This window comes from Rhinolophus ferrumequinum, chromosome X (genome assembly GCF_004115265.2).
Source record: "Rhinolophus ferrumequinum isolate MPI-CBG mRhiFer1 chromosome X, mRhiFer1_v1.p, whole genome shotgun sequence".
Classification (NCBI taxonomy): Eukaryota; Metazoa; Chordata; class Mammalia; order Chiroptera; family Rhinolophidae; genus Rhinolophus; species Rhinolophus ferrumequinum.
In genome coordinates, this window is record NC_046284.1 from 8,480,929 (window position 1) to 8,602,824 (window position 121,896).

The 121,896-nt window shown below is 44.6% G+C and overlaps 2 protein-coding genes across 2 annotated transcripts; one reads left to right on the plus strand and one right to left on the minus strand.

Moving 5' to 3' along the window:
- The first annotated feature begins 38,719 nt into the window (after positions 1–38,719).
- On the plus strand, positions 38,720–120,934 carry CD99L2 (CD99 molecule like 2). Its single transcript, XM_033111227.1, has 9 exons — positions 38,720–38,994; positions 84,789–84,851; positions 97,744–97,812; positions 99,337–99,420; positions 102,311–102,376; positions 113,206–113,244; positions 113,748–113,867; positions 119,481–119,546; positions 120,739–120,934. Exons 1-9 carry the CDS (start codon positions 38,928–38,930, stop codon positions 120,801–120,803), a joined length of 639 nt encoding a protein of 212 aa, XP_032967118.1. The 5' UTR covers positions 38,720–38,927; the 3' UTR covers positions 120,804–120,934.
- LOC117025322 (eukaryotic translation elongation factor 1 epsilon-1-like) lies at positions 55,444–56,055 on the minus strand. Its single transcript, XM_033111217.1, has one exon. The coding sequence runs from the start codon at positions 56,053–56,055 to the stop codon at positions 55,531–55,533; it is 525 nt and encodes a 174-aa protein (XP_032967108.1). The 3' UTR covers positions 55,444–55,530.
- Positions 120,935–121,896: the final 962 nt, after the last annotated feature.

Sequence of the window (121,896 nt, forward strand, 5' to 3'; positions counted from 1 at the left end):
GATGCCTCTTTCCTTCCTGGAGCACATCCCCAAATTTCTGCACCTGTCTCCCATGCAGATAGTGTCTGTGGGTTGTTCAAAGTCTCTATTAAGTTAGCCCAAGGAAAGGCCACCTGCCCCATGGAAGTGACTTTGAGACATTCAGAAAATGAGATGCATCTACTCCATCATTTTCCCTTCTTGGGTATTGCCTTCCAGGAAGCTCAAAGCTGAACTTGGTGCTCAATGACAGTAACTGTCTTGCTATGGTTTACATGTTGCGCTTTTCTTTTTCCATCATCAGTGGTTTTGATGTGCATGTGTCTTTATTACTAGCAGCTGCTTCAAGTCCTTCAGGGAAGTAGTAGGATATATATCAGAGATTGTAATCACAGGCTGGACGGCCACATGGAGATTGGAACCCAGGGTTTCTGCTTTCTAGGCCCAGAGCCCCTTCGAGGATCTAAGCCCACAGAATTACCCACTTGAGGGCCAGGGGTTGAGTCGGGCTCCAACTGGGCCAGTACCTCCCAATCACTGGGACCTGGGCACTCCCTCCGCTCCCTCACACTCTCTGCTTATGTGCCCAAGGGGTACATCCCTTTAGGTCCACTTCTGCCTGCCTACTTCTGGCTGGGGTAAGGGGAGGAGGGGAATCTAGGTGATGGGCCAGGCAGCTTATGGATGATGTGGGGAGAAGTTGGGCCTTGGGTTCTCTGCTCATCTCCCCACCTGGGAAAAGGAGCATGCTGAGGCAGGGCCCAAAGCTACCCCAGCCAGGAGCTGCTGTGAACAGTCTCAGAGTCCCCTGTGTAGCCCAGTGGCCATGGCAGAGGCTGCTGGTAGAATAGTTATCAGGATGATGGTTCACAGTTTCTCATTTCTTACTATGTATTTGGTAATGTACTAAACAGTTTGCAGGTATGTGTTGTATCTTTGGTGGTGTCTATTATTATACCCATTTTATAGATGAGGAACCCAAGGCACAGAGAAGTTAGATAACTTCTCCAAGGTCGCACAACAGGGGTAGGAGGCTACAGGCTCAAAACCAACAGGCAGATGGGTTCACTAACTACCCTCCCTCCCACCAGGACATGACCAGCCTGGGCTGACTAGACAGGTGGGGGTGAATCATCTCCGGTCACCTGAGGCCACCAGCACAGGGGTCCCCCCACCAGAAGTCCCAGTCTTCTAGGCTCTGTTATTTTCCCCGAGATCAAAGAACAGGCACCAGCTCCCCAAGAGCCCTCGCTGGTCTTGGAAGGCCTTTTATCCCTCCTGCTGAGAGATGCCTGGAAGCTGGACAGATAGGAAAGGCTCCAGGGCACGGTGATAGAAAGGCCAGTAGCTGACCACCTGGCAGAAAGGAGTCAGAGGAGCGTGGAGTCAGCATTGCTTATGGGGAGTGGGGTCTGGGTAAAGGTGAGGTGGGGAAGCAGGGAAAAGAGAGGAGCGGGGTGTTTCTTCTGTTTTGGAGATTTGAGTTTCTCACCAACCTGGATAGCATGATCCAGGAAGCAGAGTGCAGCCTAGTCATCAAGAACGTGGCTCTGGGCCCAGAGAGACCTGGGTTTAAATCCTAGCTCCGTTGCTTTTTAGCAGTAAGATCCTTGGGCAAGACACTTCATCTCTGTTCATTTGTTTCCTCAGCCACAAACCTGGGGTCCCACAGGAAAACTAGTAGAGTTGCCTTTGAGCCTTTCCTGGCTGAACCCATTGTTCCTCCAAGCCAGATGTGCCCCTTACCCCTCAGACTTCCATCCCAGGGCCTGATAGGGAACATGCAAGAAATGCAAATGCTCAGGCCCCTCCCCAGACCTACTCACTCAGAAACTGTACAATGGGGCCCAGAGTAGGCAGGGACTCTTGCTACCTGGTTACGCTGGACAGGGGAGACACCTCTTCTCAATGTACCCACAGAGCATCTCCGTCCCAGCAGCCCTTGGGCCACACTCTCCTCCTCTGCTTGTATATCTTTCCACCAGACTGTGGGTAGAGGCTGTGTCTTGTTGTTCAAGGCTGTTCAGTGCTTCTTGAAATCTGAATTCTTAGTAGGTGCTCAATCAATGCTTAAGAGAATCGGATGGACTGACTGACTGAATGAATGAATGAATGAATGTGCTGCCCCGCTGCCTGAGAGACACGTGTGCCTATCTAGCCACTGCACTTCTTGTCACCTGACAGTGAGGTCTAGAGGCTTTGTCAAAGGAATGTGTGTTTTTTTAAAAGCTCTCCGGGTGTTTTAAAAAAGTGGAAAGGATTCTCTCCTGTTCCCCTTTCAACCTAGGGACCGACTTGCCCTTCTCATGCCTGTGGGAAAACCACATTCTTCACCCAGACCTCTGTATCCTCTGGCTTCCTCAGCTCACAAGGACACACAGGTGGCCTAGCAAGGACTGCCACAAGTGACTGGAAGAAGTGAGTGGGAAGGTGTGTGGCATTGTGCGTGCGAGAGCTCACATGGGGATGTGCGCATGTGTTTGTAAGGGCATATGTATGAGAATGAGAGAGTATGTGTGAGCATGTGTGTGAGCATGGGCAAGTGTGGGAGTGTGTCAGTGTGGGAGTGTGTGTACGTGAGGAAGGGGATATACTGAGGGTGTGTGTGTGAGTGTGACAGAGGGGATGAGAGAGGTAGGTAAGGGCTCAGGGAGAACAACGCACAGTGACAGCGGATGGCTGGCCTCTGCTACACAGGAGGGAGTGTGAGTGTCAGCTACATGCAAAGTGTGCCCGTACCACACAGTGGACCCATGGGCTTTAAGGCCCAGGCTTCGTGCCCTCTCTGGCCCCTCGCAGACCTGAGCAAACCAAGGTCAGCAGCCAGAGGTGCTGCTTCATCTGTATTTCCCGCAGCGCTTGCCCGGGGCCTCTCACAGGGGGCCAGCCAGGACATGTGAGCTGAATAGAATTGATGGTAATTACAACTGGCTTCAGGACAGGCGCAGTGAGTCTGCCTTTCTGCTGCTCTCCCAAGCCTGGGATCCCTCTGAGCTCCGTGCCTACGGATCAATGAATGGACTGCCCAGAATCCGCTAAGTGGGATATGATATGGCTTTTGAAGTCAGCAACAAATGAAAACTGACTGTTGACAGTCCATAAAGCACACACTTGTGTAGAAGCCGGATTAATCCGACAGGACCTAAGGCGGCTTGTTCACAGGGAGCCACCCTGCAAGGCTGGCCTGTGAGCTCTGTTGGGTTGGTCCCTTGCTGGGCAGAGAAGGTGTGTCACCTGCTTGCTGCAGGACATGCTTGGATGCTTCTGATGAGCAATCAGTTCCACACAGATGGCAGCAAGAGAACGGGGCTCTGTGGTCCCCGCCCTCCATTCAGGATCCAGCCACTGCTGTCATAAGCATCCCTGGGAAGTGACCTCTAAGAGAATTTTGGACCTCTCTTCGAGGGAGGAGATAGAGCAGGAGTTAGGGGTGGGTTCCAGGACAAAGAATGAGTGGGAAGAGTATCCTGAGGTGCCAAGGAGTACCAGGCTGGGTCAGGGCCTGTCACAGGTTGTCACCTGTGCTGCTGGGTGACATGACCACCCTCGTTGTTGTCTATCTACACTATTACATCACTTCTGGGCTTGGCCTCATCTGTCGCTGCCTAGGCAGGAGTTAGGGCAAAGCAGTGTCATCAATAATCGATTCCAGGCCCCTCTAGGGCGTGCCTAAAGGGAAATCAAGGCATTTTTCTCGGGATTCTCCATTCACCAGAAGGATGTCAGCCCCTCTGGCTAGGCCAGCAACTTTCCAGGGAGCAGTTCTGGGGTATATGTTAAGAGACCATTTTCTTCCCAAGAAAGAGGCAGGAGATCAGAGAGGCTTAAAGCTAAGGTTCTGAGCGCCACTGGGACCAAGTGATGCCAAAAGAGGATAACCTCTGAAACTGTCAGTGAGGGAAAATAAAGTTTAAGACTGGCTTTACATGTGACTTTGCAGGAATATCCAAATCCTCAGATCCTCCTGCAAATCACAGTGGCCTGCCTGGAGGAGAGGGTGTTTAAAGACCACAGAATCCACAGGGTTGAATGCGGCCCATATGGAGGAGCCTTGTTCCTTCAGGTAGAAGAGGTTGGGGATTTTTGTGTTGGATGGTCTCACAGGTGATTAGAACGTTCCCTGAAGTTTAAGAACAAGGGCCACTCCAGAGGTCAAGGAAGGACTCAGACAACCTCCTTCCTCCTTGGGGGGGTGGGGGTGTCCAACAGGGAATCTGGCTCAGCCCCTGAATGCTGCACTCTCTTCTGTCTCCCCTCCTTCCCTACCCTGGCTCTTCTCTGTCCCATGCTCCCACCATTCCAACCACCCCAATACTCAGGCGTTGGCCTTGGGCCCCACACTCTCTGCCCTTGGAAGAGCTCACCTCTTCTGTGACCTTGATGAGTTATTCCTGTAGAATGCCTCCTCTGCCATTTCTACCTGCATCTGCCTGGTGCAGAGATGGTCACCTCCGAATCAGAAGAATCCCTCCCTCCTCCTCCCATACCCTCTGACCTTCCCCTCCCCCTCCCTCTGTCCTCCCCACTCCTCCCCTTCAGCATTCCCTCCCAATCTCCCAGTCTCTGCCTGAGGCCTCACCATTCAGGTCTACCTCTAAGTGCTGCAGAAAGGAGAGGGTATCCTTGAACTTGGCCATCCCTGCTGTTTGTCTCCTCTTCTGCCACTGGCATTGCTTTAGTTCCTCCTCTCATTCCCCCTACCTGGCCTCCTTCATCAGCCTCCTAACTGGTCTCTGCCTCCCGTTTTATTCCTCCCCCATCTGCTCACCCTTTCCCTTCACCTACTCACAGGATGGCCAGAGCCTCTAAAGAAAATGCAAATTGGATCTGCTCACTCGAGCTCACACTTTTCAATGCTCCCTGTAGGCCATGGGACCCAGTCCTGATCCAAGCTCCTTACACCTCTGGAGCTGTCTACCCGCCCCTTGTTCCTCTCCGCAGTCAGCAGCCACCCCTAGGACTCTCTGAGCCCCAGTTTGAGAAGCACTGCCTCACTTCTCATGCCCCAGCCTTTCCTTAAGCTCTAGCCCCACGCAACGTTCTGCCCGTTGCTCGGAAGAGGCACGAATTTATACCTGCCACTCTCATTGCCCGGGTGAAAGGAAGGGAGAGAAGGGAGGAGACCAAGGTCACACAGCAGGTTGAGTGGTGGCATTGGGCAATGCCAGGGCAGGGTGCCTCAATACGCACAGCAGGCAGGCCCAGTGGAGCCACAGCTGAGACAACCTTTGTGACCAAGAGATTAGTACCACATGGGGTAACTGAGCAAATAAGTAAATATGTTGAGGATAATAAGGGCCAGGTTTCTTACTATTGGAAAAGGGAAGTGCAAATATGGAATAGTGGAGTACAAGATTCGAACGGCAGGAACTGGTATACGTCATGTTTTAGATATAGAGATACATAGATGTACATGTTTGTACATATGGTTATATGCACATATATCCCCTAGCTCTGTCTGCTGAGAGAGCCTAGAAGCAGTGATATCCAAGTAGCAACAAGTTCACTCAGTCCCCAGACCGTGGTTTCTAAATAATTTTGTCCACTTAATGAACCAGAGTTCCTTGGAGAAATGGTTAATTACCTGAGGCAGTGAAGGTACCAGATGACTCTAGAAAATCTTGTACTTCCAAGAGGGTATGGATCTGTCCAAAGAATGATGGGGACACGCTAAAAGGACCCAAAAGCCAGTTTCAAGGAGCTCCCACTGACCAAGTCTGGGACTATATGAGTCTCAAAATAAAGAGTGATGGAAATGGATGACATGGAATTCAACGGAGGCCTTGTGGGTTGAACAGAATAATGGTTCCCAAAGATTTTTGTGTACGAATTCCAGTAACCTTTGGATATCTTACCTTACATGGAAACAGAAACTTAGCATATGTGATTAAGATAAGCATCTTGAGATGGGAAAATTATCCTAGATTATCTGGGTGAGCCTGATGTAATCACAAGGGTCCTTATAAGAGGGAGGCAGGAAAGTCAGAATCAGAGGAGATGTGAGGATGGAAGCAGAGGTTGGAGTGATGTAGCCACAAGACAGGGATGTGTGTGGGCATCTCTGGAAGCTGGAAAAGGCAGAGAAAGCCATATGGACACCTTGACTTTAGTCCAGTGAGACCCATTTTGGACTTTTGACCTCCAGAATTGTAAGATACTAAACTTGTGTTGTTTCAAGGCACTAAACTGTGGCCATTGGTTATAGCAGCCGTAGGAAACTTGCATACGTCATCTACTCCATTGTGGAGAAGGTGGGGCTCTCCAAGGCCTGAACTGTCTTGCTCACATCCACGTCCCCTGTGGGGCCTCCTCACCTGAACCCTGAACCCTAGTAGGCACTCAGGAAACATTTGTTAGAATTCACTCAGCCAGAGGAATCAGTGAAGGGCTGCAGGAGCATGGCAAATGTGTGAGGTGTCCTGAGGGCCCCTCTGAAGGAATCAGGGTTCCTATGGATGCTTACATTCCACTGTGTTTGCCCAAGATTGGTCATACCTCCAGCTGCAGGGATGGTACCTATGCTTGATAGGGTAGGATGGGGTCATTGTTATGCCTGGGAAAGGAGTCCCAGACCAAAGCACTCTGCCCAGGAAGCATCTGGAGTCTTCCATACGCCTGCTGCCACCTGTGCAGTTGCCAGCTGGGCTGCAGACAGGCTGTAGGACCTACAGGGTTCCAGAGCTCCTCATCCCATGGACCTTTGCCATGCCCTTCTGCTAGGGCAGAGATACTCAGTGCCAGAGCTGGAAGGCCTCCAAAGACCAATCCAGTCCCCTCCCCAAACCCTTCCCCAGTCCCAACTCCATCACTTTCCATGAGGGAAAACCAGGCCCAGAGAGGGGAAAGGCTTCCCCAAGGTCTCAACCGCTCAGTGGCAGAGCTGAGCTGAGTACCGTGGTGGCTGCTCCTCAGATCACTGAGCTTTTACTCCCCAGGGCCAGGAAGGGGAAGAAGAGGGACATTTTGCACTTCTGGGTATATCATAATATGGGGGCAATGCAGGGTTTAAAAGGCATATTTCGTGATGGAAATGTTCTAAAAAGTGATTGTGGTGATGGTTGCACAACTGTACAAATTTCCTAAAACTCACTGAATTGTACACTTATATAGTATCTACAAGGTCTGCCAATTAAGTTTGCGAACATGTTGCAATGAGGTTGCTAACCTTTTTTGATATCAGAGGGATTATTCACTATGAATTTGTACCAACTGGACAAACAGTGAACCAAGTTTACTATTTGGAAGTGCTGAAAAGGATGCGGGGAAAAGTGAGACGACCTGAACTGTTCACCAACGATTCATGGCTCTTGCATCACGACAATGCACCAGCTCACACGGCACTGTCTGTGAGGGAGTTTTTAGCCAGTAAACAAACAACTGTATTGGAACACCCTCCCTACTCACCTGATCTGGCCCCCAATGACTTCTTTCTTTACCTGAAGATAAAGGAAATATGGAAAGGAAGACATTTTGATGACATTCAGGACATCAAGGGGAATATGATGACAGCTCTGACAGTCATTCCAGAAGAAGAGTTCCAAAATTGCTTTGAAGGGTGGACTAGGCACTGGCGTCAGTGCATAGCTTCCCAAGGGGAGTACTTCGAAGGTGACCATAGTGATATTCAGCAGTAAGGTATGTAGCACTTTTTCTAGGATGAGTTCATGAACTTAATTGTCTGACTTTGTACATTAAACCTCAATCAATCTGTAAAAAACCAAACAAGGACATTATAACATCTTTTTGGAAAACCCGCTAGAAACCTATATTTTCCCAGTACAAACTACTGGAAGTGAAGACTTGCATTCATATTTTTGTCTAGTGAGATGTGGGTTTAAAAAGGCGGGGCTCCAGGCAGTCTACCAGGGCCTCCCTGGGGCAGACTCTATGGTGGGCCAAGCAAGCTATCGTTTGTCTACAGCTGCCCCGTCTCTGCCCTTAAGGAGCTTGCAGTAGGGAAGGAGATAAGGTGCAAACAGTCGTATCAGGACTGCCAGGGATATCTGGGGTGACAGGGATCAGTGTTGCCAGAAGGAATGGACCAGGTACCAGGGACTCCAGAATGGGGAGAGGGATCGGCAGGAGATAGAGATCTAGGACTTGGAGTACAGTCCCCCCCACCCCCAAGCAAGCACGGAGAGCGCCAGCCACCACGTCAGCCCCTTCTAGCTAGCTGCCTTGGGGGCTGGGGGGCTGGGCTGCCCCCCTGCCGCCTTCCCTCTATCCCTCCTTCAACTCGATTCATTACCTTCTGTTTACAGCCTCTTCAGACAGTTTTTCTTGGCTTGATGCCAAGCCAATTTGAATTAATTTTCCAAGCATGACCCTGTGAGTCACTGTATTAAATGCCTTCCAGATAGTTCTCATTGCTGCATACACGCGGTGCATTTGGCCAGCCATCTGCAATCACAATGAGGTACCCAGCCCAACAGTGCGACACCCAGCGCCAGCGACAACAGGCCCAATAGTGATACTGACGCAGGCCAGGTGCAGACAGACCCATGGCAGGCATTCTTCTGGGGTTTCTTGGAAATTTAAAGAGACAGGTCAGCTAATGAAAGGCTGCTCGATGATTGGGTTTCTTAAAAAAAAAAAACAGCTTTATTGACATATGTCACATGCCATAAAATTCACCCATTTAAGGTATACAATTCAATGATTTTTTGATTTTTTTTTTTGTATATTCACAAGGTTGTGCAACAACCACCACCACAGTCAATTTTTGGACATGTCTGTCACCCCCAAAAGAAACCCTGTAATGTACCCTTTAGCTTTTGTCCCTCTACCTCTCCATCCCGCCAACCCCTGGCAACCACTAATCTACTTTTCATTTCTACAGATTTCCCTAGTCTAGACTTTCATATGAATGGAATATGTGGACTTTAATGGTCAGTTTTTCAGTAGGAAAATTGCCCAGGGCCTGAAGAGTAGGATTTGAGAGGATGGTGTTCCTTAGTATGGAGAGGAGGGCAGCCAGAAAAGGAAGAGACCATAACTCCATTGTTGGAGGAGTGTTCAAAGGTGGGGTGTGAAAGGCCCCCTTCACTCACTGTGGACCAGCCCCAGCCTCTGCCCCTGGTGGAGGGTCCTCTTCCCACAGAGACTTTCCCTTCCTGGTACTTTCATATCCCCCTCCTCTCCACCCCGCTGGCCTTCTCTGGGGTTGCTGTCCCAAAAGAAGAAGAGAAGGAGAGTTACTTGTTTAATTCTCAGGGGGGAGGCTCCAGGGAGCCCTGTTTTGTTTCTACCCCAGGAGGAAAGGCACATACGTACACGTGCTCACACCCAGCCTCTACCTACTGACAGAGTCCCTTTCCTGAAGGGACCTGCCACCATGTTAATTTACTGCTGGCCTCCTCCCTTTTCCTCCTTGCCAGAGCCAATTGGCCTTTCTCCAGCTCACGAGAGCACCGCGGAGGACATTGGCAGCCACCCAGCGGTCATCACCTGACTGACTGGGTAATCCATAAAACCCGAGCTTCTCAAGGTTGGTGGGTTAGACCCCTGTTTGCAGCACGGACCCCTTCAGGGGCTCATCGAGGATCTGCTTGCACACCTTTGGTGACCCAGTCTGCACTACCTACCAAGGCAGCCCTTGCCTCTGGATAAAGCCCTGTAAAAACTTCTCCCCAACCTCCTCCTATGGCTCCTATTTTTACTGCTCAGGCCTCAGGGAGAAAGTCTAACTCCTTTTTTCCTTTGTAGCCTTAAAGATATTTGAAGACAGGTACCAGCCCCCTTGAGTCTTTTCTTGTCCAGGATGAGAAAAACCACCACCACAACCGTAATTAGAACAGCACTGCCTACATTTAAGTTATCTCTGCAATTCTCACAATGGCCCTTCAAGGTGGCTATCATCAGATGCATTTTACCAATAAGGACACTGAGGCATGGAGAGGTTCAGCAATCAGCCAAAGAACGTTCTGCTAGGAAGGGAGGGATTTGAGACTTGAATCCAGGTCCCTCTGACTCTGAATCCTGTGCCCCTGACCTCTGCACCCACCACACACCCTCAGTGCTGTCTGTGAAATTTACTTGTATTGAGCTAGAATTCACATACCATGACATTCACATGTCTCTTTGAGAGTGGACAATTCACAATAATATTGTAATAACTATGGCTAGTGTCAGGTGGATACTAGACTAACCGGGGGGGATTACTTCATAAATTATATAAATGTTTACTATGCTGTACACCTGAAACTAATATAAAATAATACTGAATGTCAACTATAATTGGACAAAAAAGAAACAAAAGAAAACAATAAAGAAGCTATAAAAAATAAAGTGGACAATTCAGTGGTTTTTACTGTATTCATAGAGTTGTGCAACCATCACTGTTATGCAATTCCAGAACATTTTCATCACACCCAAATGAACTCTCATAACCATTAGGCAGTCGCTCCCCATTTTCCCCTCCCCCAGGTGCTAACAACCACTAATCTAATTTCTGTCTCTTACAAATTTGTCTATTCTGGACATTGCATATAAAGGGAATCATACAATATGTGGCCTTTTGTGACTGGCTTCTTTCACTTAGCATGATGTTTTCGAGTTTCATCTACGTGGTAGCATGAATCAGTACTTCATTCCTTTTGATGGCTGAATAATCTTTTGCTGAATGCCCACACCACAGTTTGCTTATCCATTAATCTGTTGATGGATCTTTAAGTTGTTTCAACTTTTTGGCTATTGTGAATAGTGCTGCAGTGAATATTTGTGTACAAAGTATTTGTTTGAACACATGTTTTCAATTCTCTTAGATATATACCAAGAAGTAAAATTACTGGGTCATATGTTAGCTCTATGTTTAATTTTCTGCGAAAGTGCCAACCTGTTTTCCACTATGGCTGCACCATTTTACATTCACACCAGCATATACGAGTGGTCAAATCTTTCGCTTTCTTGATAGTGTCCTCTGAAGAACAAAAGTTTTAAATTTTGATTAAGTCCAATTTATCTACCTTTTCTTTGGTTATTTGTGCTTTGCGTATCATAATCTAAGAAACCATTGCCTAATCCGAGGTCAAACAGATGGACACCTATGTTTTCTTCTAAGAGTTTTATAGTTTAAGCTCTTATATTTAGGTCTCTGGTTCATTTTTAATTGATTTTTGTATATGGTGAGAAGTAGGGGTTCAAATTTACTACTTTGTATGTGAATATTCAGTACCACTTATTGAAAACACTATTCCTTCCCCTACTGAATTGTAGACACAGTTGTAGAAAATAAATTGGCCATAAATGTGAGAGTTATTTCTGAACTGTTACTTCTATTCCATTGATCTATTGCCCATTCTTTTGCCAGTACATGCCCATGCAAATTTTTATTCAGCGCTATCTAAACAATGTACTAAGTATCCTCACCAGGATGTGTCTTTGACAGGATATATTTGTTGAAACAGAAGGGTTTTTAATTTTGATGAAGTCCAATTTACCTTTATTTTTTCTTTGTTAGTTTGTGCTTTTGGCGTCATGTCTAGAAAACCATTGCCAAGGTCATGACAATTTACCTCTATGTTTTCTTCTAAGAATTTTATACTTTTATAGTTGTAGCTCTCATATTTAAATCTTTCATCCATTTTGAGTTAATGGCAAAAATGACTGGTTTGATTTATATTCTGTCTGGCTCAAAAGTCTCATTCACTAAGGCTGCTGTTTCATTTTTAGTTTCTGAAGGTGAAGTTCGGTCAGTGCTTGTTCTGCTACAATTTGATCAAGGAGCTTTGGTGGAAAAAAGCAAGACTCCATCAGCAGGGCCTGAGGCGCCTCTTACCCCACCCTCACCCTTTGGAGGGAGGGGCTGAGCACAAGGATTTTTAACCACGTCCCACTCCCAGCCCCAGCCCCTTACAAATGAAGACTTAGGCTCTGCAGGGGAGGTGGCTGGCTAAAGGTCACACAGCCAACAGGTTCACAACTGAACCCCAATTCATGTTGTCTGACTTCAATCCCACGTTATTTCTGTTATGCCATGATGCCTGCCTTCAATGAAACAAATAAGAAGCAGCAGGGGACAGAAGCCTAGTGGGGAGAGACAAAAAGAAGGTGAGTTCACAGCAGATCACTCAGTGGGTATCTGTTAGCAGTGGCAATGACAGATTGGACACAGGAGAATTTCTGGGTCTTTTAGGAAAACTGGAGTAAAGTTTGTTGCAGTGTGGGTAATTCCTAAGAAAGAAGGCCCTGCAGAGAAAGCATAAAGGAACTTAAATGATTTCACCTGCTCAAAAGGCCTCAGTCATTCAATGTTTTTCTAGTCTATGGATATTCTATTTAGAAGCTATTTTACACTTGCTCTGAGAACCAAACAAGAGCAAACAAAATGGGCTTCCATCATGGTAGGAGAGATTTAAAATAGCTCCAATGAAGAGTTTCTAGGAGTGGAGTCGTTAAATGAGAAGATTCCTCAGTGATGACCTTGAAACGGACCATCAACTGGGATCTCTAGATTGACCTTCATCCTCTGCTGGGCCAAGGACCCAGTCAGCCTTGAGCTAGTGGTTACCGAGCACCTAGCATGTGTAAAGCGGTGTTTCTGGGACTAAAGACACCAATCCCTCCAGGCACCGCTGCTGGAGAACCTGTATGCAGGGAAGTAGGAGATTTTACCTCCTGGCATCTCCAAATGTGTGAGTCATCTACAGAAGACACAGAATGACTAGGCGGTAAAGTCTCCTCCTTTTCCCTTTCACGGTAGTCCTCTAAGAGACTGCATCAAATGCTCTATCTAAAAGGGAACTTCACTGCTGTCAGCTGAATAATGGCCCCCCAAGTTATCCATTCCTAAGCCCAGAACAGTGACTATCTTACCTTACGTGGCCAAAGGGATTTTGGAGTTAAGGATCTTGGGATGCAGAAGTTATTTTGGATTACCCAGGTGAGCCCAGTGTAATCACAGGCGTTCTTATAACAGGGAGGCAGGAGGTTTAGAGTCAGAGAGAGAGAGAGAGAGAGAGAGAGAGAGAGAGAGAGAGAGAGAGATTGGAAGATGCTTTGAAGATGGAGCCAAGGGGCCATGAGCCAAGGGATGCAGGCGGCTTCTAAAAGCGAGAATAGGTGAGGGAACTGATTCTCCTCTGCAGCCTTCAGAAGGAATGCAGCCCTGCCCACACCTTGATGTTAAGACTTCTGATATTCAGAATTATAAGATAATAAATTTGTGTCATTTGAAGTCACTAAGTTTGTGGTAATTTGCTACAGCAGCAATAGGAAACTAAAGCAATCACTAAGGTGAAGGCCAGCTTTAATACTATAGAACAGAACAGGGTGAGGGTAAACACAAATTATCTTAAAAAACTAAGTGTGGGTTATTTAGGAAACGTAGATTTCCTTGTTGCATGTCAACTGAATCTAAGTGGTAATTTAAAAACATGGGTGGGAAAAACCCAAGTTAATTAAACAAAACAACCATGTAAAGACACGATAGTTTAGTGTAAGACCTTCACATAAGGATAGCTGAATGGGAACTATATACTATATACATATACTATATACTATGTACAGATAGCAAGAATTTGTAGCATATGTTTTTAAACAGCTCTATTGAGATATAATTCCATACCCTATACGGTACAATTCACCCATGTAAACTGTATAATTCAATGGTTTTTAGTATATTCATAGAGTTGGGAAACCACCACCTGTCAATTTTAGAACATTTTCATCACATCAGAAAAGAAACCCTGTACCTTTTAGCTATCACTGCCCTTTACCTCCACCCCATCCCCCCATCCCTAAGTGACCACTAGTCTGTTTTCTGTCTCTGTAGATTTTCCTCTATGGACTTTCTTAGGAACAGAATCATTACCATATGTATGTGGTCTTTTATGTCTGGCTTCCTTCACTTAGCATGAAGTTTTCAAGGTTCATTCATATTATAGCATGTATCAGTACCACATTCCTTTTTATGGCTGAATAATATCCCATTGTATGGATACAACACAGTTTGCTTAGCCATTCATCTATTGATGACATTTAGGTTGTTTCTGCGTTTTGGTTGTTATGAATAATAATGCTATAAACATCAGTGTACAGGTTTCACTTGATCCAAGTTTGAGGCAAAGAAATATCTACCATTGTTGACAGCCTCGCCCAGCTAGGCCTGATTGCCTGAAGCCAGCCAGAAGATTGATTATTCCATGGTGTCTGGAACCGTATACACTTCTTCATCTAACGTCAGCCAGGGTGGAAGGTCGATTGAGCCTGCTGGCCAATCTTGAATACCCAGGCCCTGCAGGTGGCTAATTCTTATCCCAATGTTCTAGCTAGCAGAAAGAAGAGAAACACAGTGGAAACTGAATGGGAGGAACCGTCAGCTTTGCCTCAAAGCAGTGAGAAATTGCCAAGACTGGAAAGTATGATAGGTTGAATCGTGTCCCCCAAAATATATTTTGGAGTCCTAATCCCTGGTACCTGTGAATGTGACTTTATTTGGAAACAGGATATTTGCAGATGCAATCAAGTTAAGATGAGTCCATACTAGATTAGGGTGGGCCCTACATCCAACAACTGGTGTCCTTGTAAGAAGGCAATATGAAGACAGAGGCAGAGATTAGAGTGATGCATCTATAAGCCAAAGAACACCCAGGATTGATGGCAGCTAGCAGGAACTAGGAGAGAGGCCTGCAACAGATCCTTCCTTAGAGCTTTCAGAGGGATCATGGCCCTTGGTGAATGTTTGCTGAATAAATAAGCAAATATGGCTCAGAATTTAAGCCAAGCATAGTTGGGGGCACAAAGTAGAAACTCATAAAAGCCTAATGGTTGCTAGACAAGCCAAGAGATACTTGGGGAAAAGCCACTGGATCAGGAGTTCATTTCTTGGAGTAGATCCTACAGAGTAGGTTTGTTAAGACAATGAAAGAATAATATTCTTTTTGACCAAGTCTTTCCCTGACAGATAGGGGAGATGGAACTGTCAGATGCCTGGGCAGAGTTGGCAGGACTGGCTCACCCCAAAACCCCAGGCTAAGGAAGCAGAATCCACTGGGAAGCTGGTCTGGTAAGACTGAAGAGCGTGGCCTTCAACCATGCCTCGTGTTATTTCATGGGATATTCCAGCAAGTTCCAGAACATCCAAAACATTATACATAAAGGAACTCAGTCAGGCCAGTGTAGACTATCCTTAGCAAGGAGCAAATGGACACTGAATACCCTGCTCTTGAGCCCAAACTTCAGTGACGACACTAACTTCTCAAAGCATATCACATCAGGGGAGCTGTATTCATTTTCTTTGGCTGCTGTAACAAGTTACCACCTTGGTGGCTTCAAAAACACACAAATTTATTCACTTACATTTCTGTAAGTCAGCGGTCCTAAATCAGTTTCACTGGACCGAAGTGAACATGTCGGCTTGGACCACCCTCCCTCAGGAGGCTTTAGGGGAAAATCTGTTTTCTTGCCTTTTCCGGCATCTAGAGATGCATTTCTTGTGTTTTCTTGATTTATGGGCCCTGCTTCCATCTTCAAAGCCAGCAACAGAGCATCTTGCTTCAGTGGTCATATTGTCTCTGTGGGCGATATCCCTCTGCCTCCCTCTTATGAGGCCACTTGTGATTATATTTAGAGCCCAGCTGGATAATCCAGGATAACCTTCCCATCTCAGGACCCTTAGCTAAATCACATCTGCAAAGTCTCTTTTGCCATATAAGGTAACAGTCATGGGTTCTCAGAATTAGGATTCGGGTATCTTTGTGGGTCATTATTCAGCCTCTCAGAGGAGTGGAGGTAAAAACGTCTGCCTGTGGGTTTGGAACTTATATTGACCAACCCAAACCTTCTCCTCTAAATGGCAATGAAAGAGACTTCAGGATCCCTTAACAGGTTCCCTTTCTGCTGGTCTGTGTTACAGTGACACCAACTCCCATGCTCCCAGGCGGAAGTGGAGCAGCCACCTGGGGAATCTAGAATTGACTATTGATCCACATTCCGTGGCTCTTGTTTGTGGGCCACGTGCTGATATATCATGGCACTTTCCAGCCTTCACATACGCAATTGAGCCTATTACAGATGCAACAGAACGGGGTACATCCATTCCCTCAAGGAACTCCTCCTCTCAACACTTAAACTTCTTCCAAGGGCATAAAGCGTGCCAGCCTGCCACCTGGTCTCCTTGATGAACATCCTACCCGCTCACTGACCCTCAGTGAACTTCCTAATTCCCCTCGCCCCCCACATCACACCTGATTAAGTCCTTCAGTGGTTCCCCATCACTGATAGCAAGATCAAGTTTGATGGTCCCCACTTGGCTTCAAGGCATTCCATGATCAAGACCCATAGACGGGTCAGCCCCATATCCATCAACACTTCCCTTCACTACCCAGAGCCCTTACACCTGCCTCCCTGGATTACTTTGTCTCCCATCAGGCTACAATGATTTTTATTGAGATAAAATTCATATTAAGATAAAATTTACCATTTTTAAAAGTCTGACACATGATACAACATGATAAACCTTGAAAACATTATGCTCAGTGAAAGAAACCAGACACAAAAGGACAAATATTATATGAGTCCATTTACACGAGGAACCTAAAATAGTGAAGTCCATAGATATAGAAAGTAAAGACTAGGGCTTTGGTGAGGGTGGTAAAAAGGCGTTATTATTTAATGGGTATGGAGTTTCAGTTTGGGAAGATGAAAACATTCTGGAGATGAGTAGTGGTGATGGTTGAATAACAATATGAATATAATTAATGCCATTGAATTGTACATTTAAAATGGCTAAAAGGTAAATTTTATGTTATGCATATTTTGCCACAATTAAAAAATTTTAGGGGCCGGCACTGTGGCTCAGGCGGGTAGAGCTCCATGCTCCTAACTCCGAAGGCTGCCAGTTCGATTCCCACATGGGCCAGTAGGTTCTTAACCACAAGGTTGCCGGTTCAACTCCTCGAGTCCCGCAAGGGATGGTGGGCAGCGCCTCCTGCAACTAAGATTGAACACGACACCTTGAGCTGAGCTGCCGCTGAGCTCCCGGATGGCTCAGTTGGTTGGAGTGTGTCCTCTCAACCACAAGGTCGCCGGTTGGACTCCCGCAAGGGATGGTGGGCTGCGCCCCCTGCAACTAGCAACGGCAACTGGACCTGGAGCTGAGCTGCGTCCTCCACAACTAAGACTGAAAGGACAACAACTTGAAGCTGAACGGCACCCTCCACAACTAAGATTGAAAGGACAACAACTTGACTTGGAAAAAAGGCCTGGAAGTACACATTGTTCCCCAATAAAATCCTGTTCCCGTTCCCCAAAAAAATCTTTACAAAAACAATTTAAAAGAATGTAACCACTTTAACCCTTTTAGAGTGCACTACTTGTCGTTTTCAGTAAGTTACAAAGTTGTGAAATCATCATTATTGTCAATTTTAGAATAGCTTCCTCACTCCAAAAAGAAACCCCTCATTCATTAAGCAGTCATTCCTCATCCTCCCTCTCCCTCTAGCGCCTGGCAACGACGAATGTGCTTTCTGTCTCTATGGGTTTGCCTATGGGTTTTGGACATTTAATATAAACAGAATCATATAATGTATAACCTTTTATGTATAGCTTTTTTTTTTTAAATTTGCTTATCTTTTTCTTATTTTTTAAAAAATTTTTATTGGGGAATATTGGAGAACAGTGTGTTTTTCCAGGACCCATCAACTCCATGTCAAGTGGTTGTTTTCAATCTAGTTGTGGGGGGCGCAGCTCAGCTCCAAGTCAAGTGATTGTTTTCGATCTAGTTGTGGAGTCATTTTCAATCTAGTTGTGGAGGGCGCAGCTCACTGGCCCATGTGGGAATTGAACTGGCGACCTTGGTGTTACGAGCACTGCGCTCTAACCACTGACCAATTGGCCACCCAAGCTTCTTTTGTTTAGTATAATTTTTTTCAAGATTCATCCATGTTGTAGCAGGTGTCAGTATTTCATTCCTTTTTATGGCTCAGTAATATTCCACTGTATGGAGAGACCACATTTTATTTGTTCTTCAATTGATGGACATTTGGATTATTTCCATTCAGCTATTAGGAATAATGCTGCTATGAACATCCCTATATCATGTGTCAACATATGTTTTCATTTCTCTTGGGTAGATACCTAGGAATGGAATTGCTGGGTTATATGGTAACTCTACGTTTATCAAGACACAACTTGCAGTAGTATCCAGTGCATCAACTCTGGAGCTCTACAGTGATGGAGGATAAAGGCAGCCTAGAAAACAGAAAACCAAAGGCAATTGAAATAATCTCGTTTTTAGCTCATATTTCCTTTTTCTCCCCTCCCCAAACTGCTACTGGGGCTGTCACTCTGTCACAAAGTTCAAGGTTTACTTTCAGCTCCCCTCCTGAGCCATGAAGTGACCCCCAAAATAGATTTCATATATGTGTAGGGGGTGGTCAACTGGTTGATCTGAAGTTGTCTTTGGCTATTGTCTTTCTAATCATCACTTTAGACTAGAAAACATTTGCCTTCAGACTCCTTAGACCAAAATCTAAAATCAACCTGTGACAGTGCTGCCCCAGAGACACCCTATAAAGCAAGAATGTGTCCACATTTAATGCACAAATAACTATTTTGTTACTGACTGTTCCTCACCTAAATCCATCTAAGTGAATCTCTTTGAAGACATACCACCTACAGATCAGAGTTGTTCAACATCAGTGAACGTTTTTCCAAGTACAGTCTGTGACAATTTCTTCATTTTTTACAATATTTGCCCTTTGAAACAGGCCTGGAGCTTGTGTGTTTAAAGAGGGGAGTGGGATTTACAGAATGTCAAGAAAACTAAAGGATTTGGGTTGGTTCGTTCTGTTCTGTGCCCATGAATAACACTTGATTCATGAACTGCAAATGGAACATTGCACCGGATGGGCTCATCATGGGACACAGCAGACTTAGGAGCTTTGACTAGCTTTAGACTAGGAACACTCTCCAAACTTCACTGTCTCTCCAAACCAGATGGGCAAGCCAAACTGAAAATAAGCACAAATCCTCTAATAAGGGTAATATCACTTGCACTTGCAAACAGCCCACAAGAAATGCACCGAGAAACAGCACCACTTGTAAATTATAAGCATTAACTTACTATTATTTAAATCAATGATTATCACCCCTTCAAATGCTGAGCTTCATTGAAGAGAGTCAAGTTGTCCCTCTGTTGGGTCAATAGCTGGTCCCTCTTGTGGTTTATTTACAAGCAAAAACCCTGCTGCTGGTTAGAAACCATTCTGTTTGATTTGAACTTGGCAGAAGAACCTGGCACAAATGAAAGTCCTCCTTAGAGCCAGGAGGACAGGGCGGCAGGAGTGGCCCCCAGGGAGCCACTGAACAGCCACAGTCCAGGAAGCCACTCTATCCACACTGAATAGGAGGGCAGGAGGCCTGGTAAACATTGCTGATGCCTTGCTGTGTGACCTTGGACAAGTTGCTTCCCCTCTCTGGGCCTCAGTCTCTTCATCTGTAAATGAGGGTCTGCTGAACCAGATGACACTGAAGGAAGGAGCCTTCTGCATTATTGGGCTGAGCTTGGAAAGCCTCCTATGTACCTTTAATTACCCAGCTGAATGAAGAACTCTGTGAAGGCATGGATCACAGTTAAATGTCAGAATTTCATTTTTAACAGATAAAGGAGCACACTGAGAAAAGCACTTTAGAATTGTATTTGCTGGAAAGGATGGGCTGGGCCCCAATTCAGCAGCTAGACCCTGGCCTTGATCTAGATAGAATCCTAGGAATGTTTTCAGTATGTTTGCTTTCCCCATTCACCCATTTATCCTTTTTCTAAAGACAAGATGACGACTAAAAGCTCCTGGCAGAAGCTCTCTCTCTCAGCCTCACTCTCTCAGCTTGGCATCACAGGGCAAGTGTGGAAAGGTGGACAGAAAAATCTGCATACATTCAGCTTAGCCACAGGTGGGATGTGGCAGAGCCTCAAAGGTGTATCTCAAATTTGGGCTTAGATGAAACAGAGGACCTGCCGAACCCTCTGTGTGTTTTGCTCCGGCAGTTCTGGAAACCAGCCTTTCAATGTACTGGCCCAAACCTGGTGGGGGAGGTGAGTGTGTCGTAAGTTCTCCAGAGTGGAAGGGTCATGAAAAAGGGACTAGAGAACCAGGCCTGAGTATCCCCAAGAGGCCAGCCAGCTCTTTCATCTTGAGGTTGTTCTGCTTCTTAGAAAGTTCCAGAATCCATCACCCCATAGCTTGTCCCCTTTATCTTTATTTCCACAGGTTGAGATCAGACACAACAGATCAAATCCCTCATTACCCATCTCCCTTTAACCCCTTAAAGTCACCTTTCTCTTGCCTAAACTCTCCCCGAGATTATTCCTTGCATGAAAATCTTGAGTTCCCTTCGACATCCTGATCACTGGTCCCTGGAGCAAGTCCAGCTTGTTAATGTCTCTCGGAGAGGTTACTGGTAGCCAGAACGGGGCATATGTCCAGGCACTGCGGGCTGACCAGGCGACAGTAGGACTGTCATCTCCCTCCTTCTAGATCAGAAGAAGGTCTATACCTCTTGAGAGGGTATAGGGGGAAAAGATGTCAAAATCTTCCTGTAGTGATTCAGGAAGCGTCTATTACCCAGATGTTTTTCTTATTGTGCCTCCTTCCCTTCTCACTTTCTTAGCCAAAATAGTAATAGTGAAAACAACAGTTACCACACTTGACAGCTTACTGGATTCCAGGCCCTGTTTCATACATTTTTCCATGTGTGTTAATGTGTTTTTATAAGCCGCCTAGTTGTGACACTGTTATAGCAGTCTGAACTAAGACAACGTTTCCAGCTGCAAAGTGTGAGGGTTCTAATTTCTCCATATCCTCACCAACACTTATCTTTATCTGCCGTATTGATTATAGCCCCCCTTATTGGTATGAAGTGAGATCTCATGGTGGCCCATTGCTTTCTTTAGAGTATTTATTGGCATCATACTGGGGCAAAGCTCCCAGGCTGAAGGAGAGATGAGGAGACAGGGTTTGGAGAGGAGGTGAATCTTTCAGGATTTACTGCGAGGGGGTCAGACATTCCAGGAGGGGGTTTGCCTGAACTGAGCGTCAGAGGCATCTATATACCCATTTCATTTTGGAAATGAACAAATTATTCCATACGTGCAACATCAGCATTAGGTTGGGCGGTCAGGGTGTCTGGAACCCCACTCTCAGGAGCTTTGTTTTATCCTGTATACAAGTTGCCATTTGTGAGCTGGGGAGGAAAAGGAAGTAATCTGTTTTAGGACAGCTACCCTGACTACTGCGCAGAGCATGGGTTCATGCAGGCAGCACTGGAGGCAGTGGGACTAGGGAGCAGCTGGTACAATAATCCTGACGCGAGACGGGGACAGCTGAAACCAGGGCAGAGACAGTGGTGGCAGCAAGGAGGAAGCAGTCCCAAAAGACACAGTGAGCAGAGCTTTGAGTGGGGTACTTTCAGTCAGTTCTTTCACAATTCGTTGCCACAGAAAACATAGTCTTGGAAAAATTCAAAGGTCAGAGTTTCTAAAGGAAAATTCCCATAAATGACAGAGGGATGGCTACTGACCTCCCTGTGCTCTCCACCCAGGGCCACCTCCCCGCCCCCTGCCCACCCCCACTGTAATCTGATGGAAAAGGTGAAGGTGGCAGAGGAAGGAGAGACCCAAGTTCCAGGAGCACCAGATATTGAGATATGTCCCTCCTCTTCACTAAGCCACTTGACCAAAATTCATTTCATACCAATTATATGTACTGCAGAGAGAAACGCGAAGTAAGACGTGTCCCTGGCTTCTAGAAGCTTTCCCTTTAGATAAAATCAACATCAGGGTAAATTTGAAAAATAATAAAAGATGGAAATACCCACCCAAGGCTGTAACAGATGATTCCTTGTTAAACAGACGGATAAGATTTGACCTCCAAAGGCTTTGAGAAAGAGGTGTATGTTGACCTTGCGCTTAGGGGACATTAGCATTTGGACACCAGGATAGACAGGCTAAGGGCAGCACAATGGGTAACAGAAACTCATAAGAAAAGTCAAGAGGTAGCGAGGCTTCCTGTTGGGCCAGATGCACTGAGGCAGAGCAGGCGGGGCATTGAATGCTAAGCGAGGGTAGGTGGCCTGATCACAAAGGCACAGGAGGGCCAGGGAACATTATATCCAAAGGAGGACATGACTTTTGAGGAAAATCCTGGGGCTTCATCAGAGTGCAGCTACAGTGCACAGAGGAGCAAGATGGCAAATGTCACCCCCAGAGCTCTGTTAGAACAGCACAGGGGCCAAAAAGTAGTGACAGGAAGCAGGGGTCTGTGATCACAAATGGTCTAGATGTAGAGGATGATAAAGAGTGACAAGAATAGGGTCAAACATATGGTGATGGAAGGAGAACTGAGTCTGGGCGGTGAACACACAGTGCGATATACAGATGATATATGACAGAATTGTACACTTGAAACCTATGTAACTTTACTAAGCAATGTCACCCCAATAAACTTTAATTTAAAAAAAGAGAGTGACAAGAATAAGAAAAGTAGATACAGGTACATGAAAACCTCTCTCTTAGGACTCTGCCTGAGCAGAAAAGAAAGGGCCAAAACCCTAGAGAGAGAACCAGCTTCAAGGAGTACTGCACAGAGAGGCTTCAGCAAGTCAGCCTGCTAATGAGGCTGGCCCCAAAGTCATTCTAGTACATTCCAGAAGCATTCACTTGAAAGCAAGGCAAAGCAGCAGGAGCTGTGCCCAGCTGGCTGCCCTATATTCAGGGGGTCTTCTGTTTTCTCTTCTAAAAATTGTGATAAAATATACATAATATTTATCATTTTAACCATCTGTAAGTACACAATTCAGTGGCATTCGTTATATTCACAATGTTGTGTAAATATCGCCACTATCTATATCCAAAACTTTTTCATCATCTACAACATACACTCTACCCATTAAATAACTTCCCCTCCCCACCACTCCCAATTCATGGTAACCTCTATTCCACTTTCTGTCTTTATGAATTGGCCTATTCTAGCTAAGTACTTCCTATAAGTGGAATCATACAATATCTGTCCTTCTGTGCCTGACTTATTTCACTAAGCATGTTTCCAAGGTCCATCCATGTTGTAGCATCTATCAGAATTTTCTTCCTTTTTATAGCTGAATAGTATTCCATTGTATGCATATACCACATTTTGTGTATCCATTCATTAGTAAATGGACACTTGGGTTGTTTCCACCTTTTGACTATTGTTAATAATGCACCTTTTGACTATTGTTAAGAATGAACATGGGTGCATAAATATCTGCTCGAGTGTCTGCTTGCAGTTCTTTAGGGTATATGCACAGAAATAGAATTGCTGGGTCATATGGTAATTCTATGTTTAATTTTATGGGGAACTGCCATACTGACTTCCATAGTGGCTGCACCATTTTACATTCCCACCAGCAACGTACAAGGGTTCCAGTTTCTCCACATCCTTGCCAACATTTGTTATTTTGAGTCATTTTTATTATAGTTATCCTCGTGGGTGTGAAGTAATATCTCACTGTGGCTTTGATTTGCATTTCCCTAGTGGCCAGTCTTGCTGAGCATCTTTTTATGTGCTTATTGTCTTTGAACATCTTTGGAGAAATGTCTCTTCAAGCCCTTTGCCCATTTTTAAATTGGGTTGTTTGTTTTTTTTGTTGTTGAGTTATAGAATTTCTTTATATTCATCTCTTGTCAGATATATGATTTGCAAATAGTTTCTCCCATTCCGTAGGTTGTTGTCTTTTCACTATTTTGACGATGTCCTTTGATGCACAAAAATTTTTAATTTTGATGAAGTTCAACCTATTTATTTTTTCTTTTGTTGCCTGTATTTGTGGTGTCAGAGCCATGAAGTCATTGCTAAATTCAACGTCATGAAGACTTTGCCCAAAGTTTTCTTCTAAGAGTTTTAGTTTTAGCTCTTAAGTTTAGGTCTTTGATCCATCTTGAGGTAATTTCTGTACATGGTATAAGGTAAAGGTCGTGTGGGGTTTTTTAATGTCTTTTTCTGTCCATGAGAAGTGAGGACTTGACATGATCCAGTACTAGGCATTGATTCCTAAGTCACTAAGGAAGTAGGTACGGGGAAAACTGTTCTCATGGTACAAGAGTGAACTTTAGCTTTCTCATCTGTAGACTGAGAATAATATTGCCCCCTGTAGTGGACTGAATAGTGTACCCTCAAAATTCAGGTCCACCAGGAACCTCAGAATGTGACTTTATTTGGAAATATAGTCTTTGCCAATGTAATTAAGTTAAGGATCTCCAGATGAGATCATCCTAGATTTAGCATGGGCCCTAAATCCAGTGACTGGTGTCCTTATAAGAAGATAGAGAAAAGAGATTGGAGTGATGCACCTACAAGCAAAGTAACACTAAGGATTTCCTCACAGCAGCCAGAAGCCGGACAGAGGCAAGGAAAGACCCTCCCCCTAGAGGCTTCAGAGGGAGCACAGTCCTGCTGATCCCTTGATTTTGAATTTCTTACCTACAGAACTGTGAGAGAATAAATCCGTGTTGTTTAAGCCACCAAAGTTTCTGGTAATTTGTTATAGCAGCCACAAGAAACTAATACCCTCCCTCATGGAGTGTTGAAATTATTGAATATTATCTTAGTCAAGGGCATATCACAATATTGGGCACATTGCCCAAGACCTCTCAAGAAATTATTCTTGTCATCGTGGGTCCTACTCACAGCTGCCCATATTCAAACATAAAGCAGAACCAGCCAACACCTGCCAGTGTGTGCTCCTCAGCCCCCCACACCCCACCCAAATTCTCTGAGTTCATGAGCTTAAACTGCAGGCACTTGGCACATCCATCTTACTAGAGGGAGTGGGGTTGGCTGATGGACTTGATTTTGAATTCTGGATAGGCCACTGACTTGCTGGGCAACCTGGCTAAAGTCACTTTTCCTTTCTGAGGATTTGTCGAGTCTTCTGTAAAATTGGATAATAATAGAAATGAGTCCCTTCTCACTGGGTTGCTGGGAGGACTTGACAAGGTGATACTTGGCAATATGATCATCAGAGAATTCAAAACTGCATAGGACCTCGGAGACAGTCTTGTCCCATAGAAGAGAAAGACAAGGCCCAGAGAAGGAGAGTGACCTGCCCAAAGCCTCAAAGTGACTTCCTAACACCTTCCCCCTCTCCCACTGACATCTGTATGAGGGGGTGGAAGTACCCCAGCTTCTGAACATGGAGCACCACAGATCCACCCCAGTGGGGCTTCCCCAAGCTCCAGAGATTCAGCCCCAGGAGAGAATGAGTTTCCAGCAGTCAAGGGAAGAAAGTATTTCAGGCAGAAGAGAGTTATCAATTGTGCCAACTGCTGCTTAAAGATCAAGTAATGAAAGACTGAGAATGATCAAAGTAGGGCCAGCAATTTTTTTCTGTAAAGGACCAAATCGTAAATGTGTTCAGCTTTGGGAGCCATACGGTCTCTGTTACAACTATTCAGCCCTGCCCTGGTAGCCCAAAAGCAGTTATAGAACACAGGTAAGTGAATGGGCATGGCTGTGTGCCAACAACACTTTTTTTTTTATGGACACCAAAATTTGAATGTCACATTATTTCATGTGTCACAAAGTATTATTCTTTTTAATTTTTCTCAGCCATTCTTAGCTGGCAAGCCATATGACAACAGGTGATGGGCAGAAATTGGCCCACTGGCTGTAGTTTGCCCAGCCATGGTCTCAATCAGTGGTTCTCAGCCTTAGCTGTGCATTAGAACCACCAGGCGAGCCTTTAGAAAAACACTAGTGCCTTATCCCACCCCAGGCCAAATGCGTCAAATCTCAGGGAGTGGGGACTGACAGGGGTTATTTTCAAAGTTTCCCTGATACCCTGCAATTCAGGTATACACCCAAGAGAAATGAAAACATACATCCGCACAAAAACATTTACACGCATGTTCATAGCAGCATTAATCACGATAACCCCAAACTAGAAACAACCCAACTGTCCATCTATTGATGAATGGATACACAAAATGTGGTCTATCCGTACAATGGAATTCTATTTAGCTGTCAAAAGCAATGAGGATCATGCTACAACATGAATGAGCCTTGAGCACATTTTGCTGGGTGGAAGAAGCCAGACACAAAATGCCACATAGCATATGATTTATTTATATGAAATGTCCAGAATAGGCAAATCCATAGAGACAAAAAGTAGATCAGTGGCTGCCAGGGATTGAGGGAGGGGAACTAGGAAGTGATAGCTAATGGGTACAGGCTTTCCTTTTGCTCTGACGGAAATGTTCTGGAAGTAAATAGACGTGATAGTTATGCAATACTGTCAATGTACTGAATGCCACTGAAGTGTTCACTTCAAAGGGGTGAATTTTATGTTATGTGAATTGTACCCCAATTTATAAAGAAAAAGAAAGCTTCCCCAGTGAGTCTATCATGTTGCCAGGGTTGAGAGCAAGGAGACCAGTGGGAGGAGACAGCACATTTCAAAGGAGCAGGCCCAGTTCTAAGGCAGAGTCCAGCATAGAGGCCACAGGAGTAGAAAGGATGGGCCCCTCACCCTTCCTGGGCTGGGAGGAATGAGGGACAAATTAGAGCCAGCCAGGTAGACAAGGGAAAGAAGGTCATTGCAGACAATGGGGATATGTAGGGAAACCTAGTAGCACAAAGCAGTATGGCGGGCTCAGGCTAGGTCATACAGAGCTTTGTAGGCAGGAATTTTTAAAAAAATATATTTTTTAATTTTTCAATTAGACTTCACATTCAATATTATATTAGTTTCATGTATACAGTATACTCAGGAATTTGGATTTGCTCTGAGTAAGATGCAGAACCTTTAACATGAAATTGATGGATTTAAAATTTTTTTGGTAATTTTTTACTTTTCAATTATAGTTGACATACAATATTATACTAGTTTCTGGTATATACATAGTGATTAGACACCTATATATCTCACAAAGTGATCACCCTGATAAGTCTAGTACCCATCTGACACCATACATAGTTATTGCCATATTATTGACTATATTCCTATGCTGTACCCTACATCCCCATGACTATTTTGTAACTACCAATTTGGGTTTTTAATCCCTTCACCTTTTCACCCAGTTCCCCAACCCCCCTCCCATCTAGTAACCATCAGTTTGTTCTCTGTATCTATAAGTCTGTTTCTGTTTTGTTTGTTCGTGTATCTTGTTCTTTAGATTCCATGTATAAGTGAAATCATATTTGTCTTTCTCGGACTTATTTCACTCAGCATAATACCCTCTAGGTCCATCCATGTTGTTGCAGATGGCAAGATTTCATTCTTTTTTATGGCTGGGTATCAGTCCATTGCATGTCTTTATCCATTCGTCTACTGATGGACACTTCTGTTGCTTCCATGTCTTGGTTATTGTAAATAATGCTGCAATGAACATATGCATGCATATACAGTTTTGAATTGGTGTTTTGGGTTTCTTCAGATAAATAATCAGAAGTGGAATTACTGGCTCCTTTTTTGTCTTTGCTATAGCCTTTGTTTTAAAGTCTATTTTGTCTGGTATAAGTTGCTACCCCAGCTTTTTTGTTTTGCTTTGCTTTGTTTCCATTTTCATGAAATATCTTTTTCCATCCCTTTACTTTCAGTCTGTGTGTGTCTTTCGATCTGAAGTGGGTCTCTTGTAGGCAGCATATGTAAGGGTCTTGTTTTCTTATCCATTCAGCTCTCCTGTCTTTTGATTGGAGCACTTAATCCATTTACATTGAAAGTGATTATTGATAGATACATAGTTATTGCCACTTTATTATTCATATTTTTTATCTTTTCTTTTCTTCTTCTTTTTCTTTTTCTCCACCTCCTCCTCCTCCTCCTCTTCTTCCTCCTTCTTCAAGAAGTCTGTTTAACATTTCTTGTAATACTGGTTTGGTGGTGATGAACTCCTTTAGCTTTTTCTTGTCTGAGAACCCCTTTATCTGTCCTTCAATTCTAAATGATAGCTTTGCTGTGTAGAGTAATATTGGCCGTAGGTCCTTGCTTTTCATCACTTTCAATATTTCATGCCAATTCCTTCTGGCCTGCAAAGTTTCTGTTGAGAAATCAGCTGACAGTTTATGGATGCTCCCTTGTAAGTAACTAACTGCCTTTCTCTTGCTGCTTTTAAGATTCTCTCTTTGTCTTTAACCTTTACCATTTTAATTATGATGTGTCTTGGTGTGGGCCTCTTTGGGTTCATCTTATTTGGGATTCTCTGCACTTCCTAGGCTTGCATATCTATTTCATTCACCAGGTTAGGGAAGTTTTCCATCATTATTTCTTCAAATAATTTTTCAATACCTTGCTCTCTTTCTTCTCTTTCTGGTACCCCTATCACACAAATGTTTGTATGCTTGATGTGTTTCTAGAGGCCCCTTAAACCATCCTTATTATTTTTTGGGGGGGGCCTTCTTTCTTCTTCGTCCTGCTATTATGATTGGCTGTTTCCTGCTATCTTGTCTTCCAAATCCCTGATACAGTCCTCTGCTTCATCTAATCTACTGTTGATTCCCTTTAATGTATTCTTCTTCTAAGTTACTGTATTATTCATTTCTGACTGGTTTCTTTTTATGTTTTCTATCTCCATTTTTATGTTTCCTATCTCTTTGTTGAAGTTCTCCCTGAGATCATTGAGCATCCTTTTAACCAGTGTTTTGATCTGATAGATTGCTTATCTCCATTTTGTTTTGTTCTTTTTCTAGAGCTTTGTTCTCTTTTTTCTTTTCTTTCTTCATTTGGGACATGTTTCTTTGTCTCCTCATTTTGGCTGCCTCCTTGTGTTTGTTTCTATGTATTAGGTAGAGTGGCTATGTCTCCTGGTCTTAGTAGAGTGGCCTTATGTAGTAGGTGTCCTGTGGAACCCAGTGGCATAGTCTCCCTGATCCCCTGAGCCAGGCGCTCAAGGTTTGTCCTTTGTATGTGTTGTAGTTGAGCCTTGATTGCTGTTGGCACGTCAATGGGAGGGATTGACCCTCAGGTTGATTGGTTGTTAAGACTGGCCGTGACTACAGTGGAGGAGCTGTTGTGCAGGGGCTGACCTTATGGAGTAGGATTTGTTTTAGGATGGTTCTTGTGCCTGCCCAGTCTGCCCTTTGGGTGTGTCATTTGTGGAGATGATTAGGTGGTACTCTGGGGTAGTCTGAAGCTGGCCACTGGCTGTATGGGTTCTGGGGCCTCTTGGGAGGGGCTCTGGTGCAGACCCTGGTCAGTCACTGACAGTTTCCTGTCCAGGGCCACTTGGTATGAGCTACAAAGTGATCTGCAGATGGCTGCCACTTTTGCTGGGCTTGGAGGTGCCTGGGAGATGCCAAGCTGTGAACTGAGGCTGGCTGCCACTAGTGCTGAGCTTCGGGCTGTGTAGCAAGAGGTATGGGACACACTGAGGCCAGATGCTGCTTGTTTGGTGTTTGTGAACCTTCAAGAGATTTTAAAGTCCGCATCAAGATCTGAGATAGCCTGTTTGTATGGAAAAGCCACTGGAAGTGTTTTGGGTGGGCCCAGAAATTGGGTGGGGCGGGGTCTCAGAGAATCACCAGTGTGGCAGGAATGGTGTTAGCTAGGTTGATGGAGACTCAGATATGGCCCCTATTCATGCGAGCAGGCTGGGTGGTGAGAGGGTTCAACGAAGAAACAACGGCTCCTGCTAGCAATTCTGTCTGGGAGGAAGCTGCCCTTCCAACCCTCGCCCTCAAGTCAGACAATTCAGTTCCTCCCCATATGTCCCTGGTGCCTTTCCAGTTGCTGTCCCAGTGCTGGAGCTCAGGGTGAGTGAGTCCATCAGCAACTAAGTCTGTGCATGGGCCCTTTAAAAGGAATTCCTGGAATTCCAACAGCACTCTGTTTCACTCAGGCACAATCTCTGCTGGTGTTCACAGCCAAAAGTTGTGGGAACGTCTCTCCCCAGCACTGGAACTCTAGGATGGTGGGGAATCTGGTGTGGGGCTGGGACCCGTTGCTCCTCAGGGGGGACCTCCACAGCTCAGGTATCCCTCCTGATTCTCAACTACCATATGTAGGTGTGGGCCCAGCCTGGACCGCATCTCTACTCCTCCTACCAGTCTCGACATGGCTTCTTCTGTGTATCCTTAATTATAGGACTTATGTTCAACTAAGCTTCAAGTGATTATCAGTGATGGTTGTTCTGTAGTTTAGTTGTAATTTTGGGGTGGTTGTCAGAGGAAGCGAGCACAGTGTTTACCTACTCCACCATCTTGACTGGTAGCGTGAGATTTATGGATTTTTCAGCAAGGGAGCAACATGTTCTGATTTACTTTTCAAGAGGCTCGCTCTGGGTGCTGGCTGGAGGCAGCAGTGCAGTTATTCAGGGCAGAGATAAATGCACACATCCAAGGCTGATTAGAAGGCAGAGTTCGCAGTACTTGGTAATGAAATGGGTGAGACCAGGAGAGGAGTCAAGGCTGCCTCCTAGGTTCGAGGCCCCAGCAACGGGGAGATCATTGGTGCCACTTACTGAGATGGGGACCATGTAGGGGAGTGGCAGGGTGCTTTTGCAGACAAGGATTGACATTTCTGTTTTGGACATCACAATGCCTCTGAAAAAGCCATTAGACAATGCACAACAGGGATTTGAATGTAGGTGTCTGGGTTCACAGGAGAAGTAGGGCTGGAGAGGTTTAGGTGATTGCGAATGAGATGGCCCAGGGAGAAAGGTTAGAGTGAGAAGAGAGGACCTGGCAGAAGGTTCAGTGTGAGCAAACGCACAGAGATGAGAAGGAGCACCGAGGTTTGGGGAGCAGTGAGTGCCTTGGTGAGGCTAGAAGCTGGGGCCAGGAGTGGTGGGAGAGAGATGGTCGGAGAAATTATCTGAAGCCAAATCCTGCAGGGCCTTGAACACTGAGCTTAGGAGCTTAGACTGGATCCCAGGAACAATGGAAAGAAGCCACTGGGGACTTGAGCAGGGTAGGGCTATCATCCAACGTAACACTTTTAGAAGTTCCCACTTCCTGTAGTGTGATCAGTAGACAAAAGGGCAGGGAAAGGAGAAGTAAGACCCCAGTGAAGATGCTCCATTTTCTCTCAGTAGTCTTCACATGGTCATTTGTGTCAGGGTGTCCTTAGTGGGGATATAGACAAAAGGGTGCTTTGAGGGGCCAGCCCTGTGGCTTAGGTGGTTGGAGCTCCGTGCTCCTAACTCCGAAGGCTACCGGTTCGATTCCCACATGGGCCAGTGGGCTCTCAACCACAAGGTTGCCGGTTCAACTCCTCGAGTCCCGCAAGGGATGGTGGGCTCTGCCCCCTGCAACTAAGATTGAACAAGGCACCTTCAGCTGAGCTGCCTCCCAGATGGCTCAGTTGGTTGGAGCACGGGCTCTCAACCACAAGGTTGCTAGTTTGATTCCTCGAGTCCCGCAAGGGATGGTGGGCAGTGCCCCCTGAAACTAAGATTGAACATGGCACCTTGAGCTGAGCTGCCGCTGAGCTCCCGGATGGCTCAGTCTGTTGGAGCGCATCCTCTCAACCACAAGGTTGCCAGTTCGACTCCCACAAGGGATGGTGGGCTGTGCCCCCTTCAATTAGCAATGGCAATTGGACCTGGAGCTGAGCTGCGCCCTCCACAACTAAGACCGAAAGGACAACAACTTGAAGCTGAACAGCACCCTCCACAACTAAGATTGAAAGGACAACAACTTGACTTGGAAAAAAAGTCCTGGAAGTACACACTACTGTTCCCCTTCCCCAATAAAATCTTTAAAAAAAAGGGGGGGTGCTTTGAGAAGTCTTGAAGGGGTAGAATTTCCAGGTACTCAATACATGTTAATCAATTTTTGTTCAAATTCACATAACCAGTTACCCTGTTTCCCAGAAAATAAGACCTAGCTGCACAATCAGTTCTAATAAGCCTTTTGAAGCAAAAATTAACATAAGACCCAGTATTATATTATGTTATGTTATATTGTATTGTATTACATTATATTATATTATGTTATTATATTATGTAAGACCCGGTCTTATATTATAGTAAAATAAGACCAGATCTTATATTAATTTTTGCTCCAAAAGATACATTAGAGCTGATTGTCCGGCTAGGTCTTATTTTCGGGGAAACATGGTAGAGGCAGATCCATGGTGCTCCAATTTTTCTCTGACTTGGTTTACCCAGGCCCAAACTGAAGTTTGACATTTGTATGCATTAATGGAATTAAATGGTCTTGTTGGACAGGCTGGGGTTGGGCTACCGTAACATCCAAATTCATGTCCACTAGCATCCTATGGGTGTGTGTGTGTGTGTGTGTGTGTGTGTGTGTGTGTGTGTGTGTGTATGTGTGTGTGTTTGATGTATTGGTGCCTCGAAGGGGTGGCAATGCCTGTTGAAAACCAAGAGATATTTTTAACACAATGTTGTTACTATTAATTGGATGCTGTTTTCCACATTTGTGTCCTGTAACTTTTTCTGGGAGGTTTCTTGGACTGCTTCCATTACTGGAAAAGACAGAAAGAGGCCAATTGTTGGTTTCTATCGTTTGAGTCTTCCAAGTGCTTCAGGGAGACTCCACTGGGTAAGTTAAATAAGGTCCTACTCCTCTGCATTTGGAAGGCAAATGTTAAGTCCTATTCCTGTAGAGGTCAGAACTCAGAGTGGAAAATGCTACCTCAAAAATATTAGAGACATAAGTTATTTCTTGCCAAGTGCTTATGCAAATTTCATATTAATTCAACTGAGCACTAGAAATTTACAGAACAGTTTCGCACATTAGGAAAACATGCAGGTATAAGGTTTTGCCCTGCTTGACTTGGCACGCAGGCTTCCAGAAGATGGGTGGGCGTTCTGCATTTAGATTTCCAGAGAAGAGGGCTCTTTCTCATGATAATGAGCCTTGTAACCAAGTCCTGACCCACTGGCATTTTGCACTCGTCTTCTTTTCCTTTTTTTATCATCACCGTGGCCATCATTGCCATTATTGTCACCATTGTATGGCCCTTGGTTTGTTAAGAAAAAGACCTCAAACCTCAAATAGGAATTCTAACAGAAATCAAAAAGAATGAGATGACTTGTATCTCATGGGAATTTGTGGCACTGGGTTACAAAATGCTCTGGTCAAAGTCCCCCTTGAGAGGGTGAGCAACTCAATGGCATACAGTTCCAACAGGTGTGATTGTGGGGGGGAGGGTCTTCTGAAGACACAGACATGGAAGTCATCACTGCAGCTCCTGACCTGCCACACTGGGTGTCTCTGAGCAGCTAGTAGAGCCTGAGAGCCCCGGTCCCAGCTCACCTCCTGAGCCCAGATAAGCACTCCTGGAACCCCTGCGTTGGCCTCCTCCCTCTTCTCCCTGCCTCCACACCCCACCCCAATTCCCTCCCACTATCTCCAGCTGTTTACTCTTCAACGGCTCTGTCACCTAGAGCAGCATTTTCTAAGGTGGATGCTGGGTTCTGTACAATAGAGTCCTGAGTCTTGTTCAAGAAATGAATCATGAAATGTCAACCTGATCTTGTCACCCTGCAGCCTCTCCACCTCCCCACTGAAAACTCTTTGGGATTCCCAGCTGTCTTTGGATAGAATCTAAACTTAACCTGCTCTGTGAGCCCTGCACAACCTGGTTCCAGCCAACTTGTATTCCATATATTGTGTTCTTTCTCATTTCTGGGTCTTTGCTTCAGTAGTTCTCTTGGAACACTCCCCCCACACACACACACACCCATCTGCATGGTGAACTATTACTTTTCCTTAAGTCAGCTCAATCCTGACCATCCAACTGGGAGGGACCCTGCTCTTTGATGCTCCCACAGTGCCCTGCGCTCCCTTTTCTAACTGCCTGTATCACATGCAGTTATACTTGTTTGCCATCTCTCTCCTCCCTACAAGGCACCTGGGATTTGCTGTCTTCCCTGCCCTGAGAACTGGGCCAGGCCCATACACCCATTCCCTCCTTTCTATGCCCACTGCTACGTCCACCACATATTTACTCTGAACCCAAAATTTCTCTTCAGCCCCATGGCTTCCAGCCTCTTTCCATAGATTGTGCCAGTAGCCCCTCCTGTGGCCCACTTTGCCTGTCTCTTCCACTTAATGCTTAAAACCCTCTAGTGGCTTCCCTTTGTTCTCAGGATCAAGTCTTTGCTCATTAGCATGGCATTCAAGGCTCTGCCTGACCTTGCCGTATTCTAAAATCCAGGAGAAGAGAGAATATAGAACGCTGTGGAGAGGAAGAGGAGAATGAGGGATAATTTGCTTACAACTCAAAAAATATGAAAGAGAACGTTGTTTTAGAATCCATCGTCAGGGCTTCTGTTTACATATGGGGTGTGTTTCAAAAAATTCCTGTGTATCAGGGCCCTGGGTGGGCTCAATATTGCAGGTATAGCCAGTGATTCCCAGACTTGTGAATTTCTCCAGCGAGTAGATTTCTTTTTTCTTTTTTTTTTTATTTGGGGACGGGTAGGGTTGCCAACTTTCTACTTTGCAAAGTAAGCACATTAAATAAAACACTACCATCTTTTCATGAAATAAAGGACTTTTGTATACCAAAAAAGTCCATGATTTCAGAATAAAGGTCAGTACTCTAGCTTTATGGGGGAAAACTTGCCACAACAACCTCATTTTTCTTATTTCGCCTGGGACTGGTAAAGACTTGCTGATGTCTGATGTCAGGCATTTAGGGAACTGTTGTAGCCCGCGGTGCTCCCTCTCCCCAGGGCTAGCTGCAAGCATTCCTATTGATATGCACGGAGTCTTTGTCTCTTAATTGGCCCGCACAGTGGGGAGCTAGGTGGGAGGGGGAGTGTCGCTCCCTTTCCCACTCCTACCTTGCCGGGGGCCCACAAACTAGTTTGGTTAGAGGGGTTAGGTCCCCACGCTGTAGGAGGAGAAAGAATACACATGGAAGGGTTGTTGAAGCTATGAGCACAAGCTGAGCTGCCTTGGGTTCCAGGGGACTGTGTCGCTGCCCCTGCTTTAATGTGGACTCCCTCTCCACTCTGGCGCCCCAAGGATCAGTGGGGTGGGGGTGGGGGATTGCAGGAAATGGCAGTCCTGACGTGGACAGTGGTGCTCTCAGGATGGGCTCCTTCAACAGTGGTGGGGGTGGTGACAAGGCCTTTCTAGGGCCCTGGTAGGCAGATGCCACCAGGTGGGGCTGATTTTGGCTATGGGTGAGGGAGCCCCCCCTTGGGGGACTTTGCAAGGAGGGTTTCGTGGTACTTGGGAGCAAGACAGGAAATTGGCACTAGTGATAGTGAGATAATAGCTGTTTCGGAATTTAGAACACATCTTCCCAAATATATAGCGTGTAATGAGGGTGGAGGCAGAAGGTTGGGCAGTGGTAGAATACCAGGGTAGCCCTCAGAGGTCTACTTAACTCTCATTAGTGGAAGCCCTCCCAGTTCAATCTGTACCTTTCCTGTACTTCCACTGGTCTGGTGGTCATTTGTCCATCACACACTTGTCTGCCAGGGTCAGAGTTGAGGAAAGCTGAGTGTTTTAGGAGAGGAGCTTCTCAGGCCAAATGGTTTTCCAATGGGTGACAATTTGCTTGATATGAGAAGTTCAGGAAGGGGTAAAGAGTAGCAAGAGGGGACAAGGCAGGCTCAGCAAGGAGTCCGTCCCAGCTCCCATGTGCAGTGGCGGTGAGGAATGTATGTGTGTGAAGATGGGAAGCACAGAATCATGGTTTCTAAGTGTAGAGTTTCCTGTATGTAAATCAACTCCATGTTCAATTTCAATTCAGCAGGATAGCCACTACCTGCCTGAGAGGCTCAACAAGTTCTAGGCTGGTCTTCAGCCTGGCAGGCTCGGGGCTTCGATGTCATCAGCCCCCTCAAACTCACACTAACCTAATTTATATGAGACCGAGAGACAAGTTAGGCCCCAGGTGAGTTATTTTACACAGGGAGAGTTATCCGGTAGGATAACTAACCTCAGACATTTGAAATATTTTGATTAATTACCTTTTTTTTAAAGTGGGTTTCTTTTGGCACATGGTAAACGTTACCCTTTTTTGTGGGTTCTTCTTTCTGTGGCTTCCCCTATTCTGTGGAGCATGCGCTTTAGATCTCACACGTCACCTGTTAAATTTCATCCTTGCCAGAGTTCAAGCTGCTAGAACAGAGGCCAGCTAACTTTCTTAGTAAAGGACTAAGTGTAACTATTTTAGGCTTTGTGGGCTCCATGGTCTCTGTCACAACTACTCAGCTGTGCTTCAGCAGCAAAAACAGCCATAACAATACAGAAACAATACACAAACTTCATGGACACTGACATTTGGCTTTTCTACAACTTTTCCATGTCACAAAATAACCTTCTTGTGATTTTTCAATCATTTAACATTGAAAAAACACTTTTAGTTTACAGGCGATACAAATAAACAGGTGGGTGGGATTTGGTTGCTGGGTGGGACTTGGCCAGTGAATGGGATTTGGCTGCTGGGCGGGATTTGGCCGCGGGGTGGGACTTGGCCAGTGGACCGGATTTGGCCCAAGGCCCATAGTGTGCCAACTACCCCTGAGCTAGAACATGGTCTTACTGCACATTACACCACAGCCAGTGTTTTGCTGGTGGGATTTAGGTGTCTGCACTGTACATGTACCAGTTAGAGCTCCAGGTGTATGTGACTGTCCACTGCATGTTGACTGAGATGGCCTCAACTCAGAGGCTACATTTTCTTCACCTCCTCAGTGTAGCCAAGTATATAGGTGCTGGGGTTCACTCATCAGAGTCTGAAGGGCTCCTAAAGACTGTGATATCCAGTGCTCTCCTGGTACACATGGGACTTCCGAGGCCAGGGGACAAGGGAATGGCCCAAGGCACCCAGAGTTACTAGGAGACTTGAGAGCGTATCTGTGGCCTGGAATACACAGTAACTGCTCAACCTCCCAGTAGCCAGTATTTCCTTAGTTGTAACAAGACAAAACAAGTAACTCCTTTCTGCTTACTGTGTCCCAGGCTGCCCACTTTCCACCATCTCAATTAATCCTTACCACAACCTTATTGGGTCCAGCCAGGATTTCAACCCTGCTTGGCTCTGAAGCACATGTTCTTAGCCATTCACCCACTGGGGTTCCTATGGTCGCTTTTGCCCTTTGATACCTCAAGGAACCTCCCTCATAAATCATTGAGGTGATACATGAAGTTGTGGGGAATAAAAAATAAGGCTAAAATGCCTGGAATATGCCATATACCGTTTCCCCGAAAATAAGACTTAGCCAGACCATCAGCTCTAATGCGGTCTTTTGGAGCAAAAATTAATATAAGACCGGGTCTTATATTATAGTAAAATAAGACCAGGTCTTATATTATAGTAAAATAAGACCAGGTCTTATATTATAGTAAAATAAGACTGGGTCTTATATTGATTTTTGCTCCAAAAGACCGCATTAGAGCTGATGGTCCGGCAAGGTCTTATTTTCGGGGAAACATGGTATGTAGTGTATTTCAGTGACTACTAGCTAGTTCTGTTAATTCTCTGGCTAGTGTCAGAATAAGCACAGCCCTGAAAATCCTAACAGTCACTCATATGTTTTGTTTTTCCTGCCCCGAGGATTCAGAGCAATGGATGGAAGTCACGGGCTCCATCACATGGAGACCCCTGCCCCCTCACTATGACTCAGGGGGTGGAGAGAGCCACTGTGGGGGGTCTCTGGAGGGCCGGGCTGGTGGGGGCACAGGAAGCCTACTGAAGGTACACTGGGGGGAGGAGGTGGTAGCCCCCCCTCTAAAGAGGATGTAGCCCAGGGCAGCTTGTGTCCAACAATGGCAGGGCCAGGATCCACGACGCCTCTCCGCAGAGCAGTGGCGCTTTCTTTGTCCTCGAAAGCTGGCTGCAACCTTCTTGAGGGCGTTCACGTCAAAGGCTACAGAGGGCATTTTGCTGTTCAGGTCAGAGTCGGAATCTGATTTTGTCTGGTCCCAGAGATGGACTCCGTTTGCGGAGGTTCATAGGAAAGGACTGCAGCGCGTTTGTCGTTCAGTGAGCACGTTTTACAAATCGAATCTGCAGATGTGAACTTGCACTTTCAGCGCATTCATCAAAGCCTCGGGAGAGCTGACCCTGTCCTTCCTCCCTCATCCCCTGGGCCCGCCGGCGCTCAGGTTTGGGGCACCCCTCACCCTCCCTCTCGCCTGCTGCGGTGTCCCCGGCCTCGGGCTCGTTTCCTCGAGACGTGCTGCTGTTTGCCAACCGTGGCCAACTACGAAAACGGCTCTTTCTTTAATCTCTGGATTGGGTTCCATAACAGCTTCCTGCAGGGATCAACGAATGGGCGGGCAGCCAACGGTTCTGAAAAGCAAGCTCCGCTACAGCGACTGGGGCAAGTGCGCGGGTGCTCTGTCCTGGAGCCGCAGCTGGGGAGGTCCCTAGGGAAGAGCCTTTTACAGGGATCACACCAGTTAAAAGGGGAAGAGCTCTGTCCAAGAGTCACTCAGCTGGCAGAGCGCACCTGGCGTGTGCGCTGCCTCGGGTCCTGCTACAGCCGGGGGGCGGGGGGGGGAGTCTGGCGCACCGGGTGGAAATCACCACACATTCTCGTCGCAGGCGCCTCTGACTGCCCCGCCACTGTTGAGTTACTGCTCTGGACCCGCAGGGCCCACCTCTAAGACTTCCATTTCCAGGACCATGGTAGGAAGGGGCCTGGGGGCTGCTCACTGGCGCGGGACCCAACCCAGACCACCCCATCCGCTGGGTGCCCGCCCCTCGCACACCAGCCCCGCCCTCAGCTGAAGACCTGCCTCCAACTGGCGATCGGGTCCCTTGCGCAGAGGCCCCACCCCCGAGACTGCAGGCTCGCCCCATCCCTCGCGCCGTTGCCGCAGCCCTGCTCGACCTCACCTTGCCTAGCCTGGCGCGCCCCCGGCGCCAGTGCTCATGCGCGCTCTCCCCTCCCTACCAGGGCCCCGGCTCTGGGCGGGTCCTGCAGTGGCGGCAGGGCTCCTCCTCCTGCCGCTCCTCCTCTTTCCCTGCTCCTCCCCAACTTCCCCCTCCGGCGTTCTCGAGCCAACTGTGCTCCTCTGGGCCCCCTCCACCTGCTCCTAACCATGGTGGCCTGGCACTCGGCGTTCCTCGTTTGCCTCGCTTTCTCCTTGGCCACTGTGGTCCAGAGAGGTAAGGAGGGAGGGGGGCGCACGGGGACCCCACCCTGGGGGCCCGCGGGGCGGGGGCTCTGCGCCCCAGCGGCCCCGTGGTGCGCATGAGCGACCTGGTGCCCGCCCCTCGGGCCTGCAGCGTAGCTAGCCTGCGGGTGATGGGGCGGGGGTACGAGCCAGGAGCCCGCGGGGGCTGAGCCTGCTGCGCGATCCACGTGGCCCGAGAGGAGGGAGCGGGACCCCTCCTGGTGCGGGGCTGGAAGGAGCGGGGTAGTACCCCCTTACAATCCTGAACGAGGTGTCTCCATTGGTGACAATAGCTGTCCCCCGGAGATTGCCTTTGGGAAAACCTTGAAGAGAGCACTCATTCCCTCGAGTGGGGAGTCTCAAAATGTGTTTTGAGGCCACCTGCGACAGAAGCAGCCGGGGAGCTTCGTGAGCACATTCCTCCCCCCTTTGTCAGGGTCTCTACGGGGAAGGTGATGTGTAGGTCTAACCAGCTGCTCAGGTGCTCCTGGTGCCCACCCCAGTTTTCGAGCCATTGGTGATATTTTGCCAAGAAGGAGGAGAGAGAAATTCTGTGGAATCAAGGGAGCAAGTTTCTTAGATCCTGACTACTCAGAGTGTGGTCCAGGGCCCACACGGCATCACCTGGGACTTGTGGGACCCGCCCCTGCCTTACTGAGTCAGATTCTGAATTTTAACTAGATTCCGGGTATTTTGCATTCAAGCTTCAGAAGCCTCCTCTTAGAATAAATGCGGTCTGTGGTTAAAAATAGGGTCTCCTCCGTGTGTACCGGCACAATCTTCTTACACTTATTTATATCCCATTTCCACATCAGAAAAGGGGTTTAAGGAAAACACTGCAGTTGAGCACAGAATTGTGCTCTGAGCTCCCTGACAACGAAAGCAGATTCAGCTAATGGAAAACAAACGAGCTTAGCAGAAACAAAACTTTGCCCTAGTACTGAGTTCCAGCGAGACTTATGTTACATATAAGGAACACTGGAAAACGGGACAGTGCTAGCCAAGGCAATTTTGCAAAAGCTGCAGAAATGTTTCTCCTGTGAGCTGGCATCCTGGTGGGAGGAGAAAACAAATACAAACATGGCAATCTATACAGTCTATTGTTAGAGCTATGAAGAAAAATAAAGCAAGTTACAGGGTGGTTTTCCCTTTGAGGTTAACATTTTAATTTTATATGATGCATTTGTGGGGAAACGTATAATCATTGAATTGACTTGCATCTAATGATGTGGAAAATTTGGATGTGGAAGCACAAAAAAGGTAGAAAAATGACACTCGCTTCAAGGCTGTCTTCTGAAATTTTTCAGCATGGCATGCACATTGAGAAGGCGAGGAATATAAATGATCCATTTTTCACCACTGTCTGTTTCACTAGATGATTTAGGTGGTGGAGGAAACTGCAAACGGGTGCAACCATTTTACAGATGACAAAATGAAGGCACAGAGAGTTGAAGTAACTTGCCTCAGGTGGCAAAGCTAAGATATGATCCCAGACTTGTCTGATTCCACAGTCCTTGCTTTTAAGCACTAGGCATATGCCTTTATACCTGGAGGCGGCCCTCCTACCTCTGACGTGGCCTTGAGCACGTTCTCTGAACTTCAGTCAGATTGCTCATCTGTATAATGTCTAACAACTCACAAAGGTGTCTTGAGGGGACCAGGCCCATGTGTCACTCTCAGGTCTGCAGCCCTGTCACCAGCTACCTTCTCCTGAGTGCTTGCTGTGTGCCAGCACTTCACATTATTGTTTTTAATTGTCCCAGCAATTTTGCTGGCTACGTATTATTACTCCCACCTTCCACATGCGGGGCCCCTGGTCACATAACTGGAAGAGAGAGAGCCAGGATCCTATCCAGATACGGCAACTACCCAGTGACCTTAGTTTAATTAAGAAAGCTGAACCAGAAGAAGCTTTGGCTTCAAGGTAGGGACCCAGTTTTCTGGATCTTTTGTGAAAAATATGATGACAAATACAGGCTTTGCATTTGTGGTCTTCCTCAAGGGATGCAGGCAGTTTCAGAGTGGCTGTGTCAAAATGAAGAACCACAAAGCAGGTGCTCAGTTAGGCACCTGCTGGCTCTCCTGGAGCGCCAAAGTGGTGAATTGGGGGCGGGGGGCCTGCGTGAGAGCCACGGTATTCTGCTCCGGGTCCTCAGCAGGGAGATGTGACTAAGAAAGCCCGGCAGGCCTCAGAAAGGGCGCACAGCCTCGAAGCATGATTTGTGAAATCCCTGCAGACGCTGGCAAGTTGATTCAGACTTTAGGCTCCCAGGAGTTTAAAAGGGTGGTTAACAAGTCATCCCTGTTTTAATTACAGATAGGGTTTGAGTCCACTGTGTGTTTTACTAGTTTGGGAAACTCCTCCGAGGACAGGTCTGTTGCCTTCATGTACCTACAGAAATGAGAAGCTGTTCTTTTGAACAGTGGGGATCAGCTCAGTGGCGCGAGTGGGTAGTCATAACGAGGGCTCCATTTCCCCAAATGTCTCCCATGCACTAGGTCCTTAGTGCCTCACACACATTCCCCCCTTCTAACTACCCTGAAATGTTGGTATGGTGACCCCTCTCGTCTCCTGAGGTCTATAATGGCCGTTTGCCTACAGCCTTGAAAATAACTAAGTGGTAATCCATATCGCAGATGAAAAACGTGGTCGAGTGAGGTTTAGGACTTCAACTCAGGTTTATCTGAATAACCAAAGCAGAGGCCATGAATACAGATACTTCCAGGGATGAGGCAGGTCAGAGTAATGTGAGAAGTGGTCGATAGTAAATGTGATGAGAGTGCCTACTCCCTTCAAAAGAGGTAGCCCAGCCAGTGGAGGGAGGGTGCAGGCTTCGGAGCAAGCCTGCCCAGCACTACTACAACCTGGGCCAAGTCACTTAACTGCTCGGTGCCTTGGTTTCCTCATCTGTAAAATGGGTATAACCACACCATCCACCTTATGGGGTTGTTATTAGTATTAAATGAATGCAGTGAGCAAAGCACTTAGCAGAGCACCTGGCTCCAAGTGAACTCTGTGTAACTAATTCACATCACTGAAGACATTCTAAGCCACATTAAAAAAAATATGTACACTGTGCCAACCTTGAAAACATTAAGTGAAAAACCAGACACAAAAGTCCACATATTGTATGATCCCATTTATATGAAATGTCCAGAGTTTGCAAATCCATTGAGACAGAAAGTAGATTAGTGGTTGCCAAGGGCTAAGGGGAATGGGGACTGGTTGCTTAATAGGTACACGTTTCCTTGTGGGGTTATGGAAATGTTCTGGAACTGGCTAGAGGTGATGGTTGCACAACCTTGTGGATGTACTAAGAATCACTGAATTACACACTTTAAAAGGGCGAGTTGTATGGTATGTGAATTATATCTCCATTAAAAAAATTCACTGTAGTCCAAGCAGAACAAATGAAGGAGATGGCAGCATGTGACCCCTGAGTTTGGATTGGTCTTCAGTGGCCCTGGCACTTGGTTGGGCAGCGGAGAGAGCTAGAGCAGAGTGGGCCCTGTTTGGACTGAGTCCGAGTTGTTCCAAGATGTGTGCCTGAGAAGCCACAAGCCCAAAGAACACACCAGGTAGCTGAGTACCGGACATAGGTTTATTGACACTTACAGACCAGGGAGTCTCCGGTGGCGGCCGGCCAGAGGGTGGCGCTCTACACGCGGGCACAGAGGAAGCAAGGTAAGATAGGTACAGCAAAACAGAGCATTCCGTGGGAGAAATCATCTGGCAGCTCCTACAGGCCCGCTCTCATGTACACAGCGTTCCACGGAGCCGGGAGACCTTGCCTGCCTGCCTGCTCATTTGCCTGTGGGCCAGGTCCTTACAGACTCCACGTGCTGGTGGCACTGGTTAGGGTCCAAGCAGAAACCCTGTGGGCTGACTTAGGCTATTGGGGATGAGTCAGATGGGCCATAGGGCCAGCTGCAGGATTGGCTCAGAGCTGCTTAACCCTGCTTACCAGAGTCCAGGAATGGTCCCTGGAAAGGTACATCCTGGGTGGGATTGGGGGGGACCTTCCCTTTCCTGGATGGCTCAGGGTTGCCATGATGCACCTCAGATAGTCATTGCATTGTGCTGACGGTCTGGGGACTGTTGGCCTTTCAGTCTCACCTATTTTGGTTTTTGGCCCCTTCCCCACTGTCACAGGTCACAGCCCCATCCCCTCTGTCATTTTGGACACGAGGTAACTAAAACCTGCATGTTTGTTGAACAACAACAACACAGAAATCACCAAAAAGTCAGTGCGAGCAGGCACCGAGGAAGGGCCGGAAGCTGTTTCCAGTAGAGATGATGGTGATGAGGATGATGAGGCAGTATGGCTGCTCAGAGCGGCTTGTGGGCAGGAGCTGGGTTGGGTTCTTGGGAGTTCAGGAAAGATACCTTCCAGGTGCACTGACTTTCCTGTTCTGGGTTCTTCCCCAACCTGCTATTGGCACTTTTCCTGCTGCATGTCCGGTCCTGCGCTGCCCTTGGCGTGTATCCCGGCACCTAGTCCTCCGCTGCTCTTCGAGTGCTTGGGGTGGCCTGGCTGCAGGAGTTCCTGTCCCTCAACCTGGACTTTGGCCCTCCCTGAGGTGTGGTCACAGGTCCACTGACTGGCCAATCTTGGTTTGCATGTAAAAGCTTCAAGGCCTTCTAAACACCTAACAGAAAAGAGAGGGGAAATCTTTTACCCAGGTGGGTGTTCCAAATGGAGGTAGGTGGGAATGATAATAATAGCTCCCGGAGATGTCCACACCCTCATCTCTGGAACCTGTGACTATGTTAGGTTACATGGTAAAGGGGAATTAAGGTAGCAGTTGGAATTAAGGTAGCTCATCAGCTGGCCTTAAAATAAGGTTCTCCGGGGTTATCCTGGCCAATTAAAGGACCCTCGTCCTTTAAATGTGGAAGAGGGAGGTAGAAGAGTCAGGATCAGAGCGATGCCATGTGAGAAAAATTCGGCTGGCCTTTGCTGGCTCTGAATATGGAAGAGGCCTCAAGCCAAGGAAAGCACATACAGCCTATAGAAGCTGGAAAAGGTGAGGGAGCACACTCTCTCCTAGAGCTTCCAGAAGGAATGCTGCTCTGCCACACCTTGATTTTAGCCCAGTGAGACAGTGTTGGACTTCTGACCTCCAAAACTGTAAAATAAAAGTGTGTTGTTTTAAGCCACTAAATTTGTTGTATTTTGTTATAGCAGCAAAAGGGAACTGACAGAGAAGGTGAAAGGTAGATATCAGTGTCCTCTTGATTCTCTGAAAACTAGCTTGTGATGTTTCTTCACATTGTTTCAAATTTGCTATTTTCAATCAATCCCCAATGTGCCCTGAATTCAGGATTTTAAAATGTGCAGAAAATTGGATGGCAGTGGTGATTTGGGTGCAGCAATGAACATTGAGAAGCACCTCAGAATGGCCCTGGAATGCAGCTGGATTCCTTTAGTTTGGGTTTGATTTAAAATGACTTCACAAGGACATCGGAGCCTGTGCCTGTTTCCAAGTGCACCCCGTTCTGTAGGTCACCTGCAGTGGGGGCCACCGGCTGTCACCCAAGAAGCCTTTTCCATTCCCACCCAAGTCCTGATGGCTGCGCCTAAAGCAGGGTGCAGTCTGGGGTCAGCGGACAGGGGGTTTCTTGTTTGTCCAGGCCATGCCTGCCTCTTTGCTGATGGGGAGTATGTTGCCAGCTGACCTCTCTCCCGAGGCGGGTGCGGGGAGAGGACCAGAGCAGGAATGGGTGGCCTGGATCTCTACTCCATTCAGCCAGTTTTGAGCTCTGTTTTTATTAGTTTTGTGCCTAGGGCTGCTCATGAGTGCTCATGAGTGTCAGAGTGTAATGCAACTTTTTTAAAAAACAAAAATTTGAAAATTGACTTGCATAGAGAGGAGTGCCCCTGCTCAGTGAACATCTATTTAAAGGAGAGGCTCAACATCTGACTGGCATCGTAAGGTGGTTCTATTTGGGATTGTTCTATTTGGGATTGTTTTCCAAATTAGAGGCGGTGCCCTCAGCAGGAAGCGTTGTGGCAGTGGAGAAGTCATTACCACCAAAATTGTGCCAAGGCACAGACGGGGCTCATTTTGACATTCTCTTTATTTTTATTGCTGCTTCAGCTAGCCTGGGACTAACACAGAGCCTGCATTCCAGTGTGGCCCCACCATTTGCTGGCGACAGTGCACTTATCTGATCTCTGCTTTGTGGGCCTCTGTGCCACTAGCTAATTAATTGCTCATGCAAACAGGCTGTGTTGTCAGGGTATTAGCAAAGTTAGGCTCCCTAGGGGTGACGGTAATGTGAAAGAGGCCACCTGATTCCTTGGTTCTGCTAAAAATCCAGGGCTGTTCTTGCTTGGGCAGAACCAAAGTACCAGCCGAATTAGTGAGCTGGGCTCAGTCCGAATGAATGAGAGCAGGAGGAGCTGCCCCGGGTGCAGCTCTTATTGTGTTGCTTTTATATCCCTTTGGCTTCCTGCAGGATTCTGTGCTCTCTTGAAGGAGCCCTTCATTTTTTGCATTTTCATTTGTCATTCAGTTGGCTCTGTCATCCAGATCAAAAAAATGCAAGAATCCAAAGTAGTACCTACAAAGAAACCAACGAAAACCATGTTTTCATCTTTTATGTGTCAAATACGATATACTGCATGGCGTTGTAGTTTGGGGTCCCCATTAATTCACTACCAGCACTTTGCTTCCTACCTCTCCCCCAAAACTGCTCCTGGCCAAGGACAGGTGATGTCTTCCGTGTTGCTAAATCAGGTCATCTGACATCTCTGATCACACCGTCCCTCTGGAAGCACTTTCTCCCCTTGGCTTCTGGGAAGCCCCATGTTACTAGTTCCTTGCCTTTCTTCCTCACTGCCCTGACCTCAGGGCTGGTGGTAGTGCCTGGGGTTTAGTCCTCAGTAGCTTACTCCTCAGGTGGCTTCTTTCCCTGCACTGACTTCCCAGGTGCTTTCACCCGCCTCATCGCTTTACATGAAGTCTGATCTGCATGTTTGTGACTCTTCAGTTTCTAGCCCCAGCACTGCTCTCTCTTGACCTCCAGGCACCTACGTTCAAACTGTGCACCCAGCACCCGGGGTCACTGCAGAAACTCACAGTGGCAGCAGACTCATGGTGGTGCCACAGATATTTTTAATTTTTGAGGAAAAGACAGCAACGTCTGTCAGACACACAGACTATTACCATTGAATTGGTTGGATCTAACTACTTAATAAATGGAACTGTTAGGTATTTCTTTGGGCCTGGGGTGCTGTGAAAGAGCCCCTGAGACACTAAGGTAAACTATGGTGTGAACCCAACTGGAAGTCAGGGCAGGGGAAGGCGTTGATGGGCCCATACTTGTCAGTAGGTCCAGTGTGTATCTGCTAATGCATAAATGAGCAGTTATTGATCCAGGAACAGTGTGGGGCGCTGTGGGCAGGACAGAGCACAATAAAGCTTGCACCTGCCCTCAACGAGCTTACAGTCCAGACAGACCTGGAAGCAACTATACATAGTAACTGTCCTGTGTGTTGCAAAAGAGGTACCAGGATTCATTATTGTTGCAGTGCTGTCTGCCTAGAAGACCTCTGCCCCCCTCCTCCCCATGTTGGAAGTTGTTCCTGTCATCTGTTGCTGCACGATCAACCGCAGTAAACCTAGTAGCTTAAAACACCTGTTAAACTTTTAAAAAATTGTGGTAAAAAACATAAAATTTACCATTTGAACCATTTTATGGCAACTCATTGGCATTAAGTACGTTCACAATGTTGTATGCCCATTCTAGAATGTTCTAGAACATTCCATCATCTAAGCAGAAACCTCATAGCCATGAAGCAGTCACTACTTGTTCCCTCCCCCCAACCCCTGACAACCACTAATCTGCTTTCTGTCTCTACAGATTTGCCTATTCTAGACATTTCATATAAATGGAATCATACAACACATGGCCTCTCACGTCTAGCTTCTTGCACTTAGCATGATATGTTCAAGGTTCATCAATGTTGTAGCATGGATCATTCCTTTTATGGCTGAATATTCTGTTGTATGGATATATATATATGTGTGTGTATATATATATATATATATATATATATATATATTACACTTTGCTTATCTAGTTATCAGATGATGGATATTTGGGCTGTTTCTACACTTAGGCTATTGAGCATAGTACTGCTATGAACATTTGTGTAAAAGTCTTTGAACACCTGTTTTTAATTCTGTGGACTGTTTACCTAGTGCATGGCCTTTTATGACCTAGCCTCAGAGTCATGCAGCATTACTCCCACTGCATTCTATAAGCTGAGACACTTCAGGATAGTCCAGATTCAAGTTGACAACATATGTGGTCAGACAATTAAGTTCACGAACTTGTTGCAATAATGTTGCTAACCTTTTTTGATATCAGAGGGATTATTCATTATGAATTTGTACCAATTGGACAAACAGTTCACCAAGTTTACTATTTGGAAGTGTTGAAAAGGCTGCATGAAAAAGTTAGACGACATGAACTTTTCGCCAACAATTCAGGCTCTTGCATCACGACAATGCACCAGCTCACACAGCACTGTCTGTGAGGGAGTTTTTAGTCAGGAAACAAATACCTGTATTGGAACACCCTCCCTATTCATCTGATCTGGCCCCCAATGACTTCTCTCTTTACCCGAAGATAAAGGAAATATTGAAAGGAAGACATTTAGATGACATTCAGGACATCAAGGGTAATATGATGACAGCTCTGATGGCCATTCCAGAAAAAAAGTTCCAAAATTGCTTTGAAGGGTGGACTAGGTGCTGGCATCAGTGCAGAACTTCCCAAGGGGAGTACTTCGAAGGTGACTGTAGTGATATACAGCAATGAGGTATGTAGCACTTTTTCTAGGATGAGTTCGCGAACTGAATTGTCCAACCTCGTGTATCCCACCTCACAATGCTCCTATTGTCAAATAATTTTTAGCCACAATTTAAAACTGGCACACCAATCCACTGAGATTTCAAGGTCCAGATGAAATGGTGTCTCATCCATGGAAGTCTTAACTGCTGTAGCTCTATTATGATGCATACTTCTCTGACTTTTCTGGTTCTTTATGAAATAATCACCATAATGCATGTTCGTCGTTGTAGTGGTTAATAGCTCAGCTCCATGTCCACCTCTTGATGCCACACTGCTGTCATCAGCTGTTGGGTTTTCTCTCCAATGAAGGGGATGGACTCGCTGGCTCTGATGGTCCTTCTATCAGAGATATTTTATGACTTTGACCTGGACTTATTTGAATAGACTTTCTCCGAGGGATGGAGGAGGCCTTCTCAGGAGAGTACAGCACCTAGCAAACAGCTCCCTTTGAAGGCACTTGCAGAGCGTGGGTCTCCAGGGCTTTGGGTAACCCAATCATGGTAGGGCAGCCTGAGGATTTGCCTTTCTCTACCTGCAATGATTTCTACATGGAGAAGAGTTATGGAGGGATGAGTACTTTTTGTCCTAGATAGAGACTGTTGAGAGTTTTTCAACCATGGCACTAGTGACATTTAAGATGGGATAATTTGTTGGGAGGGGACTGTCCTGTGCATTGTACAATAATTAGCAACATCCCTGGCTTTTACCCACTAGATGCCAGTAGCACCCCCACCCAAGTCTTGCCAACCCAAAATGGGTCCAGATAATGCCTAACGTCCCTAGGGTCAGAGATGCCATGGGTTGAGATCCACTACCGTAGACACATATTCTTCGTAATTCCACTCTCCATATTCAGTATTCCTCATGAATCACTCAAGTTTTCTGTGATCATCACATTGCCTCAGTATGGACATGTTAGAGTAAATCAGATCACAACCAGTCTTTGTGGGTTGGTAGCATCTTCAGCTGACTCCAGGAGTACACCCTAGGCTCTTGGGGAGCGGTGAGCTCGTCCTCGTCAGATGAGGCACACCGCCAATCTCTTTAGACAGGTATCTTCTGTGTAGATTTCCAGGTGGCTCATCCCATCTTATCTTGTGTTGATCCTCATTAGTTTCAATCTTAGATGGGGACCTTGTCTTTTTAAATACGTTTTATGATTTTCTGAGAACCAGTGAAAAAGAATAAACGGAACAGTGAGCCAAAGACTTGACCACGCAATTCATACAAGAATAGATCAAATTGGACAACAAACATGTGAAAAGGCGCTCAACCTCATTAGTAATTGGAGAGATGCAAATTAAACTATAATAAGATAAAATGACATACCCTCCAGTAGGCTAAAAGTTATGAAGTGTGGCAATAGCAAGTGTTTACATGGTTACAAGAGTATATGTGCTTTTTGTAGTAAACTTGGAAAATATAGAAAAGTGTGAGAAAAATGCAAACCCCGTAATTCAGGGTTAACCACTGTTAACATATTGGAATACAGTGTTTCAATAGTTTTTTTCTCTGCGGAAATATAGATTTCACATTATCGTTATTGAGCTGTACAGAGGGTGCCAAAAAAAGTATACACATTTTAAGAAAGGAAAACTGTATAAAAATTGTAATACTGAATATATACCGATAACAAAAGATGAATACAAGTCATGTTTGACTTTTGCAATTACAAGAGGTGCTCAAAGTGGTTACCATCAGCATCCAGATACTTCTGATTACGGCGAACTACTGCTTGAGTAACGTTGACCAAAGTGTCGACTTGTATACATTTTTTGGGCACCCCTGGTATATATAGTTTTTCCCCTTTATTGTGAGAAATATAACATAAATGCAGGAAAGTGCAAGGCTTTTAATGAATGTGTAAAGTGAAAATCTGTGTCATCACTAATCAGGTTGAGAAATAATGTTGAACACCTGGGTAGACCTGTGTGTGCCTCTCCTGATCACATCACCTCCTGCCCCTCTCACCTCCCCCAGAGGTAACCACGAGGTTGGTTTTCATGCAGTCATTTTCTTGCTTTATTTTATACTTCTACCACCTATATATGTGGCTCTAAATAATATAGTTTAGTTTGGCCTGTCTTTTAACATTGTAGCAATGGAATTACACTTTATACAAGCTTTTGTGTTTTGTCTCCCCCCCAACATTGCTAATGATCTATTGTGTGTATTTGTTGTTCATTCATTTTTATTGCTATGCATTATTCCATTGTTTGACTATACCACACGTTTTTTTCTTAAGCTGTTCTCTTAGTGATGGACATTTGGCTAGTTTCCAGTTTTTGACTATTTCAAGCATTGCTGCCGTGAATATTGTTATGCAGATGTGCACAAATTTCTCTTGGGCGCTGGTTATAAAACTGTGTTCTGGGGACCCTTGAAGGGCCCTGGGACCTTCTCAGGGGGTCTACGAGGTTCAACTGTTTTCATAATAACACTAAGATGTTACTTGCCTTTTGCACCCTTCTCGTGAGTGTACAATGTTGTCCATGTAATGTCATTGATCTGATGGCCAATGAAATGTGTGCTTGTGTCTTCTTGTGTTTCAAAAATGTCCCAGTTTTAATTTCTAATGTAATAAATATCAATAGATATAACCCACATAACAAAAGCTCGTTGAGATTCTCAGTTTTTGAGTGTATAGAATTCTAATGCCATAAAGTTTGAAAATTGCTGTTGTAGGGTTCTACCTAGGAGTGGAGTTTCTGAGGTATGCAATATTTGTAACTTAAATCTTACCAGGTGATGCCACACTGTATTCCAAAGTGGTTGTGCCAGTTTATTCCTATCAGCAATGCATAAAAGTTTCTGTTGTGCTAAAGCCTCACTAACACTTGGTATTGTCAGACTTAGTATAATTTTAGCTTCCGGTGGGTGTGTAATTTTATATTCTTATGGTTTCATTTGCAGCTCTCTCATTACTAATGAGGATGAGCATCTTTCCGTATGTTTATTGTCCAATTTGATTTCTTGCATAAATTGCCTCGTCCAGTCTTGGCTCATTTTTCTATTATTCTTTTTCTGGGTTCTCACTCATGATATTTTACTTCCTCTTGTGCTTGGTTAGTTTTGGCTACGTACTGCTCATTGCCCTTGAAATATATAGGGCTTCTTGGAAGTCAAGGATAAATGTAGCCTTCTTTTGTGAAGAGAAGATTTGTGTTTGATCTTGTCCAGTATCTGGGGATGTTGTTAGCCTGGGATCATCTAAAACAAGTCCCCAACCTTTCCCCTTGTTTCCCCAGCACCAAGCAGCCTACCTTGCCATCCTCTGGGGGTTAAATTGGGGAGGAGCAAGTTTGTTTCTAAGTCACCCTTTTCCCATGGGTATAGCCTTTTGGGGTCCCAGTTTAATGTGGGAACTTTTCTATTGGAGTCCTCAATTGAGGTGCTCATGGGCTCAGACTTTAGTTCCTTTGCCTGCCTTGGAAGGTTGCTGAAACCAAAGGCCAAGTTTGTCCAGCTTGGCAAATGCCTTCAGGGTTATTGGCTCCTACCTCTCTGGATTTCCTGCTGTCTCTTAGGTTTTTACATGGTTGTTTTTATACCATCTTGTTAGTTCTTCAATGCTTTTAAGAGGACATTTTTAAAATCAACCATTTCAGTTGTTTTTAATTGGAAGATTGGTCCAAATAATCTATCCTGCCATTACTAGAAACACAAATTGATATATATCTTTATCTTAGGTTTAAGTATGTAACCTTATATTGTGAGTATTTTTTATGTAATTAAAATTGTTTTAAAGATACGATTTTTGATGGCTAGTGAGGTGGGCTCCAGGTCTTTGCTGTTATAAATTATGTTTCAGTAAATGTCTTTGTACATAATAATTGGCTGAGGGTAATGGTATCTAATTACAGGGTGGCTGGGAGAGGTAAGAGAAGTTTTGAACCTTAGTATGTCTTCATGTCAACTGTTGTGACTGTTGTCACATGTGCACATGGGGTGGCCGAGGGGGCATGTGGAGTGGTCCTGCCTGACGGCCTCAGTCTTTTCTGTGGAGAGGAAAACAAGGTCTTGTGCTGAGAGTGCTGGGAGCTGGCTAGAGAGTTAAGGATGGAAGGAGTAATGTCAGGGAGCAAAGGGAACTGATTAAGGAAATGTGGATTGCCAAGATACCCCGAGGTGCTGGCTCGAGTCACACACTCTGAACTGGCAGTTGTGCCAATGCCAGTCAGCACAGGGATGTGAGACCTGCTACTGCAATGTGGCACCACCTGAGAATGCAGCAAGGCCGGTGGCGGAAGCGCTCAGCATAGTCAGTTTCCTCCAGGAAGCTTTAATTAAGTGCTGCTGGTGTGCCAGCCACTCTGCTTGGCGCTAGGCCGACAGATATGACTCAGACACTGGCTTTGCTTCAAGGAGTCCTCAGTCTAGTGTGGCTAGAGAGTGGGTTCTTTTCTCAAAGTTGGGGGCTGGTCGGGGGATTGGGCAGAATGTTGTGACAGGGATTGCTGGTGCTGGCTTGAGTCTTTGCCGTGATCGAGCTGGGACTGCATGAGTTGGGAAAGGAGGAGGAGTCAGTTGAAGGCCCCAAGGACAATAGGAAGGGGTGGCAAAGGGCTGCCTGGCAGGCTCTGCAGGTCTGCTGGGGGAGGAGGTCAGGCCAGGATTGGGAAGATAGGGCAGCGGTCAGAGAGGTGGAGACTTCCAAGGCATTATGGTTTCTTTTCCAGAATGGGGATGGAGTTGCTTTTAGCACAGTGAGGTGAGTGAAGGATGTTGGAGATGAGGAAGGACGTGAAGGGGCTGAGGGCAGAATTTGAAGTATACCCAGGCCACAGATGCTCACATAGGCCAGGTTGACTTGGGGCAGAAAGAGTAAAACCAGCCCCTGCCAGGCAGCTTTACCTCGTTGCATAACTAGGAGGGCATGTGATGGCCTCAGGAAGTCAGGAAGTGATGGCCTCAAGGAAAGGGGCTGTAGCCTCAAAAGAAGAGGGAGGGTTCTCTGAGCGTGAAGTAGGTTGCTGGCGCGGGGGTGGCGGGCAATCTTCCCTCTGGAGGAGGAGACAGGGAGAAAGTCAAAGGGATTTGCCCATGGTCACAGATGCGACCTTTGTACGTGCTGCCTCTGAACTGCAGAAGCCTTTGTATGTAGCAGGTTGATTTCCTTTCCCCTCCCACATGTCAGAAAAGTTCCATTTTCATGTACCATACAATTAATCCACTTAAAGAGTACAATTCAGAGGTTTTAGTATATTCAGAGTTGAACAATCATCACTATTGAATTTTGGAACAGTTTTGTCACCCTTTTAACCCTTTAGCAGTTCCTTTCTACACACACCTCCCACCCCGGAACAACTTATCTGCTTTTCGTATAAATGGAATCATACAACATGTGGCCTTTCGTGCCTGGCCTCTTTCACTTAGCACGATGTTTTCAAGGTTCAAGCACGTTGTAGCGTGTGTCAGTACTTCACGTCTTTTTATGGCCAAATAGTATTCCATTGCATAGGTATAATACATTTGTCCATTTGGGTTGTTTCTACTTTTTTGGCTGCTATGAATAATGCTGCTATGAACACTTATATATAGGCTTTTGTGTAGACTTCACTCTTCGATTCTCTTGGGTGAAATTGCTAGGTCATATGGTAATACTTTAACTTTTTAAGGAACTATCAGGCTGTTTTACAAAGCTACATCATTTTACAGTCCCACCAGCTGTGTATGAGGATTTTAGTTTCTCCACATTCTTGCCAACACTTATTTTCTTTTTTTTGTTTGTTTGTTTTTTGAGAGAAAAACATCCTAATGGGTGTGAAGTAGTATCTCATTGTGGCATTTTTTCCCCTGAAATTTTTAAAAAATTTTTTTCAATTACAGTTAATGTTCAATATTATTTTATATTAGTTTCAGATGTACAGCATAGTGATTAGACATTTATATAACTTATGAAGTGATACCCCCGATAAGTCTAGTAGCCATCTGGCACTATGCATGGTTATTACAATATTATTGACTATATTCCCTATGCTGTATGTTACATCCCCATGACTATTTGGTAATACCAATTTGTATTTCTTCATCCCTTCACCTTTTCTACCCAGCCCTGCTCCCATCTGGCAACCATCAGTTTGTTCTCTGTACTATGAGTTTGTTTCTGTTTGTTCGTTTATTCTGTTCTTTATTCTGTTCTTTAAATTCCACGTATGAGTGAGATCATATGGTATTTGTCTTTCTCAGTCTGACTTATTTCACTTGGCATAATACCTTCTAGGTCCATCCATGTTGTCACAAATGATAAGATTTCATTCTTTTTTATGGCCAAGTAATATTCCATTGTGTGTGTGTGTGTGTGTGTGTGTGTGTGTGTGTGTATACACAACATCTTCTTTATCCAGTTGTCTATTGATGGGCACCTAGGTTGCTTCCATATTTTGGTTATTGCAAATAGCGCTGCAATAAATACAGGGGTACATATGTCTTTTTGAATTGGTGTTTTGGATTTCTTCGGATAAATACCCTGAAGTGGAATTGCTGGGTCATAAGGTAGTTCTATTTTAAAATTTTTAAGGAAACTCCAAACCATTTCCCATAGTGGCTGTATCAATTTGTAACCCCACCAACAATGCATGAGGGTTCTCTTTTCTCTACATCCTCACCAACACTTGTTGTTTATTGATTTATTCATTGTTTTTATTTGCATTTCTCTGATAATAATGATGTTGAGTACATTTTCATATGTCTACTGGCTATCTCTATGTCTTCTTTGGAGAAATGTCTATTCAGGTCCTCTGCCCATGTTTTAATCAAGTTGTTTTTTTTTTATGTTGAGTTGTATGAATTACTTATATATTTTGGATATTAACTCCTTATTGGATGTATCATTGTGAATTACCTTCTCCCATTCAGTAGGTTGTCTCTTTATTTGGTTGATGGTTTCCTTCACTGTGCAGAAGTTTTTTAGTTTGATGTAATCCCATTTGTTTATTTTTGCTTTTGTTACCCTTGTCCAAGGAGACATAGACATATCCAAAAAGTTATCACTGTGACCTGTATCAAAGAGTTCATTGTCTATGTTTTCTTCTAGAAGTTTTATGACACAGTGACAGATGGTTGCTAGACTTATCGTGATGATCACGTCATCAGGTATATAAATGTCAAATCTATAGTATATACCTGAAATGAATATAATACTGCATACCAACTATAATACATTTTTTTCCACCACATTTACTGGTTTACATAAATATTTGAAAACAAATCCATTTCTCTTCCCTTTTGGTATCCTTGGCACATTATTATCTTAATAAACTACTGTACATATCTGTAATGGGGAAATGAGTTTTAAAATATGAAAGAACAGTCAATACATAGCCAAATGGGTTAACCATTAAAAGGACTTTTTTTAAATTTTATTTTAAGTTAGGCCATTGATTTGCAACTTTTATTAAAATAACTTTCATCTATAAAACAAGGTAATTTATAACTGGATGATCTTATCTCAAGTTTTGACAGCAGTTGAATTTTTACATTAAAAATTGCAAAATTTCAACTAAAGAACAAAACATTCAGACACAAGCTTATACTTAAAAACTTCTTTCAACTTCAGCAAATAGAGAATGGCTGCTTATCAATTTACGTTAGTCCTCTGGTCCAGAGTATACTTTCCAGTTAAAATATTTGAAATCGCTCTTCTGTGTGGCATGGGTACTTCTAGTGGGAATTAGTATAGAGTCTGTTCTTGATGAAGGCAATACTAGCCAGGTGCTGCCTGACGCCTGTGTAATGCTGAATGTGACAAAACCAGCGAGAGACATTAAGATATTTCTCCTTTTCTTGAACTGTCAGGTCAACTATAAAACGATGAAGTCCATAATATAATAAGATATCTGCTAAGGTGAAGTTATATCCTGTAAGGTAGACTTTATCTTCAAGATATGAATTAAGATCCTTCAACAGAATGCGGGTATCATCTTTATTGGTGTGTCCATCTACTTGAGTTACTCTGTATTCTAACCACTGTTGAACTATTGCTTTTTCTTCTGCAGTGCTTCCAAGCAAATATTCTTTGTTGGCTTGCTTGACTAAATGAGCTGCTATAGTCGTCAATCCTATTAGATTTGGACCATTGTTTGTTTGAAGAATTGGAACCTGGCACTTGCCATGAGTGTTGTATTTGTTCCCTTTATTCAGCCCCAGGGACTTCTCCAGCAACGCCAATTCTGCGACTGCTGCCATCTTGTGGGCTCACCTCCCCGCAGGGGCGGAATCGAGCTAATACATTTTTTTAAAAAAAGGAAGGATGAGTCCTCAAGTCAACCTGGACATGGCATTTCTCCCCCAAGCTGGTCTCTCATCCTGTGCTTCCCAGCTTGGTGGGTGGTATCACCATTCTAGTCCATACACCAAGGGACACATGTAGGTCACCCTCACACTCTTGTCACGCCTGCAGTCGTTCTGAACTACCCCTACTGCCCCTCCCCAGTCTGGCCTTCCTCATCTGCCTTCCTCCTCTTCTCTGGCTATTCCCTGCCACATACTATGTTCTAGCCATCCTGATCTCTCCCTCTTCATGGTGCCTCCTTTTCTCTCTCAGAATGACGGGTGGGTTCCTGCACCTTTAAGGCTCGACTCAGAGGGTTTCTTCTGCCCCAAGGCCCTCTCTCTATGCTCCCAGAGAATGTCTGTTCACCTTCCTGGACCACTAGCCCAACTGCCACCCGCTCCCTAAAGCCTGCCAGGTGGAGCTAGTGACTGCTGCCAAGACGCACAGCACTTGGCACGTGAAGCTGCCATCACCTCATTTATTTAAATGTCTCTGCCTCTGGACTGAGGTCAAGAACTCTGTTTTTCTCATCTTTCTCTCCCCCCTAGTCCCAGGTACCTGGTAAGTCTTCAGTGTGTGGTGACTGAATTATCCTGTGCTAACTTTCTGGTTCCATAATCCTATGAAAAGCATTTACTGAAGGATTTCCTTTAAATGAAAGCTACTTGGATCATTGAAAATAGCATTGGGTTTGCAGAAATTTGAATCACAAGGAGCACGGTCAGAACACTTCTGCTGTGTTCAAGCAGATCACTCTGGGTTCTGGAAGTACACCCTGTTTCGTGTTTGGGCAATCAGTCTCAGACCCTGGTGAGGGGCCAGGCGTATTTATAGTGAGCAAGACATCTGCCGTCTCTCACACCCTCCTCACACCCAGGGCATTGCTGACTCCCTGTTATGGAGGCCAGCCCTGGTTTGAGATGGGAGCAGGAGCAGTCAGATTCCAGCCTAGCTCCCTGCAGTCTCCGACTTGAATCACCTGTGTACTGGCTTCCCTGTGAATATATCATCTTGAAATGCAGTTTTCTTTCTTTTTTATGGCTTGCAAAAATTGACATAAAATTGACATACCATAAAATTCATCCTTTTAAAGAGTACAATTCACTGGCATGTAGGATATTCACAAAGTTGTGTGACCAGCACTTCTGTCTAGTTGCAAGACGTTTTCATCATCCCCATACGAAAGCTTGTACCCACTGAACAGCCAGTTCACCCTCCCCTCCCCCAAGCCCTGGCAACCGCTCATCAGCTCTCTGTCTCTCTGCGTTGACCTAGTCTGCATGTTTCATAGAAATGGAATCATGTAGTATGTGGCCTTTTGTGTCTGTCTGGCTTCTTTCACTCAGCATTGTGTTTTCAAGGCTCATCCAGGTTGGAGCATGTGTCAGAACTTCATTCCTTTTTGTGGCCAAATAATATTTTGTTGCATGGATAAACCAGTCCCACTAGAATTCTGCTTTGTGAAGGCACCACTTGGAGCCGCCTTGTTGGTGTGTGTTTCCCAGGGCTGAGATCAGAGCTGGGCACCTCGTCATGGTGATCAGTAGCTATTTGTGGGATGAATGAATAGAGGTTGCTGGTTCCCCCCAGTGTCTGCTGATCCTCTGTGTCTGCTTGTATTCCTCAATGGACACCCAGCTGGGATTTCCTCTCCCTGGGCTGGGAGGTGGGCTGCAGTCTGGGAGGATGGAAACACTGCATATTGGGGTTCTGGGTGGTGAGCCAGCTAGTGAGCAGGCTGGGACTGGCCGGAACGAGCCTCTTCTAGGTCCGAGGCCTGCTTGGGCTGCCAGCTCCTCCTTGCCAGCTTGCTCACTTTCTTTAGAGGGGAGACGTCCAGCTTCTCTGTGGTGAGGAGGCAGGGCTGCATAGGAGGCTGAGAGGAGCGCAGGTCTGCATGCAGTTTCTAGGCTCCTCCCCCTCCCCCCTTCCCACTGTCTGCCTCCCCCAACACTGACTTGAGAAGGGGGTAAGGGAATCTTCCATCCAGCCTCCACGTCTCCTTCCTGCACAGGGGATATGCTCCTGAGTTTGGCTCCTTCCATATTTTGTCTTGTTACACTTTTTGTTGGAGGCACGTCATATTTAGAAAGTAGGGAGAATTGACATCTTTATGATATTGTATCTTCCTATTCACAACCTAGTTTGTTCAGGTCTGCTTTTGTGTTCTTCACTATTATTTAAAATTCTTCTTCATTTCTAGTATAGTTATTGAGTATCTTTTTTTATTGAGGTATAATTTACATACTTAGATAGTAGTTAAGTGCTAAGATAGTAAGATTCTTAGCTTGGAATGCATACTGCGTTTCTCCGAAAATAAGACTGGGTCTTATATTCATTTTGGCTCCAAAAGACGCATTAGGGCTTATGTTCAGGGGATGTCATCCTGAAAAATCATGCTAGGGCTTATTTTCCGGTTAGATCTTAGTTTCGGGGAAACACAGTATCAAGACAGACCATTGTTATGACCCCAGAGAGTTCCCTTACATCACTTCCCAGCCTCCCCCGGTCCCCCAAGCAACCACTGATCTCGTTTTTACACCATAGGATAGTTTTATTTCTTCTAGAATTTCATGGAAAGAAACCCAACCATATTTACTTGTGTGTCTGACTTTTTTCCTGCAACATGAAGTCTTCAAGGCTCATCCATGTTAGAGGATGTATCAGCACTTCCTTTTTTATTGCTCAGCAGTTTTCCATTGTATGGATATATCAGTTTATCCATTTTCCTGTTCACTGACATATGGGTTTCCGGTTTTGCACTATTACAAATCAAGCTGCTGTACACCTTTGTAGACAAGGCTATTTGTGGACGTGTCTTCAGTTGTCTTGGATGGAGACCTAGGAGTGGAATTGCTGACTCACAGGGTATAAATCTGTTTAACTTTTTAAGAGCCTGGTAGAGTGTTCCAAAGTGGTTGTGCCATTTTCCATTCCCACCAGTAGTGTGTGAGCATTCCAGTTCTCCCGCATTTTCTCCAACATTTGCTGGCACTCAGCTCCTTTGACTTTGATTTGTCTGTTATTCTGATCTTATCCACCTTCGTTCTTCTGGCAGTTCGGATTGCCGATCTCCTCCCCACTCCTTCCTGCTCCCAGTGGTTTTCTGAATGTACCCACTCGTGTGCGCCTTTTCAGATGATCTCCCAGGGGTTTTCAGAGACGGGATGTAAACGTGCTTGGTTCACCGTCGGGCTCAGGAGGTCAGGGCAGATTTTTAGTTATCTGAGTAATCTGTAGTGGTATTTCATCTTCAAGGTTTCTGTAAAAAAAAAAACAAAAACAAACACACAAACAAAAAAAACACCAACTGTTCTGTTTTGTCTTCTTTTCTGCTTTTGTTTTCAAAGCAGCAAAGAACAAAAATGATGAGTTCTGTTTCCTGCAAACCTTCCTATAAAGGAATATTAACCTTTCAGCCTAAACTTGACTGCATGTCCAAGAATAACTTATTTAAGGGGAAATGGGACTGTGGACATCATTTTCCGTGATTTTAAAACTTAAAGTTCTTTTCATGGGTGGGACTGAATGGAAAAACTGCATAAGACAAAGGATAGAAGGTGAGTGGCGGGAATTGTTTCAATCGGTCCCGGGAATACTCAGCTCCCAGCCTGCATGTCACATGTGCCATTGGTAGGTACATCACGCCTTGCATTTCTCCCTTTCTCAGGGGTATGTGTGCACAGTGTCACTTGTCACAGCCCCAGGAAAATAACTGCTTGAAGCTTTTTCTTCTGTCTTAGAGCAAAGCCGGCTCTCCCCAGAGGGTTCGGGACTGGGAGGAAGGAGGTGAAGTGGGGTGAGGCAGTGTCTCTGGCTGTCATAGCCCCAGTTAGAGGAGTGTAATCGATGGGGGCTTTCTGGTGGCAGACATGCCTGGGCTGCGGGAGTATGTGACAAGGACATCTGTTGTGACCAGGCATTAAAACATGTTTCATAAGCAAAACCTGTAGTTTGGGGGTTTGATGTATTGCTTAGGTTATCTTTTTGAGAATAGAGTATGATACATTTGCAGAGCAGGGTGGAGAAATTTGCGTGGTACTAAACTGCTAAGAAGCAAATCCAAGAAGGCATTGCTACTCCTTTTTTGTTCCTGCCTCTGAAAGTGTGGCTCAAAACCACTATACTCTGTAATTTGTCCACCTGTCTTTGGCTGTCTTTTAGGCTATCAGGGATGCATTATAGAAACATGAACATGCTTTCGGAAAGGAATATTCCTGCCTGGGAGGGAAGCGCAGGGGGCCAGTCCAGGTGGTAGGCCTGCAGAAACGTCTCCTTTCAACAGAACTTCTCATAGCCAGAGAAGCTGGGGGTGGGGTGAATAGAATGGGGAAGAAACCTAATTATGCAAATTTTGATCTTAAAGCTTTATTCGTATGTTTCCTGGCAGGTTGTTCTTTAATCTCAAGAACAAGATTGCTCAGAATTACCATATATTCCAGTTAATTGCATTAAAATTATAGCAAAGGTTGTTTTTGCTATAATCAAGAGTGATTTTGATTAATACTTATGAAATCAAATGCCTCGCCAGCGGTGGGAATGAGAACAACCTTCTCAACCATTCCTTCTCTTCTTTCCCTCCCTTTTTTACAAAGGCCAAGACACAAATATATTTGAAAGGTTTTTCTCTTTTAAACCTACTTGCTTATATGGAGAGTAAGTTTTAATGAAAAAATTTCAAGAGGGAGTCCGATTATTTTCCTCCGTGTTTAGTGCAAAGGTTATAAAACAGCTGTTTATTGAGGAAGGCAAAGAGAGGACCTCAGAAGAGGTCTAGGCTGGCGACAGTGACGAGCACATGCCCTCTTCTGATTGGCTGTCTGTGTACTGGTAGAGATTCAGGGCACTTGAAAGGGTGTGTTCTATTGGAGTACCTTGGGAAGATCCAGAAGAAACCTCCTGGAGAAGACATGACAATACACATGAAGAAGACATTAGGATTACAGACAGATATGAGATAAAAAACAAAATGGCAATTAACTATAGAGCAAGGTATGTACAGAAGTGCTTAGTTAAAGGACCAGGGTGGTGGCAGTGGGCATGTAAGAAATGGCTGGACTCGAGATTTTTCAGTTGAATTGACTGCCTTCATGGATAGCTTGGATGTGGGTGGTGAGGGGAAGAAGGAGTCAAGGGTAACATAACGCCCAAGTTTGCAGCCTGAGCCGCAGTACCTGGTGGTTCCACTTACTCAGATGGTTATGATTTGGGGGAACCTAATCTGGAGATGGAAAGGAGAATGTTTGCTTTTAGCTCTGCACAGACGCAGCCTGGTGAGCCAGTAAGGGCCTCTGGAGTCATCCCAGGGTGTGGTGACTCTACCTCTCTCAGCTTAGTAACCCCCCAGCAGGGACTGGGATAAGACCCACTTGGCAGAGGTATTCATGAAAGCATCTGGGGCATGATGGGTGATGTAGAACGTCTAGCACAGTGCCTAGACCAGCTTCTTCCAGAGCCTTTCAGCCATAGTAACAAACCTCAGAGGGAAGGCTGCCTAGCTTCCCCATCAGAAGAGAGGTTGGGGGGCGGACTTGGCAAGGATGCACGGGAACAGTGTTAGGCCAGTGGAATCACCTGCCAGTAGGGACGGAATGATACCATTTGAGCATACTTTGTGTGTCAGAGCTCCTTTACTTGTCAAGTGCTTCTGCATGTGTTGTCTGCTTTTTATACCCAAATGTATGGTTCGTGAAGAAAGCAGAGCCGGGCCACTCTCCTGACTTAAGAGATGGTGAAAGAGAGGGATAGAGGGGTTAAGGAACTGCAGAGGGTCACACAGCCCACTGTGTATGAGCTTTGGAGTCAGAGACCCTGCCAATACTAAGCACCTACTGTGTGCCAGGTACTGGGCTGCTTCAATAACTCTGGGATGTATAGGGATTGTCCGCTCCAGTAAATCGAAGAGGAAACTGAGTCTTGGGAGTAGCTGTGCTCACAGGAGAGAGACGATGGTGTGGCCTAGGCTAGGGCTGGAGACATGACTCAGGAGGTCTCAGCATGAGATGAAAACCAAGTCACGGTCCTGGGTACATCACCCAGGGAGTGGGGTCAGAAAGGAAGAGAGGGAGGGAGGGGCAAGTGAGAGGGGAAGGAGGAAGAAGGAGGGAAGGGAGGGTGGAAGGAAAGCAGGTAGGGCTAACAACATAGTTTAAGGCTAAGGAAAAGATGTCCACCAGGAGCCAGGGAGGGGATAGCCAGAGAGGTGGAAGGAAAATCAGAAGAAAGAGAAGGCCTGTCTCGTGTTCCAGCTTACTTTCCTGAGAATGGCTTTTGGGAGTGGTGCGTGAAGCCACACTGCAGCAGGTGGTGGAGTGAGGCCTGGAGTTCCCTGTTGCTCCTGCCTGGGGGTGGCGAGGAATAGAGAGGGCAGTAGCTGAGGGGCAGCAGGGACTGGGGAGACTTGGCCATTTCCCAGGCTACGCAGGAAAGGAGCCGGTGGAGGTGGGGGGAGGATACCGTTACTGGATCCAGTGCGCCTGCACGGGGCAGACACCTCCACATCCAGGATCTCACTTTGGCCTCCCAGTAGCCTTGGGAAGTATAGCAGTTAGTCTCCTAAAGGAGAAAACAGGCTCTGGGAGAGGTGCAAACTTGTCTGAGGTGATGGGGCCAGTAAGCAGCCGAGCTGGGTTTGGATGCACTTGGCCCAGCAGTTTTGCCTTTGATCACGTTGCCAGCAGGCCCTTAGCTGAGGCTTTCAGTCTTATGTTCCCGCAAAGGGGATGCATGATTTTCAGATTAGCTCCCGTCCCTTTGGTTGGGCTGCCTTTCCCTTTCTGATCTAGTAGGTGTGGCCGCTGTGAGATTAGCCACACCTCTGGTCAGTGTTAGTTACAAAGATGAGGGAAGCTCAGGGCTGGACTCTGGGACCCGGTGATCCCAGTAGGAGGTGGGAGCTGCTGGCTCCGTGGCTACTGCAGAGGACCTCCGTGTCAGAGACAGTTCTGCTCCAAAGATGGGTGCCTAGACTGGCGGGTCCATGTGCCTCTTCTGAAGACTACCCCAAGCAAAGCCCCAAAAGCTAGCCGCTAGGTCTGGGTCAGGTTCACTGGCAATGACCTGATATATACAGGGAAACGCTTCCTTAATGCTTCTCAGCTCCCCAGGGAGCTAGTGTAATGCATTACAGGGGACTTCCAAACACTATCGTTAATCACCTTGCCCTTTCACTCTCTCTTCCCTGTTCCCAAATCACATCTGTCACTGCATCCTCTTGATTGTCCCTCAGAAATCTACCTCTATATTCCCAGTTTCGTTGCTGAAGTTTACCCATGTCATCGTATCTTTTTCTTTGATATATAAGTCACATACCATGTAATTGATCCTTTAAAGTGTACAATTCAGTGGGGTTTTTTTAGTGTATTCATAATGTTGTAGAACTGTCACCACTGTCTAATTCTGGAATATTTTCATCACCTGAAACAGAAACCACCCCCAGCCCCTGGCAACCACTAATCTGCTTTCTGTATCAAATCTGCTTTTCTGTTCTGGACATTCCATATGACTGGAATCATACAATATGTGGACTTCGGGGTTCCGCTTCTTTCATTTAGCTTGTTTTCAAGGTCCATCTCGGTTGTAGCATGTATCAATACCTCATTCCTTTTCATGACTAAATAACATTTTGTTAGTATGATATCATGCTAAGTGAAATGAGTCAGACAGAAAGTCAAGAACCACATGACTTCACTCGTGTGGGACATAAAACTGAAAGCAACAAATGAACAAGACAATCAAAAATTCATAGACAGAGAGAACAGTTTAGTGGTCACCAGAGAGTAATGGGGGAGGGGTGTGGCAGAAGAGGGTAAAGAGGGTAAAGGGGATCACATATATGGTGATGGAAGGAGAACTGACTCTGGGTGGTGAACACACAATGTGATTTATAGATTATATAGAATTGTACTCTTGAAACCTACATAATTTTATTAATGTCACCCCAATAAACTTAATAAAATTTAAAATAGAAAAATAATAGACACAACGAAACAATTTGAGCATTCACTATTGATGTATGGGTCTTTTTACATATTTACATGAATGCTGTTATACTCTATGCATCATTATTTCCACTCAATCATATTATGTTGGTTTTTAAAAAAAATTTTATTGCGGAATATTGGGGAACAGTGTGTTTCTCCAGGGCGCATCAACTCCAAGTCGTTGTCCCTCAATCTAGCCGTGGAGCAGCTCCACGGTCCCACACGGGAACCGAACCGGCAACGTTGTTGTTGAGAGCTCGCGCTCTAACCTACTGAGCCATCTGGCAGCCCCACTGGCAGCTCACCGGCAGCCTGTTGTCTTCAATCTAGTTGTGGAGGGCTCAGCTCACTGGCCCATGAAGAAAACGAACCAGCAACCCCGTTGTTCAGAGCTCACACTCTAACCAACTGAACCATCCGGCCGCCCCAGCCGTATTATGTTTTGAGGATCTTTCCATGCATATCTGTCATTCATACAATCCACTGGCTTATATCCACATTATCACTGAACTTGATCTGATGGAGGGATGTCTCCATTCATAGTCATTTGAGCTGTTTCCAGGTTTTCTGTGCACTGTTGCACACATGTGCAAGGTGGATGCTGAGAAGTAGACTTGCAAAGTGACAGGATTTGGGTTTCAGATTTTAATAGATACTGCCAAATTGTACCCCCTCCCTCTGGCAGCAGTGTCTCTCTTGTAGTTGTATGTATGTATGTATGTGGGAAATAAGGCAATTTATTGGCTTATGTACCTGAAAAGCCCAGTGCTAGTGTCAGGTATACATAGATCAGGCTCTTAAATGATGTCACCTTGACTATCTCTTTCCATCTCACAGTTTTGCTTTTCTCTAAGTGGGCTTTATTCTTTGGCAGGTTCTTGGCAAAGCAGCCACAGGCAGCTTAAGATAACAGTTTACCATCTTAGCAGGCCCCCAGGAAGAGAGCTTCTCTTTGTCAACAGTTCCAGAAAAGTCCTCGATGTTTTTACCATGTTTCCCCGAAAATAAGACATACCCCAAAAGGAAGCCCCAGTGAAGATCGTCAGCCAGACGGACGCATTTAGTACTTTATGACAATGTTCCAGAAGAAGATGACATGACTGTATTTGAATAAATGTAGATTGTTGTACATGAAAAATAGGACATCCCCTGAAAATACAGCCTAATGTGTCTTTTGGAGTAAAAATTAATATAAGATCCGGTCTTATTTTCAGGGAAATATGGTAATTACAGCTCTTAGTTAGGAGAAACACAGAGGGAAAAAAATCCTATTTCAACTTAACTGCCTGAGGGCAGGACAGGGCAGGCTCTCCCTCTCTGAGCAAAATCAGAGCTACAGATCGCCAGAAACAAGGCTGGAGATGAGGCCAGGAGTCTGGCTGAATTATCTGCGTAATCTGTGTAGTGGAGGCAAAGTCTAAAATGTCTGTAAGAGCTTAGATCCTGCTTGACACAGACACTGCCAGGGTCTCTATTCAAAGGAACGAATGCTCCATAGGAAGTCGCTGAGAGGTAGGATGGAGTTAGGTCCAGGGACCTGTCTGAACTTAAAAAACAAACAAAAAAAACTTTAAGTCACTGGTATTGTAACAGTCATATAAGATGTCAGAGGGGTAGTAGCTTGGGGGAGGGGGGTTATCCCTTTGTGAGGGGTATAACTGTCTAAATTATGTTGCTTTGAACGCCTGAAACTAAGAATTAAAAAAAAAAAAAAACTACCAGCACCAAAAAAATAAATAAATAAAAATTCAGACCAGTTTTTGATTTACAGAAAAATTTCAAAGATACTGCATAGAGTTCCCACATGCCCAACACCCAGTTTCTCCTATTAACATCTTACATTTGTCACAATTATTGAACAACTGTCTATACACTATTAGGAATTCCAAGCTTTATTCAGATTTCCTTAGTTTTCCCTAATGTCTCTTTTCTGTTCTAAGATCCCATCCCCTACCTGGCATTTTGCATCTGAAAGTGAACTGGGCTGAATGGTCAAGAATCCCAAGACTGGAGTTCTGGAATTCAAACCCCAAGTCAACGCTTTTGGGTTCTCCATAGCCTGAATTGTTGATTTCCTAAATTGAGTTCTTAAAAACACTACTAAGCAAACTTCAGTATAAGTTTCATCTTCTTTTTTTGTTGTTGCTATTGCATCTGATGGAGTTCAAGGTTACCTAGTGATTCTGTTTCCAAGTACGCCCAGGGAGAAGTGTGCTACTGCTGGGGAGGGGAGAGGTGCCATTTCCTGAGGACCTCCTCTGCATTAGCCAGTGTGATGGGCCGAGGTCTTCTTGGCCTTGTTAGTCTTGCTCTCTCCGCTCTCTCATGTGGAGAATGGAGTTTATCTCACTCCTGGGTACTGGCCCACTGTCACTGCGGCAGCTTGGAAGGCCCCTCTTTCATTTTGTTTTATATTAGTTTCTATTCTCCTTCACCCCCCCATCCATCCCCATTATCTTTCACCTCCCCTCATTAAGCACTTGTTCTTGATATGTGTCATTAAATATGTACATCCCTGTGAAATATGTAGAGTGTGTGTGATTTGCATGAATTGTACTGGGCCTGTTTCTTATTGTTCGCGTTCAATACCATGCTTTCAAGATCTCTCCATGTTGTCACATTGGGTTTGTTTCCTCCAGCTGCCTTAGGGTATGAATATTTCTTTATAAGCGCTCACCATGTTGTACCTTAATACTCTACCAGTCATGGACACCCATCCAAGTTGTCTCCAGTTCTGCACCCAGCAGTCATGCCACAGCAAACATCCTCTTCCGTGTACCTGCAAGCCCTGTGCGAGACCATCTCTGGGCTATGTGCTCAGGATCGGGGCTGTGGGAGTTTTGGTCATGGGGTACCCCCATGCGAATTCACCCAAGTGTTGCTAGGTTGTTTCTACAATGGCTATGCCGGTTCATCCTCCCATTAGCAGAGCCCATGGGTGTCCTAAGTTCCTACATCCTTTCCAAATCTCAGTTTTATCCATCTTTCTAATTGTTGCCTTCACCATAGGTGTGCAGTATTATCTCATTGTGCTCAGCAGCTCTGATAAACGTTTCACCTCAGTATGGTTCCACACATACTGCTTCGTGCATGCATGTGCAAATGCCTTGCTATCGCCTGGCTGGGGAGGAATTCAGTATTCTGGTCGAATGTCCTTTGTTTCCTGTCCTTCTCCTTCCCAAGCTGTGTTCTTCCTACATTTAGAACATTCTCTTAAGCTCACAGCTCCAGGAAGTTTTACTGGATTAACCTTATTTACTCTACTGACTCTTGAATGCACATTACCTAATGTGTGCTGGTATTGGTTTCCTAGGGCTGCTATAACAAAGTACTATAAACTGGATAACTTAACACAACAAAAATTTATTTTCTCACAGTTCTGGAGGTCCAAAATCAGGATGTTGGCAGAGCTTTGTTCCCTTCCTCCCTCTTAGACACTGGGTAGAATCCTTGCATCTTCCAGCTTCTGGTGGTGGCTGCAGCCCTTGGCATTCTTTGGCTGGCAATTGTATCACTCGAGTCTTTGCACGGAGTTCTTCCCTGTGTCTGTGTCCAAATTTCTCTCTTCTTATAAGAACACCAGTCATTGAATTAGGGGCCACACTAATCCAATATGACCACATTTTAATTTGATTATCTCTGCAAAGACCCCGTTTCCAAAGAAGGTCAAATTCACATGCTCTGGATGGACATGAATTTTGAGGGACACTCTTCAACCCAGTATAGTACTATAGGCAGATTTCACTATAGTAAATAGAAGTATACCAAAGAAACACCGAAAGAAGAATGTTCGGGGCAGCCAGATCGCTCAGTTGTTTAGAGCGTGAGCCAACAGGGTTGCTGGTTCAATTCTCATATGGGCCAGTGATCTGCACCCTCCACAAATAGATTGAAGAGAATGAGCTGCTGCTGAGCTTCCGGAGGGGCAGCCGGATGGCTCAGTTGGTTGGAGCGCGAGCTCTCAAAACAAGGTTGCCGGTTCAATTCCCGCATGGGATGGTGGACTGCGCCCCCTGCAACTAAAGATTGAAAACGGCGACTGGACTTGGAGCTGAGCTGTGCCTTCCACAACTAAGTTAAAGGACAACGACTTGGAGCTGATGGGCTCTGGAGAAACACACTGTTCCCCAATATTCCCCAATTTAAAAAAAAAAAAAAAAACCAAGAAGAATGTTCGTGTCCTGAACATTCTGGAATGGAGGTCTGGGAGTCCGTGTGGCTGCTTGCTCTTCTTGAGACAATACTGTAGGGTCCACGTGGAAAAATGAGACAGGTACCCACTGAATTCTCACTTCTTGACTTGCTGCCTTTGCCTGATACGTGTTTTGGCCTTCTCACCTGAAAATAGGAGTGTAATCAGCTTACCTTTACCTAAGTATCGTGATAATTCACAAGATTAGCAAATCAAGTTCTTTGTGGATAGAGTTGATCCCCACTGGAAGCCCTTCTATGTTCTGTGTTCTGGGTTAGAATGACCAAAAGGTGTTTTTCTCAGATAAATAAGACTCTGGTAGTTAGACCACCATCATTTATCACTTCACCTTGCACCAATACCCTGGAAGTACAATAATTGGAGAAAGCTGCACAAATGACAGAACAATGGTGTAATGTTCACAAATGCCAACTTGTAGCAAAGGTCTAATAATATACTAGGTGTGAATTATGAACCATAATTAAAGCCTTTGTCAGTCATATTAGCCAATTAGAATGTACATAATTGTAAGTAGGACTCTTTTTTTTTTAAAAAAAAAGAATAATTGCTTGTTGAAAGTGTGACATTACAGGGTTAGCAGAATAATATCTGGAAAGATTTCTAAATGAATACTGCAAACCTGTTAAAAACGAAGGTGGGCACTTAGCCTCTTTCCAGCAGATACAAGCTGTTCTGGTGACTTCTCTGGGGCAGGGAATGCACTGTTCTTGCTATTCCCAGGTCTAGGATGAAGTCTGACTCAGAGTAGACGCTCAGCAAAGGTTTGTTGACAGAACAGAAGAACACGTACATAGAGGTATCAGTCTCATATTGCTTCTATAACAAATGATCACAAACTTAAAGGCTTAAAGCAACACAAATATGTTCTCTTACATTTTGGGAGTTGGGAGTCTGACAGAGTTCTCACTGGGTTAAAATCAAGGTGTTAACAGGCCTTCTGGAAGCTCTAGGAGAGAATCTGTTTTCTTGCCTTTTCTAGCATCTGGAGGTCATCTGCGTTCCTTGGCCCATGGCCCCTTCTTCTAATCACCCTGACTGTGACCCTCCCTCATCCCTCTTTTACTGATAGGGACCCTTGTGATTAGTTCGGACCCACCCAGATAATCCAGGATCATCTCCCCATGTCAATAGCCTTTTCACATCTACCAAGTCTTTTGCCATATAAGGTAACATATTCACAGGTTCCCAAGGGGGGTTAGGATGGGGACTTCTTGAGGGATTCTGCCTACCACAGGAGGTATCGGTTGCTTTAACATTACCTTTGCATTACATTGTTTTTTTTAAAAGAGTTTTGTTTTGTATATAAAATTAATAGATTCTCAGAAAATAAAGGAGAAAATAGGCATCTCATGTGGATAAATACCATTAATATTTTGGTATGTATTCTTGCAGACTTAATGAAAACATGAAATGAAACACCTCGAAGAGGTTGGTGAGGTAGGTAGTAGATCCCGTAGGCCATCAGAGGCCATTGTGTGCCTGATTTTGGCACTTATGTTTCCCCACAATGAGGACACATTTTATTGTTGTTGTTAGCAGCTTTATTGAAGTATAATGGACATAAAATAAACTGGACTTGTTTAAAGTGTATGGTTTGTTCAGTTCTGGCATCTGTATACACCTGTGAAATCATTACCACAGTCAAGATCATGACTTGTCTATATCAGGCCCAGAACTTTCCTCATGCCCCTAGTCATACCTCTCTGCCTTTATCCTCATCCACAGGCAGCCACTGATCTTGCTTTTTCTCACTATACATTAGTTTACATTTTCCAGCATTTTATAGAGATGGGATCATGTTGCATGTACTCTTTCTTTTTCTCCTGGCTTCTGTCACTTTGCATAATTATCCTGAGGTTTATCCATGTTGTTGTGTGTCTCAGCCATTCATTTCTTTTCTTCCCTCAAATGAGGAAAGCCTCCCTTTTGAAGTTTTTGGTGTTACTTAAAAATACTGGGCCAGGCAACTTCATTTGACAAATGTGCTCAGTGCCCAGTGGACCCATGCCACCCCCGACCTTGCTTCAGGTGCCATGGAGGAGACGAGGCACAAGATTCAGCCTCCTGGGCCCCGTTTCTGTGGAGAAGATAGCCACGAAGGGAAGTTAGAATTCAGCCTTCTGAATTTGTTTTTGTGTTTGCAAAGGTGCCAAGACAATTCAATGAGGAACCTTTGTTACATCATTTGTTGCTATGTGCATGTCTGCTGGCTGCCTGCAAGCAGTAGGTGGGGACGGATGCAAAATATGTTTCTAACTATGGGATGCATGTCAGGTACAGTTGTGGGATAAATGTCGTCTGCTGAGTTGCTGAGATTCTTAACGGTGAGCATGACCACTGCTGAACCCGTCTTGATTTGTGTTTTAAGGGACACGTTTGGGCTGGAAAGAAGCTTAGAAAATAGACAAGTTGGATTCTACTCCATGACACACAGGACACTTTCTTTGGTCTTTGGTTTCCTCCCTCATCCTTCTCCAAACTGAGCAGGAATGTTAAATGATGTACACTTGCAGGATGCTTGTCATTTCTAGTGGATTAAAAAAGACTATCTTATATCCTCAAAACATCTATATCCTTAGCGTCACCCTCCCCCCATTGCTTGTGTAGAGAGACACAAGCACAGAGTGGTTAAAAAGGGGAAAGATCAGCTGAACAGTTGTGATTTTATTTTTGCACAGTATTATATAGGTTATTTGATTTCTATTCTCCCAAAGAACTGGCTGATTTAGGGATTTAGTTAGCCAAATCAAGCAGACACAAGTGTGGATATTTCTTGAAATTACTGTATAGCCTAAGACACCAATCTCCCCTTTTCCATAGAGGTGAAAACCAGGGGGTGTCTAATTCCTTTTGGGGATTGATGTTGAAGGATGAGTCAGACTGATGGCCTGCTTCAATGATAAGCTAGCCCCAGAAGGATGTAGAGCAGGATGTATTTATACCCACAGACTGGCTATTTCTGTTTGGGTCACTGCTCCCCAGGTTGCTTAGTCATTGTTTACAATACCACACAAGTGCCAAGGGCTGTCAGGGCTCTGTTCGCTAACTTTGTACACAGGCATTGAATTTGAGTGTGGTTGTTGTAGAAGCAGCAGCTTGCCATTGGGTGTATCAGGGAAGGGAACTAGAGGAAGCCATTGCTTGCAAATATGACATACGTGGTATTTGGACTGAGTCCGAGTTGTTCCAAGATGTGTGCCTGAGAAGCCGCAAGCCCAAAGAACACACCAGGTAGCTGAGTGCTGGACATAGGTTTATTGACACTTACAGACCAGGGAGTCTCCGGTGGCGGCCGGCCAGAGGGTGGCGCTCTGCACGCGGGGACAGAGGAAGCAAGGTAAGACAGGTACAGCAAAACAGAGCATTCCATGGGAGAAATCATCTGGCAGCTCCTACAGGCCCGCTCTCATGTACACAGCGTTCCACGGAGCCGGGAGTCCTTGCCTGCCTGCCTGGCTGCTCATCTGCCTGTGGACCAGGTCCCTGTAAATGGACAGGTTCATGGAGAAAAGTCATTCAAAGGGAGAAAGGGATTGAGGAAGAAGTAAGGGGTGTTGCAGGGAGATGCGCTCTCCTGGTGCTGCTGACTGGTGACCCTCACCATAGGATGCAGGTGTCTATCGTGGGCTACAGATGGACTTATTCTTTGTAGTGCCAGAGGATCAGGGCCAGTTTTGGAGTCAATACAAAAAAGTTTCCAACAACCTGACTCTTCCAACGAATAACTTTCATAAGCACCCGCCAGAGCCCACAACTCAGGTGATTCTGAGAGGGAAGAGGTGCCTAAGCTTGGTCGGCCTATCCCTCTGGCTGAGAACCTCTGAATTACACATAGGAGATGAGTTTGCTGCATTCTGAGGGATGGTTCATTAGCTTACATTTCAGGTTCTGCCCAGTTAATAAGCCCTGAGAAAGTTGAGTTTGCCTTGTGAAGTTTGCTTTTAAGAAACCACAACTGTAATGTTAAGCATATTCACATTGTTGTGCAAGTTTTTCATCTTGCAAAACTGAAATTCTGTCCCCATTAAACACTAACTCCCCATCATCCCTCTTCCCCCAGCCCCTGGAAACCACAATTTTACTTTCTGTCTTTATGAATCTGATTATCCTAGGGACCTCACGTAAGTGCAATCATGTAATATTTGTCCTTTTGTGATTGGCTTATTTAATTTAGCATAGTGTCCTCAAGATTTCATCTATGTTATAATCACTTGGTGATATTTTATTTCTTTTTCACATTTTATAAGATTTCCAGACTGGACATACATTACTTGAAAACAAATTAAAAATGTTACATAACAGTGAGAAGCATAGTACAAGAAGGACCTACACAGAGAGGTAGGAAGGGGCCAGATCAGGCTGAGCCTTGAAGGTCATAGTTGGGCATATGGAGTTTATATTTAGTATAGTGAGGAGGTCTTTGAGCAGGAAAATCATGTGCTATGATGTTTATTTCAAAAAGAAAAGGGGTGTCTCCCTGCCTACAGTTTGGCAAATGGGTTCTGGTACGGAGAAGATGAAGGACCAGGTGGATGGCTCTTGTGGTTGTCCAAGCAAGAGATGGTGGCTGCAGTGGAGATGTGGATAAGTGGGTGGACCAAGGGCATGTTGTGGAGGTAGAATTGATAGTGCTTGATGACAGGGTGGCTATGGAATATGGGAGAGATGTCCAGGATGATTGATGTTCAGGTTTCTGGCTTGGATAGTGGGGTGGGTGGCTGTGGAATTCAGTGAAACAGATGAGAAGCCCAGGAAAGGGTGTAGGTTGGTGGGGTGGGGCACATGCAGGCATTTGGTTTTGGAAATGCTGAGTGTGAGGTGGTTGTGAGGCATCAACGAGTGATTGGAAGGGGAGGGAGTGGAGGCATCGAGTATAGACAGCCATTTGATAAGTTTGGTTATGAAGAAGAGGAGAGAGAAGGCAGTTATCGGGATGGGATATACAGTCAAAAAGAGGTTATTTTAGTTTAAAATGGGAGAGACTTGAGTATGTTTAAAAATAGATGGGATGATACTTCCCAAATTGATCTACAGATTTAAGGCAATTCCAGCTGCCTCTTTTGCAGAAATTGACAAGCTGATCCTAAAATTCATATGGAAATTCAAGGGAACCCAGAATAGCCAAACAGTTTTGAAAAACAAGAACAAAGTTGGTGGACTCACATTCCCTTATTTCAAAACTTATTACAACACAGCAGAATTCAAGACTGGTTGTTACTGGCACAAGGACAACTATATAAATCAATGGAATAGAATTGAGAATCAGGAAATAAACCCTGACATTTATTGTCAGTCGAATTTTGACAAAGGTGCCAAGAAAATTTAATGGGGGAAAAAACAGTCTTTTCAACAAATAGTTCAGGGACAATTGGATTTCCACATGTCAAAAAAAAAAAAAATTGGACCCCTATCTCACACCATACACAGAGTAACTCAAAATGGATAATAGATTTTAAATGTAAGAACTGAAACTAGAAAACTCTTAGAAGAAAACCTAGGAGTAAATCTTGATCATCTTGGTTAGGCAAAGCATTTTTAGATACGGCACCAAAAGCACAACTAATAAAAGAAGAAAAAAGGTAAATTGGACTTCATAGTAAACTTTTGTGCTTCAACAGAAACCATCCAGAAAATGAAAAGACAAACCACACAATGCGTGGGGGCATTTGCAAATCATGTATCTGATAAGAGACTTGTGTCCAGATTATATAAGGAACTCTTACAACTCAACAATAGAAAGACAACCCAATTAAAAAGTGGGCAAAGAGTCTATATAGACATTTCTCTTCATGGGCCTTTTTTTCTATTCTTCTCACTTGTCCTAGGGCAAGAGGACTCTTTGGTAAGAGGACTTTCCACATTTTCTAGGCCACCAATTAGGGAAATCTTCCCTGAAAGTGGCTTCTATTTTTGGTTGATGTAAAATGTAGTTTGATCCAGACTTAATACTAGGAATAGATGAATTACTAGAAGCACTTCAGAATTGAGGTTTGAGGTCTCTAGGTTCATTGTCTTTCTAACTTGCAGACACTCACTTGTTATAAAGTTATTTCTCAAAACTTCAGTGCTTAGAGGAGAACATTATGGGTTTTCCTCGGTAGAAGATCTGTTCACTAGTTTAAAGAGTAAGTTGTGTTAGTTTCCTGGACATAGATGGTATTGGGTTTCCATATGCTAAAAGAGTAGTTAATTTGAGGCCGTGAACTAACCACTATGATAAGATAAGGCCTTATGGTATGTGAGGGCATGCAGAAAGGATCAAGGCATAGTTCATTTCTTCAGAGTTTTCAGTCAACTGTGAGGTTTACAGGCTTAGACATATCTGATACAATTTGAGTGAAAGATGAAGGATGACCAACATGATAAATTTTACTTGGTGAAAGGGGCGGGTATCAGATGGGCTCCATGGTGGAAGTGCCCCTGAGGATGTTGACGACCTCTACAGGAAAAGAAAGGGGTTTGGTTAGAGACAGCAATGGGAACGGAGATATAAAAGTGCAGAGAATGGTTGGGTTTTAAATGATACTCCAGGAGTTTTGACATGATTATTTAGGCAATGGAGAGAAATTTATAGTTTTTGAGTAACAAGGATGACCCAACCAGATCTTTAATGTATCACGTTTTTTTCTGGCAGCAGAATGGAAGAAAGACTCAAGCTGAGGAGGGCAGTTTAGAGGGCTTTTGTTATAACTGAGATGAGAAATTGAGAGTTAACCACAGAAGTGGAGGTGATGTGATGAAAATGAGAAATATTTTGGTGGTAAAATAGATAAAACTTGGTCATGGATGGATCACAAATGAAGGAGAAAACATCAAGAATAACGGCCATGCTTCTGACTTGGTGCCTACGTAGGTGGTAATACATGCACTTGAACTCTGCTATGCAAAAGAAGGAAGCCAGATTGGGAGGATGAGGGAAGCCAGAGGTCAGTCTGGGCACTTTTCTTTGGAGGATTTGTGGAAATTTCCCCTGGGTAGCATGACCTACAGTGTTGGATTTTGGGAGAAAGTTCTGGGTTGGGAACATACAGGAGCTGCCTTGGGATGGCAGCACCTTTCCTCCTTTGCATTGGCCTGGCCGGATGGTAAGGCCACAATCTTGATGGGCCCATTGAGTGTAGACTCAGATTCTACCTTCGAACCTACTCATGAACATGGATGGGCAAGCCGCTAACTAATGCTGGACCTCATGACATGATTGCTTTTTTTTTTTTTTGCCTTTGAAGTTGACTGGGTAAATCAGGCTCTCTGTCTAGGCTGGCTCTTTGAGGGCCCATGATGCAACCCAGGCCCCATTGGAACACATCTGTACTGTATAATGAGCTGTCTTATGATGAGATTCTCCTGTTTTTGTTTAACCAACTTGAAACAACCCCCTCCCCCGCAAAGTCAACCATTTAATGGATTCTCTTTAGCTCTAAAATGAATAGGTTTGGACTAGATGATCTCTGAGGTACTCTTCAGCTCAGCTTGGCTCTGATTTGGAAAATTTTCATCAGGCAACATCAACCAGAGACAGCTTTCCACCTCACTTAGATTATACAGATACCGTTGTGTTTTTATGTTGGCCACAGAAGAAGGAAATGTCACGTGCATTGATTATTAGTCAAGAGCCTGTGGCGTCAGAAGGGTTTTGGGATGGCCTTGTAACATTTTTATGCCTTGATTTCCCAGGCTTATGTCACATCAGTAGGATCTAAAGGTTCATCAGCACTAGGTGAGTTCAGATCAGAGTGTGGCTTTGTCCTCTCTACATCTACTAAGCTTTTGAACATTTTAATAATTCTATTAATATAAGCTATTTCTATACATATTTATTGAAGGCTTTCTACTTACTAATAGATCTAGTAAATTCTACTTAATACCAAATACAATAATAATAGCTAATATTTGAGAGATTACTGTGTGTCAGATACTATGCTAATCCCTTTATATATTCTGACCAATTTAATCCTCAGATTGACCCACTGCAGTGAAGTCTGCTGTTATCTCCATTTTACAGATGAGGAAACTGAGGCACAGAGCTGTCAAGGCTGTTGCCCAAGGTGTGTCTACTATTGGCTGGCAGAGCTGGGACATGCACTCAGGCTGTTTGGCTCCACAGCTGGTCACCTCATACTGGTCACACATGAGTACTGATATCCTCATGTGTGGTCTTGGAATAGCTTTGGACCAGAGTTGGGAAGCCTCAGGCTCCAGTTTTTGATGTGACACCAGCAGTGTCACCTTCAGCAAGGAACTTGCGCTGCTTCTTAGAAACTGTGGCCTGAGAGCAGTGTGCCTCTTGTTCTAAGGCTATCATGAGACCCCAAGCCTCCTGGCACATCATGATGGTACTTTTTGTCCACGGTGGCTTTGTTTCCATCATGTCATCCACCTTATCCTGTTGGGGGGTTGAGAAATTAGGTATGATACCTTCATTTTACATATGGGGGACAGGTCACTCCTATGAGGCCAAGTGAATGCTCTGTGACCCCCATCAGTGAGTGACGGAACTGTGATGAAACATCATATCTTCTGGCTCCAGGGTGATTTCCTTTTCTGCTACCAAATGATTAGGTGCCGGGGCCTGCAGGTTCCTACCTGATCAGTCATCTTATTGCTGAGGTCCCAGGGTACTTACTCCCTTGCAGAGCTGAACGCTAAGGTCAGTACCTGGAGACAACTACTGCATTTTATTGAGATATAATTCATATAACACAAAATTCACCATTTTAAAGCCTGCAATTCAGTGGTTCTTTGTATACTCACTAGGTTGTGCGCCCATCACTCCTATCTAACTCTAGAATATTTCTATCACCCCCAAAACAAACTCTGTACTCATTCGCAGTCACTTTTCATACCCCCAACCCCTGACACCCGCTCCATTTCTCTTCTGCTAAGGAGTTCCCTGTCTCTCAGCTCTGACTTCTGTGGAAACGTTTAAGCATCTTTGGGATTTCCTCTGAACAGCCATTATAGATATGTACCTTTCTATGTATAAAGGAAGAATGAACCTGTCCTTTTGGTAAACGAGGTGAGTTACACAATTTGTAAAAAAAAAAAAAAAAAAAAAATCCTCCCACCTTTAAAATCAAGCTACTTGCCATGTACACAGGACATGTAGATGCTTCCTCTAACTATGTAAAAATACTTTTAGCCATGGCACCTATATCTAAATCCTTCTGTTTTTTACCAAGTTTTCCTTTAAATAGCAGGTAACTGGAATGAGGTGTGCCCTGTGAATACTTAAAATTAACTGCCTGGGTTGGACACTGCAAATGTAATGATGGTAGTGGCTGTTTTGGACTGGAAATGCTGATCCCTGGCTTCTGGTGAACTACTTGCTGCCTTTGCATCATTACTAGCCTCCCTGGGAGTGCTTTAAATTTATTCATGAAACTAGTGGGAGCTCAGGTGGCAATAGCTAACTCTATTTAGTAATCAGAATAAGAGGAAAGCCATTTTCATGTTCCCTTGCAATGCTGCAGTGCTTAGCTAACCCAGAGGATATTAATTACTCAGCATGCTCTGAGGTGTAAAAGCATAAATTTATCAAGACGAATGTGTTCAAATCTAGATTGAGGCAACAAGAGGTAATTTAAAACAGGGTAAAAATTCAGGGAAATTGGGGACTAGCATAATTTAGCATTTTTGGTGGGAAAGCGAGACCAACTTGTTTGTGTTAAGAGAGAGAAATTATTTGCAGCAGAGACATTTGTAAAATTGACCATGCATGCCAGTGAGTTTGTTGAATAGATTTCCCACAAGCGGTGTTCAGGAATGTTTCAATGGCAGGCAGGGAATTCCTGCAGCATGGAGGTACGAAGTTATTTTTCCGACCTGCAGGTTTTCCTTTTGTTACTGATGCCCTAGTGGCCCCTGATAGAGGGCAGGGAAAACACATGGCTTTTGTAAGCAGGCCCATCAGGTGAGATTTTTATCATATTAAGGTGCAGCATCTTTATTCCATGGCTCATTTCAGATTAAATCAAGCTGTGTCCCTGCCCTGCCATCATCAGTAGGCTCAATCTATTGGGGATGAGTTTAGTCTTATTCTCTGATCCCAAGTGATCAGGGGCTTATACCACAGTCCTAGTTATTTGGTCATGATTTGACCCCTGAGGTCTGATTTTATTCTGGCCCATCTTCTAGTAGATCCTCCCTGCATTTAACCGTCTCACTGTTGACCAGGTTTGTTTCCTTTTTGATAAATACGAGGTGTGATTAAAAGATACGGTGAATGTTTAAATAAAAAAATATTATTACAGTAAAAGACACATTGCCATTAATCCCCCTCAAAATACTCCCCCTCACTTTGAACACATGTATCCCATCTTTCTGGCCACTTTCTGAAGCAGTTCTGGAAGTCCTCTTTCGTGAGAGTCTTTACTTCATCCTCCATCATGACAATCCTCTGTGTCACACATCGCTTCTGGTATATGGCAATTTCTATCAAATAAAAACATTAGTGTGTCCTCATCCACCTTATTCACTGGATCTGGCACTGTACGACTTCTGGCTCTTCCCCAAAGTCAAAATGACCATGAAAGGAAAACATTTTGAATCAATTCAGGACATCGAGGCAGCCACGGCAGTGCAACTAAAGGCACTCACAAAAGAGGACTTCCAGAACTGCTTCAGAACTTGGCAAGAATGATGGGAAAAGTGTGTTCGAAGCGAGGGGGGGTATTTTGAGGGGGATTAATGGCAACGTGTCTTTTACTGTAATACATTTTTATTTAAACATTCATCGTATTCTCTGATCACACCTCGTAGTTCCATTCCTTTGGAGTTGTGGTGTAGACGCAGGTGCTAGCCCTGCTGCCAGGCAGATGGGTGGTGTGCTGGCTGTCTTGAACAAACTTAGGTATGACATAGGTGTTTTTAGAAGCTCTATTCAGATAGAAAAAGAGAAAATCCTGCGACGACACATCTATGATTTACCAGTCTCAGGTGTCCCTTGCGTTCTTATTCATCCACCGAGAAGGGTCAAGAGTTAAACATTTGAAAACAAAGGCAGTTTAAGTGAGTATTGATTCATTTAGGATTTGTGCTGAACCCTTTTCAAAAAAATCCCTGAAAGCTGTTTATATGTACTAAGGAAAAAGGCAGACAAGAAACCATCCTTGGAGGGCCAGGGGATAGATACAACTGCGCACTTGAGAGGCCCCTATTTCCCTGGCTGAGTTGTGACGGTGCCTCTGAAATCTTCAGCAGCCAGGGGACTGGGCTGCCTCTGCAATTGTTTATCCAGCAGTAGGGAGCAGACACGTAGACACGTTCTTCTGCAGAGATGAGTTTGCTCTTGGCATGAAACCCAAATGGATTTGTCACAAAGTGACAAATATCAGATACCATGTACTGTAATACCATGTAATTCAGTGGGAACACATCGGACGTACTCTCGCAGCATGGAGACAAGAGTTTGGATAGTCACCATGAATATACCTTTAGGGAGTACCTCCGTGCTGCCAGGCCTGTGTTTGGCGTTGGCATGGAGACGACCAAGTCCTGGTCTCTGCTTCAAGCAGCTCAGGGTCTAGAGCGACACTGGCCTAGGGGAGCTTTCTGTGACGATGGAAGTGTTCCCTGCTCCGCTGTCAAACACAGTAGCTCTATGGAGCACTTGGAATGTGGTTAGTGTGACTAAGGCACTGAATTGACAATAGTTGATTGAATTTTCATTAGTTTTAATTTACACAGCCACATGTGGCAAGGGATGGCCATGTTGGACAGGGCAGGCCTAGAGGGAGGTGAAACGTAAACACCTAACTGGAATAGACAAGCTTTGAGGATGAACTAAGTGGAACGGGTGGGAGAGCAGAGGAGGAAGTGAGTCATTCATCAGATCTAAACAAGGGGCACATCACCTGGAATCTCTCTTGGATCAGACATTTCAGTCAAGACTTTGGCAGGTGCTGAGTCCTAGCCAGTGCATGGTGCAATGTGGAATTGTCCAACAATGGCCTGCTGTGCCTTGTTTTACAGCCCCCATAAAAATGCACCCTTCGCCTTAGAAGCCAGTCACGGTGGGTTAGGTTGCCATCTGAGGTCAAGTTTATGTTCCCTTCCAAACAGACAAACTCCACTTCAGGACAAACACAGGCTGATGAGGTGTCTGTGGGTAGAACTGGTGATATCCTTACTACTCACGGACACCCACAAGGCCATGTGTAACATTTCCAAAGTTCTGCTCTGTGAAAGGATGTTTTCAGACAGGGGTGACCAGCTCACTATGGGCTTCTTCCATTAAAAGAAATTCTTTGTGACCGTCTGCAGTGGAGTAAGGTAACTTTGAACACTGCCCCCTCCCCAGATACACAGTGATTTTGATGAGTTGGCTGCTTTCGAATGTGTGCCTGGTGCCAGAGGGTGAGTCAGCGTTGTGAACGCGGAGGATTGTTGTCGGCCTAAACCCAAACTGCGTTGTTTAGTTACAGATTGCATAGACCAGGTGTGGAATACATCTCTATTTGAGACCATTTGAGGTGTGGTATCTCTCATGAGAGTGTGTGTTTCCATCTTGATTTTAGCAGCTATGCTTGCTACAAAGAGTCTGTACTGGACTTCAGAGCTCAGGACGTATGAATGGTTTTGTCCACAGATGGTTTGGGTCTATTGAACCCAAGGTCAACAAGGGATTAATAAATACTGCAAAATTGTTCTATTGTTCTTACCTCTTTACATGATGATATATAACAGAATAGATCAGCAAACAGCGGAATGGCTGAGGCTAAAAACATTACTTGTGCAAGATGTTATTTGGAAGAACCTATTCTTCAAATTCTAGGGTGAGAAAGACAGGATAGAGTTTTGAAAGAATACCCAGTAGGGTGATTGGCTTATGATTTTGGAGGGGTTCATATAGAACTTTTAAATTATCACCATCATCATCATCATCATCACAAAAGAAAACATATACCTGATTAAAAACAAAAAAGGCAGAGAAGGATTTAAATTAATGGTAAAATGCTCCTTCTCCCTGACCCCTATTCTCATTCTCTAAACAGCCACTGTTACCAGTTTTCATGTGTAAGCTTCCAGGAAATTTTTGTGGATTTACTTATAGATACCCACACAAATGGAAAAAAAATACTTGTCTGCACCTTGCTTTCTTTATTTAATACTATATCTTGGAGACCTTTCCTATGTCAGTATATAGGCTTTTGCCATTTTTATTTTTTAAATAGACTTTATTTTGTATAGCAGTGTTAGGTATACAGCACTACGGAGCTGAAGGTACAGTTTTCTCATATACCTTCTGCCCCCAGACATGAGCAGTCGCCATTATTATTGACACTGGCCCCCCCACCGTGGTGCATTAATTATAATTGGTTAACCTATATTGATATGTCATTGTCACCCAAAGTCCGTAGTTTCCATTAGGGTTCACACTTGGGGTTGTTCATTCTATGGTTTTGGACAAATTTATAAGATTTTTTATAACGTATCTACCACCAGAGTATCATACAGCATAGTTTCAGCACCCGAAAAATCCTCTGGGCTCCATCTATGCATCTTTCCCCCCACGGCCTCTGGCAACCACTGATCTTTTTACTATTTCCATAATTTTGTCCTTCCAGCATGTTATATAGTAGGAATCAAACAGTAGGTCACTTTTACAATTTCTTTCACTTAGTAATAGGCATTGAAGTTTCCTCTATGTCTTTTCATGGCTTGATAGCTCATTTCTTTTTAGCACTGAAGAATATTCTATTCTATGGATTACCATAGTTTATCCATTCACCTACTGAAGGACATCTTGGTTGCTTCCAAGTTTTGGAAATTGTGAATAAAACTGCTATAACCATTCACGTGCAGGTTTTTATGTGGACATAAGTTTTCAACGCCTTTGTGTAAACAGCAAGGAGTGTGATTGCTGGCTTGTATGGAAATATGCTTACTTTTGTTGGAAACCACCAAACTGTTTTCCAAAGTGGCTGTACCATTTTGCATTCCCATCAGTAGTGAATGAGATTTCCTTTGGTTCCACATCCTTGTCAGCACTTGGTGCTGTCTGCGTTCCAGATTTTGGCCATTCTCATAGATGTGTAGTGGTATCTTGTTTTAATTTGCATTTCCCTGATGGCATATGATGTGGAATATGTTTTCCTATGCTTTTTTGCCATCTGTATATCGTCTTTGGTGAGGTGTCTGTTAAGGTCTTCCACCCTTTTTTTCTCTCGGTCAGCTGTTGTTTATGTGTATAACTTTAGAAACATTCTGATAAAGAGTATACTAACTCTGACTCAGATGGTTCATGTCTTTATTTTTCTTTATCTCCTTTTTTGTAGCATTCTTGATATATAATTGACATATAACATGGTATAAATTTAATGTGATGTAATTGTGTGACTTTACAGTGTGATGATTTGATACACGTACGCACTGTGAAATGACGATAATAAGATTAGTTAATACCTTCGCCAACTCACATAATTACCATTTGTGTGTGTGTGTGTGTGTGTGTGTGTTGAGAACATTTAAGATCTACCCTCTTAGAAATTTTCAGTTATACAATACAGTATTGTTAACTATAGTCACCATACTGTACATTAGATCCCCAGAACTTACTTACATTTAGTGAACCAATATTGATATACTATTAAAAACGAAAGCCATACTCTATTCAGATTTCCTTAGTTTTTATCTGAAGTCCTTTCTCTGTTCCAGGATCCAATCCAAGGTACCGTAGGACTTTCCGTCACTGTATCTCCTTAGGCTCTTCAGGCTGTGCCGGTTTCTTAGACTTTCTTTGTTTTTGACAACCTTGACAGTTTTGAGGAATACTGGTCAGATATTTTCTGGATGGCACTCCGTTGGAATGTGTCTGATGTTTTTCTCATGGTTATACTGGGGTTATGGGTTTTTGAGAGGAAGGCTACACATGTATAGAACCCTTCGCATCATATCGAGGGTATATACTAACGATGTTACTCATCACTGTTGATGCTAACCTTGATTGCTGGGGCAATGTAGTGGTGCGCAGATTTATCCAGTCTCTCCACCTCTTCACCTTCTCATGCTATAATCTTTGGAAGGAAGTCAAAACTTATGGAGTGGGGAGCTGTGCTTCACCTCCTTGAGGGAGAAATACCTATTGAAATTATTTTGAATTCTTCTCTTCTCACCCTTTTATGTATTTGTTCAATTATTCATTTGTGTCAACATGGACTCATTGATACTTATTTTATGCTTTGGGTTATTATCCAGTACTACTTCATTTTGTTGCTTACATTGTTCAAACTCTAGCCCTTGGGAACTATTTCAGTTAGTCATGTGCCCCTTTGACATATACACACCAATATCAATATTTTAAAAAGTACTTCCTGGTACTATAAAATGCTTCAAGCTCATCTTATATATTTCCTGTGCCTAATCCTAGAATCAACCATTTCTCCAAGGAGCTATGGTTCCTTTTATTGGACAATAGTATTTATAAACCAAGATCTGGGTGCTAGGTGTGCTCATTACTACTGGATTTTTATTGTTTCTAGACGCTCTCAGCTGACAGAGCAAGGGACTATATGTCTGCATACTAACCCATGTAATATACACGTCTATAAATATTTCTGTATGTAACCATGTCTGTGTATGTATGTGTGTATATACACACAGCATTTTTGTAAGATTATACACACATACAAACGTTGTGTGTGTGTGTCTGTGTGTATGTATGTATATAGCTATGATTCATACTGAGGTCTCCAACTCTAATCCATTGCACATGGATCATTCTAAGAGCCTTCTCTTACCTGTAACCTCCCTCTCCAACAGTGAGAAACCTGGCTTCTACAATCCATGATTCATTTACCTATTTGTTCAATTCCAGTGCACATGCATAGTTGTTTGCCTGAGACTTGGTAATGTGTATACCCCTGTGGGAAACTACATGCCCATCTACAGGGAATGATAGCTATCAAATTCCATAGGGAGAAGGGTTGGGCAGATGGCTCCACTTCTGAGGACAGATTCTCTTATGAAAAGCTTTTCCCCAGAGCCTTTTCAGTTATGTGTAATCAGTCAGAGCTACTAGTCTAGGTGTGGGTGCTGGGATTGAGGGGAAGGTACTCTGAATGGACAAAATGCAGAGCAGCCTTTGTGAGAGCTGAGATGGGGTGAAAGAACTTAGCCCATTATCAGTGGAGCTTTAGGCTCTGATAGTCCCTGTTGCAAAGGTCATGCATACCATGGAGAAAAATTTTTGTAAGATTGTACTTTGTGTTCCATACAGTTGAGCCTTCAAACTTCTAGTGCACTGAAGGATATATTTTGTTTTGTTGGTGGGGATAAATTGTTTGCAGAAGGATATCAACTCAATGTATCTTTGAGTGACTTCAACTGATTTCCTTTTGTGCTGTTACCTTCAAGATACTGTCTAAAGGGAAATGATCATTACAAGAGAGTATTTCAGTATTATTTTGTTTCATGCAAAGATAAATTTAAAAATCTTGTTTTTAATTTTTAGGATCCGGGGACTCTGATGATCTCTATCTGGGGGATGCATTGAAAGAAACTACCTCAGTAAAGCGTGAGTAGTAAATTAAATATTAAAAGTAAATGAGAGGATTAATATGCACCACCCACTCAGAATATATACTCAAGGAAAACAGCACGTGGCCTGTATTTCACTTGATCAGATAAAATATGGTTATTGTGAACTGCATTATAAAAAAGGAAATCCGAATGTTTAAAATCCTTTGTTACCTTTGTGGAGAATACCAGTGTGTTATAACTGATACAGCATTTTCTCCCGCTCAAGTCATAGCCAGTACTGGTGTAACATGCCAGCAGAGGCTTCCAACAACTGTCTTTCCCTCGTTCAAAAAGGGATACTTTGAAGTGAATAAGGGATTGGTTTCCCTTTTTAGATTTTTTAAATAATGGCTTTCCTTAAAATGGTGTCTACATGTAATCTCTACATGTAATGCTAAGCTTTGTCATTGGTTTCACTTTAAATTTTTTTGGAAAAAAAATCATTAAAAAAAGTATGACTGCTTTGAAAGTAAAGCTGAGATTTCCCTTGTTCCCTCCCCATCCTACTGACATCCACTCGCATCCCAAGAAGGAACTGCTGATTAGTTTTCTGTGCTGTTATATGCATCTGTAAACATAGTTTAGTGGGGGTTTTGTTTTATATAACATGTACAGGGATTTCTCATTTAGTTATATGTGTATTATTTCACAAGTTTTTGTTTTTCATGTTTAATATGTATGAAGAACCTGAGTGAATATATCTGTATTAGTTTCCCAGGGCTGCTGTAACAAAATACCACAAACTGGGTGGCTTAAAACCACAAAAATTCATTCTCTTACAGTTCTGAGGGCCAGATATTCCAAATCAAGGTATCGGCAGGACTGTGCTCCCACTGAAGGCCTGAGGGGCGGGAGAGTCTTGCCTCTTACAGCTTCTGGTGGTCCCGGCAGTCCTTTGCATTTCTTGGCTGGCCTCTGTAACACTCCACTCCCTGCCTCCATCTTCACATGGCCTTCTCTTTTGTGTGTGTGTTGTCTTCTCCTCTTCTAAGGGCACTTTTTTTTTAATTTAGAACCCACCTGAATAATCCTGAGTGATTTCAAGATCCTAAATTACATCTGTAAAGACCCTTTCTCCAAATAAAGTCACATTCACGGGTTCTGGGAATTCAGAATTGGCTATCTCAGACCTGTGCTTCATGGAGCTGACATTCCAGTGGTGTGGCTTAGCCCAGGGCCAATGATGCCTTTTCCTTATTGACAGACATGTGGTTTGTTTCCGTTTTGCAATTACAAATAGGGCTTCAGTGAACAATCCTTGTCTATATCCTTTGTGCCCAAGTACAATGAACCTATGAGGCAAAAGGGTTTGTGTATTTTATATTTTAATAGATGCTGCGAAATTATTTCCAAAATGAATGTACCATTATGTACTCCTACAATGCTGTTCTAAGAGTACATTTCATGCCAGACCCATACCACCACCAGATTTTACCAATCAAAAACATTTTATAAATATGATGGACAACTTATCTTATTGCTTATTTTACATTTCCCTTATTATACTAAGATGGAGCACCATTTCATATATTTATTGGCTATTTGCATTTTCTTCTTTGGTGAATTGTCAGTTCATATCCTTTCTCCATTTTTCTTTTCTTTTTCTTTTTTATGGGTTTATGGGATCCCTTTGTATATTCTGGATTGAGAAAGGCAGGAGCTCTGGAGCCAGACTTCCTTTGTCTGAATTCTGCCTGCCTCTGCCACTAATAACTGTCACGTTAGGTGAGTCATCTGACTTCTCTGCTCCTCAGTTTCCTCATCTGTTACATGACGTTAATAATAAGCCCTACCTCCTAGGATGATTGTAAGGATTAGGTGAGCAGGCCCATGTGAAGCACTCAGCACAGGACTTGGTACAAGGTCAGTGCTCAGTAAACGTAGGTCATTATTGTTCTTTTTTTTAAAATTTTTTTGGGGGAAGGGGAACAGGACTTTATTGGGGAACAGTGTGTACTTCTAGGACTTTTTTCCAAGTCAAGTTGTTGTCCTTTCAATCTTAGTTGTGGAGGGTGCCGTTCAGCTTCAAGTTGTTGTCCTTTCAGTCTTAGTTGTGGAGGGCGCAGCTCAGCTCCAGGTCCAGTTGCCGTTGCTAGTTGCAGGGGGCGCAGCCCACCATCCCTTGCGGGAGTCAAACTGGCAACCTTGTGGTTGAGAGGATGCGCTCCAACCAACTGAGCCATCCGGGAGCTCAGCGGCAGCTCAGCTCAAAGTGCTGTGTTCAATTTTAGTTGCAGGGGGCGCTACCCACCATCCCTTGCGGGACTCGAGGAATTGAACTGGCAACTTTGTGGTTAAGAGCCCACTGGCCCATGTGGAAATTGAACCGTTAGCCTTCGGAGTTAGGAGCATGGAGCTCTAACTGCCTGAGCCACCGGGCCGGCCCAGTCATTATTGTTCTTGAACTGGTTTGATTGGAAGGACTGGATCTCTAGTGTAAAAGTCAAACATACATGAGGAATGCTCACCTATTTAAATCGATCAACAGACTAAATGCGATTCCTGTCAAAATCTCAGCTGGAATTTTGCAGAAATGGACTAACTGATCCTAAAATTCATATGGAAATTCAAGGGACCCAGAATAACCCAAAAAATCTTGCAAAAGAAGTAAAAGAGGACTCACACTTTTCAATGTCATGTCAGAACTTGCTATAAATCTGCAATAATCAAGATGGTGTGGTACTGGTATAAAGATTGGTATGGAGCTCAATGGGATAGAATTGAGAACCTATAAATAAACCCTTGTATCTATGGCCAGTTGACTTTTGACAAAGGTGCCAAGACCATTTGATGGGGGGGAAGGAATAGTCTCTTTAATAAATGATGATGGGAGAACTGGATAGCCACATGCAAAAGAATGAAGTTGGACCCGTGCCTTGTACCTTTTACAAAAACTAATTCAAAATGAATCATATACCTAAAACTATAAATCTCTTAGAAGTTCATTTTTGTGTATGATGTGAGGCAAGATCTTAGGGTCTTTGCTGAGCACGCACACAGTCCTATACAGCAGGTGGCCTTTTAGATTGCTAGGGAAACAAATACACTTAATTTATTAGCAGTGATGGTTTTAATGAAATCGTTTCACATCTCCAAAAATAAACATGACCACAAGCCAAATGAAACAAATTTGTTAAGTAAAAACAGACCCCCAGTTAGTAAATTTGTTAATTTCCTGAAGGAGGACTTTAAATATTTACACGTACGTCACCTTTTCAGTCATGTGCTTGATCATCTGATCTTACTTATCAACACCCATCAGGCAGTGTGTCTGGGACCCATAGGACTACCAGCACATGGTGTCTTTGGTTGAATGACATCCTTCAAGACCATATCACCCCGTCATCCTTGTTTTTCTATTTTAGTGTACATTTCATGCAACTGAAGTTTCAAACAGATAGGCCTGTCCATCTCTCCTTGGCTCATTTATTTTTCTGGTAGAGAATGTTCTTCTTTGTATATTGAACATTTCTCCTTTAGAGAATCCCTGAACCACCTGGGTCAGGGTATTGTAATGGATGAATGACCTTCATTCATCCCTTCAACAATATTTATTGAGTGCCTTCTTGCTGCCACACTATTCCAGGTGCTGGGCATACCATGTGGCCTAAGTCAGTGAATTCGTGAAGTCGTTTTCTCTGGAAGGACACAGTATGTAAAATGATTTCAGATATTAATGAGTACTCTGGAGAAACTACAACACGGTGATGGGGTAGGGGAGGCCCAAGGATGTGGGAAGGGGCGACTACTTGAGATAAACTGATAAAGTCCTCTCTGGTGAAAGGTGATATGCAAGGGAAAGACCTTTCAAGGCCAAGAGATTAGGTATAACAGCCCTGTGGCAGAAAAGAACTGGGTTGGCTCTAGGGCCTGCAAGGTGGCCTGTGTGGCTAGAAGCGTGTAGAATGTTGGAGACAAGACGAGTTGGCAGGGGCTGGATCATATAGGGTCTCATAATGTGTGGTGACACTTTATTCTAAGTGCAAGAGGAAGCTCCTAGAGTATTTTTAAAAACAGCTTTATTGAGATATAACTCACATACCATACAATTGACTCATTTATACAATTCAGTGGTTGTTAGTATATTCAGAAGATTGTGGAGCCATCATTACAGTGAATTTTAGAACATTTCTGTCACCTCAGAAAGCAACACTGTCATTTACTTATCAATCCCTCATCCCCTGATTCTTCCTGTCCCCCCAGCCCCTGGCACCCACTGATCTCTTTATTGTCTCTGTCGATTTCCCTATTCTGGTCATTTTCTATCAATGGAGGCATAATATGTGCACTTTGTTTGTCTTCTTTCACTTAGCATAATATTTTCAAGGTTCATCCATGTTGTTTTCAGAATTTTGCTCCTCCCTCTCTCCTTTCACTCTCTCCTTCCCTCTGTCTCTCCATGTCTTTTCTCCTCTCCTCCCCACCTCCATCCTCTCCTTTTACTCTATGTGTAATCATCTCACAGGGGAACACACTTCTGATCTTGCCAAATAAAGCTTTTCGCTAGTGTCCCCATTTTCTCGGAATGCCATAGGTGTTATCATTAAGCCACACCCCAGGGAACCTGACTAGTTCTATTTACTGTTTTGTTGAAGCACATATTATAAAGAATCAACAATGTTGTGAAGATTGTGTGGGGTGCCAGATGGGCACTGGACTTATCAGGGAGATCACTTCATGAACTGTATAGGTGCCTGACCACTGCATTGTACACCTGAAGCTGAAGTTGAATAATATCGAATGTCAACTATAATTAATTACATATACATATATGTATATATATAGTGCCAAAAATATATACACATTTTAAGAAAGGAAAAAACTATTAAAATTGTAATCCTCATTATATACCGATAACAAAAGATGAATACAGGTCACATTTGACTTCTGACATTACAAGAGGTGCTCAAAGTGGTTACCATCAGCGTCCGGACACTTCTGATTACGGTGAATTACTTCTTGAGCAACGCTGACCAAAGTGTCCACTGGAGTCAATGGGATTGTAACAGCTGTATGTGATGTCAGAGTGATAATATATTGGGGGTAGGGTTATCACTTTGTGAGGGGTGTAAATGTCTCATATTGCTCTATATACCTGAAACTAATAAAAATAAATAAATAAATCCAAAAAAAACGAAGCATCACTCCTGGTAGGAGTACCATATTGCTGGCACAGTGTGCTGAGCAGCAAGGAATCCTAAGTTTGTCATTTTGAGAAAGGCTTTACAGAAATAGGTTTCTTTATTTTAGGAGCTCACTGCTTTGCTGAAGTTGAGCTACTATTCTAATTCCTTGATAAGGAGCTAGACTTTCCTCATCTCAATTATGGATGATGATAAATCCCATTTAAAGGCTAATGACAAGAAAATTTGTAGTTAATAGTATCTTAAAAAGTGCACAAATGGAAGGTGAGGGGATTAGAAAGCACAAATTGGTAGCCACAATATTGCCACAGGGCTATGAAAGACAGTTTGGGGAATATAATCAATAAGGTTGTAAAGATTTTGTAGGGCGTCATATGGGCCCTTGTCTTATTAAGGAGACCTCTTCAGGGACCGTGTGGATGCCTGACCACTGCACTGTACACCTGAAGCTGGAGCTGAATAATATTGAATGTCGACTATAATTTAATATATATATGGTCACAGGATGTGGAGTACAGCATAGGGAATGCAGTCGATGGAATTGTAACAGTTATATACGATGTCAGAGGGGTAGTAGATTGGGGAAGGGGAGTTAAAACTTTGTGAGGGGCGTAAATGTCTAACTATTGCATTGTTTTGTACACATGACACTAATTAAAAAATCATATTGTAAAATAATATTTGAGAAAAAAGTGGACTATAAAATTGTATATATAAGATTATATTTTGCTAAGGAACTGTATACGTATACTCATATACATGGCAAATTGACCATAAATTCATATTCTGAATATTTTTTAAAAGTGCACAAATCCAAGCTCATTGCCTACATCATCGCAGGCTCAGGCTCTGCCAGAGCAACTGCTTCCACATGCATGGAAGGAGCGTCCTCTCGAAATGGCGCCTGCAGATCTGCAGCAAAACCAGACTTTGGAAACTGCGTAATAGGGCAGAACTCCCCAAAGCTATAATGATCAAGACTGTGGTACTGGCATAAGGATAGACATGTAGATCAATCAAACAGAATTGAGAGTGTGAAAGGAAACCCTTGCATCTATGGTCAGTAGAGTTTTTTTAAGCTGGAAAAGCAAATATTTTTTTACACAAGACCTGTTTGAGTCATACAGATTTTAAGTTAATATTATTATGTAAGTAGCAATTGCTCTTCTGAAAGTTGCTCAAATACTGGCTTCAGTAACATAATTTCTCTTTCCTACCTATACACATCACCATAATATAGGTATACCCAGAGGGCCTCATTTGGACAGGTAAACTCTCCTTCTTCATTTTACAGGTACAAAGTCAAATGGAAATTATAGACATAAAATCATCTCTAGACTGATGACCTGGATTAAAGAAATATATATAATGACGAAAGGTTATCACATGTGGTTCTCTTGCCATAAAATCTGTCCACTGGTGTGGTCTTCATATTGAGGTGTGTGCATTAGGCGTACCCAAAGCCTTACCAAAGAGTAAGTAAACACAATCGTTCCAAGGGAAAGACTTTCCATATTTGCAACTTCCATATACGTATACTTTTTGCTAAAATTGAATTGTGGTGGAATGCACATGCAGTTGTGGTGATGGTCTCCTTTCCCACCCCTTCCTCTTTGTAAAAGAAAAAATGTACTGAAGTGAAATTCACATAAAGTACAATTAGCCATTTTAAGACATTCATAATGTTATGCAGCTATCGCCTCTATCTAGTTCCAAAACATCTCCCTCACTAAAGTAAAATCCCTTTTCCATTAAGCAGTTAGTTTCTTGTCAGTTCCCCCTCCCCCTAGCCCTAGACAATCACCAGTCTACTTTCTGTATCAATTGATTTATCTATTCTGGATATTTCATGTAAATAGTATCAAAATGTGATCTTTTGTCTCTGGTTTCTTTCACATAGCATAAGGTTTTGGAGGTACATCTATGTGTACCTGTAGCATGGATCAAGTGCTTCATTCCTTTTTATGCTCACTGTATGGATAGACCCCGATTTGTTTATCCATTCGTCATGTAATGGACATTTGGCTGTTTCCACCTTTTGCTATTGTGAATACTGCTGTTATGAACATGTTCTTGTTTGAATACCTGTTTTTAATACTTTTGAGTATATACTTGGGAGTGGAATTGTAAGGTCTCCTGGTCATTCTATGTTTAACCTTTTGAGGGACTGCCAAACTGTTTTTCACAGTGGCTGAACCATTTTACATTTGTACCAACAATGTATGAGGATTCCAGTTTCTCCACATCCTGGCCAACTTATTTTCCTTCCCCCTCCCTCGAAACTTTGTACCTTTTGACTAACACCTCCCCATTCCCTCTCTCCCCAGACCCTGGTAACCACCATTCTACTCTCTGATTCTATGAATTTGACTATTTTAGATTCCTCATAAAAGTGGGACCATGCCATATCTGCCGTATGTCTAGCTTATTTCACTTAGTATAATGTCTTCCAGGTTCATCCATGTTGTCCAAAATGGCAGGATTTCCTTTTTTTTAAGGCTCAATAATATTCCATTGTATGTATTACCACATTTTCATTATCCATTCATCCAGCAATGGACACTTGCATTATTTCCTTATTGTTACTGTTGAGAGTAATGCTGCAACAAACATGGAAGTGCAGATATCTCTTCGAGATCCTGATTTCGTTTCTTTTGGACATACAACCAGAAGTGGGATTGTTGGATCAAATGGTACTTCTATTTTTCATTTTCTGAGGAACCTTCATACTGTTTTCCATAGTGGCTTCATCATTTTACATCCCCACCAACACTATACAAGGCCAAGGATTCCCGTTTCTCCACATCCTCATCAACACATGTTATCTTTTGTTTTTTTGATAATCTTAAACAGGTGTGAGGTGCTATTTCATTGTGGTTTTGACTTTCATTGGCCTGATGATTAGTGATATTGAGCATCTTTTCACATACCTGTTGGCCATATGTATGTTGTCTTTGGAGAAATGTCTCCTTAGGTTATTTGCCTATTTATTTATTTTTTAAAAATTTTATTGGGGAATGTTAGGGAACAGTGTGTTTCTCCAGGGCGCATCAGCTCCAAGTAAAGTCGTTGTCCTTCAATCTAGTTGTGGAGGGCGCAGCTCAGCTCAAGTCCAGTCGCCATGTTCAGTCTTAGTTGCGGGGGAGTGCAGCCCACCATCCCATGTGGGAATCGAACCGGCAGCCCTATTGTTCAGAGCTCGCGCTCTAACCAACTGAACCATCAGACTGCCCCAATTTGCCTATTTTTAAATCAGATTATTTGTTGTTTAGCTATTGAGTTGTAGGATACTCTTACATATTTTGGATATTAACCCCTTATCAGATACATGATTTGCAAATATTTTCTCTCATTTTGTGGGTTGCCTTTGCATTTTGTGGATCATTTCCTTTGTGTCCAGAGGATTTTTAGTTTGATGTAGTTCCACTTGTCTATTTTTCGCTTGTTTCGCCTGTTCTTTTGGTGTCATATCCAAGAAACCATTGCCAAGTCTAATGTTCAGGAAAGTTTTTTTCCTATGTTTTCTTCCAAGAGTTTTATGGTTCCAGTTTTATGTCTGTCTTTAATCTATTTTCTTCTTTTTTTAAAAAAAATTATATCATGTCATAGACTTTGTAGATGCCTGACCAATGTGCTATATAACTGAAGCTGATGTAGAATAATACTGAATGTCAATTATAAATATATAGGTATATATAGTCATGGGATGTGTAGTACAACATAGGGAAGATAGTTGATGGTATTGTAACAGCTATATAAGATGTCAGAGGGGTAGTAGATTGGGGGAGGGGTTATCACTTTATGAGGGGTATAAATGTCTAGCTATTACATTGCTTTGTACACCTGAAACTAATAAAAAAATAAATTGAAAAAAAATAAAACAGAAAAAAATTGTAACCATCCTAGTAGGTGTGAAGTGGAACCTCACTGTGGTTTTCGTTTGCATTTTGCTGATGACTTATGATGTTTTTATACATTTTGGATGATAGACCTTTATCAGAGATACGATTTACAAATATTTCCTCCCATTCTGTAGGTTGTTTTTTCGTATCTTGAAAATGTACTTAGATGTACAGAGGTTTTCAATTTTGATGAAGTTTATCTTTTTTCTTTTGTTGTTCATGCTTTTGGTGTCACCTCTAAAAATGTGTTGCCAAATCAGAGGTCATGAAAATTTACCCCTTTGTTTTTTTCTAAGAATTTTATGGTTTTAGTTCTTATATTCAGGTTTTTTTAATCCATTTTGAGGTAATTTTTGTATTTGGTGTGAGGTAGGCGTCCAACTTTATACTTTTTGCATGTGGCTATCCAGTTTTCCCAGCAAGATTTGCTAAAAAGACAGTTCTTTTCCCTATTGAATGGTCTTGGCATCCTGTTGAAAGTCAATTGACCAGAAATATGAGGGATTTGTGTGGATTCTCAGTTCTATAACATAGATCAATAAGTATGTTACTATGCCAGTGTCACACTGTTTTTATTACTGTAGGTTTGTAATTTTTGAAATTGGGTAGTGTGACTCCTCTGATTTTGTTCTTTTTCAAGATTATTTTGGCTGTTTAGGGCCCCTTGCAATTCCAAAACAATTTTAGGATTAGTAATCTTGGTTGTAGGTCCATACTTTTCATCACTTTGAATATTTCCTGCCAATCCCTTCTAGCTTGCAAAATTTCTGTTGAGAAATCAGCTGACAGTATTATGGGAGCTCCCTTGGAGATAACTCACTGCTTTTCTCTTGCTGCTTTTAAGATTCTCTCTTTGTCTTTAACCTTTGCCATTTTAATTATGATGTGTCTTGGTGTGGGCCTCTTTGGGTTCATCTTGTTTGGGACTCTCTGCACTTCCTGGACTTGTACATCTATTTCCTTTGCCAGGTTAGGGAAGTTTTCCATTATTATTTCTCAAATAGGTTTTCAATTTCACCCTCTCTCTCCTCTTCTTCTGGTACCCCTATAATGTGAATGTTGATATGCTTGATGTTGCCCCAGAGACCCCTTAAACTCTCCTCGTTTTTTTGGATTCTTTTTTCTTTGCCGTTCTGATTGGGTGTTTTCTGCTACCTTGTCTTCTAAATCACTTATTAGATCCTCTGCTTCCTCTAATGTTTCCATTCTGTATTCTTTATTTCTGACTGCTTCTTTTTTATGTTTTCTATCTCCATTTTTATGTTTCGTATCTCTTTGTTGAAGTTCTCCCTGAGATCATTGAGCATCCTTATAACCAGTGTTTGGAACTCTGTGTCTGGTAGATTGCTTGTCTCCATTTTGTTTAGTTCTTTTTCTGGAACTTTGTTCTGTTCTTTTATTTGGGACATATTTCTTTGTCTCCCCATTTTGGCTGCCTCCCTCTGCTTCTTTCTATGTATTAGTTAGGGCTGCTGTGCCTCCCTGTCTTAGTAGAGTGGCCTTATGTAGTAGGTGTCCTAGGGGACCCAGTGGTGCAGTCTCCCTGGTCACCAGAGCCCGGTGCTCCAGGTGTGTCCCTTGTGTGGGTTGTATGTACCCTCCTGTTGTTGAGCCTTTGTTGGTGTTTGAATATCAGTGGAAGTTATTGACTCTCAGGCTGATTGATTGTGAGGACTAGAGTCGAGGAACTATTATGCCAGGTCTGACCGTACAGAGCAGGGTTCACTTTAGCAGGGTTCTGGTGCCTGCCCAGTCTTCCCTTTGGTTGTTTTGTCCTTGGGGACAGCTGGGTGATGCTCTGGCTTGGTCTGAAGCTGGCCACCAGGTGTGCCAACCCTGGGGCCTCCTGGAAAGGACCCACTGCAGGCCACGTTTAGCTATATCCTGTGTTCTTCCCAGGATCACCTGGTCTGATCTACAGAGCAATCTGCAGATGGCTGCCACATGTACTGGGCGTAGAGGTTCCTTGAGAGACCAATCTTTGAATCGAGGGTGGCTGTTGCTAATGCTGGACTTAGGGCTGCTCAGCCAGAGGTACGGAACATGCCAGAGCCAGATGCTTCTTCTTTGGGTTGTGTGAACCTCTGAGAGATTTTACAAAAGTCTGTACTATGATCTAAGTCAGGTTGTTTGTACGGATAGCCACTGGAAGCGGCTTGGGTGTGCTTGAAAGTTGGGTGGGTTGGGGTCTCTAGGAATCACTAGGGTGGGGCAGATGAAAGGTGGTATCTAGTTTGATGGATACTCAGATGTGGCATCTTCCTGCATGCAGGGGGGGGCGGGCTCAACAAAGAAACAGTGGCTTCTACCAGCTTCTCCGTTTGGGAAAAAGCTGGCCCTCCAGCCTTTGCACTGAAGCCAGGCAAGTCAGTTCTTCCCTGTATGTCCCTGGCACATTTTGAGCTGCTGCCCGAGTGCTGGAGCTCAGAGTGACTGAGTCCGTCAGTGAGTAAATCCATACGTGGTCAAATTAAGAGGAGCTCCTGGGACTCCAGCAACCCTCTGTCTCACTCAGCCACAAACTCCTCTGGTTTTCACAACCAGAAGTTGGAGACTCTCTCCTCGGCACTGAAACCCTGGGCCAGGGAGCCTGGTATGGGGCTGGGACCCCTTGCTGCTCCAGGGGTTACCTCTACAGCTGAGATATTTCTCCTGATTTTTAATGGTCACACCTGGGAGTGGGACCAGTCTGTTTCATGTCTCTGCCCCTTCTACCAGTTTTGAGGTCTCTTCTTCTGTATGTCTGTAGTTGTAGGGCTTTGGTTCAGCTAGACTTCAGGTGATTCTCAGTGATGATTGTTCTGTAGTTCAGTTGTAATTGATGTGGTCCTGAGAGGAGGTGAGCATAGCATTCACTTACTCTCCCAGCTTGACCAGAAATCTATTCCAATTTGTATTTTTTAATCTCTTCATGTTCTTCAGCCAACTCCCAACTCCCCTCCCCTCTGGTAACAATTAGTTTCTTCTTTGTATCTATGAATCTGTTTCTGTTTTGTTTTTACTCCAGCTCTCTTAGGTTGCTATTTGCATACTATAGCTGTATCAATTCTTTTATTTTCAATTAATTTCTATTTTTAGGTTTTTTTTCTGAGTAGTCAATAGTTATTAAGTGATTGCTGTGTATTAACCGCAACCTGTTTCAACTCTGCCTTCCCCATTACTTAAATTTTCTTTCCCTCTAATACCTCCAATTGTAGTAACACGTATAGCATAATCTTCATGTTTTAAAAAACAAGCTATTGGAAAACTTGTGCACGCCATGCCGTGTAATTGATATGGAAGAAGTTCATGATTTTAAAGGAATAAGGTTGAGCCCACAGACTGAATATTTAGTGTAGTTACCACACTGATATAAAATATTTTCTTGGTATTATAACCACTTTCAGTTTATAAGACACTCCCATTCTCTACTGGGAGCATAACCTCCATCCATCCATGGACAGTAGTGTTTATGGTTATGCTGCCGGTTTGACAGTGGTGAAAACCAAGGCTTGAAGCTCCTAAGGGTCATTTTTAGGCTCTGGAACTCACTGAACCATGTGGTCATCTCCAGCAGATATGGGCTGAAGTCCCAGCTCCAGTAATCACCTAGGCACACGTAGGACCACATCCACCTCACCACCCACTGTCTGAAGAAATGTGAGCAGAACTCATCTCATTTAAACCTTCTTCCTACACCTCTTTGTCATCCTTCTCTAAGTGATTCTTCACAGGCCTTAGAGGGGCCTCAGGGACCAAGACAAGGGTACCCTACTCATAATGTGACTTCCCTGAGCCATGAAGTGGCTGCTATATTTTGTTACTAAACATGCTCCCCTTACTGTCCCCCTGCCCCTTTTAGAGAGATGGGACCGTGTCACCACCACAACCAAGAAGCCAGGAACGACCAGAGCTCCGGCAAAGCCTGCAGGTAACACACTGCTCTGAGGAGGGCAACGAGGAAAGACCCATGGAGCTCCCTCTGGAGTAGTAGGGTGTCCAGTTGAGCTACCCACAGTTTTAAGCCCTGTGTTGGCAATGCCAACCAAGACATTTACCAGAACACTGGGTTTAACTTAATAGAGTATGTAGCTGGCCAATCACTGTGACTTCTGTGGTTTTTTCTTTTCTTTTTTTTAAAGTCCTGCTTGAGAAAATTTTCAGAGAAACATGCATTTGGATTTTCTCCCCTTTCAACCATTTCACATTCCAAAATCAGGGAAGATGTCATTGTTTAGGTGTTATGAAACCCACCAAACATTTCTTTAGACAGAAGGAGCACTTTGGAATGGCATTTATTTTACAGTGTCATCTTTCAGTGAAGGATTTTGGAACTCAGTGCTTCTTTGTGCCTCTTTCTGGAGTTTTTTTAACCTTTGTCCCGATGGGCCATTTTACTATGCGGACATCTTCACTGATGGAAATAAAAACTTAGCCTTGGGGTGGGGGGATGAACTCACTGCTCCCGTCTGGTAACTTGTTTCTAGTATTTAGGAGCATGCTACCTTGTTTCCCTGAGAATATTATATTTTATCCCCTTATATCCCTTTATATATATCCCCTTATATTGTGTTAGATAAGACCCGGTCTTATATTATAATAAAATAAGACTGGGTCTTATGTTAAGTTTCACTCCAAAAGACGCATTAGAGCTGATGGTCCGGCTAGGTCTTATTTTCAGGGAAACAGGATACCATGTTCCTTGAAGAGGAGCTACCTTTCTTCTGAAGAGACAGTCTTGACCCAAGAGAGAGTTACTACTGCATTATGATTTGCCCTCGTGTCTTCACATTTGTACCCTCAAAGGGCTTTGTGTGTGTGTGACCATGCAGCCTCCCTCTTGATTGTCCAGGTTCTGGACTCTATGCAGCTGGGTTTGAATCTTGGGTTAGTATCTATAATCAGTGAGTATACTGTGGTCTGACTGCTGGCCTAAGCAAAATATATATATATAGGAGTGTACATTAATTTAAAATTGGTAATGTACTGCAAAGGCAGAAAGCAGTAACTTGCTGCATCCAATTTAAGTTGTTTTTGTTTGTTTGTTTGTTTGTTTTTGCCTTAACCCATTGATTGCACTGACAATCTGGGCTCATGGATGTTGTTGCTTTGCTTTTTTTGGGATCTTGTATCCACTTGTTAATCAGTTGGCTATTTCCTTTTTGGGGGGGGGCCCACTGACGGTAGTGGTTTTGATTTGGATGCTGCTTTTGGTGATCAAGATGGTGGCTGCAGGAAACTGGCGTGGCAGAGCTGGGGACATTCAAGGCACAGGAGAGCCTAAATCAGTGGTTCTGATCCTTTTTCGTCTCAGGATTCCCAAAATTATTGAGGATCTCAAGGGGTTTTGATTACATCTATCAATATTTCTCATTTCCCCCCATGGAGCTCCCTCTGGTGTAGTGTCCAAGTGCACTACCTGTAGTTTAACCATTTGACTTTCTCTTTTATGAAGCAAATGATTTTGACTTGGCTGATGCCTTGGATGATCAAAATGATCGAGATGGTGGCCACAGGAAACCGAGTACTGGAGGAGGAGGTAAGTTGTAGCTGTTTTGAAAGCACAGGCCACCTCTGTGGCTCCCTGGTTGGGTTGTAGCTCATTAACTACAACAGAGGCACTCCTGGCCTGGCAGAGCTGGGGTCATGCAACGCACAGGAGAACCTAAAACAGTCATTCTCAAACTTCTTTGTCTCAGGGTTCCCCAAATTATTGAGGATCTCAAGGGTTTTTGGCTGTGTGGGTCACATCTATCAAAACTTTCATCTTTGAACTTAAAACTGAAAAAAATAAGGTTTATTAAATAAAAATGAACAATAAACGCATACATGTTAACATAATAGCATATTTTAATGAGAAATAACTGCTTGGTAAGACAAAAACAGAATTTAGTGAGAAGCTATTTTTGTATATTTTTGCAAATTTCTACGCTATGTTAGTGGAAGAGCTAGACTCTGACATCTGCTTCTGGATTCAGTTGTTGTGACGTGTGTTAATGGTTGAAGTCTATGAAGGAAATCTGGCCTCATATAGATATGCAGCTGGGAAAGGGAGGAACATTTTAATAGACTTTTCAGATCATTGTGAACATTCTTTGATAAGACACTAAAAGCTCAATCCCTGGTTGTTTTCTTGTAGGTTAAACGCAGTGTAGAATGTGAAACTGTATCAATGAAATTCCCATACTTGATTTCATTAAACCCTACAGGACTCTATTGCACTTTTTTTTGAAAAGAAATTATCTTTATTATAAGGAACATATACAGCAAAACAGGGCTGGAAGGTGGTACAGGTGGAAGATACGGAAAAACTGTAACAAGCTGCCCAAACATGGCTTCCTGCTTTGGAAGCAAGTGATTTGTTTCTTCCCTCAGCTGTCTTTCCTGATTCAAGGAAGCCTGCTCCTTGCAGTGCTGGGCCCAGGGAGCCCCATTTTCCAATGTTCTTTTCCTGGGAGTTTGGGAAAGGTTGTATAGTTGTCAGGGTTTCAAGATATAGAAGATAATATGGAGAAGGGAAGGATAATACAGTCTTTTGTTCCAATGTCATCCCCAACCCCTTCCCTCAGTATTTATTGAGGTCAAAGAGTCAAACCCCATTGAATTGGGGCAACTTAGGCAGCAGTATGCTGAGCAATGAGGCTGCATTGATGTGGATGTGAGCAGCATCAAACTTGGTGTAGAAGTTGGCTAGGAAATAGGTGCTTCAGAAGCACCTTCAATGGAACTTTTACCCATTCGTGATTTTGTATATTGTACATTTGTCATTTGGAAAACTATTGGTGCCCTGAGGTCTTTTGAACTTCCAAATAATGCCCCATTTCATTATGCAGTACCCAAAATTCACATTTGTTAATATTACCACCCCTCTCATTAGAAAGAGTCTTTAAGTATTCAGAAGCTGTTAAGCTCACAGCGGTAGTTATAGACTTTTTTAAATTCTAATTTTTGTTTGAAATCTTAGCCATGACAACAAATACTGCCAGTGGTTTTAAGTGACAGCCTGATTTCATTCATTTTTCAGAGAGAACATAAGTGAAATATTCAAGCTGCCACAACCATAGTTTGCTCATCATTCATTTTTTTCCAGTAAAGGTGGTCTTACATGACAAGTAACAGCTCATACAACTCAGAACTCAAACAGTCACACAAATGCTCTTTTGAATCAACTGTAGTACTTTGGAGTGAAACAGAAATGCTTTAAGCATACTTTTGTTTCATAACACAGAATAGTAAAAGGTGTGTACTCAATAGTTGAATTTCAATAAAATTGATTACTCTTTTTCCTTGTGTTAGTTTTTTATTGCTGCATAACAAATGATCCCAAGCTTAGTGAGTTAAGACAACACACATTCATTATCTCACAATTTCCTTTGGTGGGGAGTTCAGGAAGAGCTAAGCTGAGTTTCCTGTTCAGGTCCTCATACAGTTGCAATCAAGTTGTCGACAAGGTCTGGGGTCTCATCTGGGGTTGGGTTTTCTACCAAGGTCACGTAGTTGTTGGCAGAGTACATTGCAGAGTCCTTGCAGTTGTGGAACTAATGGCTGTTTGCGTCTCCAAGAGCAGCAGGAAAGAGACGGGGAGGGTGGGAGACAAAAACTAAAGGTTGCTTCTAGGGTCTGAACTCGGGGAAGGTCTCAACCCCCCTTTTTTTTATTGGGAAAGGGGAACAGGATTTTATTGGGGAACAGTGTGTACTTCCAGGACTTTTTTCCAAGTCAAGTTGTTGTCCTTTCAATCTAGTTGTGGAGGGCACAGCTCATCTTCAGGTCCAGTTGCCGTTGCTAGTTGCAGGGGGCGCTGCCCACCATTCCTTGCGGGAATCGAACCAGCAACCTTGTGGTTGAGAGGACGCGCTCCAACCAACAACTGAGCCATCCGGGAGCTCAGCGGCAGCTCAGCTCAAGGTGCCGTGTTCAATCTTAGTTGCAGGGGGTGCTGCCCACCATCCCTTGCAGGACTCGAGGAATTGAACCGGCAACCTTGTAATTGAGAGCCCACTGGCCCATGTGGGAATCGAACCGGCAGCCTTCGGAGTTAGGAGCATAGAGCTCTATCTGCCTGAGCCACCGGGCCGGCCCTCAACCCTATTTTAAGTCAGGCCCATCCAGGACAATCTCCCAAATGGGTTTGGTAACTTAATTACATGTGCAAAATCCCTTCACCTTTGTCATGCAATATACCCTAATCATGGGAGTAATAGCCATCCTATTCGTGGTCCTGCTCACAAAGTAATGGATATTATACAGGGTGTGTACAATAGTGGGAGGGAATCTTGGGGCCATTTTAGAATTTTGCCTGCCATTCATCAAGGACACTCTTAAGTGGCAGTTATTTTCTGGGGGTGTCGGGCAACATTAACTAACACAAATTTCTTGTCACTGAAAACTGTTTTTTTGGCATTGAAATGCATTTTTTTTTCCTCCAGGTTTTTCAGACAAGGATCTTGAAGACGTATTAGGGGGTGGTGACTACAAACCTGACAAGGGTCGAGGTAGGAGCATTGATCTGTCCAAACACCTTATTGTCATTAAAAATGTGATTATGTGGCCAATAGTTTGATCCATTCTTAGCCTCTGGGAAATAAGAGGAGGTTCCCAGCCATCCCTGCTTGTAACTTGGGGTTCACTTGGAATGATGTGCGCTGTGCAGCTCAAGGGGGGATGTTTATAATCCAATTTGGAAAAGCCACACATTTCCTGTGATGTTCCTTAAGCCAGGCTGCTGTGGGGGTTAATGTCTCCATACTAGGAGAAGCCATTTGCCAAGACAGCACCAATTACAGTGACTGAGGGTCAAGGGACTCATTGGGAACAGCTCCCCACCTGGGGAAGCTGTCACCCTTGGGATGGGAGAAGCAAGACTCGTCGTGACAAGCATTTTTTAAAGAGACCCATCGCAAGTCAGACATCTTTTAAAATATCTTTTTATTTTCACATAGTTTAAGACCCACAGGAAGTTGTAAAAATTGTTCAGGACTATTCCTGTGTACCTGTCACCTAGTTTCCCCGGATAATGATATCTTACATAACCACAGTACATTGTCAAAACTGGGAAGCTGATATTGGTACAATACTGTTATTAAGTCAAGTACAGACCTTATTTAAATTTCATGAGATTTTGCCTGCACTCGAGTGTGTGTGTGTTCACATAGGTCTGCCAAATTTTTTCACGTGTACATCTGAGTAACCATGAGCACAGTTGGGTAGCAGAATGCAGAACTGTTCCATCACAAGGGAACTGTCTCGTGCTGGCCTTTCATCGTCACATCCTCCCCCAAGGCCAGATATTTTTCAGTTTCCCAAATGCCAAAGATATAAACCTTTTATCATAATATACGAGGTCAGACAATTAAGTCTGTGAACTCATCCTAGATAAAGTGCTGCATACCTCATTGCTGAATATCACTACGGTCACCTTCGAAGTACTCCCCTTGGGAAGCTATGCACTGACCCCAGCACCCAGTCTACCCTTCAAAGCAATTTTGGAACTCTTCTTCTGGAATGGCCATCAGAGCTGTCATTGTATTACCCTTGATGTCCTGAATGTCATCCAAATGTCTTCCTTTCAGTATTTCCTTTATCTTCGAGTAAAGAAAGAAGTCATTGGGGGCCAGATCAGGTGAGTAGGGAGGGCGTTCCAGTACAGTTATTTGTTTACTGGCTACAAACTCCCTCACAGACAGTGCTGTGTGAGCTGGTGCATTGTCGTGATGCAAGAGTCATGAATTGTTGGCAAAAAGTTTAGGTCGGCTAACTTTTTCACGCAGCTTTTTCAGCATTTCCAAATAGTAAACTTGGTTAACTGTTTGTTCAGTTGGTACAAATTCATAATGAATAATCCCTGCAATATCAAAAAATGTTAGCAACATCATTGCAACAAGTTCACGAACTTAATTGGCAGACTTCGTATGTCAAGATCTGATCCTAATATGGAAAGAATGTTAGCCAGATTTTTTTTTTTTTAATTTTATTGGGGGAATATTGGGGAACAGTATGTTTTTCCAGGGCCCATCAGCTCCAAGTCGTTGTCCCTCAATCTAGTCGTGGAGGGCACAGCTCAGCTCCAAGTCCAGTTGCCGTTTTCAGTCTTTAGTTGCAGGGGGTGCAGCCCACCATCCCACGCGGGAATTGAACCGGCAGTCTTGTTGTTGGGAGCTCCTGCTCTAACCAACTGAGCCATCCGGCCTCCTCTCCGAAGGCTGAGCGGTAGCTCATTGTCTTCAATCCAGTTGTGGAGGGTGCAGCTCACCGGCCCATGTGGGAATTGAACCAGCAACCCTGTTGTTCAGAGCCTGTGCTCTAACCACATGAGCCATCCGGCCGCCCCAAGCCAGACTTGATATGACAAAGCAGGTTATGGTTGTAATTTGATTTTTACTTGCGGTTGTCACCTGTTATGGTGCATTGCTGTGATCGTAACTTGTGGTTATGACATAAGTGGTTGTAGTTGTGACTATCGTGATGGTAACCTGTTCTAATGGCAAGTTCTGGTTGTAGCATTTTGTGGTTGTAACCTGTTTTGATGGTAAGTTGTGGTAATCAGTGTAACAAGTGATGAGTGTATCTGATTGTAACCCTGCCACACTCCCTGCAATCCTGGCTGTGGTAGTAGCATTTGCTCCTTTTTTGCAGGAACTGTGCCTTTCATATGGGAACAGTGTTCTCCCTAATGAAAGGATACTGTAGTCAAATCTGTCCTTCAAAACACCTCTCCAAACAGTGTTATCTTGAGTAAAAAGCTCTAAAGCCCTCTAAATGAAACTTGCCGGTGTCAGGAGAACATGGAACATTTAAAGGGCAAACCCAGCAAATTAGCCAATTACTCCTGGGTGACAAATGGTATTTCCAGATGGGGAGATGAGGACAGTAGCAGTTTCTGTACGCATGCACATGAATGAAAGTCTGAATGACATGTCAGGGGGGTTCCTTATTAAAAGTCATGCTTTAACAAGGAGGAAGTGTTAGGAAATTCTTTAATTAGGCTCATATTTGAACTTGTCTTGTAAAGAATAATCAATTTTTAGCTTAAGTTATACCCTCTGTCTTTATAGATGTCAGTAAAAGAAGATAAAAGGGGTCCCAGAAAAAAATACAAATGTGAAAATGAAAACTGGTTGTGATAAGGACACAAAGCAATTCTCAGACACTGTCCTATGTGCCAATATGCTAATGCCATGAGTGAAGATAACACATCACCTTTAAATAAATGATGATCGTCGGCATAAAAACAATCGTAATTCATACATTTTCCAACCTTAGGTCTTAAGCACTAGACTCAACTATAGTTTTGGAGTGTATTTCTGAAACAATATGTTATCTGTTATATATTTTTTTCTCAAGAAAACATTTTTGCTGGCCTTGTAGGAGCCTCATATTTTGTCTGTAGGTGACAGTGACAGTCTCTCGTCAACAGGTTGCACTGTTGTCTCACCTCCCACCTCCCTGTTAAATCCCGGGCAAGCTGACTGGTTGAGGGCTTGCTGAGGATGAAGGAGCTTCTGGCTCTCCCTATTCACTTGCCACTGAGATTGCCGTATTAACTGACAGTGCTGCAAATCGTGTAGGTCCCCTGTAGCAGCTGCAGGAGAGTTGCTGGTTTTCATGGCCTGTTCACCCCTCCCCGGTTGAACCAGCTTCTGGGGGAAGGGGAAATGAGAGCAACCCTGAGGAAGAAGGCCACAGACACCAGCTGTTCTCACTGGAACCAATCTGTTTCCTGAAATGGCTGTCTGCTTATCCAGGTTATAGTTGCTTTTTGAGGAAATGATTTGTTGACCTCACCCCGTCATGCTAGCAGTCCTCTCCCCTAATATCTTTTGAATCTAGAATATTCCTTCTCTTTGCCCCTCCTGAAGCCCAGACCCACGTCACCTCCACCTGGGTCATTACCTTCATGTCTTAACTGATCGCCTGGCTCCAGTTTGTCCTCCATGCAGCTGCCAGAGAGAACCATCAGGAATATGAAACTGATCTTCTCAGACCTGTATAATAAGGAAAAGACTGCCCAGTTAAAAAAACGAGCATAAGAGTTGAACAGGCACTTCACAGAGGAAGTTATATGAAGATGTTCAAAATCGTTTTTCATTAAGGAAATGCAAATTAAAACCACATTGACATACCATGACACACCCACCAGAATGGCTAAAATTAGACTGACAACACCAAATGTTGCTGTCGGTGTGGAGCAACTGAAACTCTCGTACATTGTTGGTGGGAATGTAAAGTTTCTTGTAAAACTGAACATAGACCTCCCTGATGTCCCAGCAATTTCACACTTACTCAACAGAAATGAGAGCTTACGTTTTAAAAAAAAACACATAAAAGAATGCTCATGGCAGCTTTGTTTATAATAGTGAAACAAAACAAAACAAAAAAAAACTGGGACTAGCTCAAGTATCAATAGGAGAATCATTAGATAGACAATTTGTGATATATTTATATATTCATACAATGGAATGAATTACTGATACACATAAAAACATGGATAAACATCATTGTGCTGAGTCGAGGAAGCCAAAGAAATAAAAGAGTACATACTACAGGAGCCCAAACCTATGAAGTTGTAATACTTGCAAACTAATCTGCAATGTTACACATGAGATCCATGGCTTCTGGGGCTGGGACACGGACAGGGAGTGATTGGGCAGGAACACGAGTGAACTTCCTGGGGTGTTGATCACATTCTGTATTTTGGCAGGTGTATTCATCTGCCAAGACTTACCAAATGGTACATGTGAGATTTGTGTATTATACTATACATAAATTTTGCCTTGTAAAAGGAATCATAAGCAAATGTGGAACTCTAGGTAACAATATGTTGAGGGGTGACGTGAAGTGATATCTGCATCACAAAAATAAAGGGGTGGATGGACAAGATGATAAAGCAAATAATGCAAAATGTTCACTATAAAACCAGAGGGTGTGTATATGAGTTTGGTATACAGTGTTTTCAACTTTTTTTTTGATGTTTGAAAAGTTTCTTAAGTAAATGTTGGGGAAATTTTTTTTAAAGCCTCTTTAATAACTTCCCACTGCCTATAAGATAAGTTAAAGCTCCTTAGCTTGCTGTGGTATCTTTCTGCCCTAGACCACTAGGTTCCTTTCATCTCCAAACATGCAAATGGACTGGGCCTTTACCTGTTACTTTTCTGTCTGAAATGCCTTTCTTCTACCAAATGAATTCCCACTCATTCCTGAGAGAATGCTAAGCTACCCACCCTTTAAGAGACACCTCAAAGATTGCCTCCTCTCTGGAGGCTCCACACCTCTCTGCCCCAGGTTGGCCCTGTGTCACAACGCCCCAGGTTGGCCCTGTGTCACAACACCCATCTCTTGCCTCTGGGTTCTCCTAGTTCCTCTCACCCCTGCTAGTACAGGGGAGCCCTTATCGCAGCGGCCACACTTGAGTCATGTATGGGGTCAGACAATTAAGTTTACGAACTCATCCTAGAAAAAGTGCTACATACCTCATTGCTGAATATCACTACGGTCACCTTTGAAGTACTCCCCCTGGGAAGCTATGCACCGACGCCAGCGCCTAGTCCACCCTTCAAAGCAGTTTTGGAACTCTTTTTCTGCAATGGCCATCAGAGCTGTCGTCGTATTACCCTTGATGTCCTGAATGTCATCAAAATGTCTTCCTTTCAAGATCTCCTTTATCTTCGGGTAAAGAAAGAAGTCATTGGGGGCCAGATCAGGTGAGTAGGGAGGGTGTTCCAATACAGTTATTTGTTTCCTGGCTAAAAACTCCCTCACAGAAGTGCCGTGGGAGCTGGTGCATTGTCGTGATGCAAGAGCCATGAATTGTTGGTGAAAAGTTCAGGCTGTCTAACTTTTTCACGCAGCCTTTTCAGCGCTTCCACATAGTAAACTTGGTGAACTGTTTGTCTAGTTGGTACAAATACATAATGAATAATCCCTCTGATATCAAAAAAGGTTAGCAACATCGGTGCAACAAGGTCGCGAACTTAATTGTCAGACCTCGTGTATCTTTTTCATTCCTGCTAGATTTGGCTTTCTGAAGGCAGGCACCCTTTTCCTTGTGTATCCCTGGCACCCCCAGTGAAAGTGCTGAAATGAGGGGGGTTGGGATGGAACATACACCTGGCTTTGCTTTCTACCCTGTCATGCCCACCTCCCCAAGAAGGGAAAGGTGAGGCATTTGATTGGCTAGGCTGATGACCCTCTGGGCCACATTAGTGATGGAGTCATGGCATGAAATGCTTTCTCTTGGACCCTGAAGGGAGTGAGGGAGCCTGGGGCGCTCCATGTAGCTGTCTGGCTGTGTGTACACTCTTAGAATATGTGGACTCTGTGATCTGGTCTGTAAATCCAGCTTTCCCCCAGGTAAGCTCCAGGGTGATTTGTGAGAGGGGAGAAGAGAAATAGCAGGAAGCTTCCATCTGGCTTCAGGCCATATTTTCTAACTCAGTACACAGAAGCCTTGACCTTGAGGTTGTTGGTGTACTTGTCTAGCCCATTCATAAAACGAATGCTTTCCCTGATCTTCCCCTGAGTCTTTTAATGTTCTCAATTGTTAAAGGACCTGCAGGGAAAGAGGGGTGTCATTATCACCCCCACTGGCATGTTGGTCAGAAAACTCTTGATAAGTTCACCCATGGTATCAATAGGGGATGAGAGAAGGGCTGGGTCAGGGGAAGAGAGTGGGTCAGGGAAGGAGCAAAAAGGGACACGCTTTCCCTTCTCCACAGCGCCTTTGCACCCTCAGGGACAGTCTTCCTTCTGCTTTCCTTAAAGATCATTCTGGGGCAGCAGCATCTCATTGCCCTGGCTGGATATTTTACCCCCTGCCCGTTGTCACTGGACCTTCCCTGAACTGCTGGGTCTGTTCAAAGCTAGCATTTCAGTGACCAACTCGTTCAAGTGGCGTCCCTCGGGATAGGTCTCTTCAGGGAGGGCTTTTCTTCTGCTTTAAGCCCAAACCTTCCCTTTATTGCAAAGAACACCAGAAAGAGAAGAGTCCCCCACCACCCCCGGAACTTCTCCTTGTCGATCTAAAGGTGAAAGTTGATTTGTAGCACGCAGCCCTCCACTGCGTTGATGCCTTTTTTTGGGGTCAACACCTCTTGCCTCTGGATCTAGCAGCCTGCATGCTGGGTTACTCTGTTACAGGCTGCTTGTTTGCAACTACTTTGGGCTCATGGGGCAGAAAATACTATATCGTTTTTTCAGTCAGAAAATTTAATGTTAGAATCAAATTGGGCATCTTTTTACTCCCAGATGGCAAATTTTCAGGCCAAAAGCATGCAGTTCTTAAAAATTGAGGCAAGAATCAAGATCCATGCATTTAAAGAGATACAAACATTTTCTTTCACATGTGTCTGGGTCTCGCATATTGGCTGTGTGAAGATGTCCCCTGGTATGTGGCATGAACGCCATCACCTTTAGTTCCCAGAGTTAAATGAGAAGATGTTCTTGGCTCTGGTCAGCTAGTTGACTGTCACCTTAAGTGCTGTCTCCCTCCAAATGCAACCTCCTCGGTTCTCAGGAGGAACCTGCCGGAGCCTCTGTCCTTGATTTCCTTCTAGAGCTTTTCATAGACAGCTTCCCCTGCTCTCCCCACTCGCCTGGCAGGCGCCTAGGCTCAGCAGACTGCTTTCTGCCTTTGAATTTCTGTTTTATTTCTCTCATAAAACCACACATGGGAAGCCTTGCTTAGGCCTCTGTGCTTTCTCCCTGTCTGGAACCTTAAGTCGTCTGGACTTTCCTGGGCCCCCAGGAGGCCTTACTGAGTTATTTATAAGAATCTTTTTTATTGTGGTATGATATACATAAAGTTTACCATTTCAATCATTTTAAAATTAATTTTTATTAAATTTGTTGGGGTGACATTGGTTAGTAAAATTGTATAGGTTTCCAGTGTACAATTCTATAACACATCACCTGTATATGGCATTGTGTGCTCACCACCCAGAGGCAGTTTTCTCCTTCCATCACCACGTATTTGACCTCCTTTACCCTTTTCTACCTCCCCCCACACACACCCTTTTTTTCCTCTGGTAACCACCGTACTGTTGTCTGTGTCTATGAGTTTTTGTCTTGTTCATTCGTTGCTTTCAGTTTTATATCCCACATAAGAGTGAAACCGTATGCTTCTCCACTTTTTCTGTCTGACTTATTTCACTTAGTGTGATATTCTCAAGATCCATCCATGTTGTTGCAAACGGCACTATTTCATCTTTTCTTACGACTGAGTAATATTCCATTGTATATATATACTACATCTTCTTTATCCAATCATCTATCACAGGACACTTCTGTTGTTTCCATGTCTTGGCCACTGTGAATAATGCTGCAGTAAACATAGGGGTACATATATCTTTACAAATAAATATTTTCAGAGTTTGGGGTAGATACCCAGAAGAGGGAATGCTGGGTCGTATGGTAATTCTATTCTTAATGTTTTACTGTTTTCCATAGTAGCTGTACCAATTTACATTCCCACCAACAGTGTATGAGGGTTCCTTTTCTCCACAGCCTCTCCAACACTTATTATTACTTGTCTTGTTGATGATAGCCATTCTAACAGGTGTGAAGTGATATCTCATTGTGGTTTTGATTTGCATTTCCCTAATAGCTAGTGAAGTTGAGCATCTTTTCATATATCTATTGGCCATTTGTACGTCTTCTTGGGAGAAGTGTCTGTTCAGGTCCTCTGCCCATTTTTTAATTGGATTGTTTGTTTTTTGTTGTTGAGTTGTATGAGTTCTTTATATATTTTGGATATTAGCCCCTTATCGGAGGTGTTGTTTATAAATATCTTCTCCCATTTGGTTGGTTGCCTCTTTGTTTGTTGACAGTTTCTTTTGATGTGCAGAAGCTTTTTAGTTTGATACAGTCCCATTCATTTATTTTTGCTTTCAGTTCCCTTGCCTTTGAGGTCAAATTCATTAAATCCTCTCTGAACCCAAGGTCCATAGTTTAGTGCCTATGCTTTCTTCTATGCAGTTTATTGTTTCAGGTTTTATATTTAGGTTTTTGATCCATTTTGATTTAATTTTGGTATATGGTGACAGATAGCAGTCTAGTTTCGTTCTTTTGCCTGTGGCTTTCAATTTTCCCAGCACCATTTATTGAAGAGGCTGTCTTTTCTCCATTGTATATTATTGGCTTCTTTGTCAAAAATTATCTGTCCATATATATGTGGGCATTTCAACCATTTTTAAGTGTACATTTCAGTGGAATTAAGTACATTCACAGTATTGTGCAACCATCATTATCCATGTACAGAACTTTTCCAAACTTAAACTCTGTACTGAGTAAGCAGTTATGCCCCATTCTTCCCTACCCCCGGTCACTAATAGCCACATTCATTCTACTTTCTGTCTCTGTGAATTTGACTACTTTAGGTACCTCATATAAGTGAACTCATACAGTATTTGTCCTTTTGTGTCTGGCTTTTTTCACTTAGCATAATGTTGTCACATGGTAATGTTTCACTTAGCATAAGGTTCACCCATGTTGTAGCTTAGATCAGCATTTCTTTTTTGGCTGAGTAATATTCCATTGTATGGACAGACAACATCATTTTTAATCCATTCTCCCTACTGGTTCTTTGAAGAAAACATTTCTCTTCCATTTTTGCTGTATTTATAGTCACTATCTCAAAGTATCTGGGTCCTCTCATGACCCTTTACAAGCTATTAAGTTAATCTCATGTAACAGGGAATCGAGTCTCGATGGGAACATAAGCATGGCAGAAGAGCAGAAGTGGAATGGCTTACCCCAGAAATATTGGCTAAAACCCGTCAGACATCCACTGGCTACTTGGTGACCACCAACTCCCCCAGGTGGTCTGCCCAGCTGTGGGCACAGTGAAACGAGTTGGGGCCTTCCATTAGGAGCTGAAAAGTTAGGGATTTGCCCTCAGCTAGCCCGAACTCCCTCTGAATAGCCCTTTCTAGATCTCTCATCTGTATGTGTCTCTAACTTAATTCTTTGCACCTATTTCCATATTTTTTTAAGCTTTCATACTATGAAGAAATAAGTTGTCTCTGGTCCTAGTGTCCTAGAGCGTGAAGAGACCCACTTGCTCCCTCGAAACCTCTTTTCTCCCTCCCCTCCTGACTCTTTAACAAAAAAATAGACTTTATTTTTCAGAGAACTTTGAGGTTCACAGCAAAACTGAGCGTAATGCACAGAGTTCCCATCCCCCCCACCCCCCCACCCCCAGAGTCTCCCCCATTACCAACATCTCTTACTAGACAGGGGACATATGTTACAATCCAGGAATCTACATTCCCTCAGACTCTTTGATTGGTGAAGGAAATGTTCATTGCCTCCAACATCCCAGGGCAGTTTCCCCTAATAATCCTGGGCCTTGGGAACACAGTCACTCTCCATTAATGAGCGTTATGCCACGAGAAGACGAGGATGACGTGAAGGGAGTGCTCAAGGCTAATTAATATCCTGAAATGGCACTACTTGCTTGTCGGGGGGCTGCTGTCTGGGGAAGTGTTTGTGTGCGCACGCGCTGTGAAATTTTATCACATGCATAGATTCCTGCGACCACCACCACAGTCAGGATAAAGGACAGTTCTGTCGCCGCAAGGATCCTGCCTGTTTTCCTCTTATAATCACAGCAAGCCCCCTCCCTAACTCCTGTCAACCAGTATTCTCTTCTCCATCTCTGTGATATTTCAGAACCTTTTGAATTTAAAAATCCTGGGTAAGGAATTGTCAGCCTGCATGTGTTATTGTTCCAAGAACAACTTCAGGTCTATGCCAAGATGGAAGTGGAAGCCCTTGCAAACTCTTAATTATGACTTAATCCTGTAGCATATCAGAAGTATGCTGTATATGTACCTAAATTACATGAACAGAAACATCTAGATTTGAAGAAAAACATACATAGCACTAAACACAGGAGGAAAGTAAAGTGAAATATTAACCATAAATCTCGCTGGCTGGTGAGATTATAAATTATTTTTATGCTGGCCTTTCATCCTTTTTTTAAAACAAAGTTTTACATAAGCATATTTCTCGAATCAGATAAAGAATAAATACTTCTTACAGGAAATACTATATACGTGGGGCACAGACTGTCGTCATTCACAAGTCAGGCTCACCTGGCACAGGCCCAGCTCCGCCACCTGCCAGCAAGTCCCTCACCTGCAAGCTTCTGCTCCCTCCCCTGTAAGGTAGGGATGCCGGGTGACCTGTCCTACTGGATTGCAAAGAGATTCAGTGGAGTACTGTGCACAGAGAGCCAGGATATTAAAAATGCTCAATGTGCAGTGACTGTCATTTTGGGGGCTCATGGGCTCACAGCGGACACTAAGTGCTTTTGTCCTTTTTCCAGGTGATGGCCGGTATGGCAGCAATGACGAGCCTGAAGCCGGTGGGTTTGAGTCCCAAGGTTTCTGTTTGAAAGCACAAGGAGACCTAGTGCTGGCCTGCTCTCGTCTCAGAGTTGGCCTTCCAGACCTCCCCCTGAATGTTTCTGGTAGAGAACCGTGAGGCTAACAGCAGAGGGATGAAGTCACTTACAAGCATTATGCATGAAAATATGGATCCCTGGGGAGGTGGCCCCACTGGAAGCCCCCTGACCTGAGACCTAGAGACCTGTGTGGGACTCCGTTAAAGAGGGACTGCACCATTTCCATGTCCACCTTTTATGCTTGTCAAAATGGAAGTCCTTACAGAAAATGAGAAGCACTTGGCAAATCCAAGGGGGCACTGTGTCATTTGAACCCCTTAGCTACGTACAGGTGGCGTAGTCCTCTCTTACTGGCTTGAGGGTGCTGGGCATTGGAGCAAGCTTAACTCCGTGCCTGAGCCGATCCTTGTGCTGCTCTTCGCTTGACTTGACTTCTTATTTCTCCCACCCTCTCCTTTGCCCAGGAATGTCGCCAGAGACCGGCACCATTGCCGGTGTGGCCAGTGCCCTGGCCATGGCCCTGATCGGTGCCGTCTCCAGCTACATCTCCTACCAGCAGAAGAAGTTCTGCTTCCGCATTCAGCGTAAGTGGATCTGCCCTGTGGCCTGTTGTGGCTGTGCCCACAGCTGTTTCATTCCCCCAACTCCTGGATATGAACGAATGGTCAAGGTCTTTGGAGGGAAGGGGGCAGAAACATGAGCAAGTTGAGATTCAGGTCCATTCCACAGCCTTCCTGAGAACAACTCCAGAGAAGACTTTCCGGGGAAGGGGGAGGTGGAGTTGCACGTTGGGAAATCCTTGGGGACGCAACGGAAGTGTAAACCAGCTTGGAAGAGAGGATGGGGCTGGACAAAATGACTTTGGTCTCCCAAGGGTTCCAGTTCCCAGAAGCCGGGGGCAGAGCCCAATGACCTTTGTGATGTTTCCTTGTAATCAAACAAGAGAGACCGGGGAATTTCCATATGGCCTCAGATCTCACCCAAAGGAATTTGGGGCCTTCAGAGGCTCTGGATCAACAGCTCCCTCTCATGCTGCCAGTTTCCTCAGGAGCAGAAGGCAGCAGGCTGTGGGCATCGCTAAGACCCAGCAGGCAGCACTGTTGGGTAAGCCAGCCCCCTCCCCGCCCTTTCAGGTCCCAAGAAGTCACTGCCCGGGTGCCCCTGCACCTCCCCCCATGAGTCAGAACAATGTTAAAATATATAGAATGACAAATTGTTTTAAAGGAGGAGGAATGCAAGAGAGAATAGAGTGTGGTTTTGCGCCCCATCCACCCATGCTAGATTTGTGAAAGCTAGGTTGCTTCCATTTCATGCCGTAGCTGTGAATCTAGAAGATGTGGATAAATTGCAGAGTTACACGTGAAGTCCTGTCTTGGAAGCTGGCAGGTATCCCATGCTGGGAACCCTGTAGGGGTGCTGTTGGGGGTGAACTGAAAGACCACACTGGTTCGTTTTAGAAACGCAGTGTTTAATGTGTCACTGTTTACTGAGAGTGTATCTCTACTTTAAGGCTGTCCATTTTTAGTTCAAGTGACAGAACATGACTCAGTGGTAGTTCCCCTCTTTCTTGAAGTTGAGGACTGTTCCCTGTGAGGCTTAACCTACTCTTGCTCTAGGCCTCTGTCCTTCATTCTAGCCTGGAGCTGAGCTTCCCAGAAGACTAACCCAGGTCCCAGAATGCTTTGAATGTTGATATTGCCGAAGTATCCAACTAATTTTTCATCTGGCCATCACATTTGCTTCTTTTACTCTTATGTCACAATCTTGACAGGGCCACCACATACAGACAGCTACACAGGCTGTGCACAGCAGTACTCCAGGGTCACCATTCACATCTCAGTGCACAACCTGCACAACCGTTCATGGTCTCCTTGCTTGAGATCCTGTCAACTCATTTGGGATTGAGAAGCTTGGCTATAGGGTAGTTTGAATAAGGAAGACTCAGAAGGAGAGCAGACCTGGAGGCTACATTGTTCTTAAAACTATCCCTTGTCCCAGCTCAAAAGCAAAGAAACTGAGTGGCTTAAAACAACAGAAATCTATTCTTTCACAGCTCTGGACACCAGAAGTCCAAGATCAAGGTGTCAGCAGAGTTGGTTCCTCCTGGGAGCTCCTGAGGAGGGTCCTTCCTTGCGGCTCTCAGGCTCTGGTGGCCCTAGGTGTCCCATGGCTTACGGCTGCATCAGTCCGATATCTCTCAGCCTCTGCCTTCACATGGCCTTTCCCTTTGTGTCTGTGTTTCTCCTCTTTTGTCTCCCATAAGGACACCTGTCATTGGATTTAGGGTCCACCTGGATAATCCAGGATGATCTCATCTCGAGATCCTTAACTTAGTGACATCTACAAAGACCCTTTTTCCAAATAAGGTCACATCCACAGGTTCCGGGGATGAGGACATGGACATACATATATTTTGGGAGCCACCATGCACCCCAGTACAGCATCGTTACCCTGACAGTGAGAATTCCCACAGCTCGATTGATTAGGTATGATGGACACCGTTATCTCATAGACGAAGAAATGGAGGCTCAGAGGATTGGTGAAGGAGCTTGCTCCAGATGGGAAGCAAAGAATCGAGAAGGGGTGCCAGTCGGTAGGAACGGGGAGGGAAAAGAGGTTGATTTCCAAACCAAAAAAGAGATGTCTGGGTTGTATCTGTTTGTCACTATGGGGACACTAATGTGAAATGAAAACACGTTATTTTCACATTTGTTTCCTGAAACAAACAGGTGTGAGGTTTTACAAATTGAATTAGCAGGAAAGCCACATAAATCGTGAGAACATGAAGGCCTAGGTCTATAGAGTTGAGCGATTTATATGATATCTGGGAATGGATAAACCAAAAAGAGGGGGGTGTTGATAACAGCTGAAAGCTATGTGGCAAAAAGACTGGAGAACGTGGACGTAATCTCTCTTTCTGGGGGGCCAGCCTCAAGGTGAGGGTGTTACTGGGCTGGGCAGTGGGGGTGAGCCTGCTGGAGGGGGTGGCACAGGCCAGAGAGGCAAGTAGGCTTGTGGGGCTAATGGTCGCTTCCAGGAAGTTCATGGAACCCACTGCCCTTGCAGACCGCTCAGCGGGAGCCAACAGGCCTCTCTCCTGTCCCTCCGCACCCCCATTTAGCCTAAGGGCAGGCTCCTCTCCATGTGCGCACACTGCTTCTCTGCAGGTGGTCCCTCCACCCATGTCCTTGGCGCCCAGATTTTCCCCTCAATGTGTTAATGATATCGTCATCATTGCTTAACCCACACTGTCCTGAATCCCTTACGTGGATACACTCGTGCAAGTAGTACTGTGTTTCCCCGAAAATAAGACCGGGTCTTACATTCATTTTTGCTCCAAAAGATGCATTAGGGCTTATGTTCAGGGGATGTCATCCTGAAAAATCATGCTAGGGCTTCTTTTCTGGTTAGGGCTTATTTTCGGGGACACGCGGTATGTATCATCAGCCCCAGTTTACACAGAAGGGAATCGAGTGTGGAGTGGTGCCCTCACATGAAGAGGACCTGCCTTGCTTCTGTATCCACTCCCTGGGCTACCAACTTTCTCTTTAGAATTAGTGAGTTGTCTCCACCGGGTCTCTGTGGCCGCCCCTCACATGAATCCTGTCCCCCCACCCTACATCAGTGGGTTCCCCAATCCTGGGACTTGTGCCCCCTGCATAGATCTGCTGTGGGGCCATAGCACCACTGTGTCCCCTGCTGGTCCAGGCCAGGTCTCCTAGTCTTCCATCTGGATGGTTCCATCAGCCTCCTGCCTGCCCCCACACTTCTCCAGCAGCCAGGAGGACCTGTTTAAAATGCACAGGGCCAGCTCTGCCAGGTCCTCCCGTGCTTCCCACTGCTCTCTAGGTCATGGCCGAACCCCCGAGCTTGGCATCCAAAGCCCTTTATGGTTCGGCCGCAACTCCTTTCCCTCAGCCCCTCGCCCCCTCCCCCCCCTTACCCGTCCCGACTACTGAGGCCCTGGGCCCAGAAGCCTTTCTCCATAGCCATACTCACTTACCTGGGTGTGCCCTGCTGTCTCCAGCATCCTCTGCAGTGTCTCCTCTCCTCACCTAGCTCTCATCCTTTGGGCCTGAGGTACCCTCCTAGGAAGCCTTCCCTCCCTCACTGCCTGTGGGCCCTGACTCGATGTCTTTCCTGCGTGCGGCCACAGCGCCCCCTGCCGACTGGTGAGAAGCCTATGCGACAGGATTGGCCTTGGTGGTTTGTTTCCCTGTCTGTGACTGCTGCACCCCCACTTCCCATAACTCTGGACTGTCAGCTCCCTGGGGGACCGTGTGCATTTCATCTACCAATGTGTCCCGGGCACCTAGGATGGGTTATAATCGGAAGGAGTCCCATGGGTGTGGGGTGGCTAAGCCCACCGTGAAGCTGGGAGTCGGGATCTCTAATACCTGCCCTTTGTGCTGAGCTTCTGCCTAGAATGGCCTCAGCCACCACAGCATGGAGGGTAGGAAAGGCAGAGCGGAAATGGTTTACTGGTGCACTAGGAGGGTGAGGGAGGGTAGCATGTGTCTTCTAGGAGGCGCTGTGGTGCTCAGGGGCTTCCAGCCTCTGCTGCCACCAAAAGGGCTCACGTTTTGGGGACCCTCTGCTTCCCCATCTCTGCCCTCAGTGCCAAGGGCCAGTGCATCTCACAGAAAGCCCGTGTGCTTTGTTGCCGGGGGCTCAGTTCTTGCTCCAGGGTCCTAAGCTTTGCGTCTTGCCTTCAGATGCAGCAGAAGTTCAAGGTAATGATATGCTTTGACTTACTCATTTTCCTCTTCTGCTTTGGCCTCGAGGCCTTGTGGTCCTCCCTCCCCACCCCGCTGCTCTTGCCCCTTCTCACAGCTCTCCACGCTGTCCCCCTTCCTGGCACTCTCCAACTTGGCTTCGACCACAACCATCTTTAGCTTTTCCAGACGCTCTGTCCCCAGGCTGGGTGGGGCTGGGTTCAGGGATGCATGGGGGGGGGGATCCTAGCTGGGACTCAGATGCCCACTGGCAGTCGTCCATGAGGGGCAAGCAGACGGCTGCCCACAGGCAGAAGCCAGTCCAGTGCATACCAGGATGGCAGCCGAGCAGTGACTAGGGGCTTAGCATCTCCCAGCCCCTGCCCATCAGCTGGGAACAACTTCCGCCAGCTCCATCACCTGCACTGCCTTGGATGGGGGCTGACCACTCCTTTCAATGAGCAACACCCTCATTTTTCCTGGGCCTATCTGGTGTCTGCCTTGAGCCCAGCAAGCAGCAGGGCAGGCAGGCGTACTTTTCTAGGTGAGAATCCTGAATGCAGCCCAGGATGGTGGAGTGACTTACGTTGGAGCCTGCTCAGTCGGTTAGTTGGTTAGAACCATGACCCAATTTTCCCACAGGCCCAGGTCTCTGATGAGGTTTACAGTTTCCAGCTTATCCAGGGATAAGACAAGGACTCTTGACTGTCCCCAAGCAGCGGCAGGGGTAGGGCCTGCTCCGAGTCTTGAGTAATGGCCCTTGCATCTGGCATGGTGCTATTCAGTAGTTGGAGTGCTAGCATGCAGCAGATGCTTTCTAGAAGCCCCATGTCCCTCTCAGAAGTAGGCAGGGAGAAAGCCCAAATGACTAACCACACCACAGCAGCTCTCATCTGTGCGCCCTGGGCCCTGCACGCTGGGGCAGGGATAGCGCTGTTCCCCTGCCTGCAGGACCCGCTTGGCCTCTCCATGCAGGTGTTGCTGGGAAGGCCGGACATTAGCAGGAGGCTTTGCTGGCATCTCCTTAGTGAGCCCCACTCAGCCATCTGCCCCTCCCTGCTCAGCATCCATCAGTTACTCATGCGGTGCTTGGCTCCCTCTCTGCTTCCCTGGCCCCTGGGCCACCATGTGGACCCAGGACCCTGCCATTGGGTGCCCTTGTGCTGGGTGGCTCTGCTGCCTGGCCCAGAGCCCCACACGTGGTGGCACCTGTCCTCTGTGGATGGGGTGACTGTCAGGGGCCTTTGCTGGTTGCTATTTCTGTGGACGATGATGAGGAGTCCTGGGCAGGTCAGCACACTCCCAGCCAGCCAGTGTTTGCTCAGACAAGGACGTTCAGGTGGCCCAGGTACAGGGTCTGAGTCCATTAAGGGTGTTGTGTGTTTCTACATGTCATGGAGGACTTGCTCAGGAGTGCTCGATCACAGTGGGAGACCTTTGAGCTCTGCGTCCATCACTAACTCCACGCTTTACCCTTTGCAGAGGGTGTCAATGCAGACTACGTGAAGGGGGAGAACCTGGAAGCCGTCGTGTGTGAGGAACCCCAAGGTGAGGACTTCTTGTTCACTGTCCCTTGCTGAAGGTCTCCTAGTCAGTGGGCCCAGCACTCAGCAGAACTGTACTTGGGAAGTGGGAAGAGCAGAGGCGGCTCTTTCTAGAATGTGCAGCCAGAGCAAGGGACTGCAGAGGCCCAGAGGTCCCTGTACTCTGCACCCGATTAGCTGGACACCAGTGCCAGGTGGTACCATGTCAAGGACTTCTGTGCACTGTTGAGGCTCAGACACTGCTCTTGTCATCTGCGCATGAGCCCCGGGTCCCTGTGCTCCCTGCCGTGGAAATAGACACCTCCCAGACAAACTCTGATAGAGCCATGGGGCATCTTTCAATCTAGACTCCTAACCTTTCAATTTGAAAATTGCCAAAGGCAAGAGGGAACTGGGTTAAAACAGGCCCTGTTGTTGGAGAACATGCCTCACCCTACCTCCCTCCGTCCCCGTTCTGTGGTCATCAAGCCCTTTCTGGGTGCAGGGACCATTGGTGATGGAGGCTGTGGAAGCTCAGGCTGCTGGCCTGGAGTGGCCAGTCTCAGGGCAGATACCACCTAGGGCCCCAGAATGCTGGTGGTGGTCAGGAGAGGCTGTGTGAAGGCGGGGAGTCAGCAGCTTTCCTCAGGAGACTCCAGGGTGGGTGCAGGTAGGGAGATGGGAGTGCAGCAGCGGGTGGGGGGATGGGCCACACTTATGGGTAATGGGGAGCAGGGTACTTACTCCCTGCCATTGCTTAGGATGGGTACCTGCAGTGCTGCACTGAGTGGACTCAAGAGCCCTGGATGAAAACATGGGAAAAGTGACCCTACAGTAGCATTCACTGTGATCATTTCTAAAACTCTTAGCCACCATCGTGTGAGCAGGTACTGTGGGCCAGGTACCGTGTTGAGTATTTAAAATGATCCTCCCCGCAATCCCATCAGGAGCATTCCCACTTTACAGATGAGGAAATGGAGGCTGAGTTGTTCCCAGGGGCTGACCAGCTTCCTCCTCTCCAGGGCCCAGGGTTACTCTGCCTGGGGACACAGTGGATGTCAGAAGGGAGGTTCCCCGGCAGGGGCTGAGCTGCTACAGCCCCTGGACAGGACAGACGGGGAGCCACAGCACTGCCCCAGCAGGGGCTGGCTTGTGTGTGCGCGCCTTCTGTGTAGGGTGGGAATAAATCCCTTCTAATGGGTGTCTTCTTTCCGCAGTGAAATTCTCAGCGCTGCCACCACAGACCTCAGAGCCCCCGCAGCCCCAGCCGCCCCGGATCTGAGGCGCCACATAGCAGCAGACACACAGGGGTGCCGCCACTGGGGACCCAGCTCCTTATTTCATTTGGACCCACAGCCGCTGTAGTTCTGCTTCGATGTCATTGGCTTCTCGTTCTAAGTTCTCTGGATGAGCTCTGGGTGATTGTGAGTTTGGTTTCTGTGCTCTGCACACAGACTGGGGTGCCCCCCTGCTGTAGGTGCTCTGAAGAGACTTGGTGTTGAAATCCAGCCTCAGGAGCCGCTGGGTCACTGACTCCCCAAAGCCAGCCTGTCCCAGGCCTAAGTGAGCTGGGGAGGGGGAAAACGGGAGGTGACAGAAGGCAAGAGGACACTTATGCTTAAAGGACAAGAGTTTGACCGCAGGGTAATGTCACGCCTGAGCTGCTACACTGATTCACTGGCGGGTTTCTGCCAATAGGCAGCCCTTGGTGTGACCTCAGAGGGCTGTCAGGGTGCCCAGCTAGCACCCAGTGCTTGAAGCCACTGCAAGGAGCAAACCAGCGAGCACCCAGTACACACACACACCACATGGGGCCGTCATCTTGGGGGTGGGGGTCGTCATCTTGGTCCTTCTTTCCAGTTCCAGCTTTGACACTGCTGGGCTTCTAGAAAGTTGGCCTACGTGGAGACTTCTTTTTTTATTTTAAGTGCAAACATGCATGCCATGATAGTCCGGCCCTGAGAGTTTAGGAACCTTCTGGAGAAGTAGGAAGCTGTGACTCTCAGGTCTAATTTCCATCTGATTCCACAGGGGACGAGTGCGGTCCCCAGGTTGACATGATTAGTTTTTAGGAATCATTCATGCACTGGAAATGCATTTTATTCTGGGCGTGGGACGTGCTCATCCTCCACTCTTTTGGTGTTCTTATTTTGGTAGCAAAAGCTACAGAGGTCAATAATGAGCTTCAAAGCCACAAGCATGCTGTGTGCTTGTTGTTGGCTTAGAAATGTACTGGGGGGAGGGTTGGTAAGGGGAGAATTTGCTTGCTTTAGTGATGTACACCTGACTTGGTAAGTTTGTAGTTACCTGTCTGGCCTGCTCGGTGTGGTAAACACCAGAACCCGGGAACTGGTCCCTTACCTGGCTCGGCGCTG

What these genes read in the sequence shown, in the direction of transcription:
- CD99L2 (XM_033111227.1), top strand. Translation starts at nt 38,928, where the DNA reads ATGGTGGCCTGGCACTCGGCGTTCCTCGTTTGCCTCGCTTTCTCCTTG. An exon ending in ACCGAGTACTGGAGGAGGAG is followed by an intron (nt 99,421 to 102,310) that starts GTAAGTTGTAGC and finishes TTTTTCCTCCAG; the next exon opens with GTTTTTCAGACAAGGATCTT. An exon ending in CGTGTGTGAGGAACCCCAAG is followed by an intron (nt 119,547 to 120,738) that starts GTGAGGACTTCT and finishes TTCTTTCCGCAG; the next exon opens with TGAAATTCTCAGCGCTGCCA.
- LOC117025322 (XM_033111217.1), bottom strand. Translation starts at nt 56,055, where the DNA reads ATGGCAGCAGTCGCAGAATTGGCGTTGCTGGAGAAGTCCCTGGGGCTG.